The sequence below is a fragment of the Hippoglossus stenolepis genome, chromosome 5 (genome assembly GCF_022539355.2).
Source record: "Hippoglossus stenolepis isolate QCI-W04-F060 chromosome 5, HSTE1.2, whole genome shotgun sequence".
In the NCBI taxonomy this organism is placed as follows: domain Eukaryota; kingdom Metazoa; phylum Chordata; class Actinopteri; order Pleuronectiformes; family Pleuronectidae; genus Hippoglossus; species Hippoglossus stenolepis.
The window spans coordinates 4,895,727-5,012,041 of NC_061487.1; the positions used below are offsets into that span (position 1 = coordinate 4,895,727).

General features: G+C 39.7%; 1 protein-coding gene across 1 annotated transcript; it reads left to right on the forward strand.

Moving 5' to 3' along the window:
* Window positions 1-14,653: 14,653 nt before the first annotated feature.
* On the forward strand, window positions 14,654-70,063 carry LOC118109101 (chemokine-like protein TAFA-5). Its single transcript, XM_035155930.2, has 4 exons — window positions 14,654-15,439; window positions 39,250-39,399; window positions 52,832-52,959; window positions 67,232-70,063. The coding sequence occupies exons 1-4, from the start codon at window positions 15,349-15,351 to the stop codon at window positions 67,238-67,240; spliced, it is 378 nt and encodes a 125-aa protein (XP_035011821.1). The 5' UTR covers window positions 14,654-15,348; the 3' UTR covers window positions 67,241-70,063.
* The last annotated feature ends 46,252 nt before the right edge of the window (window positions 70,064-116,315 follow it).

The following is a 116,315-nucleotide window of genomic DNA, read 5'->3' on the forward strand; positions in this document are numbered from 1 at the left end:
GCTTTGAAACAGTCTAACAACACCCTGGATGTATGTTGATATCCTTGCTGATGTACCCAAAGTTTATGGGTAATTTAATTTACCATCTTGTCCGATGTTTAAATTAATCTCATCAACAACTGATATTCAGACGTGTTAACCGATTTGTAGAAAGTGATCACAAATTACATCCTATAAAACTCCACATCACAGAACATCAACCAGGCAGGCTATGGCATGTTGTTTTATATTATGGCAGATCCAGTCTTACACACATGTTATGTTATCATACAATAATGATCATACTAGGGCTAACAGACTCTGTTGTTTATTTCTGTCCACATCTTCTTTATGGATCATTGCAACAATCATTTAGCATCTAAAGATCTTATACAGAACCACACAATTGAATCACCATCATCTCAGAATAATAATTTTAAAAAGACTGCCGTTCTCACCTTTGTTTAGAGTACCAGGACAGGGTGTGGGTCCCTTGTTGTCCGGTCACTTGAACACTGAAATACAGATGGGACCAACCTCTTGAACCAACAAGGCAAACCAGTTGTGCTAGTTTTGTTCACTGCTTTACAAGTTTTTGATATGTCCACACATGCTTGAAACACCATATCATGGATGTATCACACTTAGAACCAAAAAATGAGAGTTTCCGCCTGAACAATAGACTACATACAAAGAACACATCTGCATGACAATATTTAGTTTCTGTCACAGCGCAGTCTAGTGACGACAGGATTTTATTGCTTTTGCATTTTATTTAAGAAATTGACAAAACTGACCTTTTGTGTTGATTGTACTGAAATGACCACTCCAGGTGACAATTAGTGCAAAAGTCTTAAGTGCTAAAACAGTGCTGGGATATAACAATGTACATTACGTTGTTACTCCACCTAAGTATGATTTCATGCATCTCTAGGCCTACTTTACTACCACTATTCTCTACATGTGTATCTGGTCAGAACAGTGATAGTAGTAGATGACCATTCTACATCGACATGTTTTCAGCAACCTCCAAAATGTTGTTGTTCAACATGCTCCCAGGTAGGGGTGAATCTGGGACATTGGGTAATGTGGGACACCTAAGCTTTAGTCTTTGTATTTCCCATTCTAAAAAGATCTTGCTATAGGTTAGCATGGATATCATGTGACATCATGGGGTTAATGTCACAGAAAGGGGTTGGGCACTGTCAATCAGAAACCCCCAATTGGAATGGCATGACCAGGTCAATGACATGGGATTCTGACAAGATCAATGTTAAGGATATAAATCGGTCATGAATGAAACAATGTTCCTAATTGTTACCAAATTATGTTTGTGATGTATTCAAGCAACAACATATGCATTGAGTTGCTGAAATTGTGTTTTAGTTGGGGACTTTTTCAAACATTTTCTAGTTGTCCCACTTTATCAAATATGATAGATAATGTGGGACACCATGCTTTGGGTAAAGTCATTTAAGTTCTCTTATTGGGTGAAATATGCATTTAGGGCCTTCATGAAGTAAAAAAAAAAGATAAACTAAAGAGATGTAGCATATGGTCAGACAGGAGTTAATGGTAAATACATTCTGTCCCTGTCTGATTAAACTGTCCCTGTCTAAACAGTCTGGCTAACTTGCACAAAATCAGGTAGCTTTCTTTGACAGAGGTGATCCAAAAACCACACGAGTGTCTGTTCTGTGCTCTGCAGCCATTGGAGAAGACAATGGGCTGATCAATGATGAAGGGTCTCTCACCTGCAAGGACTGTTTGTTCCCTGAGTACCCCGAATAGTGCAAAGACAAGGAAAGACAATAGAGAACATGAAATAAACACAGTCATTAGTCACAGCTTTACCTAATTCAATAGAAAGTCTTGTACTTTTTGGCTTCACACCAGCATATTCCCGGCAGCTGATCTGATTGAAAACCCTTTAAAGCTCAAGCTATTTTCCAAAGATGCAGTGCAACAACAAGACCTTTAATGACACATTTTCATGTGGTTCTATATTCAGCTCAACCCAGACACCTTTAACAAGTCATTGAGTTTTAAAAGGCTGATGAAACTGATTGTACAGCTGCAACAAGACTCAAAAACTATACAAAAATGCCACACCAGCCGTGTATTGGAACAAAACACCTTACACGGCAGTACAGGGTGGGGTAATTCCTGTATTACTTAATACAGTAGCCCCACGTTGAGTATCCAGTATAACCCACAGTCTGGTTTGTGTGTGTCTGCTGTGGGAAATGAAACGACAGTTCCGCTGATGTATCACCTCTGTGTTTCCTTTAATTAATGCTCCTCCTGTGCAGTAAAGTGAGTGTAATAATTCCACACAGGCCGCTGTGATCTGCATAATTTGCTGCCCTACCTCTGACTTAAAGCCAGACCATAAATCCAGCTGCGGCCCAAGCTTTAGCGACGCCGGCTGAATAATGTGGCGATTAGAGAGGGCGGGGTCAGGAGGAGAGGGAAGGGGAGAAACGCATCTTAAATCCAATCGTCGCCGTCCAAAATCTGTGTCTTACGTTACTCCAGATTTCTAAAAGAAGTAAAATGAGTGTCATAAATATTGTATCGTATTGTATGCCCTGCCTCACTGGTGACATTTGTTGGGAATGTACGTAGCCTTGAAAGAAAACCTTCAGATACTAAGCAGGGCTTAGAAGAAGGTTATTCATTCATTTTGAGATTACAAATTAATTTACATAATATCACCCGAAGGGATGCTCTTTCCACAGATTTGATGGGTTCTTTTCTGACCCATACCACATCCTTCCACCAAGTTCTGTGGTAATCCATGCGTAATCTTGCTAACTAACAAACAAACAACAAACGGAAATATAACCTCCTTGGCGAAGGTAACTATCAGGAAGTACTCGGTAACAAGTACAGAGCTTACACATATATGCCACCGCACTTCTAAAACCTAACTTATGCCCTTGAGACCTTATCTTCTGATCAAAAATATCCCCATAGATCATCTGTCTAAGCTTCATTAAAAGGTAAATTTTTTTGTCAAGCGATACATCGTGAGGTGACATCAGTTTAAACAGCAAATGTATTTATGTTAGAGAAACAGTGCCTCTAGAGGCTCCAGAAATTATGACAGGAGAAATAGAAGGTCAGGTGACGATGCGTAAATCAAAGTCGGCATAAGGAGCAGGTTGGGATGGATGGTTGTAACCATGCCCATGATCTGTTCAAGAACGTAACCACATGTTTATTATTTTAATCTTGACAACAAAGGCCCTCTAACCTTGACAATGTATTGTCCTGAACCCAAACCACGATTTCTCCCTGAAACTTACCAAGTTGTTTCTGTGGCTAAACAGGCACAAAGCTTTACGATAACATTGTCATATAAAAACAAGTTTTATTTATTTCAACAGGGATTTTAACAGCTTTATCTGCTGCTGTTATAAGTTGGGGTTGAAGGTAAATGTAAAACTGGTCCACAGGTTTCAAATTCATGGGCCTTTTCTTTCCATAAACTCAACAAAAATAACTTGAAAGTGACTTGAATTTCTCAAAACAGTGAGCAAAAAAGCAGTTTCTGCAAAACGTAATGAGGTAATACTTTAGTGAACTGGCTTCCAGCTTGTCAGAGAATTGACTGAAAAACTCACATGTTGGTTTTAACAAATGGCTTGGGGCCCAAATATTTCTGCTGAGCCATTCAGACCAGATGTCCTGGAACAGGTCTGCTCACAGCGTCTATACTAAACCTGAAGAAGCAGATCTGGGCTTTCATTCTTCACATATCTGGAACAAGCTCCCAGAGCAGGCCTGACCCAAACATGGCTTAAGACTTTGTTTTTAACTGCATTTTAATGAATTCAATTCATCAATATCATGCACTACACGGTAGCTGTATTGTAATTTAGTTTATTTTTATCTTCTATTTTGTGTTGCCACTTGTTTGTCTTCTATTGTAATGTAATGTTTTTTTCCATGTGTTTATTTTTGTATCTTCTTAATGCATTTTATGATAAAATAATTTAAAGCATTATGTATTACCTACTTGAAAGGTGCAGTGCAAATACACTTGCCTTGAGGTAAATAATACTTTTTAATTGAATGAAACACTAAAGATTCACACCTAATTTCTGTATGAATTTTTGTCAGACTTCTGCCAACAATCAAAGCGTGAGAGAGAAAAAAGAACGAGACAGAGCTTAAGTTCAGTTCACTCAGATATTTTATACTTTGCCTTTGAGAAACTCTGTGCTCTGCATAACAATGACAAGACACAGAATGTAAATTTCGGATTGAATTTGGAGGAAATGTGCTCAGTGCTGACCTGAGGCCAGTCTCATTCACTGCATCCCCCTCTTTTTATAGCAACATTAAACTCAGCTCTCTCTCTCTCTCTCTCTCTCTCTCTCTCTCTCTCTCTCTCTCTCTCTACCGGCTGAACCAATCGATGAGCTCGTGCTCACACAGACACTGTTTAAGTGCCGGTGTTGTTTTACAGCTGTAATATGTGGTCGTTGAATTCTCTCTGCTTGTTTTTAAGACGCTTTGTTAGAAAAATCCATCACTCATCTTTACTTCAGGCAGAAGTGGAAATTAATCGTTTTACGCACCATTAAATTCTCAGCAAACACGAAACTGTGTAGAAAAGGTCAGAAGAATAAAAAGTTTTATTTTAAAGGCTGTTATATTAGTTATTAAGCCATCCATACACACAGAGAATGATTGAATGACTGTGTATTAGGTGTATAAGTGAACAAACAGAGAGAAGGACAGAGAGAGAAAAAAAATCACAAAGGTGGGGCAACATCCAGATTGAAAAATGCATTGAGCCAGACAACATCTGCTGGCAGTTCTGTCAGTTTGGAATCTCTGCATCGTCTTTTTTTATGTAATCATATTTCAAATGCACCATGAATTCTAGCACAATTTCCAGAAGAATGTGCAAATTAATGTGCCTTTCCATCCACTGCTGTTATGTGAATATTATGAGTTGGTGCATTGAGATAAACAGCTGGCGAAGAAGAAGAGGGCACATTTTCCAATCACACATGTCTGGTTACCTTCCACTAAACTACACATTTTAAACACTGCTGTTATATCTGTTACTAAGTTTCACAATCTGACCCTGGAACACACAAAATCATCATAGAAGTAACTCAGTTTAACAAAAATGAGCTTTACTTAAAAAAAGTGTGGTTAAGGGAGCTGGCTGAGCGTGACTGTGCAGAGCAGGTAACCTTGGGATCCTGGGGGAAGACGATGAGACTGGGTTAGTGAAGAGCAGGCATACAAAAATCACAAAAGTTTTCTGAACAGGACTGGTAAAGTTCAGCTGAATACCAAAAAGGAAGGTGACGTTAAGGCACGGAGGTGGTGATCAGACTGGAGGCTTCTTAGCGGGAGGTGAGTGGCTCATTGTCAAAGGGGCGCATTCGAATAGTCCGTTTTGCTCAGGAACCTTCCGAACTGAATGAAATGATCTGGAAATATTTCAATGGCCGCCATAATAAGAGCAGTTTGAGTTCTCTGAATGTTTAGGAAAGGAGCTTCAGTGCTTCCTAACTTATCTCCTTTATCAGGAATCACTGGACCATCCTTTGTGAAAGGAAAGGAGAAAATGCTGTTGCTAGCTGCACCTACACCCACCCATGTCAATCTAAAAATCACAGCTGTTTTATTCTTGTGACACGATCTAGAACTGATGTGAATCCTCACATTTGTCTGAGCTCCTGATTTCTTCTCTGTCACATTTGACTAGTGAACAACAAGCTGATTGCACTTATAGTTCACAAGATCATCCTCAGAACTAAATACAAATATAAAAGTCACTTCATTCACCCAGTAGTGGAATGGAAACAATAATTCTTTTCTCCAGGTATATTCCTCACATTTTTATTTTTTGATGTGGGGGGCCCCTGTCACATGGCTCTGACCCTCCCACCACTCTCAATGAACCTAACAGTCTGTCTCCTACAATAGAAATAAGGTGTTTTCCATAACTACACAGTTCAACACAACAACAAGACTAATTTCTTTACTTTTTACAAGTCTAAATATGAGAGGGCTTTTACATTATAACTCAGAGACGAAAACAAAAACTGTCCCTGCCTGTCTGTGCTCAGCTTCTCTCTCTGCGTTGCCTTTGCCTGATGTCACATTTGTGAAACATTTCCATAAGCACTTTATTACTTTATTGACTTGCATTTGATATCATGGGGTCCTTACATTTTGTTTTTGGAAAGATCTTTTCTTCACAGGTTATTTACAGTAGCAGTATATTTGAATAGCTTTAGAAAAGCAATACCCATTAAGCAAGCGTAGATTATATAAATATTACTAAATTATGATCTAAAAAGGACCAAATGTTTTTGTATGAAAGGCTTCATTTTTAATGTAACGAAGCATTCTGTAAGACATATAAACATCTCAAATTTGTAATAAAGCCAACGGCTTAAAAATCGGCTGTAAATTCACTGAGTAAACATTTTGATTGTGGATTGTGGATTTTTATAGCACTTCTGTCATTACTTTTGTCGTACACATAGCACTGTCCAATTACTGTCTGTGGATGCGTTACTAGGATGTTATTATGCGTGAAATGCCGCGTAATGCGTTAATATGAAGTTGTTTTGCTAACAATGACTAGCTGGCTAACATTGTTCTTGTGTAACAACATGGGGGACGACTTTCTGAATGGGGGATCAGGACCCCCCCTGTCCCCCCAGAGAAATCTACCCCTCTCTGTGAGTAACTGATGAATAAATGTTCCCTTTTCTCAGGACGTGTCATTCTGCGTTGGATAGGAAACTTTACCAGGTGCACAGCACAGAGTACTGTACAGTATATGTGTGTCTTCTATTATAAATATATTCGGTTTAAAAACGCAAGTCCTTTCTTAACTCGCTTTTCCTTCACATCTTTCCTTGACCTTTTAACATTTTCAAGTAGGGTCAAGGAATAGTGGTTAGGATTATTTGGACTTTGTGAGGTGTGTGGCGTGAGAGGTGGGCGGAGCAGGAACTGATTGTCAAACCCAGCCAGCAGCACACACTGAGGAGAGTGTAAACAGAACAAGGACAGCACACGTGCCATCCAAGCAGACATCAGTGGACGAGAAGACTTATCTCACAATCACAACAAGAAATCCCTGATCTGCCTTTTCACCACTCCTGATCCTCATTCAGTTACTGCAACTAAACACAACAGAGTGGACGATCCGCTTCTGCTGTTTGCACCGCCACACACATGACTAGTGCATGTGAATGCTTATGATAGCCTATACGTTTTCAGGAGTGTTAACAGAATTTAACTTATTCGCATTAAATTTCTTATACAGTGCTGAAACACTTGTTTTCAATTTAAAACATTGTTGAACATAGTAGTTTGAACGTAGGCCTGTTCTGCATCAAAACAGTGACCTTTACTTTTCATGTTACTCTACAGAAAAGGATCCAATTTGTATAACAACAATAGTAAAACTACTTAACCACATCTAGCTACATTTGAAAATGCGTCTGGTTCTCCATACACACTAGGCCTGTTCATACCTGGAAACATCTGTACTGAGAGATCAGAAGTGGACAGTTCTAGTGCGTTTGTACACATCTGGTACTAAAATGCGTCCTTAATGTGTGTCTGTCACCACCATCAGATCTCACTTCCTCGCTTTATGTGCAACTAAACATGTAAGTCATTTCTGTTCACACAGACCAAGTTATATTGTTTTTACTGAGTCTTACCATTGTGTGTGTCAGTGTAAGAAGGATAGAAGAGAGCAGGAGAGAGCAAAGCCTGGATGGGCTGAATAAATCAATGTGCATCATTTCAATATAAAAACAGATTTTTCTTGTTTAAAAAAGTTCAAAACCACCATGTGGTGGTCCTTGTTAGTATTGTAGCAGTGGCCACAGTGTTTCTGTTACATGTCTGCTGTGGAGCATTCCTTGAATAAAGTAGATCTATACTCAACTAAATGCCGGGACTCTATGCTTTGAAGCTGTGCATCTTCTGGTCCTGCAACAACAATAAAACCTTGTTAAGACAAATGGATTCAGTCCAGAGAAACTGATTTTACTTTGAAATTAAGAGGTGTTGCAATTATTTATGTTTGTGACATATTCAACAGATACAGACATTGAATCTGTGCTAAAAGATCAAAGATGTTGCCTCATTATGAATGTAGGACAAAACATTAGAAATAAACATGTGACTGAGCTGCAGTTTACAGGCGTGAGTTTCATGTTTCTTTGTGGGTGAAATCAGCAGAGGTTTAAATAGTTGATCTGCAGATCATTTCCTCTGAGAGTTTTCTCCGGTTTCACTTTTCACTCTGCTGTGATTCACTAACTCAGACGGTAATAAAATGTCATGCTCTGCCATCATGTTTAATCACTGATACTTAAGCTTTATTGCTGCTGTGTGTAATCAGACTGTTGCTGTCAGAGACTCATATTTCACTCCCATACTCACCAGTACACTCACACTGTTGTGAAGAAATGCTTCTTAAAGGTATAAAATGAAAATTCACTCATTTACCACTATGCTGATGGCGTGGGTGAAGTGTTTGAGTCCACAAAACTCTTTCGGAGTCTCAGGGGTAAACGTTATTGCAGCAGAATCCAATACAATTTAAGTAACTGGTGAATCCTTCTTTAGACGTAATAACACAACAGAAATAAAACATAACATGCCTCCATACTGGTGTCATCCAAGCACCATCGGCATAGTGGTGAGTAGACAATGAGTGAATTTTCATTTTTCAGTGAACTATTCCTATTCCTTAAATACACGACATCAACTGAAAACCAAGCTAAAAATGTTGGTCCGTTGCTTGGTCCAGAAGCTTATGTTTCCAGACTGATTTTGTTTATCTTCTGATCTTTCCTTAAGCACCTCCCTAAATTATTTGAAATTGCAATCAAATTTCAATTGCTTGATAGGTGTACCCATCTGTCACTAACTGACCTGCCCGACACGTGCACCACGCCATGAAGCAGAGACAGTCCAGCCAAATTTCCTGATTCCGTGACAGACAACGCAAGTAAAGAAAGATTAAAGTTAAAAAGTCTAGGACCAAATAGCGTTCATGTGTTTTGGGGACATAGCTTTGATGAGAGGGCAGATAAGAGCGAGTGAATTCATATTTTCAACGTGTAGCCTGCTCTTGCCAGCTTTTCCAGGATTACCAACAATGGCTTTACTTTACTCTATCTTGACCTGATGTGACAATATTTAGATGCAACATCGAACAATCTGATACTCTACATGAGAAGGTGACGCTAGATGCTGCTGTGCTCAGAATGGCAAGGTAAACGCCTGAGGCTGATGAATAACAAGATGTAGATGTCTGCTTTAATAGTTTTAAATGAGACACATGCACTGTAGACCACAGAAGACGCTTGTGAGTGTGAGTCTTTGTGTTTTCCTGTGGACTGGTAAAACGAGGCCTCTCATTAGTCTTGGGTGCGATCCAACATTCCACATATTCTCTGCTCATCACCAAATAAACAGCATTTGTCAGAGTAAATCTGCTGCTGCTGAGTTAATTTGGCTCCGGGAGAAACAAAATAAAAGCCAGACACCAAAGAAACAAACAGATACGGAGTTAAATGAGATTCTCCTGCACAGGAATCAGGAGAAACACTCCTCGATTTAAAACCAGCTGTGTCGTTGCTGTTGATTGTGTGCGGTTTTTTTTGTGGTGAATTTGCATTTGTTTCATGCTGAGTAAAGAGTTTCCTCTGCTTCCTTCATGCCTGCTGAAAATCATTGTTTACTCTCAGTCTGGAGGAGTTTTGATGGTGAAGCACACATCGAGCTGATTTCCATGAAATAAACACAAAAAAACCCCAGAGGAATTCTAATGTGGCTTCCACTTGATTATTCATCAGAAACAGTCAACTCACTTGTCTGCATGCACGTCTGCAGCATGTTTGGAAAGAAAAAAAAATAGGTGGAGAACTCATTATCAGTTTGTCCTCAGCAACAACAAGGAAACAGTTAATGGTGTTGAGTTTATGGAGGTTCAACTTAATTCACCATTCACACACGGTTTGAATCAGATTTACATCTTGCGTCAGTCACATTGGTTTAGCTGCGGTGGTTTTGCTGTCACTTTTCATTAGAAATATATAACATAATATAATAGAAAACATCTTTGGTTGTTCAGTCACTGCTGTAGCATTGCACTTATGAACCGTGCACAGGAAATCAGACACCTCACTGATGTTCCAAACCAGTTCGATCTGTTTGTCGATGTGAGGATCCATTTTGACCAAAATGAACATTAACAGGCTAACAGAAAATGTTTTACATTGACTATCATGACTATTACTAATTACTAATAGTCGATAAAATAGTTTCCTTTTACATCTACTGGGTGTTGATGGTGAAGCTAAATGAATCACTTTCTCCTCCCACACTTTGTTTGATGTCTGAGATGTCTCTTTTTTCATGCAATTAATTTGCATGTTATTAACATGTAAAAAGAAAAGGCAAAATATTGCTCAAGGAAATTCTGTCTCTGATGTGAAAGCTTGCATTAGCTAGATATTTTCGAAATGTACACATCAAACAAATTAGAATGTGTGTTGTTTGTGATAGCTGCAAATTCCCAGTTCTTCAAACTGTCAACTGACATCCTGAAATACTCCCTGAAGTAGCAGTGGTACCAGGCAGTGACAGTTCTCCTCTCTGCATCAATTCCTCGGTGTACCCATATTTTTCAAGTGAAAGATGCACCAGATCCTCATGACTTGATGTTGAGTCCATCTTTCTTTTCCCAATCTGTCATTTATACTCATAATTTCCTCGCTAAATCGTGTCACTCTTAAGGTTATAAACCTAGCAGATTAAACCTAATTTGTCAATTTTTGTGTATCAAGGGTCTCATCCATGTTCATCAAATAAGGAAATAGTGAGTCAAATACCAGTTATAAGTAGTCTGATGCTATGTTCGGAAGTTCTATCAAAAACAACTGAGAAAAAAACACAACAAGCCTCCATACTGCCCGTGTCCGCAAGCTGCGATATTCATATTCAACTTGAAACAAGGTCATTTATACCATGTTTTTAGCCTAAAAGTTCGCTGATATCTTCCGACGAGATGCATTCAAAGACCGTTGGGCGTACTAACGTCTGCTAGCTTAGCCACTTCCGGTGGAAACTTGTGTAAATGACGCCGTTTCAAGTCGTATATGAATGTCAGGGCTTGCGGACACTTGGATGACACCACACGAGCGGTATGGAGGCATGTTGTGTTTTTTCTGTTGTTTTTTTACATCTGAAGAATAGTTCACCATTGACTTCACTTGTATTGTATTTTGCTGCAACAAAGTTTACCCCTGATACTCCTAAAGTGTTTTGTGAACTCAAACACTTCATCCACCCCTCCATCGACATAGTGGTGAGTAGATGATGAGTGAATTTTCATTTCTGGGTGAACTATCCCTTTAAGAGAGATGAAGTGATATCTAGATTCAACTTCCTCCAAGTGGGCTGTGAGTTTGACAGAGTTTGTGGTCACAGTTATTTGTCAGGTGATGATTTGAGGCCCAGACGGTCTCGATCTCCTCCTGACTTTCCATCCCGTCAGATGGACAGTTTTCATTTCCTGTGCTGCTATAGACACCAAATGAGTCCTGACAGTGTTTGTGTTGATCTCTTTCTCCAGACTCGTCTATGCGACACCGCCGGCCGTTGAGTGAAGGCTCTGTGGAAATCTAATCGATTGCAGAAAACATCAGCAATAATCACCACCGGCGCAGGCCCAGAGAGCGCGACCTGACGGAGACGGGTCCAGATCTGAGCAGAAGGGCAGCTGTGATGGAGTCTGTGTGACACACGCAGAGCTGCTGAGAGCTTTGATAAGAGCTTGAGCGCAACCTGGAGCCTCTGAGGCTGAACAATCAATCAGCTGGATTCTTTCATTCAGACAGAAGAGCAGGGGACTGCAGAGCTGTTGTCATCATCATCACACGTCTCCATCAACAGACAACCAGCCATCATTCAACATGGAGGACACATGCTCGTGCTGGAACATCTGCAGAAAAGATAGTTGTAATGAACAACTGTCTCAAGACAGATCATCACCTTAATGTACAGAACATCCCATGATGAGCTTAACAGGTATGAAATCTGTTTCATTATATATTACGAGGACTAACAATCTAAAAAAGAATAAGGAAATGATGTGTTTTAAATGGCTGGGTTTTATTTTTCTAATTCATTATCATTATTAATACAACTATTATTATTTATTTTTCTATTACAACCAAAGATTTCTAGCACATATGAATATCTATTCAAACATGTAAAATTGGCTTAACAAAATAATATAAATGCTTCTCTTCATGATGCTGTACACTTCATTAACACACTTTAATTTAATACTATTAATAAAAGTAGTATTATTAGTAGTTTTACCGTCAAATTTTTTTGACCAGCTTTTCTTTTTGGGTCATTAATGTATTTCAGTCAGACAACTCACGTTCCAACGATTATTGTAGCAGTTCAACAGGTTTAGTGGTTGGCATCTAGGCTCAGACTTAATCCCTCCCCCATATGATTACACAGGATTGATGGGAGTGATGAGCAAATACTTGTAACCCCCCGTCAGAGCCTACAGGTGGATGTTGGGGTGGTGGAGGGGCTGAAGCAACTGGTAGCAATACTGCAGCAGCAGTGCGAGCAAAGGGGATGATGGGAAATTTCTCTCTGCTTAAATAGACCACCTGATAAGGTGGGTGTGTATTATAGATGGTTGTGGAGAGTGAGGTACGTCACATGATGTATGTCACATGATTGGACCAGCGCAGCTCGAGTTGGCTGCCTGAACTAGCTCGCAGGCGTTGCTCCATAATTGAATGCAAATTAATTACATTATATTTGATAAGTTTATACATATGTATGTGTAAATATATATATATATATATACACACAGAGATGTAAAATAAAGGGGTGTCTAAATGTTATTTAACCAAATGGAAAGTATGATTTTATTTGTATCATTAAGTGCGTACACTGCAGTTTCAGTTTCTATAGAAACTCTGAATAATTTATTTCTTTATGGTAAACAACACAGTAATTAGAGCAGAAAGTAAAGAACACAACATATTGGATCACAATATCGTGTGAGTTCAGGGAAAACATAAAAATAGTAATTGGCCGGTGGATGACTGAAATAATTCATGCTGTTAGTGCTACTCTCCAACAACTGGAAGATCTACATTTTCCTCCAACAACAGCAGCAGCACACTGTTTGCAGCAACATTCCTATAAATGAGGATTATACCTGAAAAAACATGAACAGGTTCAGATTACATCTGAGGCTGGCTGGATTAGCACAAATTACTAACAGTGACGTAAAGCTGCTGGTTTCTTTGATTTCTTCGAAGCAACTCCATAAAATAAGCCTGTAAAATATTTTGTATGATGTAACATGTAAGTTAGAAGTTCTGGAACAGTTGGCAGGATTTTAACCATTAACACATTTTACCCCACTACGAACTGAGTTGTTTGAATGAATGCAAACCAACAGGCAATATCAGATCATTTATTGGACAGACCACTATACTGAGATCAGATATAAGATTCACGAACAGACCTTAAAAGAAAGCACAAATATCTGTAAGTTTAAGCCACTACTACAGAAAGTGTTGGCACTTATGTAAAAAAATTAAATAAAGCTAACAGGTGATCTTAAGAACATTCTATGACAACATTGGGTTGTCGGGCACCCTCTAGTGGCCATAGTAATTATGACAGGCGTAGGGGACGTAGTACATATAGCAACAGCGTCCATGTGCGGAGGATGTTAGGATGGATGAATGGGTTGACAAAACACAGGAGACTGCAGTTTAATACCTTTTACACCAAATGTAGTGGGTATATGCAGGTTTTCTAAAAGCAGGTAAACCCGCTAAAAAGAGACGATTGATTCATTTCTCAGTGCCAATAGAGACTTTTTTTTTCCTGGAGCATCATGTTTGACATCAAGAACACATTGAAAACTGAGGGGCTCTCTCGCCCCGCTGTGCTGCCAAATTAGCACGTTCATGTTACCATTACTGCAGGTCGGAGTCGGAGCCAATAAAAACCTGTTTTGACCAGTTGCAAAGGTTTGTTTTAATTCATCCACAACCTATGGTTTATTGATGGTTATTACGGGAAACAAGACACCAGAGGTCCTTAACCTTAAAAAGTTCTTACTACACAACCCAAACATGATCTTTTTTCAAACCTATAACCAAGTTGAGTTGTGTTTTCCATTTAGTGGGTGTTTACACTTGGAAAAAGCCTTGTAACAAATATTGATTACCCATGGAATGTTAAGTTATAACTTAATATTTCACATAACTAATAATAATTATTTACCATTTAATGTTCTTTTGTTAATGTCCTAGAACTGATTTAACTAAATCTGAGTTATAAATACATCTCATACATGTTTTATAAAGGGTGTGTTATTACAGAGTGGCACCATAGAACCTGAATTACAAACTGCATACACAAAGACCAGGGTGCCCCTCGCAGTGCCCCTCACGTGTCAACATTACAGTACTCCGCTCCTGTTGCACCGCGCCGGTCCCGGTGTATCTTACTGGATTTGCCCCAAGACACACGGTATTGTAACCGGTGACGTCAGAGAGAGGGAGAGAGAGAGAGAGAGAGAGAGAGAGAGAGAGAGAGAGAGAGATGCTGTGGAAGCAGCAGGTCGCAGAGGATCCTCAGACCTTTAGTGGCAGCAGCTGCATCTCCTCCTCCTCCCTCCTCCTCCTCCTCCTCCTCCTCCTCCTCCTCCACTCCATCACCACCGGGCAGCGGGTCCGCGAGACGACCTGCCCAGTGTGTCGGGGGAGAAACGTGCAACATGCCCGCTGAACACTTCCAGTCGGCCCCGGCGTCGCTTCTTCAAACTCTGGTGGGATTTACGCGGACGAGCGGACGGAGACTCTTGGTGGATCCGGGGCGCAGGGAGCTGTAAGTTGGGCGGTAAAGTGGGAAACTTCCTACCTGGAGCAGGTTTTATAATTTGATGGACGTGCTGCGGTGGAGGGGATCACCTCGGGCATCATCACCCGCTGCTGCTGCTGCCGGTCGCCGCTGAGCACCGTGACGCGCCGGGTTGCGCGGCGAGGACCCCCGGTTGCTTCACCCGGAGAGTCCGGGGACAGAAAGAAAAGCCCCTCAGTGCTTCTTAAATCTCCTCAACTCTGGATTTATCAATTCAGGCTCGTGTGTGGTTTCGTATCCCGGAGATGCCACCTGTGTCTCGCCTCCGTCCTCCTGTGGATGGGATCGAGATGGATGTGGCGCCGTGAGGAGGCACCAGCTCCCGGATAATCACAGCTCGGACTTTGTGGCTGCCGGTGCGGCTCTCGGCTCTTCCTCATGCAGCTCCTCCGGCCGGCCTGGGCTCTGACTGCCGCTGCGGTCTGCATCCTGCTCCTGCTGCTGCTCCACAACCACATCCTCCGAGAAGGTAGCTCACACACTTTGGGATGGTGTGTGTGTGTGTGTGTGTGTGTGTGTGTGTGTGTGTGTGTGTGTGTGTGTGTGTGGAAGGTCAAACTGAGGGCCTCAACAGGTCTCTGAAACATTTGCAGATGTTAAAGAATGGACCTACACGGTGTTTTGTTTTGATTAAGAAAATACAAAAAATGTACAGTGTTGCGCATCGCGTGCACGTGCAGCAGTGGACGACATGGTGATAAAGGGGATGAAGGGCGGGAGATGGAGAACAGATCAGGCAACAGAGGCAGTGGAAGCTATAGGCTGTTTTTTTATTGGAAGGATCCAGAAAGATTAGAGACAATGATAGAGAGAGGAAACACTGAGACTCTGCCCCCCTCTCTCTCTCTTTATTTCACACACACGCACACGCACACGCACAGAATTCAGTTAATTGTCGCTAAGATTTTAACTCTGGTTGTGAAATGATGCATTTCGGTACCATTTAAAAACTATCAAATCCATCATTGATTAATAGGCTAAATGTTTTTTTATGAACTGATACATTTTTTTATTCAGTAAATTCCAAGGGGACATAGGTGATAAAGTCAATTATCAATCAAGTGACATTCCCGGTGTCTTAGTGCTGACAGCAACATGAATCAGTTGGAGAGATAAGCTCTAAAAATCACAATCCGTGCAGTTAGATTTTAAAATGTGGCACAAACTCACACACTAAACGCCTGATCGACCGCGTATGAGTTCTGAAAAGGTCAAACTTTTCCCTCTAGATTACAAAATACCAAAATGACCAACAGATTAAAAAAAAACGAGGTTAAACTTTACATATTTGAACCATTATAGGCATTTCGAATCATGCGACTGCTTCTGGTCATAACTCTGCACTTTTCCAACCAACAAGGGATAATTATTGAACCATAATGAAACAAACTAAATGTTAGGGCTGGCAGGCGCGGCAGTTCATAGGGAGAGCAGTCATGCCCAGTTGAGGGGAAGCAAGAGGTCCGTCCACTCATTCCTTTTCGACAGTTCACGACGAGGGACAAAATGACCTGGCGCTCCAGATGGGGCTGTCTGCCTCTGACTGAACTTCAGAAAGTGAGTTATGTGCATATAAGATGTTCAATTGAACTAACAACTTTCAGTCATGCTGAGAAGTTGAAGAATTTAAATCCTTTTAAGGTTTCAGTTTTCTCAAAAATGTCTCTGGACACTGCAAAAAGTGTCCAGCTGCTAAAATCCAGAGGAGACAAGAAATGAGCCTTCAATTAATTCCACTCCTGTCAGGTTTTACAAGTAGCAGGGTCGGCAGAGCCTCTCCCCTGGATTTTGCCTCTCAGGCTCAGGATGCTACTGTCTCTGACCTTCTGACCCTTCGACTGGACGTTGCACCGACAAGCACAACTCAGGCCTTCAAAAACACTGCAAACTCTTTTTGTTTTTTTTGGCAAGAAAGTAATAATATTAAGAACTAGAGCTTATAGAGAACTTAGACCCTAGACCCTACCAAGGCCCAACAGTCCCCTTATAAAACAACACATTTAAATTAACTACATTCACATATTTATATCAAATTACACACATAGATAAATATCAGAAAACTATCTTACAATATTAAAGAAAGCCCCAAAATAATGACTTGTATAGACCCCCTGATCTGGATTCACACCAACATTTAAGAGGGTCTTCCTTGGGTCATCCCCCACCCCACCACCAGATGTGATGTAAATTGTTTGAGCTTTTTTTGCCAAATCCTGCTAACAACAAATAAACAAACAAACACAGATGAAAACATAAGCTCATTGGTGGAGTTAATACAAATTTGTAATGAATGAACATGTATTATGCCAGTTAATAGGATAAGATAAGATAAGATAATCCTTTATTAGTCCCACAATGGGGACATTTGAAATATTACAACAGCAAGAGTAAAAATAGGCATCAGTAAGTAATAAGTAACATTCTTCTTTAATTTTAGCTATTCATTTAAAAAGTCTAATTGCCAATTACATTCTGATATCTTATTTGATAAAATGAAATAAATATCCAGTCTTTTTCGATGATGATCTCTGCATCGCCCCACTTCCCAAACCAAGCCTACACCCTTGGTCATTGCTGAGTATTTAATTATCAGTTTTCATTTTGGATGACTCTATCATCAATCAGTAGAAAATGTGTGACTATCTCAAGTGCAGAGATAAGTGCGTTTGTTTGCATGATCCTCATCTCGTCACAGACTGTTTAACATGAAGCCTTGTTTTTTTTTAGTGAAGAGTTCAGCCTTCAGAGTTTGTTCTCCCTCTGTTGAAACGAGCAAAGCTTCCTTTTAGCTGTGACCTGTGCTAACAGAATGGATGTAAAAACAGTTTTCAGCAATAAAAGAGACCAGAAATGAAATAAACATCACAGAATCTCTGCTTAGCTCCTCAGCAGCGGTACTGATCCTGTGTGATGGCTCATTATCAGAGCTTTCTCTAAAGTGCAGAGTGTCTCCCAGTGAGTTGCTCTGCAGGAAAAGCAGCAGCCTTCATAACCTTGAAAATTGTAAATGTAAAGTGAAGAGAACAGTTGGGAGCACAGACAGTGAATTTAACACACAAGCTGAGTTTCACTGAGTTATGATTTCAGAGCATCTGCACCAGTCTTCTTTTTTTTCAATTCATAGTCTGCAACGATTGGTCGTTTAATCAATTAGTTGACCGACAGAAAACGAATTAAACATGAAACATTTTCCGGCTCCCAGCTTTTATCCTTTTCTCTTTTACTCTTATAATTTTAAGCTAAAAATCTTTGGACTTTTGCTTGGACAAAACAAAACATTTGAGGACGTCCACTTGGACTGTGGGAAATTATAGCAGGGATTTTTCACTTTCTGATATTCTATAGACAAAACAATGAATCAAGAAAACAGTCAACAGATTAATCAAGAATGAAAACAATGTGCATTGCAACCCTGCTGTATATTCTAGTATGAATATGAAATTCTCAGGCAATGAGGTGTTTATAGGTAATTAAGGCAAACTATTCTTTAAAGGCCAATGTCAATAGAGAGATTGACCTACTTTTGGAGTCAGAATAGTTTAGCTTCTCCTGCACCTTTTCTTCTTTCTTTTTTAAACTTTCTGGAAATGACACTGAATCAGTGGAGTACAGTGGCAGCTCTAGGATTCTCCTAAACCAGGGGCTATAAAGGGGCCACAATTTACACAGAGGGGCCAATTATATGTTCAACATCCATGCACAATTCCTGATTCAGTAAGGTGCACATTTAAGGCAATCCTTGTTTACTGTTAGCTGGCACACGTCATTGAATATATTTAGAAAATTGTTCCTTGTTCAAGCACATTGTGTACTTTAGTAAATAAAAATTCTTAACACAGTCATATTTATTGTAAGTATTATTCGTAAGTGAGCAACTTTTGTCATGCAGTGCACAGCCTCTATCTGGGTAACAAACTGCTGCTCCACCTCTCTGACTCTCACTCAATAGAGACACATTGGGCCTGATCTACTAAGATCCCAAATAAAGAGTGATACATTGCGTGTGCATTATAACAGATTGCACGTTTGGTTGGGGGGGCGTTTTGCAGGTGAACTACTAAAAATAATTGTGTAAATGATAACAGGTGCAAACATGGTAGAAACAGTAGTATATATAAATGAGTGTTTTGCATGCGTTACTGGTTTCTGCCATAGAGCATTAGGGAGAGCAGAGTGACCGCAAGTGCAAAGGGAAATCTAACGCCATGGAATTGGAGGTGTTAGTGGAGGAGGCAAACAAACATGTTGTTGAGCTACAGCAAAGAAATACTAATATAACGCAAAGAAACGGGATATGGGAGAGTTTCTGTGAGAAAGTAAATGCTGTGTCTAAAACAAAAAGAACAACCGATGAAGTTAAGAGAAGATGGCAGGACACAAGAAGAAGAACAAAAGAAAAAATAGCTCATAATAAAACCTCGGCAAATAAAACAGGTGGGGGGCCGGTGGCAGAGATGCCTCCTACCAATATTAAGAAGCAGGTGCAGTTCACTTTCTGAAAAAACCTGTTCTCTCCGTCTTCTTCCTGCCGTCTCCTCCTCATCACAATAACTGCAGCCATCTGTGCGTAACGCTGTGCCGATTAGCACCTACTTTTCAAACGTACTAAATATAGACGCAGTCACAATCCCCGCAATTTTTTTCAGGCTTTGCAAATCACAATGCGTTTGCTAAATGAAAGTATTTGCATCTACTTCTCCCAATATTTTGCGCACTCGGGTTGAAGCGCCCGATAATGCATATTCATTAAGGCAAGCGTACTAAATGGACAGCGCGTGTTATTTTGCACATAATCCTCAGTGCGCACTGTTAGTAGATCAGCTTGCATGTTTTTTTAAGGGGTCGAAATCAAGCTTGCACAAGGTTTTTACACGCGCAAACCTTTAGTAGATCAGGCCCTTAGAGGCGAGCCTCTCTCTTGCAGGGCATCCTCGTCTAATTTTTCCCAAAAGTCTTGTTGCTACAATGTTGTTTAAACGCTAGATGTTTAAAAAAAACTACAAATACCATGTTGCAATTGTATGCCTCCACCAACCAGTACAGTTTCAGTCCAAATACTTTTTTCCCCAGACTCATATGAGGACACCATGACCGTTGACCCCTAATCTGATCAGTTCATCTTTGAGGGTGTTTCTGCCAAATTTGCAACAACAATAACAATGACCTTCACCTCCAACTCTTATAGGTAATCTATGAGTCCAAGTGAATGTTGATGCCAGTTCTAATGAAATTCCCTATGGGCGTTCCTATCATGTTCACAAAAACACGAGGTCACGGTCTCCTTTGACCTTTAACATCCAAAATCGAACCAGTTCATCCTTGTGTGCAACTGAATGTTTGTCTCAAATTTGAAGACTTTCCCTCCACGTGTTCTTGAGACACCGTGTTGACCAGAATGGGACGAAGAGACAAAATATAATGCCTCCACCCGCTGGTTTTCACCTGAAAAGTCACAACAGGGTTCTGATGATAGAAACTGTTTGTGCCAGATCATTTTGAAAGAGCAATGGTTGATGGGGAAAGTCAACCAATGATGTTGCTTGATCACAACCTCAACACACCCACTCACTCATGAACTAATAGAGTGTGGCAAGCAGCGCCCATTGGGACCTGTGCAGGAGCCATGTGAGGGGGGTAACACAAACTTAGCGCAGCTTATATTAACTGCAGCAGACACAAGTCGGGTTGGTAAAGCCTTCCGTTCTGGTGGGGCTCGGTTAGTTTTCTCACGAGTTTGGACAGGTTCAGAATAAAAAATGAAACCCACACTCTAATGCGTAATACTGTAATATGCTCCTTCTGCGATGATTTAAAAACAAGCCGACAGAGATGCCCCCTTTTTGGGGAAGAAGAGTTTCCACCCCTGTGTCTGCTTCTGTGTCCCCCGTCTGGTTCAGACACTCCATCTGTATAATCTGCTGTATAAGGAAGTATTCAGAGCACAACTGAGCATTTGAAGAAAATAAAATGCCTTATATTTTATGATTAGGCTATTGATTAATTATGGTTTATTACACAATCAAAGTCGTGGTGCACTATCACACACGACTATGACACTGGAGTACTGCCAACCCCTTCTTGTGACCCCCCCCTCCCTGACATACAGATGTTTCAAATAATCTTTGCTGCAGAGACAAGAGAATCTTACAATCCAGCATTCAGAGCTCAAACAGACTCAGACTGTCCACATGTCTCCTGACGCTGCACTGGCTCTTCATATTATTTCGGGTTTAAAAAAGGTGAAAGATCGGTATGTCAACTTGTTCTCTCTTCATCAAGCAACAAAAGTGGTTCATCATCTTTCTGCTCATGTGAACATCTTTAATGGGATAAAGTTAAAATCCCAGCTGTGAAATTTGAAGGCAAACTTTAAAAGAAAAGTAGAGTGAGTGAATTTCAGGAGGTGTTGTCTCAGTGTGAAACACTTTAATGAACACAAACTGCAGACTGTAACTTCATCTCCATCTGTTTGCTGAGTGACTCCTTTCTTCTTTCTGCTCGCTCATGAAGCTCGTTTAGATACTGGAAACAGGCCTATTATGCAGACATACTGTTGTGCCTGCAGTGTAGAATGCTTACCTAAGGAGCCTTCAAAATCCAAATTAATTCTCAATGCTTCATTAAGTAGAGCATATATTCATGGGCGTTATGAACAAACTGCATCGGAATGAAAGAGAAAAAAAGAAAACCGAAGGAAAAAAATAACAAACAGAAATTAACGTGGCAAAAGGCTGCAGAGGGTGTAATTGGATTTGAATAAATTCATGAGGAGGTGGAACAACAGCGAGCGGGGAGCAGCCCTGCGTGGCGCTGATGATGCTTATTGTTTAAACTTCTCTCTCTTAAAAAAAGTAAAAGAATGAAATCTGTCACATGTGCGACAGCAACAAAGACAAGATCCCCTGCTGGGTGATGGAAAAATCAGCCCTGACACTCACAAACTTGGAGAAACAAAAAAAAGCCCCAAAAATCATGAATTGTTAAAAGTTACAAAGCCCTCTCACGGGTGTAATGATGAGTCGTAGCCATTTGGAGCAGAGTCTTTATAGAGCCATAAAATCTGCAGAGGAACACAATATCTGACGCTGTCCTACAGGAGAGTCGAAAACTCCCAAATTTTCATTTTAAGCCAAACCATGATCTTTGAAAATATAAAATGTAACAATTCTTCATCAAAATGTCTAATACCAATGAGACCTATGTTATATAATTTGCTGACTTGAGCACTTTCCAAAGAGTAATCCCCAGTTTTACTAAAGGTAACGGGACCTTTCATTTTGGTCGCGTTTTACTTGCTTCATATCTGCTTTACCCCTGGATTTTTCCTTCTCTGCTACAAAAACTCAGTCATGGGCAAATGGCAAAGAAAAAACTCACTGCTAGCCTGGCAGCCTGTCGGTTGTTTGTTCCTTCTATTGTTTGTATTGGCCACGTGTAATGGAGCACGATTATTCATTGGTGTTTACAGCGTAACGTGAATAAAATTTGAATATGTTACCTCATCCATGAACATGATTTGCGCACCATCAGCAATGGTGGTGAAAACACCAACTCCCATGATCCCACACTGCTTCACGGAGTCATCAAACTATGTCTTTTGTTATAGAGAGACCCCTAGTGGCCGAAGTTACACATTTAACAGATCACTAAATGTATTTATCCAACAGCAGCCATATAACTTTGTATCAGATGTAGACGTAGATCATATCATTCAAATATTCGCACACAACTTATTTGGTTACCAACAAAAGATCTGATCTTGCAGCACAATGTACTTGTAGTGACTGCTGCAGTGTGATGATGTTATGACTCACTGCATTGGTTAAGGTAAGGGATTTTCGACGAAAGACAAGCTAATTTCAATTGAATCTAAACTGTGAACACAGGATCTAACCTTATCCAGAGTTCTTCTGTTGTCTTAACCAGACAGGACTGTGGTTACAACTGCCATTCACCTCAATCAACTAACTCTGCACAGTGATTGGCTCACTCACATCGTGTTTCCATGTAGCATTTAAACTTACTTGTGCTGCCATAACACCTGCCTCTTTGTTTGCTCAAGTTTTGACTGTCACTCAGCTCATGAATCTGATGGCATGTAATGATTCTTATTGGTACTTTGCTGTTGACCGTTGATAGGCTGCTGTCGTATATGGCACTTCTAAACAGTACATCATACACATACCAGTTCTCATGTGCAAGGGCTGATTCTCATTGACACTGCTGCTCAAGTAATGCAGTAATTAGTTTTTTTAATTTTAATTCACATCATGAAGATGAACATTTAAATATCTTGTTCTGTTTGTGTCTAATGAAACACTAAAGGCCTGATCTACTAAGATCCCAAATAAAGAGTGATACATTGCGTGTGCATTATAACAGATTGCACGTTTGGTTGGTGGGCGTTTTGCGGGTGATCTTCTAAAAATAATTGCGTAAATGATAACAGGTGCAAACATGGTAGAGGCAGTAGTATTTAAATGAGTGTTACTGGTTTCTGCCATGGAGCATTACGGAGAGCAGAGTGACCGCAAGTGCAAAGCAAATTTAATGCCATGGAATTAGAGGTGTTAATGGAAGAGGCAAACAAACATGTTGTTGAGCTATACCAAAGAAATACTAATATAACGCAAAGAAACGCGAGATGGGAGAGTATCTGCGGGAAAGTGAATGCTGTGGGTAAAACAAAAAGAACAACCGATGAAGTTAAGAGAAGATGGCAGGACATAAGAAGAAGAACGAAAGAAAAAATAGCTCATAAGAAAACATCGGCAAATAAAACAGGTGGAGGGGCGGTGGCAGAGATTCCTCTGACCAATATTGAGCAGCAGGTGCAGTTCACTTTCTGAAAAAAATCGTTCTCCGCCGTCTCCTCCTCATCACAATAACTGCAGCCATCTGTGCGTAACGCTGTGCCGATTAGCACCTACCTTTCAAACGTATTAAATATAGACGCAGTCACAATCACCGCAATTATTTTCAGGCTTTGTAAATCACATTGCATTAGCTTAATCAAAGTATTTGAATCTACTCCTCCCAATATTTTGCCAGTAGGGTAGAAACGCCCGATAATGCATATTCATTAAGGCAAGCGTACTAAATGGACAGCACATGCTATTCTGCACGCAATCCTCAGTGCGCACCATTAGTAGATCAGCTTGCATGTTTTTGCAGGGGAAATTAAGTTTGCACACGTTTTAAACACACAAACCTTTAGTAGATCAGGTCCTTAATCCTTATTCTGACTGTAAGTTTGGACCTGCAGAATAAACCTGTAAATATGAATCAGTCACCAAACAGATGCCTCCTTGAGGTGTTATTTCATCAAGGAGGCATCTGATCAGTCCCACATGGATAAGAATCTAGACATCTAAAACTGCCTAAAACATCTGAGCATTAACAGTATTAGCCTAATAACATTAAATAAATATACTAATAAATGAAAATGTCATTTTGATATCAAACCCCTGGCATATAACGAACAAAAAATTACTATAAAAGTATAAAGAAAGAGGGAAATGTAGAATACATCAATCCATAAAAATGTTATAAGTAAAATAAGGAAATATATGTAGAAATACAGAAATAGCTGTTTTTTCACACACTATTATTTATTTATTTGTTCATACTTGTGCCATTTTTTGTCAATGTTCACTGCTAGCCATATGGCTAGCTTTGCTAGTTTAGCCACCTAGAAAGAGTCATCACCTGATGAAAAGCAACGAGTTTTAAACAATATCTGTTGGCAAATCTGGAAAAGTAGTCGCTTTTTTTCATAAAAATTCTACAATTAACAAAATGCTCTCCATCACCTACCGTCATGTTAATAAACAGTCTGTGCTGCTAATTCCAAAGTCAGGTGCAATTTAGCAACTGTAGAGGGAGCAATGAGCTCTGGTCAAACCTCAAACATTGAAAAAACTGTAAAACACAATGTGATGTTTATGTTTGCTTCATGTATTAATTTAGGGAACTTTACAGTCCCTGCATCTCTTCTATAAGTCACATTCATCATTTCATGCATCATTTTTCATCTTAAACTGTTTCCATTGCACTTTTTCTACTCATTTCATTATTATCAATACACCAATTTTCCACCTCTGCCTAGCATTAAATTCCACTCTAAATTTGTAAAACAAAATGCACCTAAAAATAGACGGTAAAACATAGCAACATACAAACCGACCTACCCAACATCTTTCCATTTCTGTTCCTCTCTTATGGTTTCCTGCCTTACAGCTGCTCTCAGTCATCATGTTAGACATTTCCAACTGAAACGGCCTTGACTGGTATTAAAACATCTCCAAACAGTTTCAGAGACTTTGTGTCCGACCTCGTGTTGGATTCATAATTTATCTCCTGCTGCACAATAACAGACTCATTAACTGTCATCGGGTGATCAGCGGACAGCCGCTGAGTCCTGTCAAAACCCATTTCAGACTCATCATTATTCCCCCGTCTTTACTCTGAGGATAAACACGGGGACTCCACTTGTCAGTGAGCAGGGGATTGAAAAAAGATTGTCGATAATAAATGCTCATATCAACCAAGACGTCAGTTTATCTTTTTTCACCATCCTCTCCCTCATGAATAGATGACACTGGAGCTGTGACTGCACGAACAGAGAAAGCTAAATGTGCTGTAATTTCATCGTTCTGCTGCGATGGGAGCGGGATGTTTGGAGCCTTAGTGCTAATGTCACCGTATTCAGGACAAAAAGTAAAATTTGAGAGTTCTGCTGCAGAGATCAGCGGGAGGAGATCGATCCCCGCAGGCAAGATGTCATTACACCAAGATTACTGTTGTAGAAGAAAGGAATCACTATGGTAATAATAATAAAAATTCAACAGATATATATGAAAATATGCACTTTCCTTTCAGGCTTTTCTTTATGAAGATAATAGATACTTTCCTGCCGGTGAAAAAAATCCACTGCATTACAGTTCTCTGTACATCTTTTCAAACTAAATCTGACTGTTGGCAGCAAAGTGAAAGACTAAAGCTTCTTTCAGACATGCACTGAAGTCTGGATAATCTCCTGAAATTATCCAGAGGGGCTGTATGTGAGAACAGAAATGTCAGAGTCAGAGGTCAGAGGCTGGGTTTTTCTCTTAATATCACAACTCTATGTCTTCATTCTGGAAATCTTAGAATTTCTTTTTCTCAAATATGGCCCTAACATATTTTGTTATTGTAACATTATCTAAAATACATTTTTATTACACTGATTCCACTCTCCTGAATAATAGTTACATAATTGGGCAACTCTCCTGTCACTCAAATGTGGCACCACTGCACACAGGATGTTTGATTTGTTCTTCAGAGTACATCTACCTCGAGCAGGAGCTAAGTGGATCAAACTTTACTTCGTTTGCACACAGTGACACGGATCATAAAAGGCAGAGAGACGACAGCCCTGACTGCTGAGTGAACATTGAGCTCCATGCTCATAATGAAAGGTTCTAAATGCAAAACATTTCTCTGTGTCGTCTGCATGATACATTTATTTTTAATATGTAGCACAGCTCACAGACAGTTAAATGCACCACATTACTGTACATTCAGTGTCATCCTCAGCCCCTTAGACTTTAGGAAGTTCTCAATATTGATCTGGAGGGATGTTTTTTTAAATGATGAAATGAAAAATGTAAGAGCGCTTGTAGAATATGTGCTTAACTGGTGAGGTGTTGTCATACACTTAGATTTGTCCCACCCATCCTACTGCATAACAACCTGGTCACAAGCAGGTATGACCACACTTAAGCCTGTCTACTGACTCTATAAACAAATTCTAATACTAGCAATTTGTCATCTTTTATGACTCAGTTTGTCTTTGGGTCTATACGTATATTTTTTATTATTTACGTATTTTTGTCTGTCTATGCTGTCTATCATATCTGTTTTTGTTGTGTTAAGTGCACTTGCCTTTTTATGTTTGCACATGGAGCTGGGAGAAACACTTTGTTCTGCTGTGCACTTCTTGTTGTATGGTCTGAATGACAATAAAGTTCACTTTGACTTTGACTAGATACAAAAAACAAGGGCCTATCATCACATCAACATCTCGGGAAAATATAATTCACTCACTTTTGATTTTGACTTCTTATTTTACTCAGATGCCTGCCAGTTGCTTGAAATTGTTCATATTCTTGAACCACCTCCTTTTACAAGATTTATAAGGTACAACAGTTCAGAAAACTGCATTTAATCAATCCGCTTTCTCATTTTAAGTAGTGGAGTAGAGACTCAGGAAGCTTTGCAGTATTTACAACCAGCCTCAAGCTCTGGCTAAAATCAACACAAAAGTGTCACCTTTGTATTTACTGGACTGTTATGTATTGTATAGCCTCATGTAATAATGATATTAATGATAATAATGATAATAATGATAGTAATAAATACAATAACAATAATGATAATAATAATAATAATAATAATAACAACAACTATTATTATAATTATTATTATTATTATTATTATCTTGTTTTAACTGCCCATGTGACAACAGTTGCAAATTAGCAGCTAGATAACTCTTTCTTTTGATCGTACATTGTCCTTGTAAAAATTAAAATTAATAAATGAAATGAAAAAATATAAATACTCTATATGATTCTAACATCATCAGCCTGTCAACCTGCCACATGTATTTTCTATGGTAAAAATGCAGTGCAGTTAAGTGTTAAAAAACGGTGTTCAGCTGCTTCGGGATCTGCGTTGTCTCTCAGTTAATAAAAAGTACACGCTCCATCTTTGACTCTGTAAATAAAAGAAATTCATATTCCACTTCTCTGCTCTCAGCGGTTGAAGTTTATCACATGCAGCTACAGAACAGACCTGCTGCACCGTGGATTCTTTACTTCAGTCATGTTTACAGCTCACATACTGCACGGCCGTCTTCTCCCAGCATGCTCTGCTCAGACTTACACCAACGAGAGACAGAGGCGTTTTCATCCTACTGTGCTGTTGCAGATGGAGAATTACACAGGGCCGGCGATGAGCTGCAGCTAACAAGCAAACAGAAACCTGCCGTCGCCCTCTGTGGTTACCATGGGATACCTGGTAGCGAGTGGCGTCTCTTGTATCATCTACATGCAGCCTGGATCCTGATTACTGCAGAAAGCTCCGGGGCTATTCCTGCAGCAACAGCTCTGATCTCAGCAGCTCAGAGACTTCAGGATCACTGACGTAGAAAAGTGGGCCTGTGATGTTTAAAAAAACAAAAAGACAGCCGCTGTTTCACCGCTGCTCTGACACCTTATGTTGATTTGAGCTTTAATCTACCTTTACACTGACATCAGTGTGAAGGCCACCAGAAAGTGACACGCCAAAACTAATCTGCACACTATTTGGTCTGGACAGAGAGGAAAATATCCATTTAAAGTTGTGTTAGCAAGGCCTAAAGCTATCTTAGCAATGTTTTAATAACCTAGCATATTGAAAAAGTTGGTGAAATGTTAAAAAATGTCAGATAAAAAAAGATTTAGATAGATTGTATAATAGGCAAGCATGACAGACTAAGCATGTGACTTCCCAATTCCTGATATTCGAAGAGCAGGAGTGAATATATTCTTTTGAATTGAAAGCTCACTATCTGTACATTCAGCCAATGACTTCATTTTTCTTGTAATATAATTCATCCCTGTGAAGTCAGTCTCACTCCTCTGTGGTTCTGTATGGGTGTGTGTGTGTGTGTGTGTGTTTGTGTGTGTTTGCACAGCTTCCATCCCCTGACCTTTGTGTCAGATAGTACAACACTCCAAGGGACGAGGGTTCAAATGTCCTCCCCTCTGCATGTCGCTGGCTGGCCAGGCATCAGCACCTTCCACTGTGACCTTTGACCCTTTAGATATGAAGTGGACTGCTACTTCCACAGAGCTCACAGACACAAAGAGGAAGAGCAGGAGGTGATTAGCCTCATCACAGCGGTGCAATGACAGAGATGAGATGGATTATTATTCACTTGTGTGTAGCTGTAAGGCTAATGGGGTGGGTTTCCACGGGGATCAGACAGAACGCAGCAGTCGTGTTAATGCAGCCTGTCACACGCAATTATGAGCTTCTTCAAAACTGCAACACTAAGATCTGAGCTGTGTTTTTAGAAAGAAACTTCAATCTTTTAAATCTAGATTCAAAAAAAATAACTACTTAGGTTTTTCTTTTTGAGTGAATCATTTTGCTTAAAGCTCTTAAAGCCATTTTAAGTATTTACAATTAGTAACTATCCGTCTATATAGGCAAGCCAAGTACATTTTATTCACTTAGTCCAATATCACAGGTTACAAATTTGCCTCAGGGGGTTTACCGTTTATAGAGCACCCGACACCTCTGTCCCGAGATGCTCAATTCAGATAACAAAAAAAGGGATAAAAGCTGAAAAATCCTCAGAAAGAGCAACAGAGACCCTGTTCAGATTTGGTGTTAACATCCTTACTGAAGGATCTGATCACGTGTGGTCAGCAGTAACTTCAGGTATCAACACACCCAAATGCAGCCTGATTGCAGTCTGAGGTCTGAACACTCAGACCACATTCAGAGGTGGCCTGGGACGCATGTGCTCACATTCTTTTTGCTGTCGAAATGTGAGTCCATCCTGGGTCACACATGAAGGACCGCCTACTCAGCTGGCGTCCTCTGACCTGCTCCAGTTTCACAATGACTCAAATCTATTTTTACACTTCTCAGTGTCTCTACATTGATTTGTTTGTAATCACCGCCACAATATTACCACTGATCAACACATACTGATTGATTAAATTGGTAAAAACTGTCTTCATAGCTGTGCACATTCATCCATTCAGTCCCTCCTGACTCTGCTTTCTCTCTCTCCCTCTCTCTCACTCCCGCCAACAGACACAAAGTCAGACTGAGTAAAAACAGCATCATTTTGTCTTCACAAACACTAACAGTCACATTATTTGCATATAAATTGTGATCGTATCTCCCAGGAAGGATGTTAATACCAGGTCTGTACAGGGTCGGAGGTGTTGTATGTACAGAATAAAGCAACAAAACAGTATCAGGATGACAGCATTAGATAAACATTAATGCAGAATAAGTTTCAGGAGAACATCAAGCTACTTCAGGTAAGACGAATATAATAAGATAAGACCGGAGCGACAACGTGACTTCCTCTCCATCATGAAGACCTGGACAGAGCACACAAACACACAAGACACAAAATAAGCACATCTTTCCCACACAGGGAGAGAGAGAGAGGCTGAGTCTTGAAACTGCTCTCAAATCCAATGAGGCGTGTGTTTCAATTTAGCATTACAGTTTGTAATGTTCTCTCACTGTTCACTCTACCACAGTCTCATCACAGTTGTGTGTGTGCAAACCAAATATATCTTATTGCCAATTAGCTGCTTTTTTGGGGGGTGAAAAAGACACAATAAGACAAGGTCATAATCAGATCATTTAAGGGGAAATAAAACAACGTGAGCTGCAGGCTACAGACTGCACAACCTCCAACTTCTTTATTAAAAGGAGGTGAGATTGTTCCACACCAGCTGCTGGTGAAATTTGAAACATTTAAAACTACACACACTGTCCCAACAGTAAAAACAGGTGTCACCAAATCAAACAAGACTCAAACCTTAAGGATTATATCTTGTTAATCTGATTTACTGCCTTTATTCCAGTCACTCACCCAGTTTTGCCTGACTGACCTATTATGATGCATGGGTCTGATAAGTTACAGGTGAGCTGTTGTGATTGGCCAGTTTGACTGACAGCCTACCTGGTTGCTGGTCAGTGATTGGTCACTTGTAACTTGGGCTCAGGCGTTAGGCCTAGAGGAGGTATGAGCTCTCTGAGCAGCATTCTAGTTTGTTTTCATGCTGACAGTCTTTATAGGATCCTACAACAGAATCTTTCACTACAACTTTTGATTTTAGCTACATGGTTCAAATATAATGTTATTATGTTGGTGCATTTTGTGAGCAGCTCTCCGTGAAGATTCTCAGTCAAAGTTTATTTAACTGCCTGAGTTTCACCTCTCGTGCAAAAGACTTCTTCAGTTCTAACTGACTGGGATTTAATCTCCTGTGGGGTTGCTGACATCTTCTTATGGCACTTGGAAATTAGTAAACAACTAAACTTGTGTTTATGGGGAAAGCAAATGGCACCTGAAATAAAAGAACAAATACAGCTCATAACGTTGCATTTCACTCCATCTGACTGCATATGCTACTCTACTTCTAAAGTTGCAGACTTTTGATGTAGCTCTATGAAGGCAGTGAAATGTGAACTAAAGCTCTAAAAGAGCACACATAGGTTCGTAGTTTTGACTTGTTTTCCTGTTGAGGTGGAGGGAAGAGAAGAATACTCAGACATGAATCCTCCTGAGCGATAACTCACCTGACAGACAGCGGCGATGACTCGGAAACGATAGAAACAACAACACTGCGTCTTCATTCGAGGTTTCACAAAGAGCCTGCTAACAGCGAACGCCACTCGCCACATCAAAACCCTCGCAGCTGCCGAGTGCTGCTGCCGCTGCCTCACGTTTCGGTCTGATAGCTGAGGCTTTTCACCCCGACAGTCAGGACTTCAAATAGCTACAGCTGCAGAAATGACAGAATGGATTTAAAAAGAAACAGCTGAAGGACAGCGTGGCCTTTCAGACAAGCTGAAACACTGTAAAGTAACAAATTACACTCAACAGGAAAACTTTGTTAAAAAAAATCCTCTTACAGAGCCAAGTTGACCAAGTTTCTCTCTATAGCTTGAGATAAAAAAAAATCCTCTTTTCCCAGCAAGATTTCAAATAACTGTTTCTCAAAAGGCTTTTAGGGACACCCAGTTAGACGTGCATTACAGCAAGCTAATAGTAGCGTTTAAACTATTAAAGTATTATTCAAGACTACATTTCAAACAATTAAACATAGTTTGGTTTTGAACTGGATGTTCCCAGGTTTCAAACACACAATAAATATCATTGTGTGTTTCAGGAATATGTGAACCATGACATGCTGATATAGGTATAGTTATAACAGAGTGAAACACGTCAAAATGAATGTACAATTTCGACAATACTAATGAAGAAAAGCAAAAGTCCAGTCAGGACGAGGCTTCTTGTGCCTGCTCTCTAAGTCACATGCACAATTCCTGCTATAGGCTCCACCAGCTCATTCTGTCTTTTCAGCCAATCACAACCTGAAACGTTCGCCATGAGCCAATCACCTGCAAGTTTACAAAGGTTTTCTCTCCCTCAGCTGTGAGATCAGTATCACCATCAATGAGTGACCCTTCTCAACCATCCAATTAAGAGCTCTTAATCAGACATCCCATCTCCCATTCCTCATCATCACCTCTTGTGTCCAGGCTCCGGGGGAAGACCCCTTTTATTCTAAGCACTTAATTGCTAGGACTGCTTCTATGGCATTCTTCTTCCGACTGGGTTCTAAGTGCCAAAAATCTTTTCCTCTGTTCAAAATAAATGTTATTTCATTCTAATTTACAAACTTTCATTTGTATCTCTATAAGCCTCTCATGATTGAAATATAATTTCTCTTTCTTTCTGGAACTACACTTCCTATAATGATTTGGGAATGTAATCAAGAAGTATAATGGGCACCAACCCCAACCATTTCCCCCCACCATATATTGTTTTAAATTGTTATAAGGAAGAATGCTACATTAATTAGTAATTAGTAATATACTCATGGTTGTACAGACACTCACTGGAAATACTTGGAGTCTGAAGAAAACTTTAAAACTCAAGTTCTGGATCATCCTATAAAATTTGACATTAATTCACAGAGAGTGGGGCTACGACTCAGAGGAGAAAGAGTGCGATATTTGACTCAAACTGTGGCTCAGTGAGGGTTCACTGAAATAATATAAAGCTTAAAGAGAAGCTGCTACTTTTAATGCTTTTCAATCATTGGCCAGTTTTTTTCTGCCTTCTTCAATGGAGCCAAACTGATCTGGTGGGGATGCAGGTTTCTACTGCACGTTTATTTTACATGCATGCATTTTATGTTATTCAGGTTTATTTTAGGATTGTTTGATAATGCAGGCGTCATTTTCCCTTCAACAACAGAGCTGCAGCAGCTTATTTATTACTTATTTTGGCAACAAATGACAGTGACTCACTTTATTAATGGTTGACTGAAATGTACTTTTTGTTGTTCATCAGCTGGTTGCTCCTGTTAGACTACCAGATTTGTATAGATATTTTAGAAGAGTTCACCTTAGCCTTGGACATATTACCCACAGTAGATTTATGAGAAATTATGTCCAATTTTGATATCACTTACTTTTTTGTTTTGGGTCCAAATATTTTTGTTAGATCGTTGGATTTGGCTCATGGGCAGTTATTTTCCTGCGGCTCTATAGGGCCCTGGGGGCAGTTGCCTGCAGACTTGTGCTGCCAGCTTTAGTTCAAACTTGGCACACATGGTATATACAAAACAGAATTTACCTTCACAGCTAATCGTAGATTTGGAACCAATTGTTTGTGAAATCAAGTGCTTCGCTTGCGCAAAAAAGTGGCTTTGTATATGAAACTTAAAGTTGCTGTAAAATAAGTGTTTATATTTATTTTCTTGTCCATCACCTCCGGTGGTATCTATGTGCTTTAAACAAAAACGTGTGAACTCCACAGTGGAATCATACATCCTGCCCCTGCCTGCTGCACCACCCCTCACCTGAATCCTCTGGGGGATTTGTTGTAAACACACCTGAGCGGAGAATCTCCCGCTGCAATTTTCATGTGTGAAAAGAAACCTCTGGAGAAAGTCCTGACCCAATATTTCCCATAAGGTCATTTCTTAAAACGGCTAAAGTTAGGTAGAGGGAGAGCAGAGGCTGACATTTACACGTGTTGGAGGTGGTTGACCAATAACAAAAGAATGGGCCAACTGGCCAAGTGGGCTTCATCAGGGCATGACTCTTAAAGGTTCAGTGTGTAGAATCTAGAAGTGAAGTTGCATGTTGCAGCTGAATACCCCTCAACTCACCATACCCTTCTAAACATGACCTGTGGTAGACTTTAGTCAAAAGGTGTTTAGTTTGTCCAGTCTGTATATAAAGTGTTTAAATATAAATGGCCCTTTCTAGGGTAAAGAAAACAACAATTTCTACAAGTTAGATGAAACACACTAGTGAAAACAACTAGGTTTATTTTATATTCAATTGCCAATAGATCCCTTTCACCTAAATCTTACACACTGGCCCTTTAAAGAATTAGGGGATACAACAAACCCTTTGTAGACAGAGACAGTAAAGAGGAGCTGCAGCAATTGAAAGTATTAGGAAAGTGACGTTTTCTGAACATTAGAGCTCATTAACGTTTTCAAGTAAGAACCCAACTTAAAATGATCGACCTGGAAATTACTACATAGGTGCTTTCATACATTCACAAATAGGGGCTGTATGTGAGAACGCAATTATCTAAGTTAGTTCCTCCCCTTAGTAAAAACTCGATGGAATTCTTGAGTGAGCAAGGAATACAAATATTTGGAGCTGACAAAAATTTCAACTTGGAAAGACACCAAGATTCGAGAGTTTTGATGATAAGGGCTGATGTGCTGTATAAAAAAACCTGTGGTATCTGCAGCATAATTTATACGTCATGTCCTGCTGCTCCACACTGAGCCTGCTGTGGTGTTCAGACATTTTCCAGAGTTTGTCTAAAAATGGCTTTTGTCTCCTTTAAAGACAAGTTGTGTGGTGTAGTAGTTGCACTAGATACACATTTATGGCCTTTTGTGAGAGTCTGCTTGGTACCTGTGTTGTAGCTGAGGAACTCTGGAGTTGGTGTGTGCAGGAGAGTCAGTGTGTGGCTGAAGCCCCTGCTGTCAGTGTGTCAGCCCTACAAATCATGCTCAGCTGCGACTACAGCAGAGTTATTGATGGGGCCCTGTCGTGTGTTTACCACCACTGCATAGAAATAAATGCCGTACATGTAAAACTTTCTTTCCTGGCTTTTATCTGACTTGTCAGTGTCAGTGCAGTGAGAGAAGCAACTGGTTTCACAGACAGGGATTTTAAATGTGCAAAATAACCTCAGTGTTGCTTATTACGTAAAGGTTATAGAGAGGCAAGAGGATTCAGCTGTGTCAGACATTAAAATTGAAATAGAAACTAGTTATGTTTGAACAGAAAAGGCTGTTTTTTCACGTACTATGAATTTTGCTGGGAAAAGAATGGCCTGTATCGACATCATATGCCAACAAACCTCTGTGTGATTGTTTCAAAACTCTCCAACGTCGAAGTAGCTCACCACTTTTATCTTGCCGGTCATATCACACCTTGACGTGCTCTATCCGCATCAATTTCCTCCATTTGTCCTGATCTTATTGGACAAGACAAACTTCCCTTCCAGGTGCTTGTCTGCTTCCAGGTACTCGCCTGCTGGAAAAAGGTTCACTCTATGACCAAAACAACCAACTACCCAATCAGAGGCGAGGTTGAACTGTTGGATAAGTGTGTGCTTCTTAGAAAAGACTCGTCTTTAAACACCCGCTGTTGTTGTTGTGGATGAGGATGTCTCTGACCCTGCTGACCCCCGTCTCACAGAACTGATCCCTCTCTTTTCTCTGCTCTGAGGTCCTGGTTGTTGTCGGCCCAGTCATCTGTGGAGAGGGAACAGTCCATGGCTCTATTGATGACAGTTAATTAGTATGCAGGGGGGGCTTTTGCTCACTACAGCAACCAAATACCCCCCAAAAAAGACACACATACTAACTCCAGAGGCTTAATTTGTCCCCTTTGATTCACCCAAAATGTATTCCCCCACCAGTCTCTGGCTTAGCTGAATTCAGTGAAGATTTTAACGATTTAATTTGTCTTTTTTTGGTGACAAAAATGTTCACAAAGACAGCCACAAATATAACTTCCACTATTTAAACAGTTTTATCTGAATTATTAACCATGAAGCTTATCTCTACTGCATATTCTTCATAAATTCTTTAATTCAATTCAGTTATATTTGTACTGGACTATACAGCAATGTTGTTATTCAACAATAATTCTACTCTTAGAGACTATAAGAACTAAAGCCTGCATTTAAAGGTTAAAGTGATCTATTGGGATAATAGGGTGCTATGAGCTCTTTAATATATGATGACGATCTCTTTGTAATTTATTGTGAGTTTTACAGGGAGCCAATGCAGAGAAGCTAAGACAGCAGTAAAATGATATATTATTGTAGTTCCTGTAAGTACTTGCCCTGCAGTATTTTGGCTCAACTGGAGGCTTTTCACAGACTTAGTGGGACATCCTGGTAATAAAGAATTACAGAAATCTAGTCTTGAAGTAGCTAATGCATGGACTAGTAATTAGACATCCTTTTGATCAGGGTATTTCTAACTTTCAAACTATTGCGCAGGTGAAAGAAGGCTAGACACTTATTTTATATGTGAGTCAAATGACAAGACCTGGTCGAACATAAATCCAAGGTTTCTCACAGTAGAGCTGGAGGTCAAGGTAATGCCACCCAAAGTAACTGTATGGTCTAAGGTCTTGGGGTCCAGTTGATGACTTCAGTTTAGTCTGAAATTAAACTTCATTTAACTAAGTGATTACATTCATCTGATTTCATAGATAAGTATGTCAGGATGTCATCTGCGTAACAATAAAAGTGTACGTGGTGCTTTCTGATAATGTTGCCCAAAGGAACCATATATAAAGTGAAAATTATTTGTCCCTTCATAGAACCCTGTGGAACTCCATGACTAACTTTTGTTTGCATGGAGGAGTCATTGTGTACATTAACAAACTTGTATCTATCCGATATGTACGAATAAATCCAGCCGAGTGCTGTTCCCTTTGATGCAGATGACATATCCCTGTCTGTGTTTGGAAGTACAGAATCAAGATACATTTCACATTAACAGTATCAACAAGATCACTGGAATTGTTGGTGACATTTGTCACGAACTGGTGTGTGTCAAGACATATTAATCTGACAATACAGCAGCCTCATGAGGAGTTTTAACCCGTTTTTCATTGGTAAAAGTGGCAATTTTGTAAGGCACACAATTTTGTTTTTGTTTCAGAATCAATAAATTTCACAATTCTCCAAATGTGTTAACGTCTGAAGAAGCACAGCAGCAGTTAAATTGGGCAAACAAGATCACGCACAAATTCGACATGAGTCTGAGTGTCCTGTTTCCTAAACCTCCTAAAGCGCTGCCTGTAGGCTTGAGGTACCAACCCATATACTCTCAACACTTCTGCCTTGACTACCTCATAGTCACTGTCTGATTTGATAGTTTAGCATAAGCCTCTTGTGCCTTACCCACCAAGACACACTGGAGCAGGAGAGTACCGTCTTCATACGGCCAAAATCTGGAATCTGCCACTCTCTCAAAGAGAAAAATGGTCTGGATCTTTCTCTGTGAATTTAGGAACCAAACGCCATTTAGATGCCACATCAAATTTACATTTACTTTGAACAGAACCCTCACCCACTAGTTTTCCTTCTTTTATCAAATTTAGTCTATAGGGCTGTGGTTCTACTTTAGCTAGTTCAGTTTTCTGTTTTATGACTTTGTGGCAGTTGACCATGCCACGGGGCTCTCACCACAGCAGCCAGAAACAAACCATTCGGGTTTTAACATCTTTAATTAAATCAAACACACTTGAACAAACTTAAAGCGACAAGGTTTGCACAATTACAATTTATTCTCCAAAGAGAAGAATTTAGAACTGCCCGAATGACATCATTCTTAACAAAGTTCCTTCATTACCTGATGTTATTCAACTGTAAACGAAAAAAATTTTGACGAGGCCCAATATGTCAAAAATTGGCTCACGGTTCAGACATACAATAGTAGGGAGACACCAATGGTTGTCAAGCAAACAAATAAATGTTTATTAAAGCTAACAATTACAAAAAGAAACCCAAGATGCTTATTAAGTCAGTGAAATTCAGTAATGTAATGCAATGCGTGGATGAGTGGAAGATATAACCTGTTGAATGAACATAACACACAAAACCCAGGAGCACATGTGGGAGCTGAGAGAGAGTGAAGGAGATTGAGCCAGCCAGTTAAATAGGTTTGAGACCAGCCACCCAGGTGAACCTCATCTTCCTGACAACCTCCCCTCTGCTGCCACTTCCTGAAAGGGAAAGAGCACAACCAAGCCAAACAGAATAGGAGCAGGGGGGGGTAGCACAATTATTGCGTTGTCACGACAAAGAAATGTTGTGATTGTGATGATTCATTTTTCTGACATTGTTACAAAAATCCCCAGAAAGGTTTAATTGTTACTTGAAAATGTTTTTACAGTTTTATAGTTTAAAGGATCATTGAGAGATCCCAAAGGGTTTTAGGTCTTATAAGACGAGTCGACACATGGCTGATGATTACGTTGGTGCTTGGATTCCTGATTTCTCACAAGTAAATCATACTACATCATAGGGGTGGGCAATTAACCCGAGATGTATCGAAACTGAAATTTATAACCTCTCACCGACTTAATTTTGCTAATGTTGGTTGATTTGGTTTAGTCTTTCCCCAATGCATGCATTCACGAACTGTCAGGTTTCCGCTACGTTCCTGCGTCAGGTTTCCTGCCCCATGTCCTCCCTCCTCACTCTCCCTCTGACCTGCGCTCACTTTACAAACAACAAAAATCACTAATCAGATGTTGTTAGGACAGGTACCGTACTTGAAGTTTACTTTGTGTTTGTTTGATTCACTCTAGAGTTTATAAGACATGTATTTCAACACATTGAAAAAAAGTCCCAAATTTTGCCAGCACGCAATTCAAATACCTCACACAACATGAGGTGTAACGTAGATACTGCCAGAATGATCCGGATTTATGATCTTACGGCGACGAGCAGACACGCACACACAAACATACGCAAAGTAATCGTTCATTAATCGTAATTGAGGTAAAAGTTTGGAATAATCGTGATATTGACTTGAAGTCATATTGCCCAGCCCTACTACATCAGCAGAATAGTACCCTCGTCCAGTGAAGATTAGGAGGGACAAAGACTTGGTGTCAAAGCATTTAAAAGAAGTTCACCTGTGAGATACACCTCCATTCTTTTATTTATCTTCTGACCACTCAGTGGTTTCATACAGTCACACAAAGCATCTCAACTTGCATCAGCTTATGAGCAAGACCCTTAAACAACGAACAAGTGCACAATCAGAAATGCTGTCGCTATTTGTTAACTTTCAAACCGAAGGTATTAAAAGTGAAGTAAGCAGATACAGAAACGTAAATTGAAATATTGTGTCTGTGAGTGCATATCAAACCTAGTCATGAAATGTATTACATTTACATGATTTACCTTCTTGCGTCCCTCAGGTCAGCTGGCGGCGGGGACTTGTGAGATTGTTACTCTGGACAGGGACAGCAGCCAACCAAGGAGGACCATCGCACGACAGACGGCCCGCTGCGCCTGCAGGAAGGGGCAGATCGCCGGGACGACACGAGCCAGACCGGCCTGTGTCGAGGGTAAGCTGCTCAACGCCCTTTAACGGCTATAACTGATTGTTGGAGACTCCTAGAAACAACAAGTGTCACATTTTGAGATATTAAGATTGGCCACACAAAGTATGTTAATGTTTTTCTTAAACATTTTATCTTAAGATCAACTTAAGGGAATGTCAAATGTCAAATTTGGTGCAGAATTCCACTTGGGTGCAAAGATGAACTGATTCGATTTTGGTACCTAGAGGTCAAAGGTCAAGATCACAGTGACCTCATGTTACTGTGAATGTGACATATTTGTAAGGGCTGAGTCTGGAACTGGGAACCAAAAAGCACAACTCTGAACACAGTCTGAGATTTCCAAAAACAGTGGTCGTTTTATTCCAATCCAGGTTCGGTACACAGAGGCAAAGAGACAAGGCAGAGGTATCCAAAACGTGAAGCTAAGGCTAGGTCTAATACAACAAAATGCAGTCAAAACCCAAAGACAAGCCTAGACATGAATATAACGCTGGAACTCTACGTACAAGACGAGACGAACTGGCACTGGACAGGGGGAGACGCAGATCATATATACTAACTGAAGCGGGGTTAACTAGACGCAGGTGTAACCTATTAGGGAAGGGAAGGTAATCCGTAAAGCACACAAGGGCAGGCGTGAAGTTCCCTAAAGGAAAAGAGGCAAGCGAGAGCGTCATAGTAAAACAGGAAGTGACATATAACATGAAACAGGAAATAGTGTGTGTGTGTGTGTGTGTGTGTGTGTGTGTGTGTGTGTGTGTGTGTGTGTGTGTGTGTGTGTGTGTGTGTAACGACAATATTATTGATTCGATATCTATTGTTATATGATCAGTTGTCACTTGGACTCAAAGATTAAGCGATTATTTTCAGTTGTCAAAGTTAAAGGTTACAGTGACCTTTATATGAATCTGGAACAAAAGTATGTAGAAATATATACACAGAAACTGCACTGGTTGGTGGAGGCATACAACCGCAGTTATTCTAGTTATTCCTGCCTCTGTTTGCGGTACACACTGACTCTCCTGACTTGCTATATATATATATATATATACAATTAACAGCATACAAGCGCTTGTTCCACAGTTTCTGATTCTTGACATGTTTACAAAGACCAGCTGGACTGTTTCTCCACCAGGGGTTTTCAAACTATGAGGTGCAAAAGGAGAGTAAAGGGGTCAGTTGGGGGGCGATGTGAGGTGGAAGTGCAGAAATAACTGAAGTTATTTAGTTACTTTGTCCCACATATCAACACAGAATGCACCAAAGTCGGTACCCAGTTCACTTTACTCCTGCGAGTCAGAAACATAAGCAGCCAAAACACACTCCAGATCTTGCCAGAGAATTCCCACATTTTAAAGTTATTCTGAGTGTTGGAGTGATATATATGTGTAAAATTCAAACAACAACTACTAATAGCTAATTCTGTATGGGTTATATTCTGTTTCAAAACTGACCTCGGAAAAGAATGTGCATACATTCTTTTCCGAGGCTAAAGGTCATCTCACAGCTTAGGGCAAACTTTATTTTTGTCAAGGAAATAAACATCTCCTCCATGTCTCTTTATCTGGACTGTGAGGTTCAGAAAGCCGCAGCCCAGATGGGAACAGCCCAATGTTTCATTGCATTTCATCACCAGCTGTCTCTCACTTTCCCCTTCTTATTCTGTCTCTGTTTCTGCCATCTGGAGAAGATGTAAACAGCTGGAGGGACTGGGTCTACTCTGCAGGGATTTACAGGCACTCCTGGTGATTTTCAGAGACTGTGAACAGTTGTTTCGCTGAGTTCAAGATCCTCTGGAGTCCACCCTGCTGCTGTCTCTTCAATAAAGCTTCACTTGAGAGATTTGGGCTGAGTGAGATTTGACCAAGATTTTGTTTTAAATAATCAGTATCAAAACTGTATCTTGTTTATTGGAGAGCTTTGAGCTCCAGCGGAACACTAATGGATTGGTGTCTGGCTTGTTTTATAACAACATATGGCACATCAATACAAATTTGGTGGAAAGTGCATTGATTTATTTTTTAGAGCTTTCGTCTTAGTATTGCTAAACTTGGAGCTTGTAAGATGTATTTCCTAGACAAATCTTTAAAAAAGTTCTTCAATACAGCCCTAGGAATACGTCTGTTTATAATTTTTGCTTTCCATGTAAGATTGCACAAAACTTGTATTTATTGATTAAAAAAGCTTTTGCCTAACTCTTTGCTCTCTAGCTTACGAATGGTTTTGGTCTTAAAACATAATGCAACAGTCAAAAAACCCAATATAAATAAGATAGGTGCGGAAAATTAACATGTCAGCATAAAAAAATAGTCTGTATTTATACACAGCTTTTTTAGTCTTGATGGCCACTCAAAGCACATTTCCACTTTTGCTGTACACCCATTGACACACAAATTCATACAATGAATCTACTCTCAATCAATCAATCAATCAAATTTATTTGTATAGCCCATATTCACAAATCACAATTTGTCTCATAGGAACTTTAACATGGTGTCCTCTGCCCTTAACCCTCAACAAATGAGAAAAACTACTTAAAAACCCTTTTAACAGGGAAAAAAAAAGAGCATTAGAAACCTCAGAGAAGGCCACATGTGAGATCCCTCTCCCAGGACGGACAGAAGTGCAATGGATGTCAATGTAAGGAGAACATCAAGATAAAGGTTTTACTTGGCATTGATTAGGCAAACATTTTTGAAGTATAACTGAAGGTCAGTGAATTGGTGGATTAATGTGTCATTAATGGTCCAAGTGTCACGAGGAGAAATACTATGTATCGAGCAGTCCTGCTGCAATCATAGTCCATGGTCAGCAGCCAGCAAGATCATGATCCACCATCAAGATCGGATGCCACTATAGTCCACAGTTATTGTCCACTGCCGCCATTAGGATCACCTATATGCAGGACTTTATCTGTCACACTTCAGTCCCACACTGCAGTTATGGGCAATATGGGGGTCAGTATCTTGCCCAATGACACTTCAGCATGCGGAATGGGGAGCCTGGCAATTCGGTAATCGCTGAATTTCTGTAGATAAACCACTCTATCTGCAGAGCAACAGCCACATACAGGTTAAAGATTGTTTTGTTAAATCGGATCAGTTAAAGTTGTTGTGTGGTTGGATCTGAACAGGTTCAAGTTGTTGTGTGGTTGGATCTGAACAGGTTCAAGTTGTGTTTTCAGCGTTCAGAGCAGTTTGAACGCTCTCTGCTGCTTTAGGATGATATTTTCTACAGCATACTAAGCTGGAAAACATGGCTAATTGCTATGACCTGTTTTCTGAGCTCAGAGACTCAACAGCAGCATCCTGTTTTATATTTCCTTACTGTCTAAAACCTTCTTAAACTCTAAGTGACCTATAGTTTAGGTTATAGAAAGCTGTTTGGTTTGTCTTCTTGGTTGAAAGAAATTACATTTTCCTTCGATCCGTCTTCCAGCTCCATGAGTCTGACATTTTCAATCTAAATTCCATCAGCAGCTTCTGGTCAACCACTGCGGTGCAATGATGAAACGTTTAGGAACGCTGTACAACTAAAAACATGTGGACACCTGAACATTCCAGCCATGCAGGATAGTTGGCACTTGTATTTTAAAATATAGTGAAACTTACATCAGAGAGCCTGAATGTGAGTTTAAAGTGACCAATCATTGTGGATGGAAGATGTACTTTCTAAGGTATTTGGAGCAAACTTTGGCTTTCACCTGTGTCTCAGTGTGACCTTTACAGAGCTGCATGTTGGTATGATGTCAGTTTGGGTTTGCTCTTACAATCTGCTGGAACACAAACTCTAAAGTCTTTTGAATGTTTCAGGGTGGAACACAAAAATGTACAAGACAACATGAGTGTCACAAGACCAAAGTTAACAAAACCACGTCATGCAATCCACATCACATGACCTGTACACAGAAAAACTTGTCAAATTATTTATTTACATTATAAAAAAGCTTAATACACAGAAATTACCTGGATTATTTAACTTTTTGTATTTTTTTCGAAATTAAATGTAAATGCCATTAAAATACATTAAACAACTTCAAAAAACAACAAAATAAAGGTTTTAATTAATATAACTGGAACTTTTTTTACAGGATTATTCAATTACTTTATGGTCTTCTACATTTCTTCCAAAATTTTACAGTTTTTTTCAGTGTATACTGTAATACTGTGTTACAAATAAAAGCTGTGCAGTTTTTAGTGAGAAAACATGGTTAAAAAGTTAAAGCTCCCATTATGCTGAATGGCCACTGTTACAATATTATACTGTTGAAAAAAATTATAAAGACATGCAGCATGTTTTCATTATCAGTTAATCTGCAGGGTTTTTTTCTATTAATCAGTTATTCTATAAATATTTAGAAAATCCACATCAACATCTGGAAACCAGGGTAGTATTGTTTTCTACAATTTAGTTTGTCAGGTAACATTCAGCAATGCTCTGAATGTTTTGCTTGAAAAATGAGTATAAGACATTATCGGTTTTCAATGTAACTGAATTATTTTTCGTCAAAATTGATAATTTGACTGATCAGTGTAGCTCTACAATTCTTAAAGCAAAATGGAAGTTGTTGGTGGAGATGATTCTAAATTGATCAGCTTTAAATATTGTCGGCTAGTTTAATTAATATTCATATTTTATAGTCAGTTGTTTTGATGGTAAAATTTCTGAAATACAAGCATCACAGTTATAGCAGTGGTATTGTAATTAAAAGTACTGTAGTTAAAATTACATTTCCCTAAAATCTATATTTCTGGTGGAGTAGAAATATATATAAATAAAATGTGTCTTTGTGTTTTATGTTGTGATGTATGTAATTGATACCACTCATTTTTATTAATGCATTTCTGTCACCTACATGTGTGTGTGTGTCCTTTTCTTTTTTTGGTGAGTCAAGTTTTATTTTATTTAAAAATATTAAAAAGTAAGTGTGCGGTCAGTGACAAGCAACAGTCACAGTTTAGAAATGTTGAAATGAAACTAAGATTTCAGCAGCAGATACACTGAGTCTGGATCTTAATGACCTTTACTGAGTTTCTGAGCGCTGCATGTTGGTATTTATGTCAGTTTGTATCTGAGGCGCTCGCTAGCTTTGTTTAATGCGGCCCTGCTTCCTGAAACCCACCAGCAGAGCTCCGACTGCCAAACTCAGTCGTGCTCTCACTTTCAAGCTGGAATACCTAACGACAGACTGAGTGTTTGCTCCTGTGCACAAGTTCCGCTCCGGATAGGATAATCCCAGCATGCATCACAGGGAGGCTGCATCGTCCAGAGGATACCATTAAGAACTAGCATGTTAGCAGATGTTTCTTATACACATCTTCTGCTCCAAACACAGCTGCGGAGTAAAACAAAACAGATATGACCTGCTGCTGTTTTACTCTGGACATTAATATTATCAGACTGAAAGCATTGAATCAAAAAGGCCACAAGGCTGTGAGGCAGTGTGGGGAAACAAACAGATGAGACCTTTTTATCTCTCATTAGGTGGAGATGAACTGAAAAGGGCAGGGAAGCGGTGCGGTGCGTTCAGGGACTCTGTTGAGTCAACTGTTGAGAATGATTCCTGACATCAGAAGAGAGGAAAAGAAAAATAGTTCAAGAAAAAAAAGTTTGTATGATGAAGTTGAAGCGCGAACATTTGAAGAGGTTTTTTTCACCAACACAGGCTTTATGTAATTATTAATTATATATTATATTCGTATATTCATTGTTAATGATTTAAAATAATGACTTCAATACCACACAATTATATGAACACAGTTCCATACATGAATTCTGATCTCATAATTACAGATATTTTATTTTGAGATCACAAAATGTATACTTTGTAACATGAGAAAACAGTTAAAATTATCACATAATCCGATAATTCAGAGATTACATTATAGATCTTATAATTAAATTAAGACCATCTAATTTGTAGGTTGATCTTTTAATCAAGGGATCTGTCTTTACAAATGTTTCGACAATTTATGATTATGAGATATGTAAAAAAAAAAGACTTATTATAACTTCGGCTATACTTTGTATACTTAAGATTCTATGAAGGCTATTTGTGAGTTATAACATTAATTATATTTAAATCATAGTCTTTCTTTGTAACTCTGTGAGAAAATGTAGTAAACAAAGTGAAATAAAGGTGAACATAAAAAAAACTGATTAGGAAAAAAAGGAGAGGGAAAAAATGAATGAAGGAAAGATTTAAAAGTTAATCATATGAGATGATTTTCTTTTCCCCTCTGAGGCGTACAAAACATGTTGAGTATTAATGGTTTCTGTGTCCACTTCTTGTTCAGACTGTAGCACTATTTATATTTGTTTCCTTTCTTCCATCTGTATTTTCTTTGCCTCATTTCTTTTCATTCCTCTCCTTCCTCTCTGTTCGTCTCGTCCTCTGGGGACAAAACAGCGTCCCTCCTTCTGGACGCTGTCTTTGATGAATGAAGCGATTACAAAATGGCCTCCTCTCTTTTTGGATAAATGAACTGTGCTGAGCGGCGGCGGACGGATCTACGTTTTGGTCGTTCATTAATCAGCGTGGTGATGCAGCACTCGCAGGTGTTCAGGTGTTCACTGGTACCTGAGATTAATCCACTGCATCTCCATTACACACTGTTTGTTAATGTGAAAGCCTCTTTTCTGTTTCTGACTGTTTTCTATAATTAACACCTGAAAACACCTTCATCCATCCTGTGATCTTATTGGTCAGAAGACCTGCAGGTTAGGGACAGTTAAGAATAACTATATGCTATATTTCTTATATAAAAACAAAATTCTAGATTACAAAACAACCTCTTTAAATAGTGTTGGCCCATGTTGGGTGGATTCATGAATGATGACTGCTCTTATTGCCAAAAACATTATCTTAATAATAAATATATATATATATGCTCGTCTGTTCATCCTGTTCCTCGGGGGTACACCTGTATTTTGGAGATTGTGTCCATTAATCAGATTAGATTATACTGCTGGACCAGAAAATCAAATCATATGTATCAAAACTGATGTTGTGATTGTGACCTTGGATTTTGGGCTGCTCAGTTAAATCAGTGTGATTTGTTTCAGGCCCTAGTTGGCTACTTTTATCAGATCCACTCTGTGTTTTGTTTTTCTCTCTGAATTACTGTGTTCAGTCTTCCAGATGATTTAAGGAAACAGCCGCATTTACAACCTCGCTGTGAGGCGTCTGATAAAACACTGAGATACTGCTGAGGTAATGGAGTTGTTATGGAGGGAAGCGCCAGGTTTGGCCACTCAATCCTGTGATGCACTGGGATGATGACGGAGAAAGATAAATCAACAAATGGTGCGGCTGCTGTCGGCTTCCATCCTCGCCTCAGGTGATTACATGGTGTCCCCTCAATAACCAGGGCAGTGCTGTTTCTCACCACCCAGTTCTTTGAAAACCCCATCATGTCTCAGGGGGAACTTGAGGAGGTACAGTGCTGCACTGCGGAGTCACAGGAAGAAAGGTGGCGAAATGTTTGCGTAAAAAACGAACCTGACAATGACAAGAACATGAAGAACATTATTCCAACTAGTCCAGTGCCCCTTCTAAACCTGCCTGTTTGTATTTGTCTGTGTACAGGGCAACTTCAGAATATTTCCTAGTCAGTTATATACTTAACATACTGTCACTTTTTATTGTTTGTGTGCTGGACGTTGTGTGCAGAGCTTTTTTATAAACACTATGGTGTGACTATGGTGCAGAGTGAAGTTAGAAAACTTTGTGTTCATCCTTCCTGGTTTGTTTGTAATGAGGATTTTATAGTCAATGTTTCCAAAGAATATTCAACTGAATTTGCTTAATTATTGTTCACCGATGTGGCATATATACATTACTGTTCAAAAGTTTGGGGTCACCCAGGCAATTTCGTGTTTTCCATGAAAACTCACACCTTTATTTATCAAATGAGTTGCAAAATGAATAGAAAATATAGTCAAGACATTGACAAGGTTAGAAATAATGATTTTTATTTGAAATATTAATTTTGTTCTTCAAACTTTGCTTTCGTCAAAGAATGCTCCATTTGCAGCAATTACAGCATTGCAGACCTTTGGCATTCTAGCTGTTAATTTGTTGAGGTAATCTGTAGAAATTTCACCCCACGCTTCCTGAAGCACCTCCCACAAGTTGGATTGGCTTGATGGGCACTTCTTGCGTACCATACGGTCAAGCTGCTCCCACAACAGCTCAATGGGGTTGAGATCTGGTGACTGCGCTGGCCACTCCATTACAGACAGCATACCAGCTGCCTGCTTCTTCCCTAAATAGTTCTTGCATAATTTGGAGGTGTGCTTTGGGTCATTGTCCTGTTGAGGAGGAAATTGGCTCCAATCAAGCGCTGTCCACAGGGTATGGCATGGCGTTGCAAAATGGAGTGATAGCCTTCCTTATTTAAAATCCCTTTTACCTTATACAAATCTCCCACTTTACCAGCACCAAAGCAGCCCCAGACCATCACATTACCTCCACCATGCTTGACAGATGGCATCAGGCACTCTTCCGACAAACGAAACTTTCTCGCATGGAATAGCCTTCATTTCTAACAACAAGAATAGACTGGCGAGTTTCACATGAAAGTTCTCTTTTTCTGGCCATTTTGAGAGTATAATCGAACCCACAAATGTGATGCTCCAGATACTCAACTAGCTCAAAGGAAGGCCAGTTTTATAGCTTCTCTCACCAGCAAAACAGTTTTCAGCTGTGCTAACATAATTGCACAAGGGTTTTCAAGGGTTTTCTAATCATCCATTAGTCTTCTAAGGCGATTAGCAAACACAATGTACCATTAGAACACTGGAGTGATAGTTGCTGGAAATGGGCCTCTATACACCTATGTAGATATTTCATTAAAAACCAGACGTTTCCACCTAGAATAGTCATTTACCACATTAACAATGTATAGAGTGTATTTCTGATTAATTTAATGTTATCTTCATTGAAAAAAACAGTGCTTTTCTTTGAAAAACAAGGACATTTCTAAGTGACCCCAAACTTTTGAACGGTAGTGTATATATAAATACATAAATGTAATTCAGCTCAATTGATATAAAGCACTGCAGCAACAAAACATGTTGTGCTTTGACTTTGAAAACAAATTGGTAAAGAGGAAGTGATGCTATGAATGTTGCTGCTATGATGGAGATCAGACACCCATGAATGTATGTGTCAGTCTTCTATGCTGAAATAGAAGAACTGTCATTGGTTTGACATAGTTGCCGACCACTGCTGTATATTTAGCAAGGACATAGAAGAAGACATGTTCAACTCGGTCAGCAGACTGAAGCCACACTGCCTCGGCCCGTACTGACTGCTGCAGAGCACTGGTCGCCTGTTTATTCAGTTGGTTTAGAACACTCTCATGTCCCAAAACTCGCCATCGGGGCTGTAACAGGACAGATCCAGAATAGATGCTGTATCAGTGGGCAGTTCAACCATAAACAAGTTTGTACCAGCCTGCTTTGCTTTCCTGTTGTTCAGGGTGTGTGTTCCAGGACTGGGCTTATCAAGCTCAATTCCCCACTGAGGCGGAGCAGTGCATTCCACTCTGTTACACCTATGTTTCAGTTTCCGTCTTCACCTACTTTGCCTCAGCTAATGCCATAGTTTGCTTTTGCTAGGTTGAGTTTCCACATTTACTTCAGTTGTTCCATCTTCCACCATTTCCCTTACATAGCAAGTAATTAAGTTAGCAACATGACCTCCAGGTCCAGTTAACATTATCAAGTCCAACAAGATGGATCGTGGTTGTTGAGTGATTTTGCAAAGCTAGCATTAATATATTTCCTGGACATATTTCTGACCTTCACACACATACATGATGCTGATATCCATCTCATTACTATTCCTTTTGCACAACATTTATGTCATTTAACTTTAACTCTTAACCTAAACTAAATTCTAAAAATAACTTTGAATTAATTAAGGAGCAGCAGAAGTGTTTTCTTGTTCCAGAGCCTTTCTTTTTCTCCATCTCGGTAAAAGCGCGAGGCAGTAGGAGAATTTAATTAAGTGTCATGGCTGAGAGGAGCTCCTGTTGTTCAATAGGAAATTGGTTTGATAATTGGGGGCTAAAAGGCTATCACAATCATACTAGTAGTCGGCTGGTCCAAAGGGAGAACTGATTACCTGGTTCTGTATCAGAGGCCCGAGCAGACTTTAATTTTCTTCATCCTTCCCCAGGCTGAGCTCGTAGAGTGTAATTCAGTGCAGGGAATGAGGGCAATGCTGGAATGATGGCAGTGACTGGGTCAGGAAAGTATCACACTAACAGCAGGGAATCCTCTTCTATCTGACTGAGTGTGTGTGTGAGTGTGTGGTGAACTTCTACAGAGGATACCTGCTGTTCTCACCATTATATTCATACTGTATAAGGTTGTCATGTCATTTCATTTTATATTGCATTACATTATATTTATATAATACTATGGTATTTGATAACTGTGCTGAATTGTTTCACATCATGTTACATTAAGTCACATTACTATGTGATACATAATGTCATGCTACATGGTGTTGGGGTCACTAATGTTACTGTACCTTAAGATAAGATAATGCCGTGTTTTTAAAGATGTTGCATGAAGTGACTTTCACCTGGTGTTACATTACTTTGCGTTACTCTACCTTGCATTTGTTACCTTGCGTTGTATTACTTTGTATTACATTACGTTAAGTAATGTTACTTTGCATTATTTAACCTTGCATTGTGTCACATTAGATGGTGACCTGTCAAACTCCCAGCAAACCTGAAAGGATAAGTGGTATAGATATAGGATGGATGGATTGATTATGTTATCTTGCCTTGTGTTACATTGTAGCCTTGGTTTAACATTGCCTTGGTTAAATTAAATTCTGTTATGTATGCATGTATTCGTTTCACAGTATGTTGTATTATTATGTGTAGTATTTAATAGCAGTACCTTGTGTTATGTTCCACTGCATTGTTTAATGTCATGTTATGTAATGTTATCATACATCTAATCATGCTACATTTCATTGTGATGTATTGTGTTATGTTATGATTCCTTGTGTTAAGCCCAATTCATGCTTCTGCGTCTAAGCTACGCCGTAGGTGCACATGTAGCCTACGCACAGGGCAGAGCATTCATCGTGCGTAGGTGTGTGTGAGTTGCTCTGCAATTACACCACGCAAACACTAGTGCGGATCGTGTTGGAGTTGGAGCTGATGGATGTTGAAGAGCAATTACTTTTTCTTAAGGAACTGCAACAATGAAAAGAAATCTGTCGCTCGTGTTCGTTCCTTCAATTTAGTTCAAAAATAGTCGCGAGTCTGCCAGAAATGCGATGCTACCAAGCGGACCAATCACAGCTCTCGTGTTCTGGGTCCCCTTCATGCATAGTTACATTTTTGGGGAGGTGCACATCAGGGTACGGTGACATCTAAACGTAGGCTACGGCTTAGCTTTGATGCAGAAGCATGAATTGGGCTTTACATTACTATGCACTACGTCACATTACATTACCTTATGTTGCACTGTTTCATTGCATCCTGTTTTGTCATGGTATATTTTTCATGCTTTATATGTAAAGGCAAGTTTATCTTGTATTGCATCATGTAATGTTACCTCAAATTATGTTAGGCTAATTTTCACTTTTAAATCAAACTTGAAAAACCAGATTGTTTAAAAACCCAAGGCATGTATCTCCTCCTGCAGTGTTTATACAGTAAACTAAATGAATGGCATGCACAGTCTATTCAATGTGTATACATTGTGAGGTTTACAATGCATTAGACCTTAATGCATGTTTAGTATTTTCGAGCTAATTCTGCACAGTGAGAGCAACGAGTTTTCACTTGAGGATAGTGTATACAGAAGAATCACTGCAGCCAGCACACTGATGACATACATTCTGTATATGTTCTACTCAGGAAATGTGTCTTTAATTTTTTAGCCCAGTTTGATATTTCCCCCTCTCATCTCTCCTCTCATTAATCAGGTTCATCTCCATCTGATCTCCCTCATATGTTTTTCCCTCTGGGTACAGAGGCCGTATTTGATTAGATGCACACACTGTTAATTGCTGACAGATGTTTGTTTGATATTCTTCTGCTGAGGCATTTTTTTACTTTGTAGTGTTGTACAATAATGATCCAGAGTGACAGTGAGATGTGCTTGATCACTGTGACCTTTGACCCTTCTTCAGCGCTGTCTGTTTTTAATGTTAATTATCTGGGGAACAATTCTTGAAAGGGAAGATCCACAAATGTTATATATTTACAAATGGTCACGATGAGAAACCGAGAGCATGAGTTTCACACTGGAGGTGTGATCCTAGAGAGGTGTTGTCAGTAAAGGAGGGTCTGCACCATCAGGGCTCTATGTCATCGAGCTGCATGGTGGGACATGTGTAGACTGTTTTGGGAGTTTGACTAATACCAGGGACGGAAAGTTGGGATATCCGTGAACATCCTCAGATTCTTTTCATTTATTTTCATCGTCTTATACACACTCATCCTCCTCTTCATCATCGCCTCCTCTCCCTCTGTGGGCCAATTGGGGAGCCACAATATGCAAATGTAGTTGTGAGCATGTCCTATTTATTTATAAATAGCTGAGCTTTTGATGAGGAGGAGGTGTGTACAGTAAACAGGATCATGCCTCTGATGTTGGACTGAGTTGGGTTTTAAGAATTTTTTTAAAGTTTATTTAAGATAATTTAGTTTGAAAATTAACATTATAAAAAATAAAGTAGTATAAGCTGTAACATTAAAGGAAAACAGTTAAATAGTTTTAAAAAGTTTAATTTCCCGGAAAAAAAAATATTTCTACAAGAACATTTTAAAATATTTTAAATGACATCATATTTAAGTGAAATATAATTGAATTGTTAGAATACAATTCTAATTTAAAGACTAACACATATCACGGTGAGAGTTCAGTTGTTGTTTGAAAATAAAATGTAATAATATATTAAATTGGCAATTTTACAACAAAAAAATGTTACAAGACAGAAGTTAAGAAAAACATGAATCAGGTTTAAATTTTTCAGGGTCAATTTATTTTTCTATCTCATGTTAATTATTGTGAATGTGTCTGTATGTAGGTGTATACATTTACTAACATGCACAAACCCTATTGGATGTTAAGGTGGGATAACAATGTGTACACAGGAATAAAGCTGTTAATGTGAGGGAAAAAATATGAGATATAGGTATTACAGCATAAGAGAACAACTGGCTAATTACTTGTTCAAACTCTTCAAACTCTCTTATTCACTCTCTATGTCATTCATCAGCTTTTGTCTGATTAAAGTGTAAAAACAGTAACATTGAGGACAAAACCATCAGATATTTTGTGATAAAGTCTGAGGACACATTGACAGGTTTGTAAAAATGAAAATGAAACATCAAAATAGAAAAAGAAGATGAGTGAAATTTTCTCAACTGTCTTTTCTCCCACTCCTCTTCAGTTCGTATCGTCAGGAGCCGACAGTGGTGTGAGATGACTCCTTGTTTGGACGATGAAGGTTGTGATCTCCTGGTCAATCAGTCGGGCTGGACCTGCACGCAACCAGGAGGCCGAGTCAAGACCACCACGGTGAGAAGTGAACCAGACTCATCCACTTGTGTCTGTCGTGTGGCTGATGTTCCACAGGTTCATACCTTAGATTGGGTCCTGCCATGTCCCAAAGCTGGTGTGGGGTCACTGTGAAGAAGGCAGGTGTACAGATACATACTGCTGCAAGACTCATTTTTATCATCCACATTAAAGAAACAGATACAAATGTTTTCCTTCCTGTGTAATAAGACTATCAAGTGTCACACACGGTTTATAAAGGCTCCGTCAGACTGGGGCTGTCAAGCTGTCATAACATCCGATTTTCACTGCATGATTATGATAATATAATAAAACAATATTTATAAATAATTGACATAAAACTACCAGTCGAATGTATCTTTAAAGTGACACTGCACACTGTTCTTTGATCAAACACATTAATGCTGGTATTAACACATTTATATACAAATGTATACAAATCTGAACATGGCTCATATCACCGCCCAGTGTTTCAAACCTTCTTGGATCTTTCAGGGCCAATGCTAACGTAGAGTCAACCATTTGGGATATCTCTTTTTCCTGACATTTATATTTGAGAAAAGTGAAATAAACCCTCTAATAAACAGGTGGGCCGCCCCCACCACCACCACTGAGTGCAAATCGGAAAAACTCAGTCATATTCAAATCTAAAATAAACCAGTGAATCATCAACCATTCAGAGACATGCCTTATCCTCTCCTGCCCCTTCACTGTCTATCTCATACACGCACCATTTGAACCATCGGCTGAGACAGTTGCCTGGGCCAGTGGTTTGTGCGCTGCTGCACCACCGCACTCTTCAGACACAGTTAGCACCGGCTGTCTGAGCACCAGCTGCCTGTACCAGTGGTTCAAACAGCTCAGGACGACCATCAGGAAACTTAGGAGGGGAGAAGCCTCTACCTCATATGACATTTCTGTCCAGTGCAGAGCTTCAACTGAAGTCATAGCGCATAGGTAGACAGATAACTAAGCTTTAGCAAGCTATATTGCGAATGTGTGTGTGTGGGGGGGGGAGTTCTCAAAAGCGTTTTTTTAATTTCTAGGGAGAGACACATTACACAAAACTTAGGGACGAAGTTACAATTTAACTTTATTTATTATATGATTCATCTCTTTATTTTAGCCAATGAATTAAACCTAACATATTACAAAAATACTAACAGGCACTATGTTTGAACCATGTAGTTGCTTCATCCCAAAAACACAAATGATTTTTGAAGCACTTAATTATTTACAGGATATTATCATAAGTGTATTATTAACATTTTTAGAAATATATATATTTTAAAATATCACAAGTTTATCGCAACACCCCTAGATGACACACAGTCATAATACTGTACATAAATGGTACAAAAACAAGAGAAACTAGAGTTCAGAGCCCTTCATTCTTTCTTTTCCTTCTGTCCTCAACTCCTTCCCTTTTCCTTCTGTAAGTTACTTTTCAAAGAAATAATTGTAATATAGGCTTCTCATAACATAAAAACAAGGATGCTGCTGACCCTTATTACCATCACAGCCAGTGTGTGTGTGTGTGTGTGTGTGTGTGTGTGTGTGTGTGTGTGTGTGTGTGTGTGTGTGTGTGTGTGTGTGTGTGTGTGTGTGTGTGTGTGTGTGTGTGTGTGTGTGCTCTTGAATAACCTCTAACCATGAGCACTCACTCCTCCGGGCCGTCACCCTGCAAATCAGCTGATAAACAGCAGTTGTTTCAAAAGTGTCATCACTGACCTCATTCAGAATGTGATGATTTAAAACACAGCTCTTCACATTTCATTTCTCTGTATCTGATGAGGCTGATTAGCCGCTGTCCTCTGCTCTCCATGTTCCATTACTTCTAATAGCTACAGTTTATGATCATCTGCAGTTTCTGTGTCTTTACCTGCAGTATAGTCTTGTTACCCACACTTTTATAAAATATAAACTGATAAACCACACATTAGCGCTGACCTGTAAATTGTCCTGTCCACTGTTTCTGGAGCTTTGAGCTGAATCAGACCGTTTTCAGGGCTGTTTCAAGAGACTTTGAGGGCCCCAGGCAAAAGGGATAGGGGCAACATCCTAGTGTATGTTCAGGTTTTGGATACTTACCATTCATATACAATTGCTTACATGCATAACCACAAAAGGTTAATTAAATGTTCAATAAAAAGTTGTGATTGCTAGTATTAGTCATAATAAACACACACAAAAACATGCATACACACTCTTAGTGAGTGAGCAGTGGTGGCACTATGTTAAAGTTATGATTGCATTGTTATTGATAATAATCCAAAAGCAGTTACACTTTTCATATGTGAAGTCTGTGTCCTGTCCATGCTCAAAGCAGATTAGAAACTCATTTAAACAAGGACACATATATACAGTTTAAATAAGTGCATGGATATAACACTAAAGTAAATTGTGTAATCATGGCTGAGAAGAAACTCATAAGTGAAATGTAGTTCCCTTAATCGCCTATTGATTAAAGGCTGTATGAGTGTTCTGTTGTCAGAGCTGAGAGTTCCCTCTGTCAGGGTTCCCGCGGCTCCTTAAAAAGTCTTAAAGAGTCTTAAATTACAATCAAGGAAATTAAGGTCTTAAATTTACCATAAATTGACTGCAAAGTGTTACATTTTCATGTGTTTAAAATTCATGTTTCTAATCCCAAAACAGTGTTGATTTCTTCGATGCTGAATGTTAAGTATTCATGTGGGCAGGACAACACAGCGCCACACAATTCCCAGTCTTTCAATTCAGTGGTCAGCTATGGAACTGCAATGTGATGCCTGACAGTAATGTCTGTCCATGTCAGGTGTAGTGTGTGAACCATTTAACAGCAAATTTGCAGTCGTTTCTTCACATACGACTAGAAATTTAAGAAAGAAGCCGTGTGAAGCAGTCAGACACAGTGATGTATCATTTATATTCCTTTAGACTGCACTGTAGCTTTAGAGAAAACACAACCGTTACACAGGAGGAAAAGATGTGTGTGGCAGGCAGTGCACAGATGCTAAAGAAATAGTTAAAAATCATATTTTCAGCACTCCTTAAGGAAGTGTTACAATTTTACTTTAATTGCAATTTATTAAACTGGATAAGAAAAAGCAATAGAATAAAAACTCAAAATCAAAAAGCCAGAGTAAGTCTTACACAGGGAATAGGTCTATTACCAGGCAGGCGTCACATTTTGTGTGATTTATTTTTCCATTTTTGCAAACAAAAGGCAAAGGCGTCTGCTGTAAAGAAATCATGAACCTCTCCCGGTATCTGGCTGCCTATGCCCGCCTAACCATAATATCACCTGGTGCTCAGAACCTTCAAAACAAAAGCATAAACTACCAAAACTAATTAAAAATAGCTAAAACAATATTACTATTGTTTTTTTTATTAATATTATTCTCAAAGCATAATCTAACTAGTTATATTAAACAAAACAAAAAGCTAAAAAAACTAATGTTTACCTATTAAACACTAGTATAATAGTTATCCTTATTAATAGGTTTAAATTAATTATCTTCTCTATCAAAGAAAATGCTTAAATTACAACTATTGAGGTCTTAAAAAGGTCTTAAAAAGCATTCAATTTGTCTTTACTAATGGTGCAGAAACCCTGTCTGAGCAGCTGAGAGCTGACGGGCAGCGTCCTGCATCACAACACCAAACCTCCTTCTCTTCTCTCCTGCGTTCTGGCTGGTGGGTTTGAGACAAGTCAGTCTGCTCCCTGAAAAACTGCTGTGTCTGGTCTGTGGGTTTTCTCCTCTTTCGGGAACTTGTTCTGAAGCTGGACAGCAGAATGAGCAGCTGCTCTCTGATCGCTGGAGCGTCGCTTCACGGCCTCTCGACGACACAGAGGGACGAAGAAACACAACTGTAACTACAGCACATCTCAGAGGAGGGACATGTTTGAGCAGTTAGTCTTTCCTTCATCTGTGACTTTTTCATTCTGCCCTGACTGAAACATAAAATCATTTGTTCTGCCTGTATCCATTTGTTTAGTCACTATCTTTGAACGTGTTTATGTTTCATTGTTTTATGGCACTGAATTGAAGTCGATTTAAAGGTGTTTTGAAGGCAGAAATATCCACGTTAAATAACATAATTAACAATATTAAAGGGACTTATCAAATATTATATTATTTGATTTTGCAATGTGCATTTTCACATTTTTATAATTCTGTAATTTAAACCGAAGTGATTAAAAAAATCCCTTCATTTACATGTAACCCTGCATGTGTCCATGAATTAATCTTCTGAAAGCTCAAACTTTTTATAAATGAATAATTTATGTTAATTTAATGAGGACATTAAGAACATTTTAGGCATAAATAACCCTAAACCAGGCCTGACAGCATCATACCATGAGTGGTTTGTGATTTTATTCTGTTCCTAAACCTGTACCGTGATTCTGTCTCCCACTCCGGAATGATGAACGTCTCCCCGGGCTCCAACACACAACACCGCTCTCCTCTCTCGTCTTCTTTCGGTCGAAAGATAGCGGCACACTGTTGCGTCTGCTGCCTCTGGCTCACAGACAAAAGAATCTCCCTTTTTTTTAAAGGAGCTTCACACAAACAAGCTCCACTGCTAATGAAGGACAGCAGATCTGATTGCCTCGCTGTAAGGCAAATTAAATTACAGAGAGACGCAGCGCTGAGTGGGCGGACCGACACGATGCTCTACTGTGTTTACACGAGTCAGCGTTCATTAAAACTCAGAAAGCGAGATCAGAGGAACAAATGACGTTCAATTAGCCCTGAGGAGATAGTAGAGATAGAGTAGAGGATGTGTCTGGTGATAATGAGTGTGGATGAGGGTTTGCTCCTTCACACAGTCTTTACACACTCATCACTGGAGAAGCAGCTGTTGTGTATTGATCCACTTTTCAACATTGGGAACATTGACAGTCGTGAGAGAAACGCATGAGTCTGAAATGTGGCCAGCGAATTCCTCCTTCACAACAAAACTAGCAGGCAAACGCAGGTTTTTAAACGTGCTGGAAACATACATACAATACACAAACATACATACACACAGAATGTCTCTGTTTTCAAGGACGGACATAAAGGTAGACCACACAATAGTTGACCTGTTCCTTTAATTCTGGACAAGATGTTTGATTTTTAATATTTGAGTTAAATGTTAAATTAGAATTTCGAATGGTAGTCTGCTGTCAAGCCAAATAGCCAAGTATGAACATGAATTAACCAGAGGTATTTGGTTTTATTATATGTTTGCTTCTTAAACTGCAATTTTTGATTTTAATTGTATAGTATAAAAATACACATGTTAAATACAGTAGTGTTTTAAAGACACATTTGACAAAGCTGACATATATTGAAAGTAAAGTAATGAGTAATTGAACATGTTTCTTTGACTGTTGAGTAATAAGTAATAGACTTACTCTTTCAAAGAGCATTATATACCCAGTGAGTGATTACATTAGAAAGGTGACAAATCTACAACCAACCACGTCTGTGAGACCAGAGAGCAAGAGGTGTTCTCGATGTAACAGAGAGATGACTCAAAGAAGAGCTGAAGTCTCCACACCTAAAACCTCTCCTGCTCTGCGGACTGTGATTCCTCCGGAGCATTTTAAACATCCGTAGACTGAAGTAAATCAAAAATAGGTTCATGGCTCCCTTTAATGTTTTTAAGAAGCCGCAGCTTTGCAATATTCATGAGGCGATTTCTGGCTTGTTTTTGCTTTTGGATGTGAAATAAATGGGAACAGAGAGCATTGTTTCTCATCACCAGCCACTATTCATCATAAAGCAATTATTCTGGAAACAAGGACGCCTGCTTCCCACTTTACTCCCAGCTGCAGTGTTTATCATAGGATGAGCAAATAACACACACAGCTCTGATAACTGGGTCTGTGTTTGCCTTTGTACAGCAGCAATGTGATTTGAACTGATATGTTACTAACAACATGGTGAAGCTCATGTCATCTGATTGTTTCTGCCACAGATTTAATTTATTTTTAATATTTTCTCTCTCTGTAAACATGCTTTCCTCTCCTCCGAGACTCTGGTGTTATCTGACTCTGGTTTCATCCGCCTTCTGTTAATCTGTTTAAAGTTTTGAAAACTAAACATTCTGAAATCAACTGTTGATGTTCTTTTATTAGCGCTGCTTGCTGATTTGTTTATTTTCATTTATTTTAAGTAGGGCTTCCCTGAATGAAAATTACCTGCAGATTTTAAGTATTTCCAGTCAGTGACCTACGATAACATGACAATTACAACCGGGTCAGGCTGTATGCATGTGCCGCGCGTGTGTGTGTTGCTTTTCATCAACAGCCCAGGTTATCAGGTTAGAGCGGCTGCACTGCCTGTATGAGAAGCGTGTCACATGCAGTTCACAGCAAAGTGAAAATAATATTTTAAATGTTTGTGTCGAATATGTCACAAAATTCAATATTTCCAACCCTTCCCGTTAGTTGCAAAGTCAAAGCACTCCAGCATTCATGTTGGACAGAATCCATTCACTTCTTATAATGTTTTTCTAAACTCCAAGTAGCAGCTCTGCAGCAGACGTGCTCCCTGTGTGAAAAAAAGACATGCATGAAAAGCAGCAGATCAGCAACACAACCATCATGCACTGCACACCCACCCAGTGTGGCCAAGGTGTTAGATATGGTTGGCATGTTTTGTTAGCGTTGAAGTCACGTGGGCATCAGCCACAACAGAAAAACATGACACGTTTACAGTTGTCTGCTAGACTTCTTACTTTGTGATCCTTTGTCATTATGTCTGGCAATCAGCTTTTCAGGGCTCATCTTTACCATCCAATACAGACGCTTGACTTTTTCAACATCTGAGTGTTTGTAAAATATAAGCCAAATAAGTAATTGACGCTTGACCCTCTAAATAATTTTTGGGCAGTTGTGTGTCATCTATACTAATTCCAGTAATCTCTGTCTGTGGCTCAGATATCTCCAGAACCGTTCATCTTATCAGCTTCACACTTAGTGTGTATTGCTAAGGGCCCAGTGCAGTGTCAAATTTGGTGTGATACTGCATGTCAAATAAACTTTGAATAATACCAGTGCTCTGCAGCAGCCACAGCTCATCATGACAACAGCGTGTTCATGAAATGTCAAAGACAGCTGATTTCCAGTTCACGGCTCTGCGGACTTTGTTAAGCTTCACTAATGCAGGTCACTTTTATAGTTTCAGAAAAAAAGCTGCAACCAGCATCACCATAAGTTAAACAAACAGCCCATTCCAAATAGGCAGGTTTAGAGCATGCAACAACCTGACCTATAGTTGACAGAGTCTGTGAGTTCAAAGAAGAAAGAAGAAGCTAAAAAAGTTACACTTTAACGAATACATTTCTTATTTGCATAATCCATTTTCACAAATCAGCATTTGCCTCATAGGGCTTAACAGGTGGAAAAAAATCAGAAACCTCAGATACCAAAATATGTCAGAGGTAGCTGATCAACAGCTTTCTAAAATAAAGCAGGAAAACCAGCAAGTTGAAGAAAATCCCATTGAATTGATTCCCATGCTGAAAATCTGAAGAACAAAAATTGTGTAACTGTCTAAATATTTAAAGTTTTTAAATATTAAATCTATCTAAGTTATCTAAGTATTTTTCACCTACAAAAATCTGTTACAGAAATGCTGTGTGTGTGTGTGTGTGTGTGTGTGTGTGTGTGTGTAAAAAATGTCACACTCTGCCACTCAGCAGAGCAAGAACCTCCACCTGCCCAACAATTGCCTAAAATTCAATCAAGCTCCAAAAAAATTACACACACTGTACAAATCTTTTTTGTATGGATAATTTTTTAATCTATGAAATATGTTCTTGGAAATCTGTAAAATACTGTATATTGCACAATGTGAAAGAAAGGGGGAAAAAATCCTGGATCTGCCCCTTTGTCCGTATGCCTGCAAAAAATTGAATGGGTTATTTTTGTCCCATGTTCCATCCTTCCACAAAGGAAATCCATTCTGTCGTTTTTGTGCACTCCTACTGACAAACCAGAAAAAACAAACAAACACTCAAAAACATAACCACCAAGGCAGGGGGGATGAAACTGTATGCTGTAGCATTAAGATTTCTCTTCCTTAGAACAAATGGGCTTAGACCAAACCATTTCGAAAACAATACTAGTGGATGAGCAGTGAACCTCTGGTTGTTTCCTCTGATCTTCCTCAGCTCTAGGTCTCTCTGTGTTTCTCTCCTCATGTCGCTGGCTCTTAAACCTGAGGAGTAATCAGCTAACAGCCCTCAGCCACCCTGTTTACTCCCCTGGTCCAGGAGGAGGTGCTCTCTGGGCCTCTTTCATGCCCACAGTGGCCCTCTCATAGGGGCAAAGGAGAAAACGATGCATGACAGGTGCTGCGTTCCCATCCTCTTCCTGTAATTGATCCCATTGGGCCATCAGGCTTTATCAAGAGCCAATCGAGCAGAGTATAACTGTGTGGCCGCAGCTGTTGGTGTGAAGTCGACAAGAGGTGACAGGGAATGTCTGAAGATGGCCACACTCACCACAGAGGCACCGAGTGAGGCCCAGATCTGTCAGGTCAGTCCTGCTGACGACAAGATCACCTGGTGACATCCAGCGGTTCTGAACATCTGGGGCTCTACTTTAACAATGTGAGCACATGGAACAGGTGCATTTAGGGTGCGGTCGCTTTAATGGAGGGTCACTGCTGCATGGATTAAAAGGTCTGTAGTACTTATTCTCTTAGTTTTGGCAGGTAGAGAGAAAACTTGGTTTCACTTTTTACATGAGCAGATTATTTTTATTTGTGTAAGAAGCAGTGTGCATGTTTGTGCACCTGCTGCTGTCGGTACACACTGTGTATCGTGTCCTAAAATAACAGTGAAATACTGACTTCAGACCAGGTTTTTGTTGTTCATTTGCTTTCCACTGCCTCAAGAACGCAATGCACCAACACTGCACCTGACAACACCACATTTCAAGAGCAGGTCAGCGCAAGTACATTTGCTACTTAGACGCCACTAGTGCAAACCTTCCTGTTTTGAATGGGCTGTATGCTTTGGCCTGTGTTAATCCTGCGGAGCTGCTCCTTGACATTAGTGAGTCCTCCTCAAACAGTTCCACAATACAATGTCACTTTTTCTTGTTTGTTTGCTGGACGTTGTGTGGAAAATTATTTATAAACAGTTTATGGTGCAGAGGGAAGTAACAAAACTTTGCGTTCATCCTCCTTTTTTTCATCTGCAATGCATCCATGATTAACCGGATTAACAAAACACAGGCCAAGTGTGAAGCCTATAAGATGAATGGTTCCCGAGATATAAGTTCCACATACAGACAGACAGATGGAGATTTGTGGAATTATATGGTTTGTATTTGGTAAATGGTCTGTATCTACATAGTCTTGATGACCACTCAAAGCACTTTACAGTACAGTTTTACGTTCACCCATTCACACACACATGCATTTATGTGCAGCACTTTTCTATTTGAGAAGGGGTAATTTGGGTTTCAGTATCTTGCCCAAGGACACTTCAGCATTCGGAATGGGGAAGACTGGGATCGAACCGCAGACCTTCTGGTTAGAGGATCATACCCCTGATGATTCCACTGATCTGCAAACCTGAGATATATTCAAAATGGGGCGAAAGATCCAGTGTGTAAAGCTTGTAGAGACTGGAGGCTGCTGCCTCGTCAGTTTTATGTACTGAATAAAATGTCTGAATGTTTTTTGTAAATGAGAGATCTCATTTTCTGATTCTCTTTGTCATTATAGGTCACTGAGTGTAGGTTGATAGGCAAAAGTGGCAATTTTATCCATTTAGAATTAATTTTACAACACCAGAGAGCGTGAAAAAGGCTCTGAAGGCTTTCTGAATCAACTCTATATAATTCACATCCTCCAGCCCATTTGCACTTCTGCACATACGGCAGCATAAATGGACCAGAACAATAAGTGGGGAGGGTTATGCAGTCTGTGTACCCATCATTTTCAAGATCATAAATAGTCCTTGCTTTTAGGTTCATATTCAATAATGTACACCCCGTCCGACAGTGTAAAAATCTCTGGGAGATTGAACAACATGAGTCTGTTATGATGACAGTGTTTTCAGGTGGAGGAGAAGAGGTTAAAACTGCAGAATACTGTTCATCTCTTTAAGAAAAGAAGAAATAATTTCAGAGAAGTTGAAAGTTGTTTTCATTTCATTTCCAGCGCTCCTACGTGATCATTATAGTGTGTGGAGCCAGGGTGTAATTTTCTGTCGCAAAGGTGTAATCAGGCGTAGTAAGCAGAAAGCAGAACTCATTTGTGGCTCGCCGCATCGACTCCCCCTGGAGTTTTTCTTTTCTTTTTTCTCGCACATAACTGTCCTTGAAAAAAAAGTGTCTGACTTTCCTGTACGTTTGTGTGTTGAAGCCTCCTGTGTGGTCCAAACCTGCAGAGGTCCATTTATTTTCGGGTCACACCAGGAGAAAAGGCAGGCAAGTCTTAAGAACAAGAGAGATTCCGGTCGCTGCTTGTTTCTACCTTGTTTTCTTCTCAGGCAGAAACTCTTGGGGGTTAGTGCGACTGAAACCTGCCTTAAACACTCAGAAATAGTTTGAAGAGGTGAAGGAGCATTCACATTACGTTCTCAGTCAGCGGTATGGTGAGGTGCTAACATAAAGGTAGCACAACAATACAAATGCATAAAGTAAATAATTCAAGTCCTTTTTATGTTTGGGTTGATGTCACCTTTTTGGTTAATTTGACAAACATCAGCGGCTGTAGATTATTCATGTTAAGTCTGCAATGTTCTCTCTGCAGCCTCCGCCTGTGATCACCCAGAGATTTGTTACAAGGCAAAGGAAACATCATCATCTTTTTTGTTGCGCAACAAGAAAACCCAAGTGACAGCACACCATGTTGAAGAACAGTCTCACAGTTTGACCGTCGTTCATATTATCCATGATCCAGCTGTGATCCATGTCACAACTGTGAACTAGGACTTCAAGCACTTGGATCAAGAAGCTGGCGATGAGTCAGTGGGCTGCAGCTATTTCAGGTGCATCAGTTACATCATTGTGTTAGAGATATATTTAATCTCCTGCTGCTCAGCTCATCTTCACGTTGGAGCCACAGGTTGTCAAAGATGAATTAGAGTGACACTCAAACTCTGTTTCGACTTCATTGGTGAAAGACGATCAAACTTTTTGGTATCTATAGTTCAGCTACTTGTTGATGTTGAACACTAAACCTTGATAACATGGCAGTGGTAGTTTTTGTTTTGAGTGGTTATTGCATTGTTCACTCTGCAGCGAGAAAGACAGCAGCAGTGAAAACACTGAGTGTTACCTCCTGTTCCTTCAAAGACATTTCATGTGTGCGCTGACTGCAGGAGTTTAAGCGACACATCTGAAATGTTACTAACACACCTTCACCTCCGTGTTTAATCGTCTGCGAGCGGAGCGTTTAGGGATGGTCTGAATGTTGATGCTGTTTCAGAGTGATGTATGGTTCTCAGAGTAATCCAAGTCGTCCTTGTCTGACTCCTCCGGCTCTTTTAGGATTCCAGCTGCAGTCAAACAGGATGGACATGAATAATTCAGAGGTGAGCGGCTCAGAGGTGCCGCCACGGCTGCTGTTTCTTCTTCTTCTTCTCCATGTGAGTCTTCACCTGGAAGCAATTACAGAGAGCTCTGCCTCCGCCAAGGGGACAGAAATGAAGTGTCCTTTCTCGTCCCCAGAGTTTGGTGTTTTTAATCAGAGTCTCGGAGCCTTCAGCGGGACATGTCCACACGCTGTGAGAGTCAGACTCTACATGCTGAGTGCCGCCACCATCTCATGAATGTGCAGCATAGTTTAGCATCAAAAACACCATACGTGTGTTGCATTCCGGAAAGCAAAAGTAAGCATCTTTAAGATTTAAATGTTAAATCAACTACAGCTCCATTAAATGATGAATAATAAATAAACTATTATGAGGACTTATTTCCTGTCTCCATAACTTAAATGATGAAATTTAAGTTGAAGACCTGTTTTAAGGTTTAGGTTAAGGTTAGGTTATGGGTTAGTGTGAGGCAAGTTATGTATATATATATATATTAACTATGGTTCAGGTTAGAATAAGTATTAGAAAAAAAACAGACGTCAATGTAATGTCCTGTGTGTGTGTGTGTGTGTGTGTGTGTGTGTGTGTGTGTGTGTGTGTGTGCGTAATGTGTCTAATTATTCCGACCTAAAGAGCTTCATGTTGCCCAGAAACTATTAAAACACACTAATGAGCCACACTGTTGCACTGGGTGACATTTCCGTTCATCAAATTGAACACACACACTCTGTAGTTTATTTTGACTCAATCACACACACATTGTCCTGCTGCCAGAATAACTCAAATGTGGATTAGTCCACTGCTGAAAATAGTCCCAACATACACTTGTTTCCTTTTTAAAAAGTAACATTTGCTGATAACCACAGTGGTCAGCTGCTGCAGGAAATGCAAGTCTGTTTGTAAACAAAGAAACAATATAAGTGTGACATTTTGTAGTGAGGAAGTCAAACGGACAAAGACATTGTTGATTGTTTTTTTTAATCAGGAAAGTTTGTTTGAGATGTGACTCTGTGTCTTAGCTTTGTAGTGAGTTGTACTTCAACTCTGTTCCTGTTAATGTTTCGGATTCTTTTGAGTCGATATTTCAGCTCCTCATTTACCCGGCTTGTTCCCTGCTCCTGCTGTGTCTCGAACATGCAGAGATGTGTAGTTGTATGAATTCCCATCCTGTCAGATGTGGCTCTGGGCTCAGTTTGAGTTCCAGCTCAGCTGCTTTAATTGGACAAAGGACTGCGTGGGTTTTTAATTCTGCCGTCTGCGTGCAGCTCATTTCCTCTAATGAAGCCCAGCCGAGTCGCTCGAGTCTGGAGGCACTCGCAGACACCACCAGCTGGAAGGAAAATATTTTGTAATGGGACAAAATGAACATCGTCAATGCTTTTTGTATGAATTATTTGTACCTATTTTATTTATAGTAGCTAAATTCACGGTACATAATGATTTGATGCACTGATTTAAAATGCAATATTTTCTTATCCTATTCACACACACACATATATATACATATTTACATAAACATATATTCATATATATATATATATACACATGCTTGGCTGCTGAGCGTATAATTCACTGTTGATCACTTTTTTTTAGATATTTATATTCACTGTTGATTCAGAGAGCTGTTGATTTATCTAAACATTTGTGGTTTGGGGTGCTGTTGAATCAACACCTCTCTTTTTACAACTAAATGTTATAAGCTAAATGTTTTCAAATTCTAAGTTCTTATTCTAATGAATTAGATAAGAACAGGTCAGAAAATAAGATTTTCAAATATTAATCAACTTTACTTTATTTTATAAAATGTTATCGAAACAGTTTTAGAGACGTGTTGATTGAACATTACCAAACCTTAAGTTAAATCGTCGCCTCTAAAACTTTCTACATCAACATTTATACATTTTCTTAAATGTTGATTCTAATTCATCAACTTAGTCTTGGTTATACGAGAGGATTTTCAACCATTTTAATAATGTGGAAGACCACAAGGAAGATAAGACTTTAGAGCGGCTGTGGCTCAGGTCTCGATCCCCGTCCCATCCTCGAGCCAGACACTGAACCCCAAATTGCCCCTGACTGTGCCGGCAGTGTGAGAATGATGTGTCAAACTAAAGCACTATTTATAAAAGTGCTAAATAGGAGCAAAATAAATACAGATCATTTAGATAAGAACAGACAGAGATAACAATTTTTAATGGTAAGAATTCAGTTAAGACACAGAACCCCACAGTGAACTAAATCATTAATACTAAACTATTTCAAAGTTGTGATTCCAGGGACTAGAAACACCACATCTTCAAATATGACTTGCTGTGTGTTGAAAACCAAAACAAAATACAAGAAACAAACTGTGGATGAAGTCATAGCAGAGAAGATGGGAGCAGCGTATTATTTCATATAAATCAAATGTTTTGTTGTTAGAATGTAAAATCTGGTTGATGAAGCTTCCCAGTCAGCTCGCTGTCACTGGCTATTGGCAGGTTTCTGCTCAATATTCCATTGCTGTTCATTTTACCCTTCAGGATTGTTTAATATTTATGATTCCAAACATTCAGAGCATGTCTGGAGACTCCTCACACTACTACTCATTTATCCTCTAGTAGTGTGGGGTCAGCATTCTTCCATAAAGCAACATGACCTCATCTGGCTCATGTAGCTGAATATTTTCTCGATGCTGGTCTCAGACCAGCAGACACTCTGACTGCCTATGATTTGTCTAACGCTGCTTATTTCTGTCCTCCAGGTCTCCTGACAGCGGCGGCAATGACAGACGCTCCCCATATAAGATTGGATCCCATCGTCCATCACCCATTGTCCCTGAGCGGAGCATTGGCTGCTGCTGACGTCCAATCATCAGCCACTATCAGGGCGTCTGGGCACGTTGCTACATCCATGGGTGAACTGTGGAAACTTCTGGCTGAAGTTCTTTCTGAGGAACTTGACTCACTTTATTTTCCAAGAGATTTGACTAATAGAGCGTGGAGAAGCTGCTGGATCGATTTCCTCTGTTTGGAACCAAACTCTGTTTCGTTTTTACAGACCAAAGATGAACAGAGCTACAACAATAAGACGTTTTATGGGGACAGAGACTCTCAGAACTCCCCGGCAACACAATATTCATGTAAAGAAATGAACACATTGTGATATATAAATAACTGAATTGAGAAATATTATTGTACACAAGTTGATAAAAGATGTATCTGTGTGAAGAACGGCTGTTAATGTTTCTGTTGGCACTGTCCATCTGCTTATGTGTGGAACATCAGGCTGGTGGAGAAGGTAAAAAATCATATCAGGCATTTTTGTGATAAGAACATATAAATGTGTGCACTTTTAGCAGATGCCTGAGGACATATTTCAAAATGTCATTAAATCAGAGTCATTAAATCAGATCTCTGAGGAATAACGTCCTAACTAGGTGAATGTACTTTATAGAAAATATGTAAACCGATACAGATAGAGAGTGTTTGGGCCCAGTTTGATTTTATTATACACGTGAAAATTGTTCCTTTTTCCATAGTTTCACTAAGGTTTTATTTATACAGCTATGCATGTCACATGTCAGCTGACAACCAATACAGCTGATGAACGAGCCACTGATGAACAGTCATGGTTGATTTGATCACAACATACACAATATATAAGAGATAAATCGAGCTATAGCAGCAGTTGGTCGTTCCTGTCTGAACTATCTCAACAATTACAAAATGGATTGCCATTGAATGTGGTGCAGATATCCATGGTGACTAAAGAGGTGTAATTATATGCACATTATGTATTGGCATGAGGCTATTTGAAGAGGAGTGAAAAAAGGGAGTGAAAAGGATTAACAATGCAGCACACTGACTACAAGCCACACAATCTATTAAAATGTATTCAAAGTTTTAAATTGATTCATATCTTCATTAGGTCCAAGTGCTTGAAAAAGAATGTACACTTAAAGCTAGGGTTGGTAATCCTGTAGAAGATAGAAAGGCTGCACATGACTCTAGTCACAGGCAGGGTGCATGTAGGCAGGTCGGTTAGTGACAGACAGGTACGCCCATCCTACACACTGGACCTTTAACACTGGTGAAGCTTTAGTTGCGTCACCTGCAGGCTAACATTAGTTTAGCGGCACAACAAAGTCTATCACCAACAAATGAGATTGGCTGACCAACATACACTTTACAAAGTATCCAACTTCTCTGGCTGTACACCACCACTGGAGATTTGTAACATGGAGAAAATAATGCAACACCCCTCCCCTTTTCTTTCAAACAAGAAGAGGCCTGTAAGAAATAAACTTTAAATATAGCTTAAATAAAAATATCTGCACACTTTTGAACACATTTCCTAGTTTTTTCTGCGAGTCACTAATCATCATTAATCACCAAGAATCTGGATGAAATCAAACTGTGAGATTCCCACCCAAACAATCATCAAATGTTAGCATGCTAACGTGCTGTATAGTGAACAGTTTACCTGCTTAGCATTAGCATGCAAGTACACCTGTGCCTAAATACTGTAGCCTATCACAGAACACTAGTATTGCTGTATTCCGATTCTTAGTCTCGGGGTATTTCACTGATGTATGTCACCTCTGATGAGTTCATACACTGTAAACAAAAGCATGCTTCCCAGTGCAGTGCCTCCCAGTGTACAGATGATACACACTATTTCTGTCTTTGAAATATTCTTCAAGATGTTTGATATTGGTGTGCAAAGTTTCCATTTCTTATCATAAAAACTGCAGAATATCGGACTCTTCTCCACCAGACCACATTATGCTTTACATCGTATTTCACATTTTCCAGTGTCAAACATCATGCAGTCGGCATGGCAGGTTATAATGAAACAACAAGCAAACCATTTCACCCTCGAAACCCAGATGTTGTGTCTGTTTGGGGGGAAGAGGCATTAAATGTATTTTCAAAAGCCTAAAGTTCTATATTTAACTATTTCATATGTTGTATCTTTGTAGAAAATCTTATTTAACGTTGATGTTGCTCATTTTACACTGGATTCACAGCAGTCTGCATCAGATGGAGCATTGTTGCTGCTCAAAGTTCACTTATGGTTTCTGATAGTTTTATCAGCAGGGATGTTATTCCACTTTTTACAAAACAAAAGGTACCCTGACCAAACAAGTGTCATGTTGGAGGAGGATAAAGATCAGTCCGATTTTTAAACTTAATAAATAATTAATCATATTTAATAAAGACATTAGTTACAAATATTAAAGCATTTTATGAGGAGGGGCCACAGAGTTTTCCTTCAGTTGTTGTAGGTTGTGTATACCAAATCCCAGAATGCAGTGTGTCTGTAGGTGATCGCCTTAGTTGTGTTAGTCTCGATCAGCTGGAGATTAACAGCTTCTCTGTTTTGATGCTCTGCCATTATGCACCATGTTTTTTATTAAAGAGAAGACACAAGTTCAACCATTTTGATCTCAAAGTTTTATAGTTTTTGTGAAGGAAAGATGCAATGAAATGCATCAAAGTGATAATGCATAACTATTGTATAGAGGCTAATATATACGCTATATATACTACAGTTGTCCAACCAGTTTCATAAAGCTACTTTTTTCACAAGATCAAAGATCTCCATCTTAGTGTTTTGTGACATTGCTTCATTGCACAATACAAATTTGGAGCTTATCAATTACAGGGTTTGGGACACACTCTCACAAACACACACACACACACACACACACACACACACACACAACACACACACACACAAACTGATTAGCAGCACCAGATGAAATACTGCCCATATCAGTGGCCTGTTAAGACATCCATAAAGTTTTCACATTCCTCAGTAGGTTTCTTGGTATGTATTGCTTTCTCTGTGCACGCAGGCGTAGAGTTCTCAGCAGGTAGGCAGACCTCATCTTAACATCGACCCTGTAAGAGTGTGCTGTGTGTGTGTTTGTCCCAAACCATGCAATCTATCAGCTCCAAAGGTTTATCATCTGGAGATAACCTCTCAAGTGATATTGCCACCAAGTTTGGTGAAAATCTGTCCTCACATTTTATAAATATTTTGCACACAGAAACATTTCATGGTGTGTGTGGCGAATAAATTACTGTGATTAGGATTCTGACAATTGAAATATTTAACAGCAAACAAAAAAGTGTTCCCACAACAGTGGTAGAAATTAAGAGCATTTACACACAAATACAACTATTTTGCCATAGAATTTTGCAACAGTTAACAATGACGTTGTATGTTGGGGTCTAAAACTCTTTTGCTCCACCCTCGGTGACCCCTTGTACGAAGTCAGTGTGTAGTTGGGGGCCACTGGTCACATGTCCACCGAGGAGAAATATACTTTCTAAAGTTCTTTTAAGTTTACTTCTCTTGTGGAAAATACAACCGTTTTTTCTTGTTAGTATTGATCTGAATAATTCAAGTATCCACTGAGCTGAAAGTGCCAAGTAGAACGTTAAAGGTCACTTGAATTTTAACACTTGGAAGGAGTTGAAATGTCAGTTGAAAAATAAGTGAAAAAGAAGCTGAAAGTGTCACTGGTGTGTTTATTGAAATTATGGCCTGTCAAATGTGCTGAAAGGAATTACATTTAAAATTATAACTGAACCACTGAAAGGAGATGAAGACTTAATTGGAGAACAAGTGATAAGGGGGATGGATGTTTAAGTGTAACTGTTGACTAAAGTTGAAGTGACAGATTTAGCCCAACCACCACTGAAAGAAGATGAAGTCTAAATTGAATCGCTTAGTGCCCAGTTAACTTTAATATCAGTTAACTGGGCACTTATATCAGTATCTGATAAAAAGTGTTGGAGTTGTCAGTTTCAGTGTAAGAACTGAATGCTGATTAAAACAACAAGGTAATGAGAAGATGGTGAAGTGTCAGCTGATGAACACACAATAAAAGTGGATATTTAAAATTAAGTGTAACTGGTGTCGGAAGTTGAAGTATCACTTAAAAGAGCTAAAAGCAGTTGAAGTTACAGTGAAGTTCATGAAAGGAGATGTTGATAAATAAATGATAAATAAACTAAATAAATGATTGCAAAGGTCTGGAGGTTTAAGTCCTGAACGTGTTAGTGTTGGTTTGAGTTTAACTGTAACAGCTGAAAGATGTTGTCAAATGAAGTGTTGGCTTGGGTTTAACCACAAGAGCTGTCGCTTCCTTTTTAAAATGTGAACTTGACTTTGTAACGACCAGTTCAAAATGACACACGGTGGGGTCAAAACCTGTCTGGCTGGACCCTACATGGTCAATGTGCAAAATTGAGTTCATAGTTGAAAGGTTCTGAGGCACTGCGCTACGGTAGTTAGCATATACATGAAACTTGACATGAAATCTGCATTCTGCTTAAGGTTAACTGGTTTCAGGCCTTTATCTGTTTGCTCCTGCTACTCTCTGTCAGCGAGTAGGTGTGTTGATGATGTTTCTAACACGCTACAAATGACAAAAGAACCAAAAGATTACACAAATCGGAAAAATATATGAATATATGAAAAAGCTGTGACATACACGAAGAAGACACCAACGGAGATGTCAAGAGTTTTCCGTGATAACACTGCGGAGATTAATGTGTTGTTGTGAACGAGTCTGAGTGGAGAATCACATGCTGCGTTGTTTGTGTCTAAAGTCGTGTCTAAAAGCTGCTTATTTTAACAATCTAAGTATATGGTCAATAAGTGAATTCAGGGCGTGTCGAAATCCACTTTTGCAAGTTGAACAGCTGAAAAAAGGTCAATGCACCAGGAAAATGGCTTAAAAGGGTTGCACTTTCCAGATCATACGAAAGAATGCTTCCCTGCACAGGAAACGGATCTGCTTGAGAAAGTGAAATCTCTCAAGCACATGATCTGTGTCTGTAACACGCAGAATGTACAAATGTTGTGCACCCGCCTCAGCACAACTTTCTATCTTGATAATACACCAGGCTTTTGGTGGCCAGTCACAAAATTGTTTTCTGCTGTCTCAAGATAGCAAAGCAGCAACAATCCAACGGATTAAAGAGGAGCACACCCATGGCTGCCCTTACAGGTGCAAGTGCACTGGCCATTCAACAATGTGGGAGCTCTGTGAAATGTGTTGTCAAATGTGTGAAAGCTGCATCAGTCTTGCAAGGTGCTTGGCGCTGATTTCTCCAGGTTGAAGAGAGGGTCCTAAATGTTAACCAGCAGTGCTAAGTCATTTCCAAGCTGCAGCTCAGCTCAGCTTAAATCCTGATTTTTATAATCGTGACATCAGCTGGCAAGATCACCAGACACAGAAATCAAAATCACAGGCTGTGATTTGGGCTATTTATATGTTCATGTAAAATGATCAGTCAGAAAGAAATGTAGGAGCAACATCTTACTTATTTTCGCTGTCACGCAGAGTTTACCTTCTATCTGGGTAATAAACTTCTGCTCTGCTCTATACCAGACACATGTATTTGCCTCGTGGTCCAAGAGAGGGTGCTATGAAAAAAATCACTTTTAACTTGACCCATTGACTTTTCGATTGACTCACCATTAAGTTCACAAACATATTTTTTTTAAATTGCATTCACAAAAACTTGCATTCATAAAAACTGATGAGCAGAAATTGCAGTTTTCAAATGAAATGTGTGAATAGTTTCTAAAGCTACTGTAAGAATTGAAAAGTGTGAGTTTGAAATACTGCTTAAGAGTAAGTGGTAAAAGGAGCTGACCTTATGAAAGGAGAGGAAGTGGCAGTTCAACAGTCAAAATTCACAATCTTTTACATTTTTGGCATAATTTGTTGATACGATTAATAACAAGATGATGATTTGTTTTACAGTTTAATCAAGTGACGACATCCAGAAAACGCAGAGAAGCACAAATCATAAATCTGTAAATCCTGGTTTTCAGCAGTGCAGTGGTGGTTTATGAAAACACTATATGAATAAAGTAGATTCATATTCAAAGCTGGTTCCTCAGGACCTCAGACTGACGGCTGATACACAGTCAGTCTTTTTCCCGCTGAGTTCACCGAGTGAACGTGTCAGTTTTCCGGCTTCACATGAACTAAAAATACTAAGCAGAATGTGGGCTGATCTCTCTGTGGCGCCACTGTTTTTACATTATCCTCTTTTATTTATTAACTTTCTATTCTGGCCTACTTCTTCTCCTCGGCTCTATTAGCCCACTTTTTCCACACAGAAGAGGAAATCACCCCAGTTCTGCCCCCCTCCAACTTTCTTGATTGTTGAAATCAGGATCAGTTCCCTGCACCTTCAGACGTGTGGACTTGATGAGTACAGTCCTGGGAAGTTTAATTCACAATTCATCAAGTCATGAAGGAGCCTCAAGACCACTCTCATGTGGACATGCACATGTGTCAGACTTCACCACACTTCATTTGGATAATTAGCCATAAGTAATTATGTGACATTGAAAAAGAAAGAAATAGCCATGGGTGTGCTCGTCTTAAATCTGTTGGATTGTTGCTGCTTTGCTATCTTGAGACAGCGGAAATCAATTTTGCGACTGGCCACCAATAACATGGTGCATTTTTCTAAACAACTAAAATTAAATATATATATATATGTTGATATATATATGTTCACCAAAAATGACTTTTTGGATGCACCCAGAGAGAGCAGAGACGGGAAACAACAGGAGAACACATACATTCCATCCTAAAAGCAATTCATAAACCAGAATATGAAAAAACACGGAACTTTTTCTGACCAGACCAGGATTTTTCTCCAGCCCTGCTATAACCTTCCAAAACTGTATTGAGACTGTAGTCACTACAATATATTTTACTGCAAGATTGAACATTAAACCAATACACCAAACCAATCACACAGAAAAGCAGATTCGATGACACTAAAAAGATGCACGAAGTGAATTTTTCCACCTAATTTACTTACTTAGTTTTACCTTATGTATAACTGTTTTTTTTAACAATAAAACTCTTTACATAACACCTTCAGCACTTGATTACGTTCAGCTAACCAGTTCTTCCTGTTTTATCCAAAATACTTTCAGTCAGACACATTCAATTGCTTTCATCTGATTTGATTAGGAATTATATTATTTAATCCTATTAATTTTACACTTGGCTACATTATAATAGTAAACAAGAATATGTTGTCTTGTGTATTAACATATTGAAGACACAAAACTCATCAGGTTGTAATTTCTACAATTCATAATTGCTGCTGCTGTGGTCTTATCACAAGAAAGCGTTGCATGATCATAATAATCAAGTTAATAACGGTTCAGAAAACATGTTTGAGGCAGAACATGGTGTCATGGTCACAGCTCAGCATTTGTCAGTGATTGGTTGCCAAGCGTCAAGAAATGTGGGTTTCAGCCAACGTGAGTGTGTCGGAGAGTAGTGGGAGAAAAAGGAAGATGGCGTCCTGCCGACAGTGAGGAATTATTTCCGTTAAGACTGTGATGAGCAATGAATGATAACCCTCATCCCTGAAGAGTTTCAGTTCGGTTTATGTTTGTCAACCTAAAATACATGAAGCTCAGCGCACACAAGCTGAACCCAAGACCACACAGCCTGTGCAACAAGCGGATGGACGACTGCGCAAGACCTGCATCCTTTGTTGTTGGAAACCAAATGCGTTTAGCATCTGTTGTGTCCTGTGAGCAGCTTGTACAGCCTAAAGCTTGGTGGTGATTAAACCCCTTGAAGTGCGCTCACACAAACTACACCGATGTCCCGGGCCATCAGCCTCTGACTGAACTCAGGAGAAACTCCACAACCTTTGTCACTGCCCTTCACTCGCTCTCCTCGTCAGTCTCTTCTCTGTGCGTTCGTAAAGCTCGGAAAAAGAAACATTCTCAACTTTTGCAGACATCTTTCAATTGGTGCTGCTCAGCACATCGAAAAAATCCATGTGAGTCCAGTCGACCAGTCTGTGACATTTGGAATAAAACAGACAGCAATTGATTTAAATCATTTATTTAATCATCAGTCGGCCAACCAACAGGACACAAGCTCTTCATTTCATTTATTTATCAAGCGAAGCTTCAACAAATTCTCTGGTTTTATCTTCACACATTGGAGGTTTTGATGCTTTTCTTTGTTTCATGTTCTTGTAAACTGAACATCAAAAATCACTAAGATGGTGATGAACAGTAATTTGTGATGTTTTATAGATCAAACACTTTAAAAATGAGGGACAGAATAATCAATAATGGAAATAATTGTTAGTTACAACCTTGGAAGGAAGAGAAATTGAGTTGCTTTTTAAGTTGCTCCAAGATAATAACAGATTTGTGTGTTCAGATCAATGCAAAACGAAAGTAAGAGAGTTGACTGATTGCTCTTGTTTCTGTACCTAACTGACTTCTTCTTCAACAGCAGCAACCCTAACGCTAAAGTCGTACACAGCAAGCAAAATAGTAAAAAAAATTTACACAAAATTCAGGGATTTTTTTTTTTTTTTTAATCAATAATAATAATGCATACAACCACAAAAAGTAAAACACAAGTTGTAATAACTTAATGTACTTACTTGGGTTTTTACTAAAATACAAATTGTGTTGGTATAATTGTATTATCACACCTGAGTGTGCACGTGTGTGTGTGTGTGTGTGTGTGTGTGTGTGTGTGTGTGTGTGTGTGTGTGTGTGTGTGTGTGTGTGTGTGTGTGTGTGTGTGTGTGGTTGATATTCCACCAGTGTTGGCTTTGAGCTGCTCAGCTCAGAGTGACACATAAGGACTCTTACTCTGAAAATCGGATCCACTGTGACATTCAAGAGCAGTGAGGAGATCTTACAGACTAAAATGTCCACAAGTTTATGCATGGCGGTCCACCACTTTGGCAACTTTGTTTTTGTAAAATTCACGCCCCGGATAAATTGTAATAACTTTGTCGATCTTCTCAATTTTCATCTAACCTGCAACCTTCCTCAAAACTGCTACAACACAACTATTAAACTGTGCCTTGGAACATCACTGTGATGTCATGTCTCCCCCTCAGAACAGCCACAGCCTCTGAACGCTCATCTGACACATTAATGAGAATAATCAGCAGCTCTGCCAGCTCCTTTAAAAGCTCATTTCCATCCCGTCAGCTCTTATTAAAGCACAGAGCGGGGATGTGACACTGTTCTGCCCCGCCCACTATCTATGACCTCATCACCTCCTGTAACAAAACATACCTTTGTTACAGGAGGATTACTTATAATGACCCTTGGGTCCACTGGATGTGTCTGAGTCTCATCTCTGCTGTGGCTCCAACGTCGATTATTTGAAAAGCGCCAATATAAAAGGATTTCAGAGGTACAAAGTATCTCCTTAAGACATGAAGGTTGTTGCACCGAGTTGTTCAAATGAAGAGCGACAGAGGTAATTTTTGTAAGTAAAATGAAAAGAGAGCGCTTCAGAGAGATGTTCACACTCTGCCCACATTCATATCCCCACATACCCCGAGGATCTGGGACGTACTATGTGTCTGCAGCTGTGTGCAGCCATGTGAAGCTCAGGATGCAGAGGGTTAAAGATTCAGCGTATCTGAAGTAACTGTGTTGACGTGAACCCTGATCGGTGTTTCTGAAAGCCTCTGCACTCGCAACTGAGATGCAGAGATGCACGTGTACATTTGTCCTTCGAAAGACAACGACTTGGTCCAGGTTCGCTTGTGAACTGGTCGTCAGTAGGTGGCCGTCACATGGTGTCGTCCTTTCAGCATCCAACAAAGGTCCTCCTCAACTTCACTTCAAAATCAATAAAAATACTCCTTAGAAATCCAGAATGAAATACCTTACTGACAGGTTAGTTTATATTTACTTTACTTTTTAATGCAAAAACTTTAAGCTTTGACCATATAGCATACGTGTGGTGCTATTTTTTTATTTAGAACATTTGGAGTTTTAATAGCATTGCTGTTTTACACTGATAAAAGCTTAACCCAGGTTTAATAACAGATAGCGATGTAATACTGAGTCACTTATCTTAGTTGATTAACTGATGTTGTATATGAGAGGAGCATCATCTCAGCGTTGCACCCACTGAAAAGCAATGTAGGGGAATTTGTGACAAACGCATCTTTAAAAACCTTTAATATGGTTTATGCCAATTTATGCCTGACCAAAGTTATGTCTCTGAGATGGCTGACCTGAGAGGTCTGAGGGCCTCTGCAGGAATCACCCATCGTGTCCTTGGCATTGGGATAAGATGATTTAAAAGTTTAGCCGTCTTTCATCAAACATCTGTGCAGAGGAGTTTTTCTTCCTTATGCAATAAAGTCAAGAGGAGGGAAACAAAGCAGGAATAACACTCTCTTAACATTTAACATGTATCATGTAACATCCTGTAACTTTCCTGCTCATGAAAAAGTTCCGGCTGTTCTGGAGTCAGTGTCACTGCAGCGTCTCAGTGGAAAGTTGCGTAAACTGCCGGAGGTGGTATTAAAAGGATGAAATTGTTTGATTATCTGTAGCAGCTATATTATTGACTCTGTCCTTCTTTTGGGAATTTGTTAATCCTAATAATATAATAATATAAAACATTGTTGCATTTTTACCTGAATTCAGTGTGTTTCTCTAGAAGTCACTGCATGTGTCTGTGTCTGAGTTTGCTGTGTATATAGTTGTGTAATTATTTTCAGTAACCTATGACACATTGTTAATATGTCTTGTAGACATTTAAGTCTGACCATGGATTGAACTTTATTATAACGAATATTAAACTGTTAATTGATCCATGATGATATGTGACACTGTAAGTCTGAGTGATGCTCAGCTTCTCAGGCATCCATTTATCTTTCACTATAGAACTAGACGTCTTGAGTGGATGTTCAGACAATGGTCATGAAATGTATAAATATTAGCTGGGAGCTCAATCACTGTGAAGAACGATACTTTCCACCCACCACAGCAAACAGCATGGCATAGCTGCGAGAATATAAAGAAAGCAAACTGATCTCAGGTCAGTGTCCGGACTAACAGAACGACTCCGTTGAAAACACCGGCAGGCTGATACAGCACACTAACTCTTGTTTGTTCTCATCCTGTCGCTCTGCACCCTCAGCAGCTGCTGCTGGTCACATTGAGTCTGCAGGACGAAGCCGAGGCTCCTCGCCACAGAAGATAAACGACCACTGAATCAGCCTCAGAGCGGAGAGCGGAGAGCCGGGATGGAGGCAGGAGGCATGAAAAATGCAGCAGTTTCCCCTAAAACTCTCATCCTATATGTAACATTAGCATGATGAGATACTCTCACACACACACACATGCACGCAGGCATGCATGCACAGACACACACACACATATACACACATATATTCTTGTATTCTTGTACTACCTTGTGAGGACACTATAGACATACTGCATTCCCTAGCCCATTACCCCGACCTTAACCTAATTCTAACCTGAACCCTTACTGGTCCTCACAAAGATAGAAGTACAAGAACACACACACACACCCACTCGTACACACACAATTCAAACAACATGTAGACTTTTCACAGCAGGTTAATGCCATCTCCCATTAGCCTGAGTCATGTTACTGTACACATTACATACATAACATGTTTGTGTGTGTGTGTGTGTGTGTGTGTGTGTGTGTCAGAAGATTTGAATAATTGAATGAAGAGCTTCATGGTTGCAGGATGTGATGCACATACTCTTTATATTATGTCAACACACACACACAGTAGCTTGACACTGTATACTGTGTACATCTGTGGAAGTGCATTTTCATGTTGAAACTCTTTTTCAAGTCATTCATAATATACTGTTTTTTTAACCCCTTCAAGTCTGAGTCTTCCTGGTTTTCATTTTGGACTTTAAGAAACAAAGAATTAGATTCTTCAATACTTTCCGCCATTTTACATACAAACAGATTAATTAAGAACATTATTGGTAGATTAATCAGCAGTGAAAACTAGAACGACACAATCGAGTGCATATCTCGAGATCCATAGGAAAGTAAAAAAAAGCTTTCTGCAAAATTAAATGCGTTCTTTTCTGATCTGTTTTTCGTGTTTTTTGTTGATGAGCTTTAAGAAGCTGGACACGATATGATAGTGACTCTTCTGTTCCTTTGACTAATTTTATGGGTTTTTTCTCTCTTTCTACAAATGCGTATGTCAATGTGTGTTTTTGCTTTTATTCTGTAAAGGACTTTGTTTTGCATTGTTTGAATGAAAAAGTCTATGAATGAAGTCTGATTGATTGAAGACATTAGTAGTTTAAAGTTTCTGTTCCTCCTGTGCTCACATATAAATCATTGTTTGACTTGATGCTGCAGTTGGAGTTTTGTCTTGTATAGAATGTGATTTATATTGAAAGTAAACCACAGGAGCGAGCTTCAATTTTCCAGAAACACGTATGATAAATGGTGAACAATCCATATTTATATAGTGAGGACCACTCAAAGCACTTTACAGTACAGTTTTGCCACACACATTCATACAGTGCATCTATGTTTAGTACTTTCTCCATTACACGTTACTCGCACACTGCTGGCTCAGCCATCAGGGGCAAGTTGGAGTTCAGTGTCTTGCCCAAGGACACTTCGGCACACAGAAAGGGGTCAAACCTTGTTACTGGATGACTAACCAGAGCAACAACCGCCCTGATGAGAACTTGTATTGAGTTACAGCAGCTGATGGGTTCAGCCTGACGTGACACCATGACTGTGCTCGTCTGTTGCACAGCTGTGTTAAAGAGTGGAGCATCTTCCCAACAAACAATCTTTGGCAGAACTTGGCGGACACGCTGAATGTTGGCCAGTTGAAGACAGCTGCTGTGATGTGTTCACCTGGTGACAGTGATGGTTGTGTTCTGTGCATGCAAAAACAGTAGATTCACTGACAGATCTGTTTGCAGAGGAGCCCAACATTCATTCAGAAACACTTGTTCCCTCTCACACTATAGTGTTCACTTGCATACAACATAAGCAGCTCAATGTTGGTGCTGTGTATGAAGGTTGAACAGTGTCAATGTAAATGTCCCTGTGATGTTCAGTGAATCAGAGGGGAAGGTGACATTCAGGAGTCTCCACTCGGCTGTGAATCAATCAGTTTTGGTCTCAGGCGCTCTGGAACAACCACCTTCACTTTCCACCTCCACCCTGATGTTGTAATCCTGTTACTATACCTCTGCTGCATTGTCCCTCCAACACCCAGAGCGAGGGAAGGGGGGTTTACTATCCTTACAGGATGGAAGGTCACGGGGACTTCCAGAGAAACTGGGTTTGTATTGTCAGACAGGAGCTGAGGTGTCAGTGTGTCGCTCTATCGGCTTCACCTCATATTAACAAAGATGAACCATCTCAGCGTTATGTACACACACACACACACACACCCATATGCACACACCTCTCACTGTCCCTATCCAAACCCTTTATTAATTGTTTCATGGCACACTTGAATGTGAAGATTGTGCAGACACACTGGACCATGTCGGAGGAAAAGGTCATAAGAAGGAATTCATTCAATGGGTGGAAGGTAACAAAATGTGTGCGTGTGTGTGTGTGTGTGTGTGTGTGTGTGTGTGTGTGTGTGTGTGTGTGTGTTTGTTTGTTTAGGGGGGGTTAAATCATGTCATCATGTCGTCACTATGAATTCAGAAAATCTCATCATATAGTTTAGTAATGCATTGGTTATAGCAATGGTCTCAAGTTTTGCAAGTCCTTAATACAATATAAAAAGTTCTCACTGCATGAGTGGGGTATTTACAGTGCCTGCATCTCCCCTCTGTGCAATGTCTGAAAGGGGCACCAACAGACAATTGTTTCAGGAAAATCGCTATTCATGCCGTCAAAACAAGATGGTAAACAGTCTGAGGGAGAGTAACGTGTTGTTACTCCCGTGTCACTGTTATAATGTTGGCTGATAACGGTTGTTAGTTGATATTGTTTATCACTGTAATAACGTTGGTTGGCTGCTGATGACGTAGTGAGTGGTGTCCCAATTCCAAGAGGAAGATTTTCTTGCCTCTTCCGTGGAGCTCTGTTGCAACGGGGACACTCCCAGCAGGGGCACTTCATATCTAGGGGTCGGGCCAAGGGAGAGGAATTGGGACAGGGCATTCATATGGTGAAGCAATAACGGCTCTATTAGTTTCTGAGCCGCTTGTATCTGATGCTGGCTGTGATATGTCACATACTAGACGGAATCCAGCAACAAGGTACGATTATTTCAACTATTTTAATGAAAAAGTCAGACTGTGGTGGCTGGCAGGTGAAGTTCTAGTAAGTTGCTGGCTGGTAGATTTCTCGGCTCACAGGGCTGGTCCTCGGCCTGTAAACGGACCAGTATGAGTTGTCAAGCAAGGTAGTTGCCATGAACTCCGAACAATGTCCTCACAATGGGCTCCAGAGTTTGAGCTCCAGAGCCTTTCAAGAACACAGCAGGAGATGCACTGCTTTCACAACAACACAGAAATCTTCGGAGTGTTGAGGTGAGGGGTGGTGCATCATCGAGAGGCAGGATGCAACTTATAAATTCTACTCAAACGTCATCAACAGGAATCCACAGATCCTTCTGTGTGGACTCACTCTGACATTATCCAGAGTTTCTACCAGGGGGCTGGCAAGAGAAAAGAGGAAAGGATAGTTCTTCTTTACCTTCTTATAAAAGTTGTCAACGCATTGAGTCACTGACACTCACTGTGATTTGACAGGGAGACATAGTGAGCGTAAAGGAAGGATGATTGGTTGAACATGTGAGGAACAGTGATCTGGTAACATGTGACCACTGCTAATTTTCATGTCAAAACATTTCTGTCATTACCCATCTGTCTAAAGGAAGGCTGAATACACAGGTCAGGTCATGTGACAGCCTTATGGTGTCAGGACGGGTGAGGTCACTAGAATGGGCAGAGGGATCCTGAAGGACGAGGAGGATCGGGGAACACTAACGGACGAATAAGGCAAGCTACTGGGAGGAGGAGGAGGATAGGTACGACAGTGCCGGCTCGAGTCTCGGAGGAGGCTACGACAGCGGGGGTTGGCCCCTCTGAGGTATGTCAAGGGAAACAGAGAGACACCACCGCCTGCAGATGATTAATGTCGGGATCACAGTGGTTTGTTGAAGGTTAGATGAGGACTGAGGCGGGTGAACCAGTCCCAGCTTGCCGCCATGACATCTATGGACGGGCACAGGGAGGCGATTCGTTCGCCGGACTCCCAGCAGGCCGCCGCCAAAGCTTCACTTGTCTCCCCTGAGCTTTCCTTGCCTCAGTTTTCCCTCCACTATACACACTAAATTACATCCCAGACACATTTATCATCGGTAGAACTGTCTCGTTTCCTAATTTAAACCTTCTTTGACATCGGTGGATTTTTTTAAAAAGCTGATGTAATTTTTCTTGCGGTCTGAAGATGAGTGCAGCAGCAGCCGCCTCTGGCAATAAACACTATGGAAATATAAAAATGTAACTCCACATGACATTGTTAAAGAGCTGGCATGGTTTCCTCCTCTCACACACGACTGTGTGAAGGGCTGATACATTTCACTGTTGTTGGATGAGCTGGAGTAATCGCCCAAGGTTTTTATTTAGGTTTCTTCCCCTTGAAGAGAAATCATCACTAATCAGGGGGATGGAAATGTGTTGAGCTGCTGCTGCTGCTGCACAAACACTCGCTTGTTTTTACTGAGCAACTTGATCAAAATCGTGTTGTCCAAAGTCAGGGAGAGAATCAAACAAGACAAAGAATCAACACACTTCTTGAAATGTGTCGAATTCATTACACACTTATGTAAACTAAGTGTTACCACAGTTACCAGAACTTACGATGGAGTCTGAGGACCATGAAGAGAAAAGAAATCCAGAAATAACAAGAATAAAGTCGTAATATTACGAGAAAACAGTTGTAATATGCGAGAAAAAAGTCATACATTTCAATGAATAAAATCATAAAATTACAAGAAAACAGTTCTAAATTTATGATAAATAAATCACAACTTTATTCTTGAAATATACGACTTTATTCTCGTAAAAGGTTTTTGTAAATTCACAACTTCACAATGTGTCTTAAATCATGCAACAGATATGTAAATATGTTCCCTATTCCCTCCCTTACCTTTGTTCCCTTATTTTTGTAATTCGTGCCTTCCTTAAATGTAATGAAAGATAAAGAAGGAAGATGGGAGAGAACGAAGGAAGGCAAGAAAATCTGCTTCAAAGAAGAGAAAAGAGAAGGAATGAAAAGAGGGACATCAGTAACGAAAGAACGACTGCGATGATTCGAAAAATAAATTAATAAGCAAGAAATGGGAAGTGGAAGATGGAAGAAATGGAGGGAAGGAAGGAAGACTAAATCAAAGGAAAGAAGAAAGGAATACTACACAGAGTGTAAAGGGGGAAGAAATTGACAGAGGCAGAGAAAGAAAAGGAATAAAGAAATTCAAAGAATAGAAAAGGGGAAAAAGGGAAATTTAATTTAGGAACAGAATGAAGGAATGAATAGATGGAAGGAAAGAAGGAAGATAGAAAGAAAGAAAGAAAAGAAAGAAAGAAAGCAACAAAGAGGAAAGTAACTGAATGTGAAGGGTTCTTGTAAAAAATACGATTGGTGAACAGTTAGATGTGAAATGTTTCCATCCTTTAACAGCTGTTTCTTCCTTCTGCTGCAGCGTGGTTGTGAAAATGTGCAGATGGACCAGAAATCAACATGAATGATTCATCCCTCCTCTTTGCAGATGCTTAGCGAGGAGGCGAGCTGACCGTCAGTTCGTTTCACTGCCGACCACGAGTGACGAGCGGCCGGCTTTAAAAGGGAAAATATGTTTCCTTCATTGGCCCATATGGTAACGTGAACTGATGTCAAGCCGTGTCACGGCACATGTGGAAATAATCCACATAAATAAATAAAGTGCAGGTGTCCAGGAGCTGCCGGTCGTCCAGTCAGAATGAAGACATGATTTTTTTTTTTTACTGCTCTGGGATCAACACAAGTCTTGCTCCATGAGCTATTTACTTTGATTTTAGTATTTTCTGTTTCTGGTTTCTACATTTGAGTTGTAATTCATTTTATACTTTTCTTTTTTTTTAAATATCCAGGGAATCAAAACAACTTATAAATGTATTTTCACAGATGAAAGAAATATCTAAAAAGGTTATTTATCTGAAAGGATGAATAAAAATAAAGATACTAAGATACAGTTTTTGATTGGATCTGAATAGTGCCATCCCAACCTCTCCATCTGTGTTTCTCTGCAGAGACTTTTTAAGTCAAATAGTTTTTTCGTAATCCAGCAAACAAACAAACACAAAAAACATAATAAACTGTGCGGACGGTCCAGATTTAGAACACTGGGACATTAACATCTGATATTCGTTGAGATTAAGAGCTGGCTTTGCAGCTCCCCCGCTGATGTCTCCTGCTTTCTAATTCTCTGTAGTATATTTTAAACACCTTACTGTGGCATAAAGAACAATGACATGTGGGAACAGATCACTGAGACGGATGACAATAGCATTAGTTAATCAGGTTTTTAGACACAAATCTAAATATGGACCAAATCTAAATTTTGACCAGATGACGCTGAATGAAAAGCTCAGGGATCCAAGTGATCACATTTTAATAACAACTCATCTACAAAGTTTTTGTTCACAACCTCAACTGTCAGCCTGTTGGTGGCGCTGGAGGAAATAGTCCCCAGTCAGTTGAATCCATCAAACCATGATCTGTGCTTTAGCTTGAACTTGAGCTGTGCTGTAACACACAGTTTCATACAGGTGTTATTATTCGAATGAACATTCTACTGACAGATCAGTTATAGTGACAGAAAACTGATGTTACTGATTGAACTTGTCAAATGAACAACATATCCTCTTAATTTTATCTTATCTTTATTTGTTCAGACAGTCTCATTGATATTTTGATCTCTTTTTCAAGAGAGACCTGAGAAGAGGAGACGTTCACTATCAGAAATACAACAAAGCAACACAACAAACACTTAATCAAAACCATGACAGGAATCCTGAAAAAAAATCAGATAACAAAGATTTAAAATGTAAGATTGCACTTGTTTTCAGAGGATTTTCTTTCAGAGTAAAGGTCCACATTCTGCAGTAAAATACCCTGACCTGAATGACAAATGATTCTATTCGACATTATTGGATAATTGACACTGATGCAAATGCTTCAGCAGCATTTTACTGTTAAAGCTGCAGAGGTGGAGCAGTTTTCAACTACTTCACATAGAAGAATCATGATGTTTCCTGTTGGATCATTGACCAAATTTGAAATGTTCCATTTTATGCACGTATTTCCTAAAGAAATTCAGTTATTTGTGTTATTATTATACTTTATACTTCCATTTGAAGTAAGAAAATGAATCAATTGAGAGGAAGGAAGGAATTAAAGACAGGAGGGTACAATGAGAAAACAAATTAAAACAATAATGGAAGAAAGGAATGAAGAAATCACAAGAATAGAAAACGAGGAAAAATGGTTGAATTAAATTGAGCAGAATGAAGTAATAGATGGAGGGAGAGAAGTTAGATAGAACGACAATAAAGAAAGGAAGCAACAAAGAAACAGAAAAACTAACATACTTTGATGAATATTTGAATAGGAATTTATTGACGTTTATTGTTGTGTCATTGATATTGTACAAACTGCTTCTTTTTCAGATTTTTATCTAAACTGTCAGACATCAGACGTTTGTTCCAGCTCTGTAGTGAGTGCTGTTTAACCTGCAGTGAGACGCTAGGCCTCCTGGGAAACGTGTCCTCCTCTTCTCCTACATCATCCATCATGGCCGCCGAGGGAGGCAGTGGGCTGTTGGGTCCCTGGAGGAATGCGTCCGGCTCTGCAGGTCTCCGTTTTAAATCCACACAGAGCAGAAGGACACTAGTTCCTGAGATAAATAAACGTTTTGTGTGAAATAAATCAGCGCGGGGAGTTTCATCGTTCAGTGCTGCAGTGCTGCAGCTCACAGGACCCAGACGCTGGACCTGTTCTGATTCTATCATCTGGGAAAACACCCAAACCAGGTTTAATTCAATGACATTAATCATTTCAGAGGAGAAACTGTTTCCTTGTACTCAAATTAGGTTTTGTTTATACATAAATGTAAATATTTTTTGTCCAATTAAATTATTTAGTCAAACTGCATTTTATTAATCATATACTACCTTCTATAAATGTGAATCTTGTCTTTATTTTGAATTATTTTTATTCTGGCTCCAATATTTATATGTCAAGTTGTCATGTGAACGTTACTGTCAGTTATATTTAATTCACATATTAAATTTAATTACATAAATAATACGATTCTGTAACAGGAGTTTTAGCTGTATCTGTAAATTTCATGAGAAAAATATGATTTGAAACATTTTCTTTAGGTTTCACCATGTGCTTCTTAAAACTTTAAATATCAAACTTGATTTAATACCGGTTTCACTGTTTTTATTTCCAGCAATACAACAATAATTCCTAGAAATATAATTATTCAAATGAATGTGACTTAATGAGGAGCATTAAAAGGATGGATGGATAAACAAATTAAAAATCTCATTCATTCATATAAATATTGTCATATTTGACTAAACACAACTAATCTTTACATTACATTTCAATTAGCTGGCGCTTTTATCCAAAGCCACTTACAATAAGTGCATTCAACCATGAGGGTACAAACCTGTTCATTTTCTATTTTTTGGTTGTCCTCAGTCTCTGACCTAACAACTCAAAATCTTCAAATGACACAGTAAGAAACAGAAACTCTGCAGGGCATGAACAGGTTCTACTGTAAATGATCTTTGCTAATTTTTCCAAAAAATGTATTTAGTGAATTTACTGTGACAAATTTGTTCTCTTTTTGTGTTTTTCATTTTTGCGTGTGAGAAGCCTCATCAACCCCCCCACTCACGCACGGTGAATCCAGTGGTGGATCACCATGGGTTCTCACATCGGATTCTTCTGGATTTCTACAGACTTTATACTCTGAGGCCAGGCAGAGAAATTCAGCAGAAACTGCGGAGCCTCTCACACGGACGTTTGCGTTCACACACGCACCTCCTTCGTAGAAAATACAGTCAGAGAGCCAGTGAACATCCCTATCATTTTCCAGTGTTAAATTCAACTCTTTTAGAGTTAATATTTTAGAAAACCCAAGTTTTATACTATGAGCAAAATAACACTTTAGTGTTAATCAGAGTTAACTCCGACCTATTTACTCTTAATGAGTGCTAAACCCATTTAATGCTGTCTAAACTGTTAAAATGTTACTCACAACAGAGAGAAGATTTTTTTTAACCAATTCCTTCTAGTGTTAAACATCATTTACACGTTATTTACTTATTTACTTTTTTAAAGAAAAACATAATGTACTCTTCAATTGAATTACATTTAAATTTAGAATTACACTTTTGCAAGTTTTTACTTTCCCTTGTGCAGCTAAAACACTAAAAAATAAACCTTGAAATATTTGAACGGGGAAAAAAAACACCATTATATCCAAGTCTTATTCCAATTTATTATAAAGAATTGAGAACATCCACCTAGTAAAGCAACACTGCTCTTGACATGCATGGTACAATCTGTTTGTCCAGAGTGACGAAGAACTCGTGTGTTCAATTTAGATTTAAATTTAAACGTATCTATAAGTTCAATCAATTTTCCAGGAAAATATTTTTGCACCACACTAATTTCATACAGCAACATACAGAAGAGTTTTCTTCCAACTTTCCATATTTTGGGTCGTCTCCAAAAGAAAATCAAAACAAAACATCTGTATTTAACTACACCACAAACCTTCTTGACCATGAAAAGATGTTTTTCAGCTTGGGATGCAGACACCCAACATTCAAATCCGACTCAAAACGAGGTCATTAACACTAAGTTTTAAGACTCAAAGTCCACTACCGGAAGTAGCGAAGGTAGCAGACGTAGCCACACGAGCGCACACCGTTCCGAGGCACCTGAGGCTAAGGGAACACGCCTCCAAGGAGGATATCAGTGGATATTTAGGCTTAAAACTTGAGAGGTCACAATTGACTTCAATTGGATTTGATTCGGCTGCAACGCTGTTTACCCCTGAGACTAGAGGTGTTTTGTGGACTCAAACACTTCACCCACCCCTCCATCGGCATAGCGATCAGTGAATAAGGGAATTTGTATTCCCTTTAAATGAGTGCAGTGTAGATGTGATACAGAGAATGCAAATATAAGAAAGGGGCCTTTTGGAGGACCACCCCCCCCCCTTTAGGCGAAGACTTATACAGAATTGTGACTAATCTCTCCAAATTTAGCAGCCACATCTTCTCGAAACTTCTGGATGAAGTATTGCTCAATGTGCAACAGATAAATAATATATGACGAGAGTTTAGAAAACCTTTCTAGTGTCTCAACACATCCCGGAGCTAAGGCTTTGCACTACGATATGGAAGTGTGAAGTATCAAGGGAATCCCGGGGGAAAATGCGGTGCCTCTGATACATTCTAATACTACTATCCCTGCTGATTTTAATGATTGCATATTTTATGAGTTTTCCCTGATTGTAAGGTAAATTAGGAATAAATTAAGAATGATCATTCACCTTGTTTCACACAAACCAGGAGGAAATCCCCCAGAGACAAGATAGACCACAGATGTTATGTGGAGAAACATATTGATCATATATATGTTGAATTAAATCATTAAATATCATTACATTATATATACTTTATAGAACAGGATTTAGAGAATGTGCATAGGCTGAAAGAGGCAGACGTAATGTAACTGACCAAAAATAAACCAGAGCTCTCAGTAACTGATTAAGATGAAGCAAATTTGATAACACCATGTCCGTGTTACATCTACTTAGTAATCCTTGAAGGTTTTCACGTGCCTGCAAACGTAAGGTCAGCCGTAGATAAGTAGTGACTAACGATAGCTTGCTTAGCCAACTACCCACACATCATATTTTACTGGAATCATCAACATTATGAAAATTACAATTATCTCCCAAGTTAATTACTTAGTACTACACTACTTAGTGGGAATTAGCATAGTGTTGCTAGCACATTTAAGCAAAGCAATCAAGCCCTTTGTAATTTCTCTATTTTAAGACACAAAACCAGCTCGAGTGAAAGGTGATCAACAAACTAAAATTGGTTTAAAATGCTGCTTTTGATACAATGTCAGAAAAAGTTCATTATGTGAGTATGAGAGGAGACTTACCGCACTTTTCACGAGGAGAAAAGAGCGTCTGAAAACTTCTAGTTCATTTGAAATGAGAAGGGGGTGGGCGGAGCATTTCACAGACACCAACACTTTTAGTTTTTGTATTAACTCTGAAAGAGTTCATGTACTTTGACTCTGCATAGTTTACACCTGGAGAGTACCACATATTTTAACTCTGAATATTTTCATTAATACATCTTACTCTTGCTGTTGTGTTAACTCTGAAAGAGTCAATACTTTGACAAAGCATATTTAACACTGGGAAATTTATAACAGCAGAATTTCCCAGGTCATCTATATGCTAACATTAATTTGAATCGCTTCAGAAATTACGAGTCATATTACATTAGTCTAAACTCTCTGTCGCGCTCTGAACATCCGCCCTGCGGCTGTGAGAGTATTTTCTGAAGACAATTCCCTCACCTTCCTCTCACAGTCAGGAGGAGAAAAAATAAAAAATAAAAGAACTGACGAAGTCGGTGTAGCGTCGTGGTGACACTGAGAACAATGACACTGAGCAGACCTGGCTCCCATAATGCATCAGCTGTCCTCAAATATCAATTTTGCACTTGACTACACACGGCTGGCTCCCCATCAAGGGCTCCTCTGGCTCGTTCTATCCATTTGTCATTAGTAGATCATCAGCGGGGGCCGATACTGTATTAACACTGCAGGCAGTCCTCTGTACGGCACAATTTGAGTCTGGATTCACAGAGATGTTTGCAAAGAAGAGGTGGAATATAGACACAATGCAGTTTCTATAGATACCAGGTAACACCAGGGTCACAACCTCTGATCAGTGTCTCTACTTTATATCATTACAAGCAGCTCATGAACTGAAGTGTCAAGGAAAGCACGTGAGGCAATTGTATTAAAATGACAAGCATGACACATTTCTCTTTACTTTTCTGTTATCTATTTAATCACATGCATTTTTCAGCTTCTCTAGTCTTGATCACCACTCATAGCACTTTAACAGAGATTTGCCAATCACCCATCATACACAGATTCATTCTGTGCATCTATCACATATCACACAGCAGTCTGATAACAATTTGTAAATTATTTGATGATCAACAAAATAAAATCTCCTGGTTTTAGACGGCATATTTAGTTTTGGACTATTGATTGAATGAAATATGAGGACTTCCTTGTTTCTGTAAATTTGACATGACCATTTGTCATTGTTGTCAGATTTCTCTGTGTCTCTGTGGCTACTAGCAATTAAAAGAAATGCTCAAACCACAACAAACTCCAAGCTCACATCTACACACAGTAAACTATATCAAAGACAATAATACTATCATGATACTAATAACAATATCTGAAATATCTGAAATTCACAACAGTAGCACAGATGTCAATTTAGCAAAACTAAAAAGACTTCATGTGATGGGACGTTGCTTGTTGGGACTCGGGGCCAGTGACAGGTTTGGTAAGCACAATAAGTTTATAGACGATCATATATCTGCTTTTAGTCGTAGGTTAACTTAATCACAATTACCACCACTTGGATGCATGTGCCGTGAACTCCTGCACTAAAGTGTGATGACGTCGGATGTCCCGAGCATAAGAGAATAGAAAGAGAAAAGCACCAGAGTTACAAATGCAAAGCTTTACAAGCACATGCAGCACTTGTGTCAGCATTTCTTTGAAAACAAGATCACAGCTCAGTCAAGTTACAGAACAAGTGTGAGAAGTAGCTGTTAACGAGACTGGTACGGTAAAGTTTCACATTATGTATACAATACAAGTATAAATATAAGTGCTTTGTGAAATACAACATGGTATGTTGTGACACCAACAGAGTATGAGAGTTTGTCTTTTGTCTCCACGCAGCAGCCAGTTCACTCCAGTTTGCTGAAGAAGAGGCAGAACCAAGCACCATGCCACGAGTGCATACCTCCAGAGTGGAGAGGTCGGATGTGAAAGACGATCAGATGACTTATGTTAGACGGCTGATCATCTTCAGTTATTCATTTGCAAGTAAAACAGATTCAGTTGATCTAAACATCAGCTGTTTTCAGACATGAACGCCACATAATGTCTGCACAATTTGGTCCGCAGATTTTCCAGAGTTTGCCTTGAAACTGGCCTCTGCCCTTATCTCCAAAAGCTCTTGAATATCATTGTTTTTCCAAGTTCACATGTTTGTCTGGGTGTTCAACATGTGTGGCTTCTCTTTTTCATCCTGAGATATTTGTAATCATTGTGTTTTGTTTTTTTGCGTCCATTGCGTGTTATAAAACACGAACAATGTTGTGGTCAATCTTCACATGGTCTCACTCAGAGAGTCTCCACACAATTTACTTGGCAGCTGGTAGGAAGAACCAGGAATATTCGCAGCAACTGACTCAAAGTTTTGTGTTCTCACATACAGCTGATAAATTCAGGAGAATATCAGTGCATGTTTTAAAGCAGCTATTGTGAGGTGGTAGATAACAGTGCAATTCATATCTATGCTGTTGTAAAGCTACAACGTTTTGCATTGATTGGGAAATGATGATGTTCTAAGATGCTGCCGATTATCAAGGGGCCGATTATCCCCCTGTACTTGCTGCCCCCTTCATCACAACAAAGTAAAAGGCCTGTTATGAGTCCTGATCTTAATCAAATTCAATCTTAATCTAACATTTACTGGGCAGAAAGTTAAAACTTGAGAAGACACCCATCACACTGGAGAGAACCATAGCAGATTGCTCAAGAGAAGCTCGGCCAGCTGAGGAGTGTAGAAGTCTCCTACAACATAACAGCTAAAGAGTCTTGATGTTTTAGTCCATGCCATTTTTATTGGTCGTATTATTTGTGTCACATTAAAAGTCACTTCTGCTCCCATGTTTTTGGTTTCGAAAAAGGCGATGATAAGATACGATACCCCCAAACTATTAGGAATCATTGGTTTACCATACAAAGTTACTGCTATAACTTGACTTCTACACTGTGTCTCAATGATAGTCAGTTGTTACAAAAACACTAATAGCTGATGGTTGTTTACACCCACACCTCCTTGGACATTACATTGGCTATTAGCTTCCTATGTTAATCCTTTGAGTTATCACCGATCTGACACCCACTTTTAAAGTTAAACGGAGCCGTCAGCCAACATGAACCAAACTGCTCTCTCTGCTAAACTGAATGTTGAGCTGACCTGACTCGACTGCTCAACAGTTTTAGCTGTTGCACTGAATTATTGGCTTTGGGGTTGTTGGAGATCATCCTTTAGCCGACTTTTCTTTCTGAAGACTCACAAAATACTTGCTAAGCTTGGTTAAACATCTACCTAGCAGACATGAAACTCCTCTTGGAGAAATGCGGCAGTAGTTTGGTGAGTAAGTAAGAATCATATTACAAAATCACGATGAACAATTGTAACATGGCTTGTTTTTTATGATCCAAAGCTTAGAGAAGCCAACCTGAAGAGTCTTGGGTTTTCAGGTAGAGGTCCTGGAACTGTGGCCATGTGGCCAATGCAACTGAAGCTCAGCATGTTCAACTTTAAGTGCCTGAGAAAAAGTTAAAACAAAGAGAAGATAAAGTTTTGTTGGACTTTCGCTATGCAAACGGTCTCTCCTGCAGCGACGGCAAAGCGCCACGATCTGTAATACAAACGGGAGAAAAATTACGTTTGTTCATGAAGCCAAATAGCCCCGTCACTTTCATCGAGTCATCTAATTATTCCTCTGGAGGTCCAATTAGCCCGGTGGTGGCTGGACATGAAGCAAATCGCTTGTCCAACAAGGATCCGATGGATTGGCGGACTTTACACAGGATACAAAAGAAACTAAAAAAAGACTGCTTTAGATTCCTCATTCAAATTCTGAGCTAATGGTATGATTAAATAAAGAGTAAAAGTTTCTCAGTAAACTTTTAACCGTCATGATGGTGGCACACAAATGTGACGACTTTTTCACGTGACATGAAATTGGAACAACATGCTAAAGACAACACAGCTTGTCTTGTTTTAGCAGGTGACTGAAAGCAGTTCTGTCATTTTGCACAGACGGCAAAACAATAAACGATTCGATGAACATTCCGAATATAGCTCAACATTGTTAGGTAGTACCAGAGCCAAACTTAAGTTTTAGAGTTCAAAAAGCGAAGGGAATTATATCAAAAGCAAAGACAACATGTAAATATCAATTTAAATTAGTGTAAAGCAAAAGTTAAAATGAATAAACTGGGATAAGATAGAGAATTAAAGCTGGTGCAGGACGCCTGGGCTCAGTTCGTATTCAGCACAGAATATGAGATTTCAGACTTGAATCAAATGGCTGAGGGAAAAGAATAACACTACAACTCAAACATTTCATATATCATAAGGGCTACATGCACCAGCATATTGCATGTAAGCATGGCGGGTAACAAAATGTACATTGAGAGGAAATGCAATGCAAATCCATCAAAGTTACACATCAACAGGTATGAAGGAGCACTACTGCATAAGCATAGTTGAAAAAATTATTTTGTGGCAGCCTCCGGAAGTTCTAGCAACTTAGGTCATTGTTAATTTTGTGTGTAATGGGAGATAAGTTCATGGGAATACTTGGACGGATGAATGTGTGCTCAGGAAACACTGCGACAACAATGCAACACTACATGACAAGGCCATTGTCTCAGTGTTAAAATTCTCTTGGAAAATGAAAGTGAAATGTAAAAAAAAATGGTCTGAATCATTTACCACATCTATGATTTTGTCAGCTATTCAAATCAAGTCTAATGTTTGACTCTTTGGCTGTAATTGGAGAAACAGCCGAGCCAATCAGAGCATCGGGTGGGGATCATCCAATTTAAGAGAACCTCATAACATTAGGATTGACTGGGAGTGCATGACATCGTTCAGATGATGAGTCTGAGTCCATACATCACTCTTCTATTATCTCTGTTTTTGGTCTCCACCACTTCCTGAGGGAGATGTGTGGCTCTTCAGGAACTTGGTGCTGTGTTTGAAAACAGCTGTGTGGTGTGACTGAGAACAGCACTATGTGAGTAGTGAGAGAGAACCAAAGCAGTTAAGGTTTGGGGGCGAATGGATAAACAATGAGCTGAAACTCACTAAAGCTCTGTAAAACCGTCAGAGGGTGCAGCTTCACTTGGTAATTTCCTCTGGGTTCATTACAACGTTTTTTTCCACATTGCTTTAACTCTGCTAAAGTATTCCTTTTTAAAATACATTGAACAGTTTCATTTTAAAACACTTTAAAATGACTAATCTAGACAGATTTCTAACTATTCATAGGAGATTATCATGACAAATTCAAGCTTTTTTAAATTTCCTGTGAGTCTCTGACGCCTTTAAAAAACAGCATTTCCTCAGGAGAATTATAAATACTACAAATCAGCATTCCTTAATTTCTCACCAAGTCAAATGAACATCCATCTTATCTCCTTTCTTTCTTTGTCTCCTCCTCCTCCTCCCTGCTCTGCTGTGACCGGCTAACATTCAGGACTGCATGTTAAGCAAAGTTTCTTTTACAATTGATCCCGGCGAGTCTAAAGCACAGACAAATGGGCCTGGATGTGCATCATCCATCACACCAAGAGAAGACTTATTGTTTGCAGATTTTAACCTAGAGAAGTTCCTCCCGTTCCTCTCCTGTGAGACCCACAAATCACGAGCTGACAAGGAGTGCCGAGCTGGGCCAAGCTGAGCTGGGCTGGGCCTGGAGAGGGAGCTTATACAGGAACGATTCCTTAGTTCTGGCTGTTTGATCAGGAATCTGCCATACCTACCCCAGCAGCTTGCTAACAGCAGTTTGTTTAATCAAGAAAGTTTCACTTTGAGTCTTTTTATTTCTTTTTGCCCGTCTCTTAGTTTGAAGAGGTAGTGAAGGTTTAAAAACACACTCTCTGCCAAGCAAACTGGAAATCTGAACTCATCATCATGCAACATTTACCTTAAAACCCTAACAGCAGTGTGAATGAATGAAAACACAATAAAAGCTCCCAACAGCGAAAGCTTCACACGCAGTGTGGGTTCGATGTCTTTGGACTCGTCTCGGCCAGGGTGTTGTGCAGATGTTGATGGAGCAGCAGGGGTGATGTAACCAAGTTGGAAATTTCCAGGGGGATAGTGAATCTTCAGGACAGCTGGAGAACAGAGAGCTCCTGAGCATGAACCAAAAACTGAGAGCTTTCTCCAGAGATCAGAGATTGATGAAGCTGCTGCTGCAGGACCAGCAGAGTTTGGGAAGTTTGAATTATTCCGCAGCAATCCAACTATCTCTTTTTCACTTTCTTCATTCACTGACTTCTTATCTATTCATGTCTATTTTTATGACTGAGAGAATAAGGTGAAATACTTTATAAGAACGAAGTGGTGCTTTTCTGTAAAGGATGTTTTAAAACTGGTTTCACTAAAAAGTAATGAGTGTGGTTTGATTTTTATTACACTAGTGCCTGTTCTAAACCTGCCTGCTTGGAATGGGCTGTTTGCTTTTCCTGTGGAGATGCTGGTTGGAGCTTTTCTTTCTGAAACTGTAAAAGTGACTAGCAGTAATTAAGCCAAAGTAAGTAAAGACTGCAAAACTCTATTCACCTGTTTATTCAAAGTTTAGCGAAGCTCGACTCAGTGCAAAGAACTCGAGAATCAATTATTGTTGCTGTTGTCGTGAACGCACCCTTCCTCATGAGTGAACTGTTGTAGCGTTCAACAAAGTCACTTACGTTGATGAGTGCCACTCATCACTGTTACAGAGCACTGGTCACATGTTTATTCAAAGTGTCATGTGACCAAGTCTCACTGGATTGTCTGACAACCCTTTTCTAATGACAGAGCACCTGGTTGAGTCAATCTCTTTTTTCATTGTTCACACAAACACCTCTGTGACTCATCACGTGAACACAACATTTTTGAATGATTTTGAGGACAGACTAAAAGAATCAGCCATTATCCACATTATCCACATCCTCTATAAGTCGCCTTTTTGTGTAGACCTATAGAAAAGGCCGAAACACGCACAAAATATTTTTTTACCCTCAAGAGATCTTTTGCAAAGTTTATTTTAAAGCACAGTTCAACCCTTTTTTGATGAATGAAGCTTTTTTTTTTATAAACAACCGATGACAACTGACACACTAGAGACAGAGAACCTTAGTCTCTAATGTGTCAGTCGTCAACCACAGTCACGTCTGTGGTTTATTCAACAAAAGCACTGGCTTTTATTACATTTAAATAAACATATTGTATCTTGAAATTGTTTCTGTATTTCCAAAGGACCTTCATCGAGTTCTGTGAGTGTCTCAACTTAACCAGAAAAAAATGAATAATGCTGCCGTACAAATTCATTACCATTTCCTCGCTGTGTCAAATGAAATATGATCTGATCTTGATTGTGCTTCCTTCAAAGTGTATTTGCTGCTGCAAATGAGATTTACATAAATGAAATGTCTGGGTGACAGCTTCTGTTTCAAGGCACAAAACATAGGAGGAGGAAATAGAAATTTATACAAATGCCTAATGCACCTGATTTATCACAATTGACCACTGTGTCGGAGGAAACTGGGCATGAAATTCAATGTCTGAGAAAAGCAGATGTAAAACTATGCTGCACTGTAGCAAACAAACTGCGCGCGCGCGAGAGAGAGAGAGAGAGAGAGACCAACATTCTCATCAACAATTAATTCCAAGTTCAGCAGCTCCATTGATTTCCAAACATGAGTCACATGCATCAAAACAGCCTGACATCAGGGATTATTTAGCAGAACTTTATGCAAATCACATGAACTGTAATCTTAGTTCATACCTCGCCTATTAAAAGTGAATTGTGTCATGCAAAATGTTTGCATCAAATGGTAATTGAATGACAGGGTTATGTCGTTGTTGGTTTCCACATTGATGTCTTACATGGTTCTGATCTGGTGCAGCTATTTTGACAACCATCTGAACGATGTCATGCACTGAACTCCAGATAATCTCCTGACATTCTCTGCAGGTGCTGTATGTGATAACACAAACGTCAGAGTGAGACGCTCCGGACTTTCTCCAGAGTTTCTCCTACCTGGAAAAAACGGCAGAGAATGTCTGAATGAGGCCATGTGAGAAAATAGCCAGATCCTTTACAGGATTCACCGCGAGTGAGTGCACACGTTGAGGAAGTTTCTAACATGCACCACAAAACTGAAAAGTAAGACTCAGGAAGGAAAAGTGATGTCGTGCAGGTAGAACATGAGGACAACGATGTCAAGAGAGCTTTTGCGGCTATGGGCCGATGTCGATGTGCAGTAAAGGCAAAACCTCTGATCCCCGCAGCAGAATTTATACGTTATGTCCTGCCTCTGCCTGCTGCTCAACCCCTCACTTGATTGCTCCAGAAATGTCTGTATTGCTGTGAATGTGTCTGAGCGGCGTATCTCCTGCTGCGTTGTTCATATGTGAAAGGAAACCTCCACAGAAAGCCCAGACCCAATTGTGTGGAGGTTCTGGAGAGTTCGTGTCTGAAAATGGCTTTACGTACGCGCAGCTTTAACTTCAGAGGACGTCTTCAACCACTTGTATAAACAAACAGGGCATATGTGCACCGCAACCTGCAGCCGTCTCCCTCCATCACCTGATGTGGTGTCAGAACAGTGGTGCTGTAATATTACTAAAGACCTTCTTAAAGAGTGGAGCCGTGGCAGCGGTCTGGTTAATATTCCCAGAGAGACGTCCTTTAAAGATGTGATAAATGATAGAGAACACTGCGTCTGACACCTGCGATTAGCCAACATTCATCAACAGGAACTAACCACTCCCCCAGAAATGGCTTCCAGGAAACACAGCCCCCTGTTATAATGAATGTACTCATCTCTGATAATAATTCACAGGAGAAAAAAAAGGAAAAGAAAAATGAGAGTGTAAATGAGTGGCTGGAAGCAGAGTTGTGAGTCTGCTAACAGGAACAAATGATGGAGTGGAAGATTTGTCCTGATGGGAAAATATTAATCTGTTCACAGTCAGACAGGATGCAATAACAACAACAAATAAAACAACTCTATAAATAAGAAGAAGGTCATGTATTTCTGCAGGAATCTCACACCAGCCATTTTGGATCGCAGCAGCCCACAAAGTCAATTTTGTCCTGTATTACATTACAGAGTAGTGAGGGTGACGTGCTGGAGAGAAAAAACACATACATAGCACCCTAAAACTAAATACACATTTGAGCTGTTCCGATACCAGCGTGAGAAATGCCTCTGATACTGACGAAAATGTCCACCGCTCAGGCATTGGCGAGTACACAAATCTATGTACCAATCCAGCCAGGTTTTTTTAATTTCACCCAAACAAAACAGCAATTTCCTTTCCCTTGAAATCACTTCTTCTTCTCCCCTCCAAAACAACTGTACTGCAACTGGTAAATACTGTTTTTAGAGCGGCTGGCAGAAAAGGATTTCTTAGCTAAACTAACAGCAATTTGGCAATATTTCACTCTGGAAAGTTCCACAAGTTAAACAGAGATATGTAACTTATGCAAGACATCAGTTTCAAAGCTTGGCACTGGTGTTGCCAATGATAATACTCGCCATCTGATAAAAAGCATTAAGCACAAGGTAAAGGGGAAAAAAGGACAAACTCGTGCAGCCAACTTTGGAAACTACATTCAAACTATGAATTCAATTAAACAAAGACAGACGCAAAGCAAGAAAGATAACCAACAATGTTGTTGAGTTCATTGTTGTAACTTCCTTGATTTATTTATTTCTGTTCTTGACTGTCTCGATGTCTAGATAATAAAATAAGTTCTCTTTTCAAAGGGTTTAACCTGAGCCTGGCAATACAACAATGATAGTAATCCTACCAAACTGTAACCATACGGCATTCAGCTTTAAAATATGTGATACAATGTTGTTGTTTTTTTCAGCCAATGCGCAACGTCCACGTATTGGAATCGGTATTGGAATTGGAAAAATGGTTGAAACATCATCTAAATATATAGCTCAAATAAGCTGTGAGTAATAAAATATCCTTTCTTGATTTAAAGGCTTGCATTGAGCGGAGGTGATCAAGTAAAGTACTTCAAATAGCTCCTGTGAAATATGGGATGATCGATGTGCAAGAAATCCCATCCCAGTCTAAATGTTCTTTTTTGCATATTTCTATACACCAAAACTAGATATAGTCCACTTATAGGCTACAGAGAGATTAAAGTTGATGATTCAGTTGGATGTTCAGAATTGAAAGAATTGTTGAACCAGATATTATTAATTCTGATTCTAGGTGTTACCTTTAAGATGAGACGCAACCACAAGGCTGCAGAGCAGAGAGTGAGGGAGAGCATGCTGAGCATCAGGAGACACATCAGACAGGAACATATGAGGGTGGAAATGGCTGAGGGAGGGAGTTTATATATAATTTAAACATAAAACAAAGAGAGATGCTGAGAACATTGATACTGTATACTATTCTCTTGTAGGTACACTATAAAACCTATCCTTCCTGCTGCTGGCAGACTGCACAATCCAGCAGTGCTCCCAGCCGACCACATGCACCTTATATATCTTACTCAACTCAAGTTTTCAACAGATTTTACTGTGCGATACTTAATTCTGTGCAATTACAATATCACAAATGTACATACCAGTTACACTGTTTAGATTTGGTGTATTTATTAAATATGAATTTGTATTTTCTATGTTGCATTGTGTTTAAATATTATTTTCACTTATTTATTACTTTTACTTTGTGTATGTTTGCTATCCCCTTTGCTGTTGTATGTGACAGCACCAGGCCCTCCAAATAATTACAAAATAATAGAGACACCTGTCTAAACACAACACAATAAAACCACAGGTTTTTTTTTTTTTTTAAATGAACATAAACCATTAGGAAGGGAAGATTTATTACATGATTATAATACATGAACATACATACAGGTTATACAATATACCAAGGTACTGTACTTGTTTGTTATCATACTCATACAGCATTGTACACAATGCAATTAATACATACAACTACCCAGTCTCCAAAAGAATTTAGAACAATACACTTCCAATCATAGCCTGAAGTTTATATCTGACTTTTTTAGAACTTCTTAAACTGTTTGTCCTTACCAGGGATTATCTTCTTCCACCAATTGCCAGACCTGTACAGAACACAACCATTAGTGGTGTACAGTTTTATATCAGAATGTGTGTGTGTGTGTGTGTGTGTGTGTGTGTGTGTGTGTGTGTGTGTGTGTGTGTGTGTGTGTGTGTGTGTGTGGGTGGGTGGGTGGGTGGGTGTGTGTGTGTGTGTGTGTGTGTGTGTGTGTGGGTGGGTGGGTATGAGAGAGAGGAGGGAGCAAGTGAGGCAGTTTTCCTGGATGAGACAAGACAATCATCCAGTGGGGAATTGGAGCCACAGAGAACATTTCAGGTCTTTAAGTTTAACCTATAATAAAACTGCCAGTCTTCTCTCAGTCTTATCGACCCTGTCGTGTCAGTGGGTCAAATGAATTTTATCACTGGAGAACACGAGCAGGTGTTTATCTACACTTGAAGGGGATCAACCCTTGACAGCCAAACACCATTTATGATTGTGAAGACAAGTTGTTTGCAAGGACACATAGGTACCAAGGCTGTTGTTTGAGAGGACACTGTTAGTAAGTGTTTATTGGGACAATATAGTCCTGATGACATTTTTGTAAGGAGGACAGTGTGGTTGAACCAACATTTAAGAGTTGAGGACAATTTGGCTGTGATGATCATATGTGAGTCACAAAATCATGTTTGTATGACATTTCGTGTTGAGGACATATTTTGCCTTAGAATCAAAATAAGGCTTGCTATTTGAGAGAGTTTCTTTTTATCAAGACATGTTGTTTGCAAGGACATTTTGGCTGTGATGACATGTCAGCTGCCATGATGTTGTTTGCAAGGTAATGGTGATTGTGTCAAGGTTTTGTGTTGACATTTTGTTATGAAGACATACTGTTTGAAAGGAAGAAGCTTTCTGCGAAGACAAGTTTCTTGAAAGGACAATTTAGTTGTAAGGACGTACTGATTTTGAATACTTGCCCTTTTGCAGCGAGCATATCAGTTGATGCAAGGAGCATGGTGGTTGTGGGGACATTTTGGTTATGATGACTTGAGTTTTGCAAGGACACGTTTTTTCACATAAATAATGAAAGTGAGAAGGACATTTTCGCGATTTGATTGGAATGACATGTGGCTTGTGAGGACATTTTGGCAGAAAAGAAACGAGTGTGAGGACATGCTGCTTGAAATGACATGATGTAAAGAAAGACGTGGCTTATGAGGACATTTTGAAATTACATAATGTAAAGAAAGACATGTGGCTAATGAGGACATGTTTGAAATTACATAATGTAAATTTGGCAACGTGGGGTAATTGTGACTGGTTAAATGAGCACTAACCAGTGTAATCAAGAAAACTCCAACAACGCCAGGGAATATTAATTACCTCAGACCAACACTAATAACCATAAGGCATTCAGGTTCAGTATACAAAGGGAGCAGGAGACGTGGTTCCATCCAAAAATTATACTTTATTAAAAAGGATAAAATTTAAACCATTAAAAGAGCCGCCACACACCATTCACACATAAAGAAAGGGGGGGATGATCCAGGGCTGAGGCTTACCAGTGGAGAGGAAGACAAATTAGGAGGTCAACAAATTCAGAAATAAAAAAATCACAGTTCTTAGTTAAGATTTCCAACCTGCATTTTTTCCCACCAACCGTGTGTAAGTGAACACAGAGCTCTGCTTCTACTCTGTTCCACAGATTCAAAAGGTCTTTGTGAATTTTAATGCCACAGAGAAGCCTCCCTGAGGCTTAACGAGTGGCTGTAATTAGTGTTTGTTAAGATGAATGCAGGCGCATCCTTATTAGCATAGCAGCATTTAATGAGTAGCACTATCACAGAGCTCTAATCACCAGGATAAACAAATGAGAGGAGGAAAAATCATTACCTGCTGAATGAAACCATGTCTCATCCGTGCTGACTGTGATGGTTTATAGCCCGGCAGACACATGAGAAGAGAAACAGCAGAAACACATCCTGTATTTACAGCTTGCTCATTGCTTTCCCCCTCTTTTTTTCTTCCCCCCTCTTGCCCCAATTTCTGTCTTTACGATAAACTTATTTTTCCTTTTGCTTTCTTTCAGTTCTGTAATGTGACAATATCTGTTTCAGGATGAAAGTCGATATATTTTGAAAAGAAAGTAATACAAAAATTGGAAAAGAAAAAATCTACATCCCTGCAGAGATGTAATTAAGATTTCATTTTGAACGAGTAAGACCACAAGCCAAAACAAACATCGGGGAGCAATAAACTCATTCAAAACTGTATTTTAATAACTGCTGGATTTTAAGTTTCATAAGAGGTAGTTAGGAACCTTTCCTAACTTGTTTACACAAATTATCCTCACAATTGTTCACATTCTGCTACGTGTCTTCAATAGACAATTTAACTTCCTGATCCAAGCCTTAAAATTGTCCACTTTGGTGCATGACAATTTTAATGTAACTTACTGCATCCATATATCAGTTAGAACACAGTTCCCACTGGGAAGTATGAAGAGAGACACCCTGGTGGACACTGGTCCGAATGTATCAAATGAAGCAAAAACTTTCAAAAAGGAGAACATCTTGGATTCCATGATTTGGAGGAGGCCATTACATTGATGAAGCATCATACACATAACCTGTGTGTTTCCAGTAAACCTCTTGCTTGTGTATTGTCCAACACCCATCAATCCATTTTCAACTCAACCATTGAGGGGTTATGGCTAAACTTTTTTTGTGTACAGTGCTTATAGTATATATTGAGCTGCTCTGTCATACGTTTCTTCGTCGTACTGAAGGCACAGTAGTCTGGGGCATGTTGGGGTTGATTGTATTGCCCATGAAGGACACTTAGATGTGCGGACAGGGGTAGCAAGCAATCATTGTACCTCGTGAAGAAGAACCCAACATATTTGAACTCATTCACTTGGGACAGAAACTCATTCCTAACCCCAAGGGAGCCATTGACAGTAGTCAAACAGAGAACCAAGGTCGTGGACTAATGGTACGTTCAACCCAACCATTATCTTCCAATAACGAGGAGAGGAGGACTACTGGTTGAAATGTGTTGTACCTGTTGTGGAAACACAGAGAAACTCACTGCCGTCGTGTGGGTCCACGAGACAATCCGCGAGGGGCACACAGCTTCTCCAGGAGCTTCGTCTGGATGACTGCCGTTCCTGACGCTACCTGGAGTTGATCAATGGCCAGTTTGATGACCAGCTAGCTCAGGTCAGTGCCAGGATACGTCTCTTTATGTCTTTTAACTTTCATTATTTTATGTTATCTTCATGTCAGGATGACTTTGTAGACTTGGGCTTTTTTTTGTTCTCCTGCACATGTGTATTTGCTAATTTGAATGTGCTAGTTTAATCATACAAACAGATAAACTTAATACAACTTGAGTTTTGTTTGCCTACTTTCGATACTTTTCACACAAAAAAACTATAAATATGAATTAAAACATATTGAGCTCCCCTTTTACTTCAGTCTGGGCTCACATACAAACATAGATTTAGATGTTTTATTGACCAAATCTGACAGAACACCCTGCAGTAAAAGAGATTCAAATGTTTCAACTTCCTTTTTCACAAGTGTTTAGAATTAATGGAAACAGTGTGAGCCGAAAACATTCACATTGTCACACATCAGCAAACTAATTAAAATACCGTCATATCCCACAGCATACAGATCCTCCCACTCACTAACACAGCTCCCTCTGGTCTTCTTTTGACCTTTGACCCCACCGAGCTGCGATGATGACACTGATTTCATTACTCTTCAGCGCGCTCCGATGTAATTAACGAGCCAGCGGAGCGGCTGGAGGTGAATATCAATCACCGCGGTGCTGAGGATGTGGGCGGCGGCTCCTCCGTCCTCCCACATGTTCAGACGTGTCCATCAACCAGAGAGCAGCAGCGAGGGCGTAGGGGGTGTTAATATTAACGCCACCGCAGACTCTCAGGAAACCGATGTACTGTCAACAGACTCTTTAACTTTAATTATTCGTGAGCCATTTCAGCGGAGCGTGTCCTCTGTTCCACTTATGATGACAAACGAGGTGAGAGTGATTTTATTTTTAAGTGATTTTAATATTTAGATTTTCTGAAATAAGGAGCAGAATAGGTGAATACTAGATCAGTGTGAGAGAGCAAAAACAGCAGCAGGGAAAAAGAACAGATTATTTTGTCGGTGTATTTGACACTAAAACAGACTGTCTACTCCTGTTGAAGACATTTAGGGGATCTTTTTTTCAGATAAATTTAAAATGAATTAGATTTTGCCTGTAGCTCAAGTTTGATTTAGCTCAGTGAGCATGAAGCTGTAATAAGAGTAATACAGAGGGTTTGGTGATTGTGTCCTTTTTTATTTTAACGAAGTATATAACAACACATTTCTATCTACATTAGTACCATGGATTGTATATAAAGACAACACGTCTCCACTCCAGATACAGTTGCAACCATCTTGCGCTTTCGATGTCATTTCATGCCAGAGTCTGTGGTGAGTGGGGTGTGGAGCCACGGTACTGAGGTCCTGCTGATACATGTGTTCAACCAATCATTAGACCTGTCGGGATAATTACTATATGGACTCATCGTACGATATTTGTTGACCTTCATAAATTGCTATTTGTGTATAAATGCATATTTGTTAACTCCAACAATTGAGGGAGTTCTGTCACTTCTCTCATCTCATCTCCTCCGTGTCTGGAAAGAAGGCAGAGTTTACACTCACACACACAACCACACGACCCGCCTGGACCCTCCCACACTCACCAACACAGAGACAGACAGTGAACCAGTCAGAGATGAAGTGAAAACACTGGGTTTTAAGAGAGCCCATCAACGTGATGGAGGCGGTACATCGATTTTGTTTAAGAACAGTGGGAACAAAAAGCGTGAATAAAGGGTTTCCACTATGTTAATTTAACAAAAGGTGGCCCGCCACCCAACATTATTTTCCCCTCTGACATACGTCCATCGCCTATTTCTGATCTTCCAAGCCCCTTCCCCTACATTTTTCTGTATAGCAACTGTAAACTTAGTGAATCATGTAAACCATCGCTGTCAACACAAAAAAAGTGGAATATTAATACAAATTTATTTAGCTAAACTTAATTTTATTTGATTTAAGTCCATGTCCCATCTGATAACGTGGAGGAGGCATGGCTAATGACTTATACCATGCCCAGGGGTATTCAAGATGATTTGACTTCACTTCTAGGAGCTGTAATGTACTCCAGAATGGACTCTGACTTTACATTGCATTTACTCACATTACACAACCACAACCTCCAGATTCTTTACAGATTAACAGACCTGTCCACAATGGTTAGTTTTGTCCAGTGATACAGAAAATGTATTCCAACAAGATCCTCTCGACAGAAATAAAGGGAGCGTTACTTTGCGAAATTCTGCTATGCACTAAAGTTGATGAGGGACAAAAAGAATAACGTGGTGCTGTAGATGGCTGGAGGATGCAGATTTGGTCTCTCATTAGATTTTTTTTATTTCAGCCCTCTCAGTCAAGTCATCTGTAAAATACTGTATATGCTCCAATCATAAGTTCACTTCATGTTGCAAACAAGTTGAAAAACTGATCTGGCATAAACTTTTGCCTAAAATTCGTTTGAAACAAATATTTGGGGGCTAAATTAATCTGAGCAGTCTCTGCTCTTCTGCCACTCTATATACCAACTCTTCCCTAATGCACACGCACAGGTCCCCGGCTCGGCTGCTGCTGTTAGGAAGGTGTGTGGCTACAGAAAGGTACCTTGGATTAAATTGGTCACATTTTTGTTTTTGGTCTCTGCTACAGGTCGTATGGGGCTTTGATCATTCGACATGATGTATGGTTTGTGAAGGTGTTCTATCTTGTCACTCTTAAGGGCAATGGAGAAGTCCTGACCTTAAACTCACCCTTAAACATTACTCACTTCAATGAGCTAGATGACCTAAATGCCTGTGGATCTTCCATAGTGTGGCATGGGACCGCTGCTGCTTTACCTGCAGTCTCCCTTCCATGTACGTTCTTTTCTAGCAGGAGAAACTAAAAAGGGGGTCTCTGAAACTTGATGTTAACATGTACATTAGCCATCAGGATTCTTCCTATGTTGTTTAGTTGTGGTGGTCGATGTAAATAGTGATCCACAGGAATGTGGAGGATTTGTGTCTTCATAAACAGTGACTTAGTTGAATGGAGTTTAGTGTTTCAGCTCCAGTTTGCAGTCTGTACAGCGCTGTCTCACCTTTAAATCATCTCCACATCGACTTTCGCAGACATGAAAGTGATGTTTTGACGGATTGTGAATGCAGCCCAGCTCGGTTCGGCCTCAGAGGAAAATGACTACAGCTTCATCTGACTTCATACAGCTCTCCGCGTTGAATCCTCTGCTTTATCTCTTGCTCTCTATTTCCTCTAATTACCCATCGGCACGGTACCACTCTTTGTTTCTCTGTGGTCGAGCAGCGGCACATGCTTTTCTCCTGGTACCTTTTGGGGAATTAATTCATTTTTTGCTAAAGTGTCTTAATAATTACAGTGACATCGAGGTTAATTGCCTAATCTCTATTGCCATGGAGGCATCCGGTTGAAATCCCCACACAATCTGTTCCAGAAACAGCAGCCAGAAGATCCTCTCTTACCAGAGGGGACGCTCTGACCTAAATAAAGTTCTCTTTTTTTTTTTCTTCTTTTCTTGTTTTTTTGAAACATCCAGCAGGTAGCGGACAGGGAGCTCAGGTACACTGTCGAGTGTCATTAATTTTCCAATTTGATTTAACACTGGAAACTTGTTCTGGAGCAGAGGGGGGAGCTGTCTGAGCGCTCTAAAATATCGAGGTCCAGTGTAACAATGTCAGCCAAGGACTCCTGTTATTACCTTTTAAAATACAAAGGCCACAAAAATCTTAAAGCTCTGAATTATGATGAGGAATCACTTTCTGTTCGTAGTGGATGTTTTGTTTAATGACCAAAGTCGTCCTTCTCACACACACACACACAAATGACACAACTAACTTAAGTTTAGAATATAATAGAATATATCTTTATTGTCCACCAGGTTAGAAATGTGTCTTGTGCTCAACAACACAGGGAACAACCAGATAAGAAACACAAGACACACAGTGATGGGCACAGTGTTCTTCTGTTTGGATTACAGTTATGTAAGGGTGGAGGTTTGATTTTACAAGTGTAGAGGGCACAATGAAGATTAAGAAAATAATTAGTAGGCCTACGAAATAAAATTGTCAGTGGTTAACACTGTCGCCTCTCAGCAAGACGGTTCAGGGTTCAAACCTGCTGGCCCTCGTCTTTCTGTGCGGAAATTTCTTTTATTTGAGGATCAGGTTAATCCATCCTTCTATCTATTATCTGTACTGCTTTTCCTTTGTGGGTCACAGGTGAGCTGGAGCGAATCCCAGCTGACACTAGACGAAATGCGCGGGACACCCTGGACAGGTCACCAGTGTATCTCAGGTCTCCATACAGAAAGGCTTTGACCAAAATGGGATTTAAACCGATCACCTTCTTGTTGTAGGGCAATAGTGCTAATGACCTGTACCAAAGTAATCAATATTTACATTAAATAAAAATTATATGAGATGGAAACACTGAATTGACCTTGAAAACCAAACAAATGCTGTAAATGTACACAAGAGCATGTATGACTGTCCTTTAAGGTTATCAGTGACACTTGTGCTTTCCCTGCTATGTCTCCTGCTTCTGACTCTGGGTCAAACATTTGGTGTTTGCCCTCTGACGACCCTGAGGCACACAGAACCTAACCATCATCTGCCTGACTCAATTAACCCATAATCGGAAAATCTGATTAATGGGGGGGACAGGTGCCAGTTTTACCTGGTTGATCATTCGACCACTAACACCTACTAACAACTGTTTTTTGACTTTTGTTTTGAATATGAAACAATACAAACCCCTCCCCCTTTTCTGGTGAGGTTTCCTTGTTTCACTGTCAATAAGAACTAGCTATCACAAAGGTAATAAAGCCTTGTCAGCTCTGTCACTAACTTCTTTGACTCTTTGCCATCTGAGCCACAAATTCTAACCATGTTCATTCGAACAGCTCAAATATGTATTTAAGTATGTTGAGTTTGAAGATGTTGAAGTAGAAGAAATTAAGCACTGGGACATAGTCACTGTCCTCAGTGCTGCTTTCTACTGTTTACTAACCCTGTGTTCTGCTGCGTTTTTTATTTAGAATTTGAGGCATCAAAAGAAAACATGAGGGCAAACTCATCAGTGGCATTTCTGGGACAGGAGTCAATCCCATTTTTAGTGAATTGAAATGCTTTTTAAAAAAGCTAGTTTTGATGTAAAAAGGGTAAAAGAGGGTCATGAGTTTAGAGGATTGGAATGTGAAATCTCTTCTCTTTCCTGTTTCCATAATTCTGTATTTTTATGTGTGACTGCACTGTTATTGATCCCCAGGCCTGCAGCAATACTGCATGATGGTCTGTGTTTCAGCACATTAAAACCTGAACTATTGTATCATAAAAGTCGACATAAACCTGCAACATTAACAATGAAAAGGCCTAAACACTGTCACGCATCAACAATCTATTGATTGATCTATTGATTATGTGGGTCATCAGTTAGTCTTGCACAACCAGCTCTCTTTTCCTCAGAACGCATTTAGACGTTTGATTTTCATTTCTTCCTCTGTGTTTTTTCCTGTCTTATCAAGGATATTTCTTTATATCCCATCATTCATGGATATCATTTACAAATTAGATTTCCTAGCTTATTCCAAATAACATCCTCACTCTAAAATCTCCTTGTTTTCACATTTTCTGTCTGGTTTAAATGTGAAACTGTATCTGGAATTGGAGACATGTTCTTTGGGTCCTCTTTGAAATTCATATGACAGGTCTATAAACACACATACACACACACACACACACACACACACACACACACACACACACACACTACCACTACAACAAAAAGGGGGTGGAGCAGGGCTGGCCTGTCGCTGCGGAGTTGAACGTTGATGGATGTCGACCTGCACCCAGAGGTGATGGATGTTGGTGTCACGGGAAGCAGCAGACCCAGGGTGGATGGGGGGGCTACAGGTACACTGATAAGAATCCACAACCCCTACCCACCCTGAGACCATCCATTGGGTGTGTACCGGACCGGAGTGAAAGGTCAGTAATCTGTGATTAATAAGACAGTGAACAAATACACACATTATGCATTTCGCAGCTACTAACCTTCACATTGCCAAAATTTCATTACAAAAAAAAAAAAAAACGATTCTGGAAAATGATCACACTATCAACATTCCCCTGCTTTCCCAACTCACTTTTTCAAAACACAAATTAAAACAAATTTATTTGACATCTTGACATTTTAACGCTGTTTCATTTTGTTCTTTTTTGTACATTTGCTGTCGTTTGTTTTTATATGAGATGTTTTTTCTCACACTTACATTTGCCTGAAAAAGTTAGCAAGTACAACAACAACTGATACATCTCACCACCTCCCATCAACCCTCTCTTCAAAGCTCCGCCCCAAAACACATGAACGTGCACTGACTGACAAACTGCTGGAAGACGACTTTTCAGTGACTTGCTCGCTAACCTCAGATAATCGCTCTGCCTCAGTCTTGATGTCTCACCAGACGAAGACTCTGGGCAGTTTGAGCACAGGCAGGTTGGAGCAGGCAGGTTGGTTAATGACAGACAGGTACACCAGCCAATCATTTCAGTCGTGTTAATTGCAGTCCTGTGAGAGCCACAGACACCCACTTTTCCTCTTTGTTAGACAACTTGGTTGATCAGGACGTGAAGATGATTTTAACAAATCAGATAAAAAGTGTTTCAGAAAGAACTTACTAACTCTACCTTTAAGCTCTCAGTTGAATTTAAAGATTAAATGATTTTAATTATTTTTATTGATTGATTTAATAGATTCATGTATTGTTTTTTATCATTTATCTGTAAAATGTCAGCCAACAGTGCAATAGATGTCCAATGCTGTTGCCTTAAACACATTAAAAGCTTTGAACAGCATTACAGTGATCATCTATCTAATGTTTCATACATCTCTGTCTCTGGCTCATATATCTTGAGAACTGTTCATCTTATCATCATCACGCTGGAAATGTGTATTGTTAAGGGCCAAAGCTGCTGTGTTGAATTTGGTGCGATTTGGAAACGTGATACCTTCAATTAAAAGAAAAATTGAGGTGACCAGCGCTTAGCAGCAGCGGCTGGGACTTACTGAAATTGTAGAGCACAACAACAACGTATTCACAACAACCAAACTCAAATCAAACTTGACCAAGCGACTCAATTACTGGAGGTCACATTGACAGTTTCAGAAAAAAGCTGCAACCAGCATCACCACAGGCCAAGAAAACAGCCCATTCGTAACAGTTTTAGAACAAACACTGCTCTGGAACACTAAATATTAATATTCATAGCAGTATCCCCTCCCTCAGCGGACTGTCATGTGGTCAAACAAAAAAGAATGGCGCTGACAGCCGGAGTGCGATGCCATCACCAGCGAAAAGTGGTTACAACCAGTTGCATTTCATTGTCACAGCCAATCATGCGCAAACACTAGGCATTCTGGGTAATCTGGGTAACTCACGCTGTCCACGCCCGTGCTGATGAGCCACTTATCTCTTGCTTGAAACATGGCGGTGTCAGCCCTTTCCGCAGCAAGAGGACGGAAACAAACAGCCTTTTTAGAATGGAAATGTCAAACATTTGGCAAAAACGTCCAGCGTCCTCGGGGGCAAATAACACATTTAATTCAGTCTTTAATAGGTTGTCATAACATGGCAGATGGGCCCAGAGAGTGACTGAATAAACTATTACCTCCCCTCCTGCACTGAGGTGTTAGTGGGTGTGGGGGGGCTATAAATGAAAATGAAAACAGCTATGTTCACGGTGGAAGGGGCAGCTATGAATAGTAGGCTACATAAATTAAATAACCTGCCACTTAAATAGCAGAATGAAGCAATAACAAGATGCAGAGACAGTATAAACAGTTTGTTGCAGTTGTTCTCCTCCAGAGAGTGTTACATCCATCAGTGACTTGACTGGTTTGTTTACCTGTTTCAACGACTTTATGTGTCCTCTGCAATCTGCCACAGCCTCTCTGCTCTGCTATAAAAATATGACGGGATCACTTGGCCACTCTGTCCCACTCTGTCCCACTCTGTCCCACTCTGTCCCCCTGCACCCTCAGTCTTCAAAATTCATTTATTTTCAGCTGAATGAGCACTCGGCAGGGATTCTCACAAACAGCAAAACGGTTTCTGCGTGTGTGTAAGAGGTCACCGCTAAGGGATTCTCAGACGGCACAGAAGCTTGACCCAAACTGCACCCGTTTGTCATTCAGTCTCATCAGCTATAATCTGCTGACAAATAAGCCTCTGGGGGCAACTGCCAATATTTTGGGGTTTCCAGTGTAGACAGCAGATATCCAGGACTCCATCTTCCGCTCGCACCGCTTACGGTCGTTTGTCTGAACAAAACACAAACACTGATACTTTTTGCAGGTGTTTTAGGTCCAGGCCACATTTTGCTTATCTAACAGTTATCTACATCTGAATGCATGTGAATTGAAAAGCCGATGCATTTCACTCAATCTGTTCCACCTCTTTTGATCTTGCTTTTGTTTAACCGCGGGCTAAAGCTGCTCAAACGTGATTGGGCAAACTAGAAACGGAAACCAGAAGATAGGGAAGGCTCCAAAATCTTGTCCCTCGCCTACAGATTCTGCAAATTCCCATGTAGAATCTGTTTTGTTTTAGAGATTTTTCATCATGTGTGTTACAATAACACCCAATCACACCCTTGGATTTCACTGCAATGTCTGTGCAAGTTTCTATGGTGCAGCCCTGGAGTGACCACACCCTCACACCCCCTGACACTCATTCAAGGTTGGGCGAGGGCTTGAGACCCGTGGTTTGACATTTGGAGAATTTTTTACATTTTGGTTTAAAAATGCATCAGCTCTGCTACGGATACGGCTGGTGTCCACACTACTCCACAGTAGTAGCTGTAGCCTTAGTCTACAATCTATTCAGCTCCTCATCACCTCTGACCTCTGAACTCACTGAAACCATTGCTTTCCTTGGCTTGGCCATCAGTGTTCAGCAAACTTTGTATAAGCACTGTGCAGGAGCAGGAAACCATTTCTCTGACGCCTGTAGTTGACCGATCTCAAGCCGCCACTCTCTCTCTCTCGTTCCCTCCCACCAGTTAGCAGTGACCCCTGGGGTTGACTAACAAGGTCGCCTGCGATGGATTGCTCCCATATTTGCTGACATAACCTGATCATGGGCTTAGATGATTAATTAAGCCACAAAGTATTTCAGACAAGCCTGCTGGATATACATTTTTAAGCTTTCATTCGTATATATATATAACTGTTGTTAGTTATTAGGCTGCTTTGGTGAACAAGAGGCAGATGAAAGAAGGAGAATTAAAAACTGGAGCAATGATGGAAGAGGTCATGAAGAGACCACCTGAGATAACCTCGACTTTTCAGTCCTACGAAGCTGGTGCACTTTTTAAATCCCCATGGTAACTCTGAACCGCTAATCTGCAGAGTCATTGATCCACAGGATGCTGACAGGGACAAAAGAGTTAGGCTACATTGAAGTAAGAAATCTTTATATTTTGTAATAGATGAGCAGAATCATCAGACCTTGTCCACTCTGGTTTTAAAACAGAGCTTCTAACAAATTGAGTTTATCACAATATATAAATACATCATGTTTATTTTAGCTTGATTTTAATTTTACAATTTTTTTTTTATTCAGAAAGAATTCCTGACAGTTTGATGCTTTTACCACCACAGATCAGAACAACATGAGGAGAAATCAAAACTAAAACCTCTGGTGTGTTTTATTAGAAAGTTAATTTACACACTGATCGATATTTCTCATGAATATAAATGAACATTTCAGTCTGTCTGAGCTCATCACACATTAACTACTTCCCTCCTTATTGTTACTATTACTTTAGTGTACTATATTATGTCTCATATTATATTAGGAACTTTATTCATTGTCGCTCATAATTAACAAATCTAAACTCAGGGAAAACAGCAAAAGTAATAAACAAAGAGTCCATTATCAAAACAAAAATTCTCTTCATCTAAGAGTCCAAGTCTAGAAAGTGAATTTCAGAATTCTGTCATGACTCTTTTTGAGTGCTTTTGATCCCAGTGTTGTTCTGTTTGTGGAATTTTGTTTGCCTTGTAAGTACTTTGCCTTTTACTAAAGGAGACAAAAAGACACATTTTGTTTTGTTATCTACTTTTGCTTCTGCATTTTTGGGTCCGCCGGCACACCTCAACCCCCCTTAAACCCTAACTCTGACTGAAAGTCCAGAGAGTCATGGCAGAAGAAACCCCAGAGTTAACTTGAGACCGTTGAAAACCAGCCTCATAGGGTACCTTGAACTCATTTCATAGTAGGGGCCTGGTCACCTATGAGTTCAGCTTTTTCTTTGCTTATCTGGCTTCACTTAAGCAGCTTTCAGACATGCACTGATCCTTCGCACTTTGACCGGAGAGGATGTATCAGTACTTGCGGATGCAAATGTCGAGTGAAACCCCCGGAGGAGCAGATGTTTCCTGATGATGCTTCTAACACTGAATCCATGGAGCCAAAAGATTTTACTACAGCAAAAAAAATAAATGCAACTTGTTACTTCCACCCTTTGTAGCACCTGTCTGCTCAGCACACACCTTATTCATTTTTTTAATGCACTGACTTCATATGAAACCCCAGACTGAAATTCACTTCAGAGCACAGTGTCAGGGTCCAGTGGTGGAGAATAGAAGTATTGGCTCCTCGTCCCTCCATCTCTCCTCCTCTAATAGATTTATCTCCAGTGGGAGTTTGATTCTGATCTCTGGCTTCATCCTCTCCCTGCTCTGTCTGTTGGAGCTGATGGACTGTATCCCTCCTTCACCTGACCTCTGACCTCAGCAGCCCTCCCACTAAATCACCAATGTCTTCAGACAGAGAGGAGAGGGTGGAGGTTTGGAGGTTATGAAAGCATTTATCTGTCAGTGTTCAGGACTGCAGACACAGATACACTCACTTTGTCTTTATTATTCAGTTATTCTCAGACCAATATGGCTGTTGGATCCTCACAATTATAATTAATAATTTTAATGTTCTTTACCTCTGCCATGTTTCCGCCCCTGTCCATTGGTTTGTTTGTTTGTCAGCACATTTACGCAAAAACTACGGAACGGATTTCCAAGAAACCTGGTGGACGGATGGGACTTGATTCATTGAACCATTGAAACCCATACAATTTTGGCACGGATCTGTACAAAGATCTAGGAATATTTTTAGAACCTCCTTTAACATTGTGAGATAGGGCGTTATTTGACATTTTCACCAATTTCCTAGGAAATAATTCATGGATCTTATTGAAGAAAATGGGCCTTGGCGAAGGTTTTCACTTTACTCAGTGCCATTCTAGTTTATTTGATCGTCTTGTGTCCATAAGGCTGAGCAATATGACCAAAATGCAGGAAAATTAAAATATGAATGTAACAACATTTTCTAGGATTAAGAGGTTATGTACAGTTTATCTCATACCGCTACGGACTGCCAGTAGTACAAGATTGAAAGACTATAAAGCTGCTTCAGACATGCACTGAATAATCGGAGGGGCTGTATGGGAGAATGCAAATGTCTGAGTCTGTTTCCCCTGCCCCCAACAAAAACTCGACAAAAAGAAAAGACAACGAGATTTGAGAGACACCAATGCCGGTGTTGATGTGCTGTTAACAAAAGCATAACGGAATTTGTATGTTGTGTCCTGCATGCTGCGCCACCCCCAGCCTCAATGTTCGGGACAACATGTCTGACCTGGACAAATGTCACTTTTCAGTCCTTGTTGAGGATGGTAAGAACTTCAAGTATGTTTTAACTGGTCACTAATGCAGGCAGGATTTCTGTCAGTGCTGCTGAGGGTCAGACAGACAATGTGTTTGAAAAAGAGACAGAGACAGAGAGAGAGAGAGAGAGAGAGAGAGAGAGAGAGAGAGGGCAAAGAACGCTGCACACAGATCTACAATTAAACAGCATTTAAAACATTAAGTTAGAGATATTTTATTCTATTTTCTAGTTTTTTAAACGTCCCTCCATGAGATGGCAAAACCCAGCTGGTGCTGACCTTCTAGAGACCAAAGACTCCTGTGAACAGCAGTGTTAGTTAACTAATTAACTATCGTGAACCATTCCCTTCAGTTTACTGCATTGCTGGTAGTCAAGACAATATAGTCGGCTTTCCTCTGTGCTCCTTTTTGGCTGAAAATAAACATTCTTGTCTTGACTTCTTTATTAATTCACACTTTAAAGAAACTTGTTGTCACAAGAAAAGGAATTGTCTGGCAGCATCAACCAAAAAAAGAAAACAAAGGCACAGTGTGGATCATAATGAGATCTGAGAGTGCCATCTTCCATTACATTAGGATTCCTAAGGTAATGAACGGATTTATGAGGTGGTGGTTATTTACTCCTCAGGTTAGGGGAAGCAGACGAACATTTGCAGCGGTTGAAAGGAGATGATGAACAGAGGGTTGGAAGAGGAGGAGGGAAGAGGTAAAGAATGGAGAACGAACAAAGAGAGTGTTGCACAAATAATAATCAGTGAAGGTCAGTCTGAGGCTGAGCAGCTGACAGCACCTTTTTAAATGATGAAAGAAATGAAAAATTGGAAATGAGGCCATTTGATTATCCTCTCGTCAGCAGCCTCAGTGA

What these genes read in the sequence shown, in the direction of transcription:
- LOC118109101 (XM_035155930.2), top strand. Translation starts at nt 15,349, where the DNA reads ATGCAGCTCCTCCGGCCGGCCTGGGCTCTGACTGCCGCTGCGGTCTGC. An exon ending in CAACCACATCCTCCGAGAAG is followed by an intron (nt 15,440 to 39,249) that starts GTAGCTCACACA and finishes TGCGTCCCTCAG; the next exon opens with GTCAGCTGGCGGCGGGGACT. An exon ending in CAGACCGGCCTGTGTCGAGG is followed by an intron (nt 39,400 to 52,831) that starts GTAAGCTGCTCA and finishes ACTCCTCTTCAG; the next exon opens with TTCGTATCGTCAGGAGCCGA.